Consider the following 140138-nt stretch of genomic DNA (forward strand, 5'->3'; position numbering starts at 1 on the left):
GACCCTGCTGGGAGGACAGCAGTGAGACCCTGAGGGAGGAGGAGGCTGAGTTCCAGCGTGGAGTTGAGAGGATGCAGTTGGGGCATCCATCCACATACCCAGAAGTATATCTTGTCTTCCTTTCTCCTTAAAAATGGTTTTAATTAAGCCGGGCGGTGGTGGTGCACGCCTTTAATCCCAGCACCCGGGAGGCAGAGGCAGGTGGATCTCTGTGAGTTCGAGACCAGCCTGGTCTACAGAGCTAGTTCCAGGACAGGCTCCAAAGCCACAGAGAAACCCTGTCTCGAAAAACCAAAAAAAAACAAAAAAACAAAAAAAAAAAAACAAAAATGGTTTTAATTCTATTTATTTTGGGCAGGATGCACAGGTGTCACTGAGTATATGTGGGTAACAGAGGACTAACTTGTGGGAGCCGGTTCTGGCTTTCTCCTATCAATAAGAACATGCTGAGCTCCTTCCATCTGCCTGCCGGGGACATGCACCCTCAGTGGATGAAGAGCCCAGGTCAGGCAGCGATGCCCCGCCTTCTAGGATCCACACAGAAACGAAAGGTCCCCCTTCCAAGTGACCACACCAAGGTCGTTCCAGCCGCACCCACTCTCTCCTCTCCCCCACAGCCCGGGAAACGGACTCTGAAGGGCCAGGGAGACCCAGACAGGCTGCAGACATACTGGGATGTGTTCATCTTTCCAGCCAGTCCGTCTCACCCGGACCGTAATTAGATCCCAGACTGGTGGGGAGACAGTGAACAGCTTGCCAGTCATAGTGGTGGCCCCACGCCCACAGGCCTGGAGCACCTGCAGGGTGTGTGCACGCACGTATCCAGTCAGGGGAGGGAATACTTTGGGGGACCTCCTCTCCATTCTTGCCCCCTTGAAGGTCTTGAAAAATCAGACTAGGTCTTGGAAAGGTCTCACTTAGACCAAGATGGCCTCAAACTCACTGTACAGCTTAGGATGACCTTGAACTTCTAACCCTCCTGCCCAGTACCCGTGTGCTGGGACGACGACGACAGGCACGCACCGGGCTCAGTTTATGTGGTGGTACTGACTGAGGGCGGTACTCAGGGCTTAGTATCGACTGAACCATGGTTCGGGTCTCGCACAGCCTGCGGGTGCATAGACTCTAATTCCACAGTGCATTCCACGCGGGATCACAGCCCGTGGGAGTTTCGGGGATGCCACAAACCCACGGGTGCTTGCACTCACCCCGGGCATGCAGGCACGGGGCACCCGCTTTGCAGCTGTTAGAGAACGAGGCCACGCCCCGGCCAGTGGCCACGCCCGCCGCGCCAGGAGCCGGAAGATCTGCGAGGGCGTCACGGGTTTCCACCCGGGCGGGGATTCCCTGGCCGAGAACGCCAGTGGCGGTGGCGCCGGCTTGCGTGGGCCACGCTGGACCCGGGCTCGGATGACATCAGCCCTACGTTTGATTCTGCGCAGGCCGGGCTCATGGAAAAGAAATAAAAAGTGTCCCTGGGTTTGCCATTGTGTTTTTGTGTGTGCTTTTGTGCATTTGAGTAAGTAAGATGGGTCTGGCCTTATGCTATGTGATCCTTATTTTACATATGGGGAAAAACGAGGCTTGTCCTGCCTGCCTTAGCAGCTCATCTCTGTGCAACAGAGTTGCAGACTGGGGTCTTGGCACCTGATCCAGACTTATTTCCGGCTGGAAGTATCTTTATTCCAAAGCAGGTGAGACTGGGCCGGGCTCCGTGAGTACAGCGCCTTCCTGGCTGAAGAAATCTGGGTTCCACCCTCAGCAAACATAAACCTGCTGGCATAGTGATGCATGACTCTCACGCAAACAGCTCAGGAGGCTGAGACAGGAGAATTGCTCTGAGCTTGAAACCACCTGGAGCTACACAGGGGACCCTGTCTCAAAAACACAAAACAAAAGGAAACAAAAAGCCAGGGTTGAGGTTGAAGTTCAGTGTACAGGGCCCGGGTTTCCGTCCAAGCACCCCACATAACCCGGGGAAGTGGCACAAGCACTTGGGAGAGTGAGAAGGGTTAGGAGTTCAAGGCCATCCTCGGCTGGCTACCCAGTGAGTTTGAGGTCAGCCTGGGCTACAAAGGACCACACTAATGCTCTCTGCAAGCCGGCCCCTCCCTCCCATCCTGCATTCTGCACAAGTTGGCTCAGAGAGGGTCTTTGGGGGACAGGGCTCCACACACCACAACCGGTGTCAAACCTGTAACCCAGTGTTGACTGCTCTTGATTGCTGTCCTCTGCTGTGGCCTGAGGCCCTGCCCACATGGGAGCCAGAATGCCTGGCTGGCCTGGTCGGGTGGGTGTGCCCACTGGCTCCTGCTGACTCTAAATATAGCCTGGGAGGAGGTGAGAGCTACTTTTAGACCGGGCGGCTTGGGCCCTCCCAGTTCCCAGGTCAGCAGTCTTGAGGCCAGCCAGGACCTGGGGGAAGGGAGGAGGTTTGCTTCATTTTCTGAGGTGCCTAAACTCTGTGCAGGCTTGGGGATAGCCGGCTCTGGGAGGAGGGCTGTGAAGGACTGGAGGAGGGAGAGGGTGGGGGAGAGCCTTGGTGGAAGGTTCCCCTAGGCACCTCTCTCCAGCCTGCCCTGGCCTTCTGCTGGGCCAGGCTGGTTCTTTCTATTTGGAGACACGTAGTACTTCCCATGGCTATTTTTAGCTTCTTTGGGGATTCCTCCACCCAGCCTAGCTGATGACTCCTCCTCCTCCTCCTCTCCTAGCCAGCTGACCCGAGGTTGGTCTCACAGCCCCACTGCCCTGCTGCCAGCCTCAGGGAGGGGACATCATGCTGTTCTCTGGGGGGGGAGGGGCAGGCCCAGGATCCCAGTGAGCAAGGCCTTCCAGCCTCCAGGAATCTGTGACACCCCACACCCAAAATCCGCCTCCAGGACAGGGCGGGGCTCCCCTGGCTCTAACCTTTCACCTAATTCTGGGGTTGTTAAGAATGCCCAACATCTCCTTTGACTTGGGGATACCTTGTCCCTATAGGTGGGCTGCATGGTGAGGGTAAACTGAGGCATAGAGGAAGTTGGGGGATGGGGCAGGGGAGATATAATTTTATCTCCACCCACCCTACTTCTAAATGCTGTATCTTGATATTTTCTTCACCTCTCTGGGCCTCTTTTCAGGATATGACCTGATTTTGTCAGTGACTCTCTTAGGATAGGACTCACGTGGAGGACTGAGCCAGAGGCTTAGGCAGGATGCAGTTAGGAAGTGCAGCTGAGTTCCAGTGCCCAAGTACCTAGACCTGAAGCTGCTAGGAAGGGATCATTTGGGGTTCCCCAGCTTCACTAATCTGTGAGGCTGATGGGATCAAGCCCATATCACAGAGCAGGAAGCTGAGGCCCAGGAATTGGCTCCTAGGGTCTCATGACTGGTGACACACAGGCCAGCACATGCTCCTGGATGGCCCTTGGTGGTGACCTACACCATATGACAGGGCTGTCCTGGTCATTCTGTAGCCATGCGGTCTTGCTTAGCAGAGGCCCGTGGCCACCAGCTCACTCTGCCGTAAGTGGTGGCGGACCTGTCCTCAGTGTTCATGCGCAGAACTGCCGGTTCGCTTTATTTCGAGACAGTTTTGCTGGGGGGGGGGCGGCTAGAGCGCGTGTGTACTCTGGAACTTGTGGCCAGCCTCCTGCTTCTACCTCCAGGGTGCCTGGATGACAAGGGCACCACCATGATCCCATGAAAATAACAATCTGGGGAGGGCAGCAATATGGCTGAATCCGTAAAGCCACTGCTTTGTGAGTTCGGACCCCAGCACCCACATAAAAAGCCGGGTGCAGCAGCACACACCTGTAATCCCAGGAGGCTCCTTGGCTAATCTGCCCTGCCTTTTGAGAATGTCCCTAGCCTGGCTCCTGAGCAGCCCCCAGATCGTGGGTGTACCCAGACCCCTGAAGTTGCTCCTCAGCTGCAAAGAGCCTGGCTCCCGGAAGCAGGACGGGAGGGAGTTTGTGGCGCCAAGGCCCGCTGCCATCCCCACCAGGGCAGGGGCTTCGGAGAAAGGAAACCAGCACCTTGCGCAGCCCTGGCAGGGCCCCAGACCGCGCATCTTCAGAGAAAACGACCGGAAGTGTAGAGGAAGCCAGATGCGGAAGTCAGCTCTGGTCCACCTCAAACAGGCTGGCCTCAAACTCACTCTGAATCTGAGGATGACCTCAGATTCCTTGTCCTCCTGCCTCCACCTCAGGACCATTGTGAGGACAGTGAGCCAGCAGGGTGGAGGGAGGTGAAAGATGATGGGGGGCGGGGTCACCGTGTTCAACACAGTGAACCGTACTGGTCACTGCAAGAGAGGACACAGTTTTTATTACAAGCACTCACTCAAGCTCCGGGAAATGATAATCCAGTGTCTGTGACCACAGAGGGCACCTGCCAAGAGAGGAGCCCACCTGGAATCCCCCAGTAACGGGCTGGGGCGTGGTCAGTGGAGCCCCGCCTAGAATCCCCCAGTGAGGGGGCTGGGGGCGTGGTCAGGGTGGAGCCCCGCCTAGAATCCCCAGTGAAGGGGTTGGGGCGTGGTCAGTGGAGCCCCGCCTAGAATCAACCAGTGAGGGGGCTGAGGGCGTGGTCAGGGTGGAGCCCCGCCTAGAATCTCTAGTGAGGGGCTGTGGGCGTGGTCTGGGGTAGAGTTACCCCACATTGCATGCACAAGACCATCCATCCCTTGAGGTACAAAAAAACCAAAAACCAAAACAAACAACAACAAAAAACCCAAACAAATCCTTAAAGGCTGTACCCCTAATGGGTGAGATTTTCTTTGGGCGAGAAGAAAGGTCAGGGTTGCTCAGTCGGTGAGGTAAGAAGAGACGGGTTCCAACCCTAGACACCTGTTGGCAGGCCCGGCTCACACCTCACACACGCTGCTGGCCTGGTATAGCCTGACATGAACAAGGGAGAGTTTTTTTGCCACCTATAAGTTGGAGTTCTTCCCAGAATGATAAATTCCGGCAAAAGTGAGTGGGTGCATTCTCAGGCCCTCAGCCAGAGCAGCGTTCCCTCACTCTTTCCACAGCACACCCCACTGGCTCCGAGGTGAGGGCCCCGTGTGTCCTGCAGAGAGCGGAACCCGCCCAAGGACACCCGGCCCCCACACACCCCTGCCCACATGACCCTGCCCTTCAACAGGAAGGGTTTTTTCTCATCTCTTTGGACCTTCCTCATCAGCCTGTATCCTTGGCCAGTGTATTAATTCCCTTGCTGCCACTGTGATAAATGACCCCGAGAAAAGGCAGCAGACAGAGGAAGGGTTTATTTGGTTCCGGGTTCCAGTCCATCACTGCAGGGTTCTGCTTGTCTGTCTGTCTGTTTGTTTGTTTTTCCAGACAGGGTTTCTCTGTAGTTTTGAAGTCTGTCCTAAAACTCACTCTTGTAGACCAAGCTGACCTCAATCTCACAGAGATCCGCCTGCCTCTGCCCCCCAGTGCCGGGATTAAAGGTGTGCGCCTCTCCCTCCCGGCCCACTGCAGGGTTCTTAAGGCAACAGAAGTTGAAGCAACCATCCAGTCAGAGAACAAGGCTTGCCAGCAGGGTCCTCAGCTGAGTTTGTCCTTTCTTATAGAGCTCAGGGCCAACCTGCTTAGGGAATGACTCCGCTGGTAGTGGGCTGGATCTCTCCATGTCTGTTAGTATAACCCGGAGGCTCCCTGAAGGACACACCTGTTGTTCCTTTTGGGGGGTTGGTGAAAAAAAATCGCACGTGCGCAGAAGGATCACCGGACTACAATTCCCAGAGGCAGCAGAGGATACAGCATCCCACCGGACTACAATTCCCAATTCGACAAAAAGCCACGCATGCGCAGGGCATTTTCCCAACGCACCTGGATCCCCCTTAAAAACGGGGGACGCCTTAACTCGCCCCCTTTTTCGTCTCTTCACCCCGGTCCCTCACTTGTCGTCACCCCCCCCCATTAAAGTTTACCCACGTGGGACCCCCGTGCGTCTCATGTTTCCTTTCCAACCCGCAGAAAGAACAACAACACCCATAGGTGGGCCAGATCCAGACCATCCCTCAGTGAGCCTCACTTCCGGGTGATGTTTGATAGCATGTCGTTGGCAATGAAAAGGGTGACAGTTGCCTGCTGTGTTGGGGAGGTCTTTGTCAGAGTCAGGGGACTTGGTATTGCTGATCCTAGGACATCTGTTTCCTTAAAAGGACTTTTACTACACTTATTTATTGTTTATTAGTGGCACATGATTTTAATCCCAGGATGTAAGGGGACAGAAGCAAGAAGACCCCAGGTGGTTCCAGGCCACGCCAGTCTATGTAGTGAGTTCAGAGTCAGCCAGCAAATCAGAGTGAGAAATTGTCTCAAAAAGTTTTTTTCTTTTAATTACGTTTTTGTTTTTGTTGAGACAGAGTCTTGCTGTGTAGCCCTGGCTGTCCTGGAACTCAGTCTGTAGACCAGGCTGGCCTCAAACTCAGAGATCCGCCTGCCTCTGCTGAGTGCTGGGGTTAAAGGCTGTGCCACCACCGCCCAGCTTATTACATTATTTATTTGCTCATTTGTGTAGAGACCAAATCAGCATATTGGGGCTACTTACGGGAGCATTTGGGGACCAGGCAACCTGACAGCCCATATGGGCATGGGTGATAACTCACCAATGTCGTCTTGCTTGGGTATAGGGGTGGCCTCATGTCACCATCCTGAGCCTGGGTTTTGTGAGTGTCCTTCAAGACACACAGGCCTGTGGAGTGCAATTTTCTTTCTTTTTTTTTTTTTTTTTTGGTTTTTTCGAGACAGGGTTTCTCTGTGGCTTTGGAGCCTGTCCTGGAACTAGCTCTGTAGACCAGGCTGGTCTCAAACTCAAAGAGATCCGCCTGCCTCTGCCTCCCGAGTGCTGGGATTAAAGGCGTGTGCCACCATTGCCCGGCTGGAGTGTAATTTTCTTAAAGCTCCCTGTAGGAGCCCACCCCTCCTCTCAGAGAGGAACTGGAGAACTGGAAAAACCGGCTCAGGAGCCACCATCTACAGCCCTTCCGACCTTCCAAGAGACAACTTGATGACGAATGGATATTGTCAGATTTGGGGGAAAGCTTTTACTTGTTCTGGGGGGGTCTTATTCCAATCCAATTGTGGAGGCCATCATGCCCTCCTCGAGTAGATATTCAGAGGCAGGGGGTGGGGCTGCATGGCTCATAGCTCCCTTTGCCACGTGTGTTCCGTGTGGAGGCCAGAGGCTGAGAGCAGCTGTGTTCCTCAGTCTCTCCACCTCTCCAGAGCTCACTGATTGCTAGACTGCTGATCAGTGAGCCCCAGGATTCCTTTTCTCCATCCCCTAGCTCTCCCTGTGTATCACTATGTCTGGCCTTTAACTCGGGTGTTGGGGATTCAGGCTCAGGTCTGTATGCTTGCATGCAAGCCCTTACCCCACTGAGTTCTTGTGAGGTCTTCATCCATGGCACTGGACACCCTCTCTGCACCACTCTTGGTGTGCAGGGTGCACGAGAGGAACACTGCTGCCTCGCGGTTGGGACTCTGGTGACACAACTGTCGATGCATTGGCCATGACACGGGGGTGGAACTGCCTTGTGGGCCAGCTGCCTGAGTAGCCTATGCGCCTGTGAGGAATTCCAAGGGACACGCTGGACCATGTGAGATGTAGCTCTGCATGGACCGTATTCCTTGTACTGCAGAGGCAGGAGGGTTGAGGCCAGCCTGAGCTACAGTAAGTCCTAGAATAGCCAGGGTTAGACAGAGAGGTTCTGTCTCAAAATAAAAACAGATAGATAGATAGATAGATAGATAGATAGATAGATAGATAGTAGATAGATGATAGATAGACAGATAGATGATAGACAGATGATTGATAGATAGACAGATGATAGATAGATAGATTGATAGATGATAGATAGATAGATAGATAAATAGATAGATAGATAGATATAGATAGATAGATGACAGATAGATATAGATAGATAAAATGCCTTCAGGAAAATAAGTTTGAAGATTTTAAAGCATCATTGGTTTGCAAAGCTGTTCTGGATGGAAGCTGTCTTTGGTCCGTGTGTGTCCTATCTCGGTGATACACACTTGACTCTCTCCCTCTCTGTGTCTTTAATGTGTGTGTGTTGCTTGTCTGTCTGTGCACCATGTGCCTTCCGTGCTCACAGAGGCCGGAAGAGGGCGCTGGATCTCCCTGGAGCTGGAGTTCCAGGTGGCTTCTGGGTCCTCTGCAAGAGCAACAAATACTCTAAACCTCTGAGCCATCTCTGTCCGGTCCTGGAGAATTTAGAATGCTCAGGACCTTTGAACAAGGTTCTTTGATTCTACACAAGGCCATTGAGCTCCAGGCTCTTCCGTTCAGACGTGGGCATCTTTGGAGCTGTTGCCTGGTGACCACAGCCCTCATCCAAGGCTCACCTGCTTTCTGTAGACTCCCATGGTTTCTCTCTATGTCAAGTTTGTTTCACTCAGCACAGAGTTTCCCTGAGTCACCCTGTACCAGCGCCATGTCCCTTTCCGTGGCTGAGTGGCACCCTATGGTATGAGCATGTGCTCTTTCTCTATTCACCTGTGGCTGAATGCCTGAGATGCTTCCAGCTTTTGTCTCAGGACCAGAGCAGCTCAGAACAATCCTTTCTTTCTTTAAAAAAAAGAAAAAGAAAAAAATAAGATTAATCTTGCTTTTAGTTATATGTAGTACTTGTGTGTCTGCGTGTATGTATATGTGAGTGTAGTATGCACAGAGGCCAGAAGGGGGCATCGGGTCCCCTGGAACTGGCATCATAGGCAGTTGTGAGCCCTCACGTGGGTGCTGAGAACCAAATCCAGATCTTCGGCGAGAATATCAAGAGCTGTGATCTTCTCGGCCATCCCTCCTGCCCTGACCATTTCTTCCCATATTCGTTCATTTGTTGAATCGTTTGTTTTTTGACATGGGGGTCTAACTGTGAAGCCCAGGCTGGCCTGGAAGTCTTCAACACACTAATTCCTGAATTCTGAGGTCATGGGAAAATGCCTGACTTTCCTCCCAAGACTTTGTTTTGCCAGGAGTTGATGCCATGTGTGATTTTATTTCTCCTGGGTGAGCAGAGCTGTGGACTGAGGAATCGGTGGGAGTTGAGGCAAGGCTGAACTTTCTCCAGACGCGGGGGCTACAGCATCCCAGTGCCACCTTCACTACAGCTCTAAAGTCACCTAGTCGGGCTGACATGGGGTAAGACTTTGCCTCCCTATTGATCCATCTGCCATCTATCGTTACGTTTTTCTGTTATCCATATTTATCCATCCATCTTCTGCTATGCACCTGCCTATGGTCTATCCAACATCTATCTCTTTATTATCTACCCATCCATCTAGACAGGGTTCCATTCTTCCTTTTAAAATTTTTATTTGTTTGTTTGCTTGTTTATTGTTTTTTTGAGACAAGACAGGGTTTCTCTGTATAGCCCTGGCTGTCCTGGAAGTCACTCTGTAGACCAGACTGGTCTTGAACTCAACAGAGATCCACAGGCCTCTGCCTCCAGAGTTCTAGGATTAAAGGCATGCGCTACCACCGCCCGACTTAATTTTATTCATTTCATGTGGATGGGTCTTTTCTGTATATATGTCTGTCTGCATACCAGGTGCATGCAGTGCCCAGGGTGGCCAGAAGAGGGCGTCAGATCCACTGGGACTGGAGTTGCAGGTGGTTGTGAGCCACTGTGTTGTGCTGGGAATTGAACCTGGGTCCTCTGCAAAAGCAATCAATGTTCTGATCACTAAGCCATCTCTCCAGCACCAGGGTCCCATTCTGTAGCCCAGGCTAGTCTGGAACTCCAGATCCTTCTGCCTCAGTCTCCCAAGTGCTGCTTCTGTGTCTCATTCCTTCATGTGGCTGTGGTCCCCCTCTGTCATCGGAAAACCCAAACAAAGCCATTTAGAACCCTTAGAATCTCTGAGAAGTTGTTTTGGAGAGAGTATGCGTCCGTGGGTGTGTGGCCGGTGACTCACCAGCACGCTCGCTTGGCTCAGTGGTGCTGCTGTCTTTGTCTCATACATCAGACCCTTCTGGAAATGAGCCCTGTTCTCTTTGTCCTTAGTCTTTCTAGCATGAGGTTGCCTCCCCCCCCTCCAAACTTCCTGCAATTCCTGTCCACTTCACCAGTCTGGGATGGCTGACTGGGGGCGGGGGGGGGGGGTCGTGGCTGATGTCACAGTGTGACATCCTGACAGGGGAGCCTCATTGCTTAAACAAAGCAGAGTGGGAGCCAGGAAATCGATCCTCCCTCCTCTTTGGCTGGACCCTGAGAACGCCATCCAGGTGAGTTCACAAGGCCACGGCCCCTCAGAGGCAACCACAGGCCACATTAAGTGGTTGAGAGAGTCAACAACATAAACTCTTCCAGCCTGCTCTCCCTTCCCACCTCGCTGTCCCGGGTTCACCCGTGAACCTCGGGTCACAAGGCTGAATGTGAGCAACAGCAGATAATTGTCTGCCTCGCGCTAGGCTTCCCTGGGAGCCAGCCCCAAAGACCTCCTCATTTGCACCTCTAGGCCTGCAACATGTCTTCTACCAGAGCAGAGAAACTTTGCAAATAAATTAAGCTGAGGACCCTGAGCAGGGGATCATCCTGTGTCATCCATCAGGTCCTCGGAGGGAGGCAGGTGGGTGAAAGACTGGAGACCATGCCCGGCTGCCTCTGGAGGAGGATGGTCCTACAAGCCAAGGGATGAAAGGATACAGGCGCTCTAGATGCTGTGATGGAGTAGAAGGGGGTATCCCCTGGAACTGCACTGCAGGCCTGAAGTGTAGGTAAGAGATGCCGTGGTGAACCTCTGACCCCTCAACTGCTTAGGAATAAAAGGGCATTCATTTATTTGTTTGTTTGTTTGTTTTTACGGTGCTGGGATGTAACCCAGGGCCTTTGTACGTATGATGTGAGTTTTCTTTCACAAAGCCATGTTCTGAGCCATTTACTGGGCAACTCTAAGCAGGTATACAGTGTGCCAGTCTCAGAATAAAACCGAAAGGCTGGGAGAAGCTCAGTGAGTGGGGCACTCACCCAGCGTGAGCAGAAAAGCAAGCCCTGGCTTCCACCTGCAGAGCTGCATGAAGCAGGCAAGGGCAACCACACCTGTCATCCAGGCTCAGAGCTCAGGGCTAGCCTTTGCTCTAAAATAAGTTCGGGGCCAGCCTGGGCTACATAAGACTCTTGTCTAACAATGAAACACTTCCATGTGCAGATCTGTGATCCGCCAGGGATGAAGCTCATCCCTGAAGGAAGGGGATGTGGATGGTTGGCCGCTGTCTCTCCCATCACCTGGCTATCCTGGCTGGGGAGAGAAACAGAGTCCAGAGTCAGGGTAGAGAAGACGGGGCTTTTATTCTGCAGCAATCACACTGCCGTGGCCCGCGTGCCACACGGACAGTGGCTGTGGCACAACAGAGTTTCTTAAAATCAGAAATGAAAACCAACCAATGTCACAATGCAGGTGGAAAGTGGGGTGGGAGCTGGGTCTGGAGTGGGGCGCAGGAAATGGGAAATGCTGTGTGATCTCCTGTCTGGCCGTTGTGTCCCAGACACTCAGAGAGGGTGCGTATGGCTTCTGTTCAGGACAAGGGACAGTTTGGCGGCTTCTGCTTGGGTTGGAAGTCCCTCCTCGGTCGCTCAAGCTAAAGCAGATCTCACTGTTTGTGTCATTACCTTTTTCTAGACCATGTCTATAGCCCTGGGTGACCTGGGACTTGCTCTGTAGACCAGGCTGGCCTTGAACTCACAGAGATCCCCCTGCCTCTGCCTCCTGAGTGCTAGGGTAAAGGCCTGCACCACCACAGCCCAGCTCCTGATGGTCCCTTGTGTCCAGGCTTCTCCAAGCTGAGGCAGGGCTCTGGTGGTTAAGACGGGACATGGAGACTATTGTGGGGCCCAAGGTCCACCTTTCCCCCCCAGGAAGCAAGAGGTCACTTTGCCCTTGGCCTGCAGTGGGAGGTTTATTCGGGAATAGATGGTAATTTGAGCTTCTCTTCCCAGAGTGGAGGAAGGAAAACTCGCTGTGACCACACATGGACTGGCCATGGCATCTGCTGCTAGCAGCCTCGCCCGAGGGAGGCTGGGGTGCGGGGATAGTGGAAGAGTGAGTTGAATTTCCCCTCTTTGAGACATGGTCTCATGTAGCCCAGGCTAGCCTCGAGTTCATTATATAGCAAAGAATGAGTGAGCGGCTCCTCCTGCCTCTGCCTCTGCAGCGTGCCCATGCCTGGCTTCAGCAAGCGGGGGACGGAAGCCCGAGCGAGGTTCTGGCACACCAGGAGAGTGTTCCCGCTTTTCTCTCTCCTTGCCAGCGAGGCTGGGTACATACACCCCGGGGCTCTGGTTCACACCCTAATGTAAGGTGGCTATAGTTTTGGGGAGACACAGTGGCTTTTCTGATCCCAACACGGGTTTAGGGAGTCAGGGTCTTCCCAAAGCTCCTATCTTCCTTGACCAGTAATGAGGAGTCGATGCAAAGGAGGGGACTGACCTTCAGTCTGTGTCCTCTGGGAGCCAGCCCAGGGAGGGGGGACGAGGTCCCCTTTTAGCACCCGCAATGTCTCCCCTTTCCCTCACCCCACCAGAATGAGTTGGGTGCTGTGCCACCTTACCTGGAGGTAGGTTGTGCCCAGAGGGGCTGGAAGGTGAGGTGGGTTGAGTAAGACTCATTTATTTTCCCCGGGGCAACTAGGGCAACTGTCCAGGGACCAGCCTGGTTCAGGTTCTTAGAAGCTGATTTTCACCAGGGCCACAGGACAGAACTGGACTGGCTTCATTTCTGCTGTCTGCGCCTGCACTGGTCTTCCCACGAGGGCCTGAGACCGCGGGACACTCCTGAATCCCTGGCCATCCTGATGCTGACGATGCCTGCAAGGGTTGGCACGGCCAAGCCTTTCCTCCTGCAACCTGCCGCTGTCACTGCTACCTACATAGGCCGGGTCTCTATGAATCCAACTCTATGCCAGGCAAGGAGCAGAGGCCAGTCATACATGTACTCTGGAGGCAGAGGCAGGAAGATCTCCAGTTCCGGGCCGGCCTGGATGACAGACTATTCTCACAAAATAAAAAGTGGAGATCTTGCCTAAAATCCCCTAGTGAGGGGGCTGGGAGCGTGGTCTGGGGCTTAGTCAAGACGGAGCCCCGCCTAGAATCCCCAGTGATTCGCTAGGGGCGTGGTCAGGGTAGAGCCCCGCCTAGAATTCCCCAGTGAGGGACTGGGGGCGTGGTCAGGGTGGAGTCCCGCCTAGGATCTTTCGGTGAGGGTGGAATGCAGAGCTGGTCGGCAGTCCTCACACTGAGGGTCTCCTGTTCCAGCCAGTTGGAAAGTGATTTGATCCAAGGAGGGGGAAGGGGGATCCGGAGTCACAGTCACCACCCCCATGTGGGATACAGGACCCCATCTCTGTGACTCTTTCTCAATCACTTCAAAAGAATTCTGCCCTCACACGGCCTTGGGAACGGGAAAATGGGGAAGGAGCTGCCAGTGACCACATGGGTCTCAGGCTTAGGAGAAAACAAACCACCCACTCAGTCATACCAGCAATGGCTCGCTCTGTGTGGGGGCCTAGAAGTCTGTTCCTAAAAGGGGCTGGGTCCCCAGAGAAAGGACATCACCGCGGATATGACAGGACCACACTCAGGAGGGACACCGGGCAGCACAGGGTGCCTTGTGGATGCTGGCTATATTCCTCTAGTTCTGAGGCAAGGTCCCTCACTGGAGTTCAGTGCCCTAGGGATCCTTCCTTCTGTCCCCCAGGGCTGGGGCGCAGGCATGACCCCTGCACTTGGGCTTTGTGTGTGGGATCAGAACTCAGGTCCTCGTGCTGGTAAGACATGCATCTCACCCGTTGAGCCATATCCCCAGCGCCAGCTAAGGGGAGTTTTATAACACAGTCCCATCACTCAGGTTCCCAGCGGTGCTTGACAGGAGGGGTGGGGGCGGCTAACATCTGGGCGGGCAGAGGCCCACGGTGGGGTAGCAAAGCCCACCTTATTCAGGAGGATATGCTTAGTTGGTTTCTGTTTCTTCAGAAATCAAAGTGTGAGAAACTCAGATATTTTTCTCACAGTAAAAACTGGACAATATGTGGGAGGGCAGGAAGGGCACAGAGAGAGAGAGCAAGAGAGAGAGAGAGTGCTAGAGAATTATGCAGGGCTTTTTGTCTTTGAACGGGTTTTCAGAGGCTGGCACACCGACCAGCAAGGGGTCGCTCCTGGCATGCTGCTCGCAGTAATTCATCAGTTCTGACGAGGCTTTGGAGACCTGTGTGGCACAGGAGAAAAGGGAGGTCAGACAGGAGAGCCGCCCTCCGCAGCCACTGCACTGACTGACATGGGCTGCATCAAGGAGGACTCGAGGACATTGTGCTTGGTGATAGAATCAGACTCAGAAGGCCACGTAGTGAGGACTCCTGTGGCTACATGGTGGCTAGGGGATGGAGATGGGGAAAGCGATGCCTCCTGAAACAGGCTTTGAGTAGGCTTATGGTCTTGAAAGTAGACAATGGGGATGTGTAAGAAACACTGTGCACACACAAGATACCACTCACAGGCTGGGCAGTGGTGGCGCACGCCTTTAATACCAACATTTGGGAGGCAGAGGCAGGTGGTTCTTTGTGAGTTCGAGGCCAACCTGGTCTACAGAGAGTTCCAGGACAGATTCCAAAGCTACACCGAGAAACCCTGTCTCGAAAAAAAACAAAAATAAAATAAAATAAAAAGATACTACTAAAAGGGACTGAGGGCATGGTCAGGGTGGACCTCCTGCCTAGAATCCGCCCAGTGAGGGGCTGGGGGCGTGGTCAGGGTGGAGCCCCGCCTAGAATCCCCCCCGTGAGGGGCTGGGGGCGTGGCTTAGAGGTCCAATGTTCCAGTTCCTGTGAACCTCTGGGTTCCATCCCCCACATGCAAAAGAAGCAAAGAGAGGAACGGGACTTTGAACGCTCTTCAGCACAAGTTGCTAGCATTTAAGTAAGCAGTGCCTGGATTCCTACCGCATTAGATCCACTCCCACCCCACTCAAGATAGATGCCTACGAAAAGCCTTGCCTGTCATCTGACCAGGTCAGTCTGATGCCTCACACCCCAACTGGCCCCTGGGGTCCCTCTGTCACAGCTTTCCGGTGTCTCACTGACCCCTCAGCTGCAGCCCAGGCATCAGCTCACCTGTGACATCCTCCTCAGAAAATTGGCTGCCGCCGGGCGATGGTGGCGCACACCTTTAATCCCAGCACTCGGGAGGCAGAGGCAGGCGGATCTCTGTGAGTTCGAGACCAGCCTGGTCTACAGAGTTAGTTCCAGGACAGGCTCCAAAAAAGCCACAGAGAAACCCTGTCTCGAAAAAAAAAAAAAAAAAAAAGAAAAAGAAAATTGGCTGCTGTCACTCGCTGGTCACGCCCCCTGCGCTCTGGCCACGCCCCCTGCTCTCTGGCCGCGCCCGGCATGAGGGGCTACCTGTAGCTAAGGATGACCACAGTCGTGCACCACCGTTGTCTGCTGCACCCTGCCAACTCAGCTAAACACCCTATGCTAAGTCACCCACAGGTCTTTTGTTACAGAGATGGGGTCTCACTTTGTTGCCCGGGTTGGTCTGGAGCTCCTCTGAATCTGGAGTGACAAGCGTTCACTACCACAGCCATCTTCCAGGCCACTTAGTTGAAACCCCTAGTTACCTTCGTGTGTTGGAGACACTGGGAACCTGGCTCGGCCAAGCTGCCGGGCCCTGGGGACAGGGACAATCGCCTCTCAGAGCCTGTGGGCTGCTGCCCTTGAACATTCGGACGTAGACTCCTACTTGGAAATTCATCCTCTATGACCCCATGAATAGCCTGAGAGACCTCGAAATAGCTGGTTTGGGAGCAGGGCACTCAGGTCCCCTTCCAGAGTCCTCCCAGGCCTCTATGGTTCCGATGGTGACTTCGCAAGAGGTGCAGAAGCCCAGAGTGCCTGTGAGGGTGACCAGGCTAATAACACCCCATGCCACCCGCAGACTAGACTGGCTGCTGGTGGGGGGGCTCCTCCCGACTTCAAAAAGGCCCTGATGAATCACAGAGCGCCCTCCGCTCGGGCTGGGGGTTGGCACCAGCTCAGACACAAAACTGCTTCAACAAGGACCTTGTTCTGTGCCCCGCCCCAAGGAATGCTTTGACTGCCCAGGTCTGCCAGAGACCTTCAGCTGGGGCCCACGGGCCTCCTCTGAGGTGTCCTCAGCCCAGCCTGGCCGGAGAGCTGGGGGTCACGTGGTATCAAGCCCATTTGTGACCACATATCTCCAGAAACGAGCTCAGATCATCCCCGACTGAAAGCCCCTGGGGCCCAGTGAATGAAGATCTGAATGAATCTGTATGGGACCATGTTGATTAGTCAAATACTAAGGTTTGGTGGTGCTGGGCATGGGGCATCAGGCGACCTCTTGATAGGAAAGCCTGAAGTCCTCAGACCACGCCCCAGCCCCTCACTGGGGATTCTGGGGGGGGGGGCGCTCCACCCTGACCACGCCCCAGCCCCTCACTGGGGGATTATAGGCAGGGCTCCACCCTGACCACGCTTCAGCTCTTTTAAAGTACACAAACCAGACTTATTGCAAGAAATGAAAATCTGACATGGGCAGTGGTGGCACATGCCTTTAATCCCAGCACTTGGGAGGCAGAGGCAGGCGGATCTCTGTGAGTTCGAGACCAGCCTGGTATACAAGAGCTAGTTCCAGGACAGGCTCCAAAGCTACAGGGAAACCCTGTCTCTAAAAAAACCAAAAAAAAAAAAAACTAAAAAAAAAAAGATGAAAATCTGGGGCTTGGAGAGATGGCTCAGAGGTTAAGAGCACTGACTGCTCTTCCGGAGGTCCTGAGAGGAATTCCCAGTAACCACATGGTGGTATGGTGGTTCACAGACATCTATTATGAGGAGATCTGGTGCCCAGAACACTGTATACATAATAAATAAATCTTAAAAAAAAAAAAAAAAAAGACCGGGCGGTGGTGGCGCACACCTTTAATCCCAGAACTCGGGAGGCAGAGGCAGGCGGATCTCAGAACGAGTTCCTGAACAACGAGGGCTACACAGAGAAACCCTGTCTCGAAAAATCAAAACTAAAACAAAGCAAAACAAAAAGCAAGAAATGAAAACCATGAATCAGTTGTCTGTGGTTCCTGCTCTCCTCATGGTCACCAAAGAGAAAGACAGCACTGCGCGGAGAAGAGGGCCACGGGTAAGAAAATGCGCCAGGAATCCGAGCCACAGCCAATGCAGCACTTGGCGTTTCTCAGCCACACGCAACGGCTGTCTCCTCCTGCTGAGCACTTCAGAGAGCCCTGTGAGTGTCCCAAGGTCACACAGCCAGAACCCACGCGGAGGAGCCACCCCGGGTTTCCCTCCGCCCCGGCCCGCTCACCTTGATGCGCTCGATCCCGGCTTCAATGCGCAGCTGCTCCACCAGCTTCCGGGCCTGGGCAACGTTGTTAGTCCCTGACATCATCAGCCATCAGCCTGGACCCCACCGTCCAGAGAGCTGAAAGCAAAGACGGGTGGGTGTGAACCTGCTGATCAGACCTGTGGGACTTGACGCCGCGGCTCCGCCAACTCCTCAGAGGACAGTCCATCCCTGCGGGTGGTGTGGTAGAGGCCAGCAGTCACTGGCCCACGCCACACATGGTAGGGGATAGAATCCGGGTCTGGTGACTCCAGCCTCTCACATAGTCGTTCATTCACTTGAACGGGTCCTGAGACTTGTGACCGGCATGGCCCAGGCTGGGGCTGATGATAATTCAGCTGAAGACTGTCCCGAGCTGGCCTCGAGCTCACAGAGACTCGCCTTCCTCTGCCTCCCGAGTGCTGGGATTAAAGGTGTGCGCCACCACTGCCTGGTTAAGGCCCCTAACATTCTATTGTTTAAAAATATCTGTGTATGCACACCTGTTTGTATGTGTGAGTTCTTTTGCTCGTGTTAGAGTATCCACACTGAGGAAGGAGACAGCGTGTGGTTTCTCTGGGATTGAACACAGGTTGTCAGTCTTGGCTGCAATCACCTTTCCCAGCTGAGCCCTGTTGTCAGACCTTGCCGATAGTTTTATCAAATGTCACATTAGGCAATGCTCAATGGAATTGATTTATGGGTTTTTTGTTACAGCTAGACATAAACAGACAGTGATTTTTGTTTGTTTTGTTCTGAGATAGTCTCCATATATGCTGGCCTGAACTCTTTTTTTTTTTTTTTTAAATATTTATTTATTTATTATTTATACAGTATTCTGTCTGATTGTATGCCTGAAGGCCAGAAGAGGGCACCAGACCTCATTACAGATGGTTGTGAGCCACCATGTGGTTGCTGGGAATTGAACTCAGGACCTTTGGAAGAGCAGGCAGTGCTCTTAACCGCTGAGCCATCTCTCCAGCCCGCTGGCCTGAACTCTTGGCCATTCTCCTGCCTCAGTTTCTTACGGTCTGGGTTGACAGGCTACCACATCCAGTTTAACAATGTTTTTAATCTGATTTCAATTAATCATCATCATCGCCGTCATCATCATCATCCCTGGCCCTGCCCGGGGTGTGGGCAGATATCCAGCACCACTCCTGTGGCTGCAGAGAAATCCTTCCTCAGGACTTTCAAGGCAGGACATGGAAACTGCACGGACTCCAACCTGAGATTTCTCATGATCTAAATATAGTTGAGTACAGAGCAAGTTGAGTACAGCAAGGCCTAGCTGTGTGTTTTCTCGGGAAGCTGGGGAGCAGAGGGCTGGGAAGTAGAAGTTGGGGACGGTCCGGCTCAGCACATGTGTGTGCACATACATGTAAGAATGTGTCTGAGTGAGGGTGTGTGTGGAGATCAGTGTGCCCAGTCTTCAGGTGTGTGCTGTGTGTGCACGGGGATCTCTGGAGGCTGGCGCACGGACAGCATGGGCTTGTGTGCTTGCTTGGCTTTGTGCATGCTAAGTCGGGGCTCCACTCAGGAGCCCCACCCCCAGCCCCTCTCTGGGGGATTCTCGGCTGATACTGCTCACACACGCGCGCGCACACACACACACACCTCTGTGTATCTCGGTATGTGCATGACTGCGTTTACCCGCAAACACATCTGGACACATCTGTGATCTCGGTGTGTGCATGACTGCATTTACTCGCAAACACATCTGGACACGTTTTGTGCTCCATGCTTCTCCTGGTACACAGCTGCCCGCTGCACCTCTGCAGGCTGTCCCCTGTTGTCCTGGCAGAAGTATGTGTCACCAGTCCGTCCCTGACTCACTGCCCAGTCATGCTCCCCCCACACACGAGGAGTAAGTCAACAACAGCCAAACATGCAGGCTGCTGAGTCAGCCGGGCTCGTTCCTTACAGGCAGCTGGCCACAAGGCTCGGCACGTGGCAGCCCGGGGGGTGGACAGGAGCCCGCAGAGCTCCTGGCTGTGGCCTTGGTGACTGCAACACCGGGCTCCTGGCGGCCCTCGAGAACTCGAGACATCACATGGGGTGACTTGGGGTGATGGCCTTTCAGAACAGCCCTGGGAGAGCTGCTAGAACAAGGACTCAAAGGTCGGGAAGGCAGGGTTAGGTTTTAGCTGTCCTCGTGGGTGAAATATAATTACACCTTCGGTGTGCTGGGGCATGGCAGCCAGGCTCGGAGGAGACAGAGGCTCGTGGAAACTATTCACGATGCTCAGCCTCCGCCGGCTCCATGTCAGGAGCTCCCCCCATGACAGCCACATATGTCCCTGGTGTTACCTGGAACCCAAGGGCCTAGTTACTCCCTTTTTGGGTCCATGGACTACAAGAGACCCTGTGTCCCTGGTCACCGACCCTGCTGAGGCCCTTGGAGGTGGCCTACGTGGTGCTAAGAGGGAAGGAGGAGAAGAGGTCCCAGAAGTTGGGGTCTCTTGGGGAGCCTCTTCCTAGGGGTGCACAGAGATATCAGCCAGATGCATGGGCTCCAGGGATGGTTCTGTGTGGCTGTCACATCCCTGGCCTCATATAACCCATCCGACCCCAGCCCCCAGTCCCCCTGTTCAACTGAGATTCCAAAGGCGCGAGACTAACAGACAGCTGGGCAAGACAGGGGTAAATTCCTCAACCTTAGAAAAGTGTGGCCATGGGAGGCAGAGGGGGAGACATGAGTCCCTCGGCCCGCACTGACAGACACACAGGAACTCAAAGAAGAGGCCCAGGTGTGGAGATGCACACCTTTCACCCCAACACTAGATCCAGAGGCCAACCTGGTCTACATGGCTAGTTCCAGGACAGTCACAGGTGCATAGTGAGACCCTGCTGCAAAACCCACACATACATACATCATAGATACGTACATACATGCACACATACACATATACATACATCATACATACACATATACATACATCATACATACATACATACATACATGCATGCATGCATGCATGCATGCATACATAGTCTGGGCAGCAGTGGCATACTCAGGCAACAGAGGCTGGCAGATCTCTGTGAGTTCGAGGCCAGCCTGGTCTACAGAGCAAGATCCAGGACAGCCAGGGCTACACAGAGAAACCCTGTCTCGAAAATAAACAAACAACAAACAAGTGTGTAAATGAGCATGGTGGAGGTGGCGCTTGTGACCAAAGAGACACAGTGCAACCCTGAGGAAGCCAGGGAGGCTGGCGGGAGCTGGTTGCACAGAAAGGCCTGAGGGGAGGCATGCAGGCACGCGTCTCCACCCCAGCACTCAGGAGGTAGAGGCAAAGGATCAGGAATTTAAGGTTATCCTGGACTACGTAGTGAGTACAAGGTCAGCCTTGGCTACCTAAAACCCCAGCCAACCAAACGATCACTGCCTAAAGTCAATAAAAACATTAAGGAAAAAGGAGCGGCCATGACAGCAAACCCCTCCCTAGCCAGGGTTTCTCTGTGTAGCCCTGGCTCTCCTGGAACTCGCCCTGTAGACCAGGCTGGCCTCGAACTCAGAGATCCGCCTGCCTCCGCCTCTTGAGTGCATGGGTTAAAGGCGTGCACCCCCACCTTGCTACAGTGAGCCTTCTTAAGGATTCCATTTAATGACATGACTTCTGTTAAGGGTCCTCCACACACAGAAGCTCTAAAAGTGCACACGGCCATGTAACCACCACCAGGACACGGGCCGTTCCTGTCACCGACTTCCTCACTGTGTATGGTACTGGGGTCGAAAGTCGTAGGACGGGAATCTCACGCTGTAAATGGCCTGGCCTTTCTCCCGCGTGTCATCAGCCCGATTCACCTACTTGGGCCTTCGTTCTTTCTCATGGGTGAGTAACACTCCACCAAAGACAGAGGCACGGGGTAGAGATGACTCGTGGGTAAGGGTGCTGGCGCCAAGCCCTCGGACCCACAGGGCAGACGGGAGGGCAGATTTCCTGAAGCTGCCTGGGCTCCCCACGCAGGCTGCTGTGCACGCATGCGCACATGCGCACTTCATCTCCAGCTCCCGTTTTGTGTTTGTTTTGGGAACAGGCCTCACCAGGCTGTCACTACCCCCAACCGGGCGGGGATGCCCCAATACCCCTGCCTCAGCTCTGTAGTTAGGACAACAGCATGTGCTTGCTGCGATATTTTGCTTTCAGTTACAGACTCACAGGCATTCTCAGAGAGCACACGGCCTGGACAGAGCAAAACGGTGGAACCTGACCACGCTCTGATCTGCATTCCCCACTGGTGACAGGCTCACGGGCGGCCCAGGCAAGTGGCAGAGGGCCTCAGGGCCTCAGTGTGGTTGGGGAGGGTCAACAGGGCAGCCGGGGCATGGGTCCTGCTGGCACAGAGCGCCCTGACCTGGCTCCAGGGCCTTGCGCCCTGGTGACACCGCATTTGTCCCCTGGAGCGAGGTGTCTCCCTTATCAGGAGAACCCTGTGACCCCAGCAGGTCTGTAGGTAAAATGAAAACACGCGAACTCTGGTGACTCCACAGCTCCCAGAACTTCAGGATCAATGCTGCCGATACCCAAGTTTAGTTTCATCAACACTAAGGGGACGGACCCTGCCAGCACAGTGCTTGTGGCTCAGCGGATAGGGGTGCTCGTCCAGCACACAGGGGGCCCTGGGTCCCATCAGAGCACCACAGAGACTGGCCATAGTGGAGCACACTTAGCAGGGGATCAAGAATTCAAGACTACCCTCAGCTAAACAGATAGTTTAAGGCTAGCCTGTGCTACATGAGACTTGGTCCCCACAGACATAAATAGTAAGAGAAAGAATATGATGACCTCGTCCCTCTCTGAACACCAAGGGGAGCCAGGAGATCTGTGGAGGGGGAGGGTTCCAGGGACGCTGAGCAGCTGTGGCCATTGCGTCCAGATCCAGGTCAAGAGTCAAACACACACACAGCATGGGCAGAGGCGGCCAGGACCAGGGCGACCTGCGAATGTGGCAAGGCTGGTTTGCTGCACTCTGTTGAGAAACCATTACAGCCTAGGGCTCCTCCCCTCCTGTCCAGAGGCCATGGGGACACAGGTGTCACCTACACGCCTACACGCGCCCTCCAGGGGTACCTGGAAAATTCAGGGCCCAGGTGCAGCCCAGTGGGCAGGGGCCTGTAGCTGGGGGAGGGGAGTACCAGAGAGTGCTCAGAACTCAGGTGTCAAATGAGCTCACCTATATAACTGAAGCCACAGCAGTGCCTATACCTGTGGGGAGGTGGAGGCAGGAGGATTAGCAATCAGGGCCAGCCTGGGCTACATGTTCTTTCTGTGAACCTACTGACTGCATATGGATCAATACAATCTTCTTCCCCAGAAGCCCAGATGCATATCTTTGAGGCAGAGTCCCAAAGCGTGATGAGGTCACCGCCAGGGACCGGGTCCTGCCACAGCTCTGGGAAGACGGAGGTTCCCCCTCTTCCCTGTGCCCTGGATTCGAGTCTCACCTTGTCTACCCAGAGAAGAGTTGTTCTGAGATGGGGTGACAGGTCCCTGTTTGTCCTCCTGCACCTCTGAGACAGGAGCCCCACACCTGTGACCTCTTTCTGAGGAGGAAAATATCTGCAGACTGTCACCTTTCACAGCCACAGTCAGATAATGAGGTCACTGTTTGGGGACAGAGAATGGAAACACGTGCTAGACGGGGGGGAGGGGTAATATGATAAAAAGTTTCCGGCCAGGGTATGAGCATGGGGGCTCAGCCAGCATAGTGCTCCTGGCTTAGCTGGTGGAGAGCTCACCCAGCGTGCACAAAGCCCTGGTACATCTCCAGCATGGGACAAGGAGTTGCACGCCTGTCATCCAAGTCGTTAGGAACAAACAGGAGCAGAAGGATCAGAAGTTCAAGGTCATCCTTGTCTACATAAGGAGTTTGAGGCAAACCTGGGCTACATGAAACCATGGATCAAATTAATAATAATAATAATAACAATAACAATAATATACTGAGGGAATATTCTAGAGTGGTGGAAATTTCTGTGTTGGAGTAATCCTCTGGCCTCGGCTTCCTAAGCAGCTTGGATTCCTTTGCATGCACTGTTGGCTTGCGAGGCCGGTTTGCGTGTGTGCATTTGTAGAGACTGCCTCAGTCTGGAGCCTGGGCCAGCCTTGAGCCCATGGTGACATCCCTTCTGAGGCTGAGGGGACAGGTGTGCCCACCATGCTTGACTTTTAAGCAAATTAAAATATAAAAGTCAGGGTTGGTGAGATGGCTCAGTGGCTGCTCTTCCAGAGGACCTGAGTTTGATTCTCAGCAACCACATGGTGGCTCACAAGCATCTGTAATGAGATCTGGCGCCCTCTTCTGGAGGGCAGGTGTACATAGGCAGAACACTGTGTACACAAGAAATAAATCTTAAACCGGGCCGTGGTGGCGGCGCACGCCTTCGATCCCAGCACTCGGGAGGCAGAGGCAGGCGGATCTCTGTGAGTTCGAGACCAGCCTGGTCTACAAGAGCTAGTTCCAGAATAGGCTCCAAAACCACAGAGAAACCCTGTCTCGAAAAACCAAAAAAAAAAAAAAAAAAAAAGAAAGAAAGAAATCTTGGATCTTAGATGTCTTCACGTGTATTTATTTTTCTGTGTGCACGTGTGTGAGCTCAAAGGACCTAGCTCAGACTCCCTAGTCTGTTCTCTCCGCTCATGTGGGTCCTGACTGGACTCTGGTCGCCAGGCGTGGCAGCAAGCTCCTCCACGGAGGCACCTCACAGTTTCTTTCCCTCTCTTTCCAGGTCTCAGGTAACCCAGGCATGCTTCAAGTCAGCTAGAGCTGAAAATGACCCTGCTGGCATGGACCCCAGGGCTTCAGTATGACAGTCAGCCCCAGCCACAAGCAACTCTGCCCATCTGTCGCTCCAACGCTGAGGCCGGCCTGGGGTCATCAGTGAGACCAAGACTCAAAAGAAAAACAACCAAAAATAAAAATAAAATAAAGTTTAAAAAATTAAGAAAAACGAAATGAGAATCAAATCAAGAAGCTGAGTGAACCTGAGTAATGTCCTGTGTGGTGCTGGCTGGAACTCACCGGGACCCGACTGCCCCTGCCGCCTGAGCCGCCTGACCTGGGACTCCGCTGCGCTAACTGCTGGACCCCCTGTCCAGGCCAGTACGGCTCCACGTCAGAGCCCAGAGGCCACGATCAGTTTCTTCTCCACCTCCCCCCACCCCTCACCCCGCCATCTACCTTAGGAAACAATGACATTCAGACCCAAAAATGCCGGGGAACCTGTGGATGCCAGGCATAGCTCTCATAGTTGGGACGCGGCCACTGCCCTGGGCCGGGAAAGCACGGGCGCCCCTCCCGTCTTCTCCTGCTGAGAAAGCCCCGGCCGCTCAGACTCCTGACTCAGGAGACGGGAATGTGGGGAATGCAGGAGGGGGGGACCTGCCAGGTGGGGGAAGAAGCCGAAAAAGGCGGCCTCCCTCGCCGCAGAAGGGAACTGGCTCTGGCTATGAGTCTGTGCCTGTCACCTCCCAGAAAAGGATCCCAGAAGGGACTAAGGGATTCTTTAAGATCACAGCCCCGGGATGGTGTGGTCCCAGGGGCTTCCAGGTGCCTAGTGCTACCCCACCCACGTGTGAGGGAGAGAAGAATGGAGCTGGGTGGGACCCAGTTGCACCCTGCAGCACAGAAGTCAAGCTTGGTGACCAATTTAGAGGCCAGCCTGGGCTACATGAGACTCTGCTTATAAAAAAAAAAAAAAAAAGCTGGATTCTATCTAATTTAGAAAGAAAAATTAGAAATGGAAAAGATGGCTCAGAGGTTAAGAGCACTGGCTACCCTTCCAGAGGTCCTGAGTTCAATTCCCAGCACCCACATGGGGGCTCCCAACCATCTGTAATAACATCTGGTTTCCTCTTCTGGCCTGCAGGTGTACATGCAGGCAGACCACTGTACACATAAATAAATAAATCTTTAAAAAAGAAAAAATTTGGATTAGACTGGGGGGACCTGGGAACAACCAGCTGAGTGGATTGTAAGGGGCCGGGCTGCCAGGCCAGACCAGACCCTCACTGGGGATTCTGGGCGGGGCCGCACCCTGACCACGCCCCGTCTTCCTTTTACTTTCTGCTTTGATCACACCTTCCCTGAACTGCCCAGTCTGGCCTGGAACTCTGCTCCTTCTCAGCCTCCTATAGCAGGTGGCAGGCTCTTGCTCCTGTCTCGCTTCTGTCTCCTGTCAACATCCAGGAATATGGCTAATTTTCCCTCCCCGTTTTCTTGTCCTGCCTGCCAAAAAAAAAAAAAAAAAGTTAGGAAATAAGTGGAAAACAGACATAAAACACAACAAAACAGCGAGCGGGTGTCCAGGAGGCAGCGCAGACCTCTGTCCACTCCCAGCACGTGAGGTTCAGAGCCCGGATCAGGAGCCAAACAAACCGGCAGAGAGCCGGGCTCAGGTCCCTGCACCCGCGCGGCCCATGGGGCACCACTATATACACAGGCCTCAGAAACGACTGCACATCACTGTATACACAGGCCTCAGCCACGACTGCACACCACTGAATACACAGGCATCAGTCATGACTGCACACCACTGTATACATAGGCCTCAGAAATGACTGCACACCACTGTATACATAGGCCTCAGAAACGACTGCACACCACTGTACACACAGGTCTCAGCCTCGACTGCACACCACTGTATACACAGGCCTGAGCCATGACTGCACACCACTGTATACACAGGCCTCAGTCACGACTGCACACCACTGTATACACAGGGTCCCAATGACAACTGCAAGCCAACTCTATATACAAGGGTCTAGGCAATGACTGCACACCACTGTATACACAAGCGTCTTGATACAATTGCACACCAACTATATACAGCAGGACCTTGGCAATGACTGCCTGCCTCTTGCACAAAGAGCCCAGGATTGGGGCACCTAGAGATGATTTCAAGGTTCTGGGTCATGTAATAAACTTTCTTGTTTTGTTTACTGCCTTCTGCGGCAGCTGTAATGTCTCCCCTCTTCGCCCGTGTGGAACTAGAATGTTTTTCTAATTTAGTTGTGCAACACTGTCGGCACGGCTCCTTCAGGCAGGAGGGGAAGTGGCTTCTCCTGACCCAGGCTCCTTCAGTGGGTCCAGAGCTAGGGGCTCCCACAGGGGGTGACCATGGCCCTCGGGGAACTCTGGGGACCTGTGGCCGACAGTCAGGGACCTCCTGGTATGGAGTGGAGCAGGTCCCGTAGAGTAGCCGACGGAGACAGAGCCCTGGCGGACAGCTCCTCTGTGCAGCCATGGAACCCTCACCACCTCCCCATTCCCAGAAGCTCTCGCATCGCACCAGACACGAGAGAGGACAAAGACACAGACCGTGGACAGGGGCAGGCACCTGAATGTCACCCACGGGGAAGCACTGTTGGGGCTCCCTGGCGAGCCATCCCTGGGGGGGGGGGGGAGGCCGAATCTGCAGCGTCTCGGGATCACTTGGTCACATGGAAGCAGGGCATGGGGTTGGCCATGTGAGGACACTCGGGGGACCTATTTCCAAGGGAAACCAGTGACCCAGATGAAAAACAGCATCTTGTGACCCGCCGCAGCCGTGATCGCTTTGTTCACACACTAAATGGGTCCCTGTGTGGCTATTTTTAGAAAGAATAGGGCATGAGTAAAATGTCCACAAGAGGCAGAAGCAGATTGGCCAGGCAGGTCCCCACTGCCAGCACGGAGCCCCAGAATGACTGGTGATGACCAAGGGTGACCCAGCCACGGATGGGTCTGCCACCTCAGAGACAGGAGCTGGACAGAAAGGACCACTGTGTACCCATCTGGCCCTGGAGGGGTGGCGGGTGGCGGCCTTTGATCCCCTCGGGCTGTGTGTGTGTGGAGAGGGTGGCCCTGATCATGTGAGCGTTTGTAAGCTTGGGAATGGGGGCTGGGCCAGGACACAGAGCCCGGTGGCTCCTGTTAACCACTCTGTGTTTCCCGGCACTAAGGAAATGCTGTCACCCTGGACCCGCGCCAGGGCACAGTGCGGCGCTTGTCTCATGAGCCTGTAGCTCCTGAGCGGAAAGGAGGGAGGTTGGCTTGGAGAAATGACAGGGCTGTCCTGGGGGCTTGACAGACTCCTACACGTCCCTCTGAAACCTCCCTCAGTCCTCTTGGCTCTTACACAACCGCACTGTAGTTAGGGTGCTGGGGACCAGAGCCTGGCACAGCTTCCCCGGGCAACAGTGGTTCCTGTCTGGTGCGCTGTCTAGAGGGCTTGTGGCCCCTTCTGCTCTTGTCAGAGCCATCAGCACAGAGTCTCCGAGTCTCTCTGCCTCCAGCCCCTGTGTGTCCCCCTGAGGAGGACTCTGTGATTTAGGGCAGTCCCCGGTTCAGTGTTGCAGCCCCTGCTGCGGGAGGTGACATGCGTTCCCAGGCTTGCGTGTTCTCTGTGTGGATGTTTACAGGGCTCCCCATGCCCAGCACGTTCTATAAGCTGGAACTCAGTGGCTGCTCCTGCTCTGCACATGGAAGTCCCTTCTGGGCCCCTCACAGACTCACAAGCTGTAGCCCAGCGAGGCCTTGTCCAACACGAGCGAGACCCTGGGTTCAGAGCTTAATACTACAATAAGTAGAGAGACAAAGGCGCAAGGAGCTCAGCGGGTAAAATGCTTGCTGTGTGGGTGAGCAGCCGGGGGTTCAAACCCCAGTGCTACACAAGCACAGGGGGGCATGCCTGTGGCTGGAGCTGGGGCTCAAATACAGGATGGTCCCTGGAGTTCCCTGGTCTGAGTTCCTGACTCAGTGGCCCTGCCTCAGAAAACATGGACTTCACTGGTACAGCTGAGCCCGCCCATGCACACCTCCCCAACACACGCACACACACACAGCAAACGTTCTTTAGAATGGACAGGGCTGGAGAGACACTCAGCGGTTAATGCACCAGTTCCCTGTACCCACATGGGGTTCACAATCCTCTGTGACTCCAGTTCCAGGGACCCGACGCCCCTTTATGGCATCTGAGGGCACTGCACACACTTGGTGCCCAGACAGATGCGCAGACAAAATATACATGAAATAATTTTTCAAAAAAGATTGGTATAGCTGGGCAGTGGTGGTCACACCTTTAATCCCAGCAGTTTGGGAGGCAGAGGCAGGCGGATCTCTGTGAGTTTGAGGCCAGCCTGGTCTATAGAGCAAGTTCCAGGACAACCAGGGGTACACAGAGAAACCCTGTCTGGGGGTGGGGGGGAGATCGGTAAAACTGTATACAAGTAAGTTAGACAGCCGAAAAGACATGGCACCAGTTACTAAAAAATACAAGGGACTGAATGAGACTGGGGACAAACTGCTGACAGTTATCCTATGAGCCCTGGCTGTCCTGGAACTCACTCTGTAGACCAGGCTGGCTTTGAACTCACAGAGATCCACCTGCCTCTGCCTCCCGAGTGCTGGGGTTAAAGGCGTGCGCCACCACTGCCTCCAATGCTGTTTTTAAAAAGAAAGTTTTGGTGGAGATATTACCAGTCACAGACAAGACTCAGAACCCCACCTCTGTCTCCAGTTTGGGGGTTCAGAGTCACTGGCCCTGCAGAGCAACTGGGTGAGGTCATGAGGTCCAGCCCAGCCTAGACCACATGAGCAAAGAAAACAAGGCAAACAAATAACTTAGTGAGATTAAAGAGAAGTGGCTTCCCCCCGCAGATAGGGACACTGCTAAAACCCTCATTTTGCCTTCCAATTTGTGTTATCCCATGTCAGGGCATGCAAGCCCCTAGGCAAGGTCGAAGTGCACAGAGGTGCATGCACCAGATGAAGGAAAACAAAAGTCGGGGTGATTACACGGAACATTTGGGAGGGTTGCTATGTTCCAGCTTCGGTTTCTTTGATGTGAGCCACGTGCCGGGAGGGTGGAGAACCAGACCTTAGGTTAAGCCCTGTGACTGGGGACAAACTGCTGACAGGTGACTGGGGGCTGGAGAGCAGGAATCTGATGCCAGAGCAGGCTGGGCCAACAGGAAGGGAAATGGGGCACGAGACAGCATTAGCGGGAGGGCAGACTGTGGGCCAGCTGTCTGGCAAAGGGCTGGGACACACACACACACACACACACACACACACACACACACACGGTATTGGGAATGGAACCCAGAGACAGCAAACCAGCATGGAAAAACTCCTCACTCCTGATCATATCCCCATGCCCCATTTACTTTTTCTTTTTAAAATTATTTTCTTAAAATGTATGAATAGCCGGGCGGTGGTGTCACACGCTTGTAATCCCAGTGCTCGGGAGGCAGAGGCAGGTGGATCTCTGTGAGTTCGAGGTCAGCCTGGTCTACAGAGTGAGTTCCAGAATAGTCAGGGATACACAGAGGAACCCTGACTTGGGGGGGAAAAAGATGTATGTTTGAGTATCTCAGTATGTCAAGGGTATGTGGGTGCCTGTGGAGGCAAGAAGGAGCTACAGGCAGCTGTGAGCCGCTCTGTGGGTGCTGGGACTTGAACCCAGCTCCTTTGCCAGGGTACCAGGGGCCCGTACTACTGGCCACCTCTCCAGCAATCTTCTCATTTCTTGTTTAGAAACAGGGACTTGCTCCGCGGTCCCAGCTGGCACATGCACACTGATCCCAGAGAACATCCCTGGGTCACTCCTTGCCGGCCGTCCCCTTGTCCATTCAAACAGTGGATTAGGTTGAGCAGCCAGCAAATTCTAAGGGTCCTCCTATGCCCACATCCTCAGCTCTGTGTTACCTGGGTGACCGAGCTCGGTCCCTGGGCTGGCTTTGAACCCTCTCTGCAGCCCAGAACCCTCCTGCCCCCATCTCCTGAGCAGCTGGGTGAATAGAGAGGGGACAGACACCAAGGGAAACAGGTCCTGTCCCTCCATCTCAGGCCTCAGCTGGCAACTTTCATGACGATGCAAGCTAGGGTACTTGGTGAGACTGGGTAGTTCATAGCCAGTGGGTCCATCCCTACCCTCAATGTTCCTTCTGCAGTGGGCTGTCCCGATGAGGTCAACCCAGGCCTGACTTCCTGTCCAGGTTGGGCCGGTGGCTCACGTGCCCAGAGGCTGTGCCCTTGTGGTCCCTGCCAGCCACCCTAGCCCCTCTTCCTTCAAACACAGTAGATGTTCCACAAACCAGCAGGGGTTTTTCCACTCACAGTGGGAGACTGTGGAGCTAGCAGCCCTGACTTTGGAGGAGGCCTGAGGTCTAGATGCATCTCCCTGGACCATACTGGGCCCCTCAGAGTGCTGAGTGTTTTTCCCAACCTCCATTCACTCCGTCACAGCTTCCTCAGTAGAGACAGCCACACGTGTGTCTGTGGACATCGCTTAGGTGTCCGAAATTCCACAGAATCCGGCACTTGCTGCTGAGTCTCTGGGACATTGGCCACCATACTTTAGAGGCAGCTTTTCATCCCACACCCCCAGGTCTTCGGCAGGGTGCTAAGAGCGACCCTAAACTGTTGAGTTCCTGCTCCCACCTCCTGAGCACCGAATCTTTTTATTTATTTATCTTTTTTATTTTTTATTTTCGAGACAGGGTTTCTCTGTAGCTTTTTGGTTCCTGTCCTGGAACTAGCTCTTGTAGACCAGGCTGGCCTCGAACTCACAGAGATCTGCCTGCCTCTGCCTCCCGAGTGCTGGGATTAAAGGCGTGCGCCACCACCACCCAGCTCTGAGCACCGAATCTTACATCACCATAATATATATAATTTTATTTTCTGGTGTAGCCCTGGCTGTCTTGTAGAGCCTGTCCTGGAACTAGCTCTTGTAGACCAGGATGGCCTCGAACTCACAGAGATTCGCCTGCCTCTGCCCCCCACCCAATTGGTGGGATTAAAGGCGTGCGCCACCGCCTCTCCACTGGCACCTGCACATTTTAAAGGTGAACAAATCTGTGTCCCAGTCACCAGCATGAAAGATGAGCACTTCCTGGGGAGATGGTTCAGTGAGTGCATGAAGCATGCAGATCAGAGAGGCCCCACACAGCAGGCATGGCTGTCGAGTCAAAGCTGCAGGACTCAGGGATGGGAGCCTCGCAGGAGGCCAGGCCAGGTTCAGATTCAGTGAGGTACCCTGACTCAGGGTGTCAGAGAGGGGGTGAGGTCGACATTCTCCGACCTCCAGATGTGTGCATCTGCACACGTGTGTGCACACACACTGCCCATCTCTTGCAGCTCCAATGCACCAGGATGTTAGTGTTATAATCCCCACTGGTGCAGTAGATCTGCTTAGTCCTCAAATGCATCCCGAGACCCTCGATTCCTTGGAATCTCAGATAGCTCAGAACCCCACATCCACGATGCTGTCTCCAGCTCACACAGACCTCTGACACAGTTTAATTCGCTAATCACACACTTGGGACCATGTGAAAAGGAAAACCGAGCCAGGCGTTACAACCACTCACAAGAGACACAGAGTTCGCCCCAACTGTGGCAAAGTTGCCTCATCTCTGCTCCTCTGTGGTCTGTGGTGATTGTTCAGGAAAGTAAGCAGTGTCCTGCATGCAGCTCCCGCCTGCCATTCCAGCACTTCAGAAGCTGAGGCAGGAGGATGGCTGTGAGTTTGAAACGAGCCTGGGCTTAAGAATAAAGCTATCCTACTGTAGAAAAGCCGGCAAGCACGGAAGAGGAAGTGAGAGTTACCTCACGCAAGCAAGCTTCCAGGCAGCTGACCTAACAAACACAGGGTTTAGGAGGTGACGACCGGGGAAGGAAGCAGATACCAGGGAAATGCTGGGCAGAAAGACCCTTTGCCAGGGCAGGCTGGTCACAGCAGTCCACCCGGCCGAGTCCGTGATCTGACCCCGGGTCTCATGCGGACCCCGAGCTGGGCTGGGATCTAAGAGCCTCCCCTCCCCCATGGTCCCAGTGACAGACGGGCACCACCGTGCCAGGTTCCTTGCTCCTCCTCAAACAACGGACGAGAAGATTCCAGGACCCTGGGGCCTCTGGCTTCTTCACCACCAAGACTCTGCTGTGCTGACCCACTGTGCATGACCAGGTGGAGGCAAATAGCCCACTAGTGCTGTGGCCCTAAGCAACCTGGGTAAAACCTGGGGACATGCGTGTATGTGTGAGCTCGTATGTGTGTGCGTGTGTGTCTGCACATGTGTGTGCACGTGCATGTGAGTACATGTGTCTGTGCATGTGAGTACATGTGTCTGTGTGTGCGTGTGCCTGCGCATGTGAGTACATGTGTCTATGTGTGTGTGCACACGTGAGTACGTGTCTGTGTGTGCGCACATGTGAGTACATGTGTCTGTGTGTGCATACGTGAGTACATGCGTCTGTGTGTGCGTGTGTCTGCGCATGTGAGTACATGTGTGTGCGTGTGTCTGCGCATGTGAGTACATGTGTGTGCGTGTGTCTGCGCATGTGAGTACATGTGTCTGTGTATACACATATATGCACATGTGAGTAGATGTGTGTGAGTGTGCGTGTGCACTCGTGTGTCTGGTGTGGTTTGTGTGAGTGCTTGTGGACGCTGCCCTGGGGAAGCTCCTGGCTTGCAGTGGGTGGGAGCGGGGCTCACATGTGCCCTGGGTGACATTTCCAGGGTTCCTCCCACTTGCTCCCCTCCCAGTCAAGAGCCCAGACTCCAAAATGTCACTCTGTTGCCTCCTGGAAGGATCTGAAAACAGAGTCCCCGCTTCTCCTTTTCTTCCCATCAGTCACAGCCTGGGTCTGGGCAGCTCGGGGAGCCCTGGGTAATCCCCTGACCGTACTCCCTGTCTTCTCAGGACTTTCGGGGCTGGGCACCCGATTCACAGAACCCAGAGTAGCCACACTCCCTCGTGCGTGATAGGGCGTCGTGTAGCCCAGGCTGGTCCAAAACACACTGTGTGGCTGAGGATGTCCTCCTGTCTCCACCTCAGGAGTGCTGGGTCACAGGTGCCACGCCCATGCCTAGTTTCTGTGGTGCTAGGGATGGAGCCTAGGGCCTCTGCCCATGGAGCCTCAGAAATGGGGCCACATAATATAAAAGAAGGCAGCCTCATCGATGTGGGACTACATGCCGTTCATGCCCGCCTCCCCAGGTGCCATACAAAGCACCTTGGCAGAACTGAACAACTTTTGACTAATCCCAGAACATTCCATAACCCCCAAACAGGCCTCATCTTCATGAGCAGACTCAACTAAGCCAGGTGTGGTGGCATATACCTGATATCCGAGCACTGGGAAGCCGAGGCAGGGGGGTTACCAGGAGTTGGAGGCCAGCCTGGGCTACAGAGTAAGTCCAAGCTACCTTAGACCAAAGAGTGCTTCAATTCACAAACAGTGAAATAAACGTCAATAAAAAGACTCAACTCTCATGGACAGATGGGCTGGCCTCAAAATCACAGCAACCTTTCTGCACCAACCTCCTAAGTGTGGGATGCTCGGTTCAGAAAAATTAACTTTGGCTTTCGAGACAGGGTCTCCTGTAGCCCAGGCTGGCCTGGATTCACCATGTAGCTGAGGATGACTCTGAGCTCCTGATCCTCCTGCCCCTGCATCCTGGACACCAGGTGACAGGTGTGGCCCCCACCTTGCATGTCCCCTCCAGGGCCACCACGCAGGGGCAGGCGTCAGAACGTCCCTCCCTTTACACGGCTGAGCAATATCCCACACACAGACATGTTGTTTCAGCCTTCCAGTTCGTGAATCACACCCCTGTGAACGCACGTGTGCAAGCCTCTCTCCCTGTCCTGGAGAGGGTACACTTCGGGGTGGAACTGGGGGCCCTAGGAGCCCTGTGGTTACTCACGGAGACAGCCGGTTTCCCTTCTGTCTGTGTCATGGGTGTGAAGCTGTGTGGCCCTGCAGCCCTCCGGGTTCACCTCAGCCCAGGACCCTCTTCTGGTAAGGGGGTGGGGTGGGGGTGGGGTGCCTGAGCCTCTGTGCAAAATCGCTTGATCTTGCTGAAGTAGGGCAACAGCCGACTGCAGGCTGTCAGGCTGCAGGCAGCGACAGCGTCTCTGATTTATGTTCACTTGACCTCTAGGATGCATCTGGAAGGCTTCTGGAAAACGAACTGCCGTGTGCACTCGCAGCGACACGCAGTTGCTCATGTCTGTCTGTCACGCATACGTGCTCCCCCTGCAGAGGGACTGCCGGACAGAGCCCCGCCCACAGGCTCCAGCGATGGGCCCCAGGGCTGCCACAGCCTAGGCCACCACCTGACCCAGGCCCACGGCTGAGGGTCCACGCGGGGTGCCACAGCCCAAGGAGGACAGGACCTGGCCACATGCAAAGCCCCAGGATACTTGTTGTCCCCACACATCTTCACAGCACGGATACAATTCACATATTCGGCAAAGTAACCAAGGCCCAAAGAGTAGAAAAACCTGAAAGCTTTGGTGTCACCTCACAGGTGAGAAGCCTCAGGACAGGTCAGCAGGGATGTTTTTACTAACCAGTGATAGGTGGAAGCCAGAGCCTGTCCTGCTAACAAAATCTTTCCCTGACCGCGCCACCAGCCCCTCACTGGGGATTCTAGGCGGGGCTCCACCCTGACCACGCCCACAGCCCCTCACTGGGGATTCTAGGCGGGGCTCCACCCTGACCACGCCCACAGCCCCTCACTGGGGCCCTACCCTGACCGTCAGGCTGGACTTGGAACAGCTCTAATGGGAGAATGTGCATTGTAACACCAGCATGTGCAGGCATGTACACACCATGCACACACATTCAGACACCATGCTCACACACACATACACACACACACGAATATACCATGCACATACCACTCACACATATATGCACACATCACACACACCGTGAACACACATGTATATGCCATGCACACACATGAACACGCACACACACGCATATGCCATGCAGACATACCATGAGCACACATGCATATGCCATGCACACACACCATGAACACGCATATATGCCATGCACACATACCATGCACACACATGAACACGCGCACACACGCATATGCCATGCACACACACCGCCATGCACACACACCATGCACACACATGCATGTGTCGTCACAGCTTCACACGGCCTCTGCGGTGTTCCCCCCGCTGTCCCGACCCTCTTCATGATGTTTTCTAAACACAGAGAGGACTCCCAGGGCCCAGGTGACAAGTGTTGGGGACACTCAGCAGTCCCAGCTGGCCAATCAGTCAGGAGACTTGAACTCAAGCCCAGCTGCCCTTGCTCCCCAAACGGCAGCCATTGTGGGGTTCCATATCCTGGGTGTGTTTTCCCAGTAGTCACCTGGCAGGGTCACTCCTGCTGGGCTGACAGTCTGAGTGACCATCCTGACACAGGAGAGTGCAGCAAGAGGGCTCAGTGGATGAAGGGGCTTGCTGCCAAGCCTGGCTCCCTGAGCTTACCCGTGGACCCACATAGTGAAGAGCTCTGTCTCCCACACAGCTTGTCTTCTGAGTGCCACCTTCACACAAAACACAGACCTCATACACACATGCATAATCACACACACACACAAACACATGCCCCTCACACACAAGCACACAGACATATACTCTTAGATTGTCAGTGGTCCCTTTCCACACTTGCAACAGGCAGTGAGAAAGAAAGTTCATGAACGGAAGGACCTCCACGTGTGGCTGGTGCCCAGCACCCTCTGGGCACCTCAGGTTCAGTCATAACCAGCCCAGCAGTGCATCCAGTCTGTGATCCCAACACAGAGGCTAAAGCAAAAGGATCGACTTCCAACCTCAGCTGGGCTACTTAGAGAAGCCCTGTCTCAAGAAGAAACCAAACACCCAAGTGATGGCGCATGCCTTAAATCCCTGCACTCAGGAGGCAGACGCAGAAGGAACTCTGAGTTCGAGGCCAGCCTGGTCTGCAGAGCGAGTTCCAGGACAGCCAGGACTACACAGACAAACTCTGCCTTGAAAAACAAAAACATAAATCAAATAAAAATTATGCTTCATCCTTGAGAACACAGCACACCCAGTGACATACCACCATAGGCCTGTCTGTCTACGTGGGAAGATCTAACACACAGGGTTGACACAGAGGAGATGCTGCAGCCAGAGATGTTGGCTTTACTGTGAAAAATGGCATACATGTGTGTGTATCCATCCGTGTAGACACTTCATAGTGCATGAGACTGAAGCCTGTCAATAACTAAGTGTCCTCCAGGGCTGGCACAGGAGACATGCCAGACAGTAAAAGAGTTCATAAAAATGACAATACTGGGGCTGTGGTCAGGGATGGAGCCCTACCTAGAATCCCTAGTGAAGGGCTGGGGGCATGGTGGTCTGGGTGGAGCCCCGCCTAAAATCCCCAGTGAGGGGTTGGGGGCATGACCAGGGTGGTACTCTTTCTTAGGATATGAGAGGTTGTAAGTCCATCCTCATCACAGCAAAACAAAATCCACAAGGTCAGACTGCTGTAGGACAATGGTCTGTACCCTCTTACTTGTATTTTAAATAAACACTGATTGGTCAGTAGCCAGGCAGGAAGTAGAGGCAGGGCAACCAGGCAAGAGTAGGGGCGGGGCAATGAGAATTCTGGGAAGAGGAAAGATTCAGTCTGCAGTAGTCACCCAGACACAGAGGAAGCAAGATGTAACTGCCTAACTGACAAAGGTACCAAGCCACGTGGCTAACACAGACAAAAATTATGGGCTAATGTACATTATAAGAGTTAGTAAGAAGCCTGAGCTACTAGGCCAATCAGTTTATAATTAATGTAGACCTCTGTGTGATTCTTTGGAACTTAATGATTGCGGAAACCAGGCAGGACAGAAATCTAAGTCAACACAGGAATAACCCCCGACACACTGGAGACAATCAGAGCATAAATGTTATGCAAATATCTGCATATCTGAGCATGAATGAGACAGGAGATATTCTTCCTTGCAGCAGACGGCCAGCAGAGACAGTTCAGTGCTGGAGCCCACGCATGCTCAGTCTCCTCCCCTAAGTCACCGATCTGCGGCGAAGGACGTACAGGAACAATTAAAGCCCAATTAAAGTCTCTGCATCCTGGGTGTCAAAGTCTGCAGCCTAGCAAATGTCACACGAGGACAGCATGGGCCTCCCCATACCACAACCATGCACACCGTGGACTTCCTGTGGGCGTACAGCCTCCAAATACAGAACCCCCAAACTTCGTGTGAAACCCTAATGAGGTGGTCTCCTCTGTGGTGACTGGCTTGGCCCCTAGGTTGGAGTCAAGAAGGACCAAGTAGCCGGGCGGTGGTGGCGCACGCCTTTAATTCCAGCACTCGGGAGGCAGAGGCAGGTGGATCTCTGTGAGTTCGAGACCAGCCTGGTCTACAAGAGCTAGTTCCAGGACGGGCTCCAAAACCACAGAGAAACCCTGTCTCGAAAAACAAAAACAAAAACAAAAAAAACAAAAAAAAAAGAAGGACCAAGTAAAGAGCTAGCAAAATGGCTCAGGGGTCAGTGCACTGTTGTTCAAACATGAGGACCTGAGGTCAAATCCCCAGTGACTACACAAAGGTAAGTCTGGCTGTATATGCTTGACACCCCCCACACACACTGTGGGAGGAGACAGGATGGCTGTGACTTGCTGGCCCGAGCTCTGGGGTCAGTGAGACCCTAGCTCAGTGGAATAGGATGGGCTACCAAACCGCCCGTGCTGTGGACACACACGCACACAGGCACGCACACACACAGAGAGAGGACTGGAGTAACACCCTGTCACAAACCCTAACAAAAACTTAGAAAAGAAAAAGAGAAAGGAAGACTTGCCTGCCCCTTTGCTGGGTGCAGAAGGCAAGTCAAGGAGAGCCGTGCAGACCAGGGGCTGGGTGAGACCTAGCGGTGTTCACACCACAGTAGGTGTGACAGGCGCTCCGAGGCCCTGCAAACAGAGGCCTAGAATGCCACGGCTTGCCAGGACATCCAAACCCAGAGGCCCAGATAGGGAGCTGTGACCTGGGACCCATCACCATTCCCATCCCCGACAACCGCTGGCCCAGGGAAGCTGTAACAGATTCCTGCCAGGAAGAGGCAACAGAGCCAGCGAGTACTCCACAGGTGCTTGTGGCTGTCTGGTGACCTAAGGAATCCAGCCTTCACCACTTCTGTTGGGGCTGTTCTGATCGTTCCAGCTGGTGTAACCGGGCGATGGGGACAGCAGACAGGACAGCCGATGGCTGACGGCTAAAGGCCTCTTGGAAACGAAAATCCGTGGTACAGAGTTACAGTCCACAATGCAAGAGGCAAGATGGCAGGCTGGGCCCCACTGGGTCACGGGGAGGTGGCTCTGGGTGTGTGTCTGGCCTGCCTTCACTACAACAATCTTTTGCATACTAATCAGGTCCCTTGAGAAGGAAGAAAGAACATCAGATTACGTCAAGTAGAGATCAAAACAAACCGGTCTCCCTGGAGGGCACAGGTACAGCTGGGCAGTTTGCAAGGGTCCTGGCCTGGCGGTCAAAGGGCCTGTCCCCTGTGTTGGGAAAAGGGGCCAGAGCCCAAGGTGGCTGTGACTGGACTCCGGCCCTCTGGAATTTTCTCAAGTCAGGGACCTTATTTCTTTTTCCTCTGCTAACCTTGGCCCTCTGATGACGTGGCCCTCCTTGGGAACACAACGTTCCTGTGGGAACGCAAGTTTAGGGTTATCAGCCCACGCGGTGGCCTGGGTAAGGCACCAGCAGCCATCTGAGTTTTCCATGTTTAGCCCAGGTCGGTTGTCCACCCGGTGTGTGGCAAAATGTATCACCTTCCCGGGAAAGTGGTTTCTCTTTCATGGCTACCCCCTGGCATGGCCTTTTGACTTTTTTGGGGGGAGGAGGGAGTCTGGTTGTATGGTTGTTTAAGTATGATGATGGCCACCAATCCTGGGGTCCCACATTCATGCATCTTCTCAAAAGGCTCCGCCCCCTTGTGGTGAAGCCCATGGTTAGGATGGGGACACCACACTGGGCATGACGGCACATCTATCTTGGCTATTAAAAATGCCATCCAGGGGGGCTGGAGAGATGGCTCAGAGGTTAAGAGCACGGGCTGCTCTCCCAGAGGTCCTGAGTTCAATTCCAGCAACCACATGGTGGCTCACAACCATCTGTAATGAGATCTGGTGCCCTCTTCTGGCCTGCAGGCATGGAGGCTGAATACTGTGTATATAATAAATAAATAAATAAATAAATAAATAAATAAATAAATAAATAAATAAATAAAAAAATGCCATCCAGCTCCTGCCACAGCATGGAGAGTCTTGAGGACATTGGAGGCAACAGAATCAGACACAAGAGTCACACCACGTGGGCTCCATGACAGGAAATCTTGTGCACCGGGGAAAGCAGAGACAGGAAGTGGATTTCGGAGAGCTGGGGCTGGCAGTGGGTGACAGACTGTGGGGCGGGCCTTACTTTGGGGTGTTGGAATATTTGGAAATCAGCAACACTGATGTAAGAGCACATGAACTATCTCGATAAGGCTGCCCGAAGTGGGACCTGGTGACCCAGCCATCCATCCCAGCACTCGAGACGCAGAGACAGGAGGATCTCTGAGTTTGAGGCCAGCCTGGTCTACAGAGCCAGTTCCAGGACAGGAACTCCCAGGGCTACGCAGGGTGACTAGTCTGGAACTCACTATGTGGCTCCAATTCGCCCTGAAGGTGGCTGCAGAGACATGGGATGGGGGCCCATTCTTTTGACTGTGGGGTCTTTGGGGTGTGACCCCACTAGAGGAACCCCAACAGACCCCCCACCAGAGGACCTGACAGGGTTGCACCGCCATGAATCTTTCAAGGGTGTGCTACAAACGTTTTAGGCATGAGGAAGTTCTAGAAGGTGAGCAGAGTGCTCCCCCTCCCTGCCTTCCTAGAACTTAAGACGCTGAGGCAGGGGGATTGCAGCAAGTATGGTCCATATTGGGGTATACACCAGACCCTGCCCTAGAAACACAAATCTATGGGTTGGGGAGGTGGCTTCATGGAAATCAAGCCCTGCAATCCTGGGTCTGTTAGATCCCCAGCCCCCAAACCTGAATTTAAAACGCTGGTTCTGGGATTGGACCCGTGAGGTGGCTGAGAGGGCCAGGGCCACTGTGGCCGAGCCTGACAACCCTAAGGAAGAGACCCACATGGTGGGGGAGGGGGAACTGGTTCTGACCTCCGGCCACACTCTAAAGACTGTGTGTCTTTGTGCACATGAGTGTGACACCTTCAGAGACCCCAAGGGTCCCAGGCGGTTCTGCACCCCCAACCCCGGACTTGGGTGCTGAGAACTGAGCTCAGGTGAGCCGAAGAGTCACCAGGAAAGTCAAGGCAGCCTTGGGGTGCGCGGGGAATCCCCGGATCGCTCTCAGAGCTCACTTCTTCCTTTCAAATGTCACCCACAAGCGGGAAGGGAGTGGGCAGGCCGGCCGGGCTCCAGGAGCTGCAGCAGTGGCTGTGAGTTGGAGGGGGCGGTGGGGGAGCCTTTCTGTTGCCACCCGTGCGTGACAAGCACCTGGCAAAGGGCAAATTCGTTCTTCGGGTGCCCGGAGGTGGAGCCTGAGCCGGAAAAACCCGGAGTCCCCAGTGACTCAGCAAATTTCGATCAGCCCCTAGCTGGACCAGGTGACTCCCGGTCCTCCCCCGTCCCCCAACCCGCCCGAGATTCGCCTTCCCCCAGGACCCAGCATCTGAAGCCTTAGCAGTTTCCCGATGCACACGCACCCGGGATGCAGCTGCGCCTGCCGGTACCTCGCAGCCCCGGCGCGACCTGTGACTCGCCCCTTGGGTGACGCAGGTGCATTAATCCAGCGACAGCTGGCTCACGTGTGGCGGACCAGGTGCACCAGCGAGGGCTTTGAAGCCGTCCCCACGCTCTTGGGCTGGTGGACGCTGGCTCCGGGCCACACCTACAGGGCTGGGCGCTGTTGCCCCAGGGAGGGTCAGAACTCAGAGTCCCTCCGGCGACTCAGCCACCAGGTCAGGAGGCCTGGCCCCGGCCAACCCCAAACACAAGTTTTTTGTTTGTTTCGGTTTGGGTTTTAGTTTGCAGAGTTCAAACTGAACCATTTGAAGGCGCACAAACCAGTGGTATTTAAGTACATTCCCTACATTGTGCAAGCTCTGGTCCCAGAACATTCCATCATACCCCCCAAAAAAAATGTTCCCCGCCCCAACACTGTGTCCCTAACTTCACGGTGGCTGTGTTGTTATCAGAGCTTCCTGCTCATGGCTCAGTAATACTCCATGGGGTGCAAGCAGCATCTGTGAACGGCTTCCCCCCACCCCGCTGTTGATAGTCTGGGTATGACACGGTGGGTGAGCCTCCCAGGACCCTGGCCCTTCCAAAGCCAGGCTAAGAGGACCACAGAGGGAGACGAATCTTATTGGAGTCTGCTGTTTGATGATGGTGGTGGTGATGATGATGATGTCACGGTTCTACATAGCCCAGGCTGGCCCTCAGGTCCCCACGTAGCTAAGACCAATCCTGAGCTAAGGCCCTCCTGCCTCCTTGTCTCTAGTGTTCCAGCCACAAGTGTGTACCTGCAGGCCTGGCTCCCCTTTGACATGACTAGGAAGCGAAGAGAGGTAGGGAGACCCCTGGGCTCCCTGAAACTTAGCAGAGCCCTCTTGAGGAATTTTTGACCCTGTGGTGCTCCCACAAGTCTTCAGGGACAGACTCCTTAGGCTGGCACCTGTGAGCTTGGCCCTTTGCCCCATCTGGCCAAGGGCCACAGCCTGGGCTGTCTGCCTCTGCCTCCCGCACAGGGACAGTTCACAGACGGGAGGACAGGAGGACACAAAGGACACCCTGACTCAGGTGCTACAGCCTGATGTCCCTCTTACACAAATGCTCTGACTCCCAGGTCCAGTTTATGGCACCCAAGCGCATTGGAGGCGGAGGGAGGGGAAACCCAAGTTCCCACTGTGCTACAAAGTAATACTTTGTCTCAGAGACAAAGAGGGCTGGGGGCGTGGTCAGGTGGAAACCCCCCGCCCAGAATCCTCCTCAGTTGGCGGAGGGGAGGGCAGTATTGGTTCCTAATGCAAGATCCGTGTTCACCTCTAGGACCAGAAAAGAAAAATCAACGTACTGGGCAGTGATAGCGCACGCCTTTAATCCCTGTAGAGGCAGGTGGATCTCTGTGAGTTCGAGGTCAGCCTGGTCTACAAGAGCTAGTTCCAGGACAGGCTCCAAAGCTACAGAGAAACCCTGTCTCAAAAAAAAACCAGAAAAAAAAAAAAAAAGTCAACGTTTTCCTTTCTTTCATTGTTTCTGATTTCACAGCGCTGGGGTTGGGAGCACACAATTGGCCTCAGTCACTATGAGGCTGCATCCCAGCCCGCCCCCTCAAACCAAGCACTATCTTCTTTTTCCTTCCCTTTTGCATGGCTCAGGCCCTAAGGTGACTGTAGGATGTGACTCCCAGACTCGGTTTCTGGTCGGTCAGGCTGCCCACAAATACCTGCTTCCGAAGTCAGGACAGAAATGCAAAGCCTGCCCCCAGCTCTGTAGCTAGTGAGGGAGCCTGCAGGTCAACCCGGCCACATCCCCCCTCCAGAGACGAGCAGAAGGCGGGCACCCGTCCTGAACTCTCCCGGAATGCTCCCCAACCCTACTGAGCCCATACATGGCGGGACCCAAGGCCCTGGCCAGACAGCAGGCTGGGACGGATGACAGGGCCGGCTGACTTCAGGGCAGAGGAATTCCGCCCAGCCAGCGTCTAGACTGCGGGCTGCAGGGACCTGGCGGGAGCGGGGCCAGTGGCGGCATGTGCTGCCCCCTGGTGGCCACGTCCGGGCTTCATGCTGATCACAATTTGAGACTCTCAGCCTGTGTGGAGCCCACCAGAGAGTATCCTTGAAGGAGAAAAACTCCATGTATTTCATAATTTAATGATGAAACATAAAAACAATATTTTGGGGTCCTCGATCAGTTTGTAGAGTGCCGGCTTGCCCAGCACGCAAGAGGCCCAGAGTTCCAGGCCCAGCATTATTGTATAAACCAGTCCTGCCTTGCTCACCCATCATCCCAGGTGGGAGCAGGAGGATCAGGACTCAAGGTCAGCCTTCAGTATGCTGAGGTAGCCTGTGCTACAGGAGGATAGCCTGTGCTACGCGAGACCCTGTCTCAAAGAAAGAGACAAACGAGAAAAGATGGTTTGGGGAATGAGACTTGCTGAGCACCGCGCCCAGCCAGAATCCAGATGTGGGACTGGAGACACGCCTCAGCTACTAAAGGCGCTTGCCGCCAACACAAGAACCCGTGCTCCACTCTTGGGACCCACAGGGTAGGTGAGGCGTGGCTCCTTGGACTTGGCCAATGATCTCTACAGGTGTGGCACTGTATTCATCGGAGCCTGCACCACACTCCACACAAGAAACAAAAGCAGACTGTGGCCCTAGTGTTGTGGGTACAGAGGTTCCAGGTTCAGTGAGACACCCCGGCTTGCCAGGCGGTGGTGGCGCACGCCTTTAATCCCAGCACTTGGGAGGCAGAGGCAGGGGGATCTCTGTGAGTTCAAGGCCAGCCTGGTCTACAGAGTGAGTTCCAGGACAGCCTGGGCTGGAGGGTGAGGGAGCAGGACTCCTGTGTCTTTCTCACCTCTGCACATGCAAATGAGTGTGTGCATCACTGCACACAGAGTAACAAGAATAAGAACATCTCTGCCCTATAACCAGGCTGACCTTTCTCTTGGCACTGTGGACAGTGGGCCCGGTCATTCTCTGTGGGCATCCTGGGTTCTGCAGGGTGCTGGACCCAATCTCCAACCTACCCACTCCGTGCTGAGCTCCCCATACTGCTTACAAAGACCAACCAGCCGTGCTACTGAGATCTCAGAAACAATGGTCCTGCAAGCCAAGGCCTGTCTGCCCGACTGTGCATTTCTGAGATAGGGTCTCGTGTAGTCGGGGTTAACCATCCAATGAACCCCTGATCCTCCTGCTCCCGGCCCCCCCATGCAGGGATAACAGGCGTGTGCTCTAAGACACGGTTTACATGGCTCTGGGGAGGGAACCAAGGCCTCCAGCAGGATAAGGGATCTCTCTACCCACTGCAATGAAGGAAGGGGGAGAAACCGGCAGTCAAACCTGGGTTACCCAAAGCTACAGGCACAGGAAGGTTGCCAGGTTTCAACAAGGAAGTCTGCTTTGTGCACAGCTGGCTGCGGGGTGGGGAGCCTGGGCCTTTGCTCAGCACTAGGGTCCCAGATGCTGCCACACAGATTGAGAAGTCTGCCTGCCATGGTGACATCTGTCCATATGGTTTTCTTCTGAGACAGGGTCTCATGTGGCCCAGGCTGGATTTGAACTCCCGTGCAGTGGAGGATGACCCTGAGCTGCCCGGGTTTCTGCTGTGCTGGGGTGGAACCCAGGGCTCCTCATACTAGGAGGGCACCCTCTGCCCACTGAGGACAGCCCACAGCTCTCAATTGTCATTTTTTCACATCCTGTTGATCTGGTGGATTGAGTGGTTCCCACAGCCGCAGGTGTCCTGGCTCCCAGCTGTGATGTCCACGGGGAGGGGAGGGGGAGGGACAGACTCACCAGGCACAGAAACGGATGGGGCAAAGTTCCTTAGGCCTCGTGCCTCGAGACTGCCTTTCATTTTCTTACTCATTTTATTGACCTTTAATTCTAGCATCAGAAAGCTAATTCACAGAGGATGCGTCCTCAGCAGGGCTGGACCACTGCCTGAAGAAGACACAGGGTCTGGCTGGGGCTGATGCTCCATGGGTAGAGAGCCGGGGCTCCCCCAGCAAGCACAGGACCCCAGAGTAAACCAAACACTGTCTCACACCAGCCATCCCAGCAGCGGGGAAGCAGAAGCAGAAGGATCTGGAGTTTAGCATCATCTACAAGCCACGGGAGAAAAGCTGGGCAACGGTCATGCAAGGGGCATGGTCATTCATGCCTTCACACCCCGCATTCAAAAGGCAGGAGCAGGTAAATCTCTGTGCGTTCAAGGTCAGCCTGGTCTACAGAGCGAGTTCCCAGACAGCCAGGGCTACACAGAGAAACCCTGTCTGGTGGGAGCAGGGTGGGGACACCCACCAAGAACTGAGCACTTATTTGGGAAAAAACCCCCATGACTGGTTCCCCAGTAGATTCTGGGAAGGGAGCCCATAGCCAGGCTGGTGGCTGTAAGGGGCTGACAGCTCCCTGGTCACACAAGCCCCTGAGGCTTCACACCCCAGGTGCAGCTACTGAAGTGTGACCTTCTCCAGTCTTCCCACAGCTGTGTGGCTAGTGGGGTGGGGGTGAGCGGAAGCTTGGGCACCATTGTGTTCCGAGTCTCAGTCACCATTACCTGGTGTCGGTAGAGGCCTGGGCAGACGGTTGAGGGGCTGGAGAGGGAAGTAGGTATCAAGACCAGAAAAAGGTGCCAAGCAATCTACGGTCCCAGAGGCAGGGACTCGTATCCATAGCAACATGGTTCCTAGAAGCCAGAAAGCAGAGCCAAGTATCCACCAACAGATCCCACTGGTTACATCACGGTCAAAAGAAAAAAAAGCCACGGTGACAACTGTTTATGGAGAGGCCCCGAGCGCACGGTGCTCGGCGGCACAATCCGGACACTCACGGAGCGGACACAGAGCGACGAACCCGGGTCTGCTCCCGAAGCGGCACAGAAATTGTCAGACTCAGGGACAGGAAGCTGGGTGGTGGGGCGGGAGAGGGTGCAGTGTGTGACATGGGACAGAGCTTGGCTGTCGGGTGACGGTGGGGACAGACGTAAGGACAAGCAAGCCAGGGGCTGCCGAGCGAGACATGGCTAACATGGGAAACTATGTGTTCTGTGTGCGACGGTGGTTTGATTTTCCAGGACAGGGTTTCTCTGTGTAGCCCTGGCTGTCCTGGAACTCACTCTGTAGACCAGGCTTGAACTCAGAGATCCACCTGTCTCTGCCTCCCCAGCAGGCAAAACACCAGTGCACATAAAATACAGTACAAATAAATAAACAACTTTTTAAAAAGAGAGACAGATGGACCCCGGCTGCTGATTCAGTACCCCCACACTCGTCCCCACATCCCCCGTGCCCCCCACACCCCTCACTCCCCCCACATTATCCAGCAGACTCCTGGGGGGTCAAAGTGAAACGATGTACCCATTGTGGGGGCTGAGGGTGGGCGTGTTCTGTTCCCAGTCTCCAGAAAGTCTCCTCCCTGCTAAGTACAGACAGGAATCTGGGTTATGAACCCAGCCTGCTGCAGTTATGGGGAGCCCCCTTGTGGTGAAGAGGGAGGACTGGTGGAGAGTGGGTGCCGAGTTCGAGGTGAGGCAGATGGGGGAAGCTGCTTGTGGGGACACCACCTTCCCATACAGAGCCCAGGCTGGCGTGAGGACCAAGACGTTAGTGTGTCATCCCGGGATGTATGCCATCAGCGTCCTGACCTTGCTAAAGAAGCCGCTGGCCAGGGTCCAGCACTGTCCCCTGACCCAGCGCTAAACACGTCCTCTGGTGGCCGCGGCACCCACCCTCTCTGAGCCTCGGTTTCCTGGTTTCTCAGTCAGGAAGGTTGGACTTCTGGGATTTCTGTCACCGTGGGACAAGAACTTTCTATGGCCCGGTCAGGACCAGGATGTTAACTGTCACTTCCTCCAAGAATATCATCTTGAATTTCTGGCATCTGACGGGGTGACTCCGCCTACCGGGGGTCCTGTGGGACGTCTGGGGACACGTGACTGCCACACTGGAGGGGCGCCTAGCGTGGAGCTGCGGAGGGTGGGGACATCCTGGCCACAGTGACAGTGAGGAGCCATTCGTGCCCCAGAATGGGCGCTGTGGTACAAGGGACCCTAGGAGTCCCTGGGGGTGTGCTAGGGTCCCTGGGGGTGTGCTAGGGTCCCTGGGGGTGTGCTAGGGTCCCTGGGGGTGTGCTAGGAGTCCCTGGGGGTGTGCTAGGGTCCCTGGGGGTGTGCTAGGGTCCCTGGGGGTGTGCTAGGGTCCCTGGGGGTGTGCTAGGGTCCCTGGGGGTGTGCTAGGGTCCCTGGGGGTGTGCTAGGGTCCCTGGGGGTGTGCTAGGGTCCCTGGGGGTGTGCTAGGGTCCCTGGGGGTGTGCTAGGGTCCCTGGGGGTGTGCTAGGGTCCCTGGGGGTGGCCCACACTGCCATTCTTCCCACCTCTGAGCGAGGTCAGTTTCCCTGGCTTCGCGGCCCCCCTGTGTTCCCCACCCAGGCCACCCCCACCCCGTTCTCTGTCCTGCTGCTGCTGCCTATGCCCTGCACAGCTCTGATTCAGCATAATGTGTCAGGGTCCTGGGGACAGGGACAGCGTGTGGCATTCCAGGAGGCTCCCAGCTGACTCAGCCTGAGGCCACATGAGATCTGTCCTCTGTCCTCTGGCATGACAGGCATGCTGTCCCTACTGTCCCTAGGTCCTGGTCAGCAGGCCACGTGAGGTCGACCCCAGCCTCTCTCCACCTCGTCTGTGACCTCCCTCACTCTGCATCTTGCTTGAGATGGTCTCAGTGAACTCTGAGTTCACTGGTTAAGCTAGACTGTCTGGCCAAGGGTCCCAGGCATTCTCCTGCCTCCACCTCCCCAGTGAGGACTGGGACCACAGGTTCCAGTGGCAGCCAGTGTTTTACACCCAGTGAGGATCATCCCCAGCCTGGCCACTAATTCCCACCTCAGGGTAACCTGGGGTAAGAGTCCGCAGCTCAGTGCAGGTCCCTTTAACCAGCACCGCTCCAGCTGTGGGAGACTCTGGCTCAGGGGAACCAAGCAGAGCAATGGAGTGGGTAGCTGCACAGACACACTCGTACACACACGTGCGCACACCACACTCACACAACACACATACTAACATTCACACAAGACACCCACACTCATACACACGCGCACACACACTCATACACACATGCATACACACACACATACACACACTCGTACACACACGCGCACAGCCCCCACCACACTCACACAACACACACTCAATTCACACATGCATACACACACGCATACACGCACACACTCGTACACACACGCGCACAGCCCCCACCACACTCACACAACACACACTCACATTCACACACAGACACCCAAACTCGTACACACACGCACACACACTCATACACACATGCACACAGCCCCCACCACAGTCACACAACACACACACTCACATTTACACACAGACACCCACATTCATACACACACTCATACACATGCGCATACACACTTATACACACACAATGCACACATACTCATAACACATGCATGCACACACTCGTACACACATGCACACAGCCCCCACCACAGTCACACAACACACACTCACATTCACACACACGAATACACGCACACACTCGTACACACACACACGAATACACGCACACACTCGTACACACACGCACACACATGAATACACGCACACACTCGTACACACACGCACACACACTCTAGCCTGGGCTGGGATGCAGGAGGCGTCACTTAGGCTGCAGGCTGGATCATCTGTGCTCAGTTGCAGATGCTCAGGGCTTCCCTGGGCCCTGGGGACAATGTGGAGGAAGGGTGGGTGGCCAGACCCCAGAAGGAGTCCCGGCGTTCAGTGAAAGACATTTCTCCTAGAAACAGCTGCACAGCGAAGACTGGAACAAATGTTAATGCGTGGGCAGATTTCACGGGTCCTTTCTACACAAAGAGTCACAGACAGCTAGCAACTACGGCAAGGGGACAATGTCCTCCTGTGTGTCAAATGAGATCGGCCCCTCTGGCTGTCCTGGAACTCGCTCTGTAGACCAGGCTGGCCTCGAACTCATAGAGACCCACCTGTCTCTGCCTCACGAGTGCTGGGGTTAAAGGCGTGCACCACCACCTCCTGGCAATGTAATTATATTTTGATTAAAAACATTTAAATGCACACACCCTTCTGTGCACACACACACGTGCATGCACACACACACACGGCACGCACGCGCACACACGCGCGCACACACACACGTTGTCACTCCAGGTGGAGAGATCCTTCATGCACAAAGATGAGTATTTAGAAGGGAAGGAAGGGGCTGGGGTCTGAGTTCAGAGGGCAGAGCACAGGAGTCAGACTTGGGTCCTCTGCAAGGCCACAAGTGCCCAACAAAACACCCTCATGTCATGGGTCCACCCGGATGGGCTGGGACCGATCCAGCACTCACCTTCACGACCAACTGTGACTACAGCGCCAGGAAACCTGGTGCCCCATTCTGGCCACCATGGGCTCTGTACACCCTTTCTCCCACACACATAAATAAAGGTAACCTTAAATCCGGACCCACCGCGGGTGGGCAGTGTCCAGCTTCTGACAGCTGCCCCACGTTCCCACCACCCCTGCCATATACATACGTGACTGTCACCCCCACGTGCATTGAGTCAGTGGAGGCTGAGGCCCAGCAAATCCGGGAATGACCTATCCCTGCATCAGCACCACTCTGGGGGAAGCGGATGCTAAAAGCGGTTGCCTAGCAACAACACTCACGGCAGTGGAAGGCTCTAGCTCTTTCTGGGTGGACGGGCTTTTGAAGAGAGAGTTGCTCATTAGGGCTTGGCGGGGACCAAAGGACACCGCAGAGACTAAAAGGGATGATCCTGGATGAGGATGTGGCCTAGTGGGCAGGGTGCCTGCAACTCTGTTAGCAGAGTCCTTATAGCTCAGCTGCCCGGCATCAGGAAGCCCTGGGCTCTATTTCTAGCACGTGGTAGGTAGCACACACCTATCATGTAGCACGTAGGAGGTGCAGACAGGAGAATCAGGAGCCAGGTGTCATTATTAGCTACATAAGGGGTATTTGAAGCTAGCCTTGGCTACATGAGACCCCGTCTGGGGCCAGGTCATTCTTGGTCAGCGGTATCTTAGGGGAAGATTGTTGCCAGGGGAGATGCCCTGCTTCAGGGACCCCAGGAGACGGTGTCACCCAGCCACCTGTCCCCACTGAGGTCCTGCAACTCTACCCACATGGAAACCTGGTGACAGGACCTACCCCAGCAGGAGAGGTTTAAGCAGCATAGCGCCGGGTGCTGGGACACTGCTCAGGGGTGTTCCCTGTGGGGTGCCCTTGGCTCTGCGGGGCACAGCAGCTTCCGCAGTCTCTGCCGACAATGCCAGGAGCACCCAGGATGCCCTGGAGGGCGGGGGTAGGATAATGGTAACACATCCTGGAAGCTGAGAGGTCCCTGAGGCTGTGAGAAGTTTACCGCGTCCTCAGCTACATACCGGGCAAGGAGAAGGTTCTAGGCACCCTGGGAGGAGAGCGTCTGGCAGGTCTCCGTGTGAAGCCCCACAACAACACACGGGTGTGTCTGGTGTTCTGGGGTGTTGCTGGGACCTTGTGGGCAGAGCAAGATGGTCTGTCCACAGAGACCTTATAATACCACAATTCCCACAGGCCGGGAACAAACCCAGAGGGCAGTCAACCCAGACAGTGTGTGTGTGTGTGTGTGTGTGTGTGTGTGTGTGTGTGTGTGTGTGTAAGAGCCAGAGTCTGAGCCACCTGCTCCAGGGCAGCCCCTGTCACGTGTCTGTCCCTCCCGCCTCCCACCCGCATGTTCCCAGCAGAAATGCCCCCAGACTGCAAGAAAGAAGGGACCGCGAAGAGAAAACGCTTGTGCTGGGGCTGCCCAAGGCTCTGTGCTGTATGTCGATCCCCCGAGCGTCAAGACCCCAGATTGATTTTATGGAGACGGGCTTCCCTGATATCCTGCAGCCCTGTTAATCACCCCGGCCCTCAATCTCGCCTCCACCCTCTGTACTTTGAGTGGCCACATTTTCTGAGGCATCACTTCTTCCAAGGGGATGATTGCCACCAGCGTCACCAACAGCTGAACCTCCCACCTTCCCTCATCCAAGCTCCCTGAAAGTCCCCCGGTGCAGAGCCGCACGGGTCTCTGCTGACCCCTGGTGGTCATGTGTGGTAATGGCAGGCGCTGATACCAATCCGGGAAAAGTTGTAGTCTCAGGAGACGGCCCCCAAGTCTGAGGATCCAAGTTCAATTCCCGACCGTGGAAAGAGAGAGACCCGGCTCCTTCAAACTGTCCGCTGTCCTCCACATGTGAGCACACACATGCATGCACCCACACACATGTGCAAAGATAAATACATGTAATTATTTTTAGAAGGGTCCATACTGGACTGGAGGGACACTCAGTGGTTAGAGCACCATCTGCTCCTGCAGAAGACCTGGGTTCAATTGCCAGCACCCACATGGGGTTCACAACCACCTGTGACTCCATTTCTGGGGGCCCAACGCCCTCACACAGACAGCAAAACACCAGTGCACATAAAATAAAAATAAAGTTACTTTTTTAAAAAAAAGGAAATAAAAAGTCGGGAGTTAGGGAGCACCCCGCTCTTCAAGTGGCTCATGAGAGAAAGACTCAAGTCAGTATTGTATCCCCACCCTCAGGACCCCAGCGTGACTGACAGGGCTGAGGCTTCTCTGTGGGGCACACAGCCCTGGGTACCCTCAGCAGCCTCTGGCCGCTCCATGCCAGGGTTTCCCCAGTTATGGCCGCCACGAGCGTTCCCTGATATCACATAGGGTCCTTGACAACATAAATCCATCTTTTTAATCTTTGTTTGTTTGTTTGTTTTTTGAGACAGGGTTTCTCTGTGTCCTTCTGTGTATCTTTGGCTGACCTAGAACTCGCTTTGTAGACCAGGCTGGCCTCGAACTCACAAAGATCCGCCTGCCTCTGCCTCCCGAGTGCTGGGATTATAGGTGTCATGCCGGGCTTACTTTTTAAATTTTATCTTATTTTAATTTTAGAGAGAAAGGTAGTCCAGGCTGGCCTCAAATTCACTACATTGCTGAGGCTGACCATGTTCCCTCCAGCCTCCTCCTTCCCTGTGTCAGGGGACAGGCACATGTGGTTACATTTCGAATGGTATGAGTCACACAGTCAATACAGCGCTGTCTTCTAATGTACCCCTAAATTAGGAAGAGGTACAGGCACGGGATTATACCCGTGTGCAGTACCCGCAGAGGCCGGCAGGTGGCGCCAGTGCTCTATAATGAGACCTTGTCTCAAACTACGGCCACGTCCCGAGACCCCCTTCCCCGACAGCGCACCCCAGCCTCAGGACCGGGAGCTAACCGGGCGGAGCGGGGTGCCGGCATGGTACGGAACAGGTGCAGAAAGCAAAGTCAACCCCAAAAACCATGACCCTGGAGATGAGGAAATGGCAGCAGGAAACGGGGTGTGAGAAACGGGGTGCGGGATAGGGTGCAGTTAACAGGTGTGTGGAAACGGGTTTGTGGAAAGGGGGTGCAGCAAACGGGGTGCGGGTGAGGGTGCAGGAAACGGGGTGTGTGAAACGGGGTGCGGGTGCAGGAAACAGGGGTGTGGGAAATGGGGTGTGAAAAACGGGGTGCGGGACAGGATGCAGAAGACAGGCGTGAGAGAAACAGGGGTGGGGAGAGAGGTGCGGGATACTGGGGTACGGGAAACAGTATGGGAAAGGGGTACGGGAGACAAAACAAAGGTTGGGAAAGGGGGTAGGAAAACAGGGGTGCAGGAAACGTAAGCATGGGAAATAGGGTACAGGGAATGGGATGTGAGAAACGGGGTGCTGGAAACGGGGTGCAGTACCAAAGCGTCTGGCAAACTCTGGGGTGGAGAGAACATGGCTGTCTGGGGCCGAGGTCACCCCACAGCACCATGGCCCCCTTCCCCGTCCGTGCGGATCCCGTTCCGCAAGACTCCTTACTCCCACCCAGGCTTCAAAGCCCAGCAAGGCACCGAGCACAGCACCTACCTGCACCGAGTCCACCGTCCCAGCACCGAGGTTCCAACCAGAAGCCTTCGCTCCCTGGAAGAGAAACACTGGGCGTTAATTTGGCACCGCGGGCGTCAGGTCGGGGGTCCCGACAAGCTGTGGGGTTCGGCCTGCGCGGGCCGGATGGGAACAGCAATTTACCGAAAGAATGAGGCGGAATTCATAATTAATCTACTGCGCATTTGAAAGGGAAGTGGCGGGTGGGAATGGACGGGTCAGAGACAGAACAGAGGCAGGGGACTGCCCATCAGAGGGCGGTGGCCGGCCTCCCAGGTCCCCGTGCGCCTCTCCTGAGAGTCACACCAGGGCATTTCTAGAAAGCGTTTGTATACAGTGGGAGCTCAATATATGCTGGACTTGACCAGCATGATTCCTGGAGAAAGAAGGGCACTTCTGCGCTATTTCTCAACCTTAACCCCCAAAGACACATTCAGTGTGTGTGTGTGTATGTGTGTGCCTCCATCTTGTGGGTTCTAGGGCTCGAACTCATGACCTCAGGCTTGACAGCAAGCTCCTTTATTTGCTGAGCCCTCTAGCCAGCCCTTACTTTAATTTATTTTATTTTATTTTATTATTTTTTTTTTTTTTTAGTTTTTTCGAGACAGGGTTTCTCTGTGGTTTTGGAGCCTGTCCTGGAACTAGCTCTTGTAGACCAGGCTGGTCTCGAACTCACAGAGATCCGCCTGCCTCTGCCTCCCGAGTGCTGGGATTAAAGGCGTGCGCCACCACCGCCCGGCCCTTACTTTATTTTATATTATTTTATTTGATGCAAGATTTCACTATGTATTTGACTTTAAACCCACAATCCTCCTGCCTCTGCTAGTTCAGCACTTGAGATCACATGTTAGGCTATAAACCCTTTTTAAAATATTATCTTTTTTTAGATTTATTTGTTATGTATACAGTATTCTGTCTACATGTATGCCTGCAGGCCAGAAAAGGACACCAAACTCATTATAGATGACTGTGAGCCACCACGTGGGCACTGGGGATTGAACTCAGGACCTCTGAAAGAGCAGTCAGTGCTCTTATCTCCAGCCCTAAAATATTATCTTTCTCCCTCTTGAGAGGGGGTCTCGTGAGCCCAGGCTGTCCTCACTCACTATGTAGCCTAGGCTGGCTTATGCGGTGCCCCGGGCCTGGTGCATGCTGGGAGAGCGCTCTATTCAAGTACCTTTCTGAGGTTTTTGGTTTTGCAAATGCAGCTGCAATACCGGCTGCCTCCTGCAGGTGGCAGCGCCGCTACAGGAAGCGGCTGGACTCTTGCTTGCACCGAGGCCCGGCTGGAGCAACACGCCCATCCACGGGGACGACCCCAGCCACTTCACACGAACCCAGGCAACTGAGAGTTGCACACGTGCTCACACCCAGGCTGGACACTAAGTCGTTGGAGGAGTTGAGGCGCATGCTGAGTGCAGAGGGAGAGCAGCTGGCCCCAGAAACCGGGGGGCGGGGGGCGGGGGGCGGGCAGAGCCACATGCCTGGGGCTCATGGTGAAGGAGCAAGGCCCGAATTCTAAATAATAATTTAGGGTCCTCTTAGGCGGGTCTCGAGCTGGTTCCCTGAGGGGGTTGAGCAGCGTCCACTCTGTCCCGCATCCCCAGACAGCTCTGTGGGTCTCCAAGGTCGTCCTGACTCAGTCTAGTCACAGTGACTCCAGGACCCCAGTGGATGACCCGGGACCGACAAGGACCCTGTGCCCACTTCCTACCTTTGTCACGCAGGGGCAGCAGTGTCCACAGGGAAAGAGGGCTGGTTGGGGCAGGACACCCCGGCAGTCATTGAGACAGACCCCAGTCCTTCCACGCTCTAGGCCAGACCGCAGAGGGTCCCCCAGGGTGGGACACGGGGCCACAGGGAGGGGAATACGCAGGACCCCGGCCACACCCACTCATCGCCTGGAGCCCGCAAGAGCCACTCTTGTCCCAGAGATCACCCGGTGCAGGACGGAGAGGACGCTGCAGCTCTGGTTTCTGTGACCACTCGGAAAGCAGTGTCGTGAGGATCCCTGTCATCCACTCTATGGGCCACCGAGGGGCACGAGGAAACTTCTTACACGCACACACTCGTACACATGCAGATGCATGCCCATGCACATAGGCACGCACACACACACACTGACCAAGTGCATGCAGCGCCCTCAGAGTCCAGAAGGGATCACCAGAGCCCAGAGATGATGTCACAAACACCATGGGGATGCCGGGAATCGAACCCCAGTTCCACAGTTCCAGCGACTAATCCCCCAGTCTCAGTCAGAGCTGGTTTTAAAAAGGAATTTTTTGACATTAAGTTTTTAGCTGATTTCTTTAAGCCCCAACAGCCATGGCCCCAAATTTCATCTCTCTCACCAATGGCTGTGATACCCTTTGGGCCAAGGTCTCTGAAAGGCATGAACGGGCAGTGGTGGCGCTCGCCTTTAACCCCAGCACTCAGGAGGCAGAGGCAGACAGATCTCTGTGAGTTCGAGGCCAGCCCAGAACAGCAAACAAAATCCATCCCGATTCCCCCTTGGACCAGGCTGCCTTACTTTTTCTCAGGGAGGCCCAGAGGAAGGGGTCCCATGATCCCACGGTGCAGTCCAGGCTGGCCTCGAGCTCACAGTTACCCTCCTGTCTCAGTGTGACCTTGGTGTTGTCACTATCACCTTGAGAAGGTATCGACGAGTGTCCCTGCACGCGGCAATGCCATCTCGTGGGCTGGGATCGTGGGCGGAGCCCAGCGATCGCCTCTCTCTGCTTCCTGACTGCGGACTCGGTGTGGCCACGATGGAGGGTGCTAACCGTACAGGAGAAACCCTTGCTTCCATAGCCGCCTGTGTCAGGTGCTTGTCACAGCCATGGGCAGAGCAAGGAGAGGACCCAGCTTCCCACAGCCTGGGGACACCGTGCACCGTTTTCAGCGTGTACCCTGGGTCCTGATTATACGCGACAGAATCTCTGGCCTCCACCCGCCACATGCCAAGGACACTCTGAGTTTGGGTAGCCACACACGTCCCCAGGCATAGCCCAGTGTCCCCTGGAGGACCCAGTCACCCCTAAGTGAGCCCTGTTCCTCCCTACACATCTCTCAAGGTGACAGTCATACCTCCTCCAGCGGGTCGCCGCTCCTCCGTGGGGAGCGAGTGGGTGGGACGGGCTGTCTGAGCCCCCTTCCCTTCCTACGCTGACAGGGGCACGTGGCACAGGCACCCGGTCTTCTGCAGGCTCGATATAGCAAAGCGGGCCCGTCTTTTGTGCCACATGAAGCTGTCAACCTCATCACCATAGCAACCATCTAAATATGTCACCCAGGAACACTGATTGCCAAGGCAGGGAGCAGAGGGTGACGGCTTCCTCTGCATGGGGTGCAGGGCACAGGCAAGAGAGCACGAAGCAGGCAGGGACCAGGGTGTGAGGTGACTGGACCCAGAGCTGGCTCTGTCACAGCTCCAAACAGACAGGACCCAAGGACAGCTGAGTTCAGGACTGAACACCAACCGTTCAAGGTCTTTTATGCTTTGGGTTGAACGTCTCAACACTATAGTCTAGGCTGACTTCAAACTCCTGGAAATCCTTCTGCCTCAGCTCCCAGTTCTGCAGGGATGAGCATGTGCCACCATGCCCAGCTAAGGCCAGCACCGCCCAGGTGGAGGCTCCCTGCCCACCTCAGGATCAGCTGGAAGGCAACTGGATCTCATTCATGGTCAGGATGGGGTCCCCCAGGCACTGGGTACACCGTGGGTTGGGGGCACGCACTGAACCCTACGGATGCTCAGAAAGTCGTTGGTTTCCACTAACTCCATGCCAGGAACTCCCCTGGCGTGCCATGGCCCAGCATCCAGAGGGGCAGAGTCACCTGACAGTGTCACCCACCACTGATGGGAACTGGTGTGTGGAGACAGCATGGACAGCAGGACGGTCCACTTTGGACAAGAATAGAAACCTGCACAAGCTAATTTCCATTCAAACCTAAAGAGCCGTGGCCGCGAGATGGCTCAGAGAGTGAAGGTGCTCACCGCCAAGCCTGTGAACCCAAGTTCAGTCCTTGGGACCCACAGGTGGTGGAAGAAGACTGAGCGGCACAAGTTGTCCCCGGAATCTCGCACGCATCAAGGCACGTGCACATATGATGCAGGAATGGAAGCTAAAAACGTAAAGCCGGGCGGTGGTGGCGCACGCCTTTAATCCCAGCACTCGGGAGGCAGAGGCAGGCGGATCTCTGTGAGTTCGAGACCAGCCTGGTCTACAGAGCTAGTTCCAGGACAGGCTCCAAAACCACAGAGAAACCCTGTCTCGAAAAACCAAAAAAAAAAAAAACAAACCTAAAGAGCACCTTTGTCCAAAGAAAGAGATGCACAGGAACCCACAGAGTCACCTTGCAGAGGTCGGACAGCAAACCCTCAGTGCCTGGCTTATCTTCAGGGCCGCTGTAGCTCTGCGTGCCCATCCACAGCCTGTTCCTTTGTAGTCTAGGATTGAACCAATGGCTTCCCCACTCACAGCAGAGCTAAACCCCAGCCCCTCACTGGGGATTCTAGGCAGGGTTCCACCCTGACCACGCCCCCAGCCCCTCACTGGGGATTCTAGGTGGGGCTCCAACCTGACCACGCCCCCAGCCCCTCACTGGGGGATTCTAGGCGGGGCTTCAACCTGACCACGCCCCAGCCCCTCACTGGGGGGATTCTAGGCGGGGCTCCAACCTGACCACGCCCCCAGCCCCTCACTGGGGATTCTAGGTGGGGCTCCACCCTGACCACGCCCCCAGCCCCTCACTGGGGATTCTAGGCGGGGCTCCACCCTGACCAAGCCCCAGCCCCTCACTGGGGATTCTAGGCGGGGCTCCACCCTGACCACGCCCCCAGCCCTCACTGCGGGTTCTAGGCGGGGCTCTATCATTGAGTCCTAGGTAGAGAAGGATAACGGAAAATATTGGGCTGCTCACAATGAGCGGATATTCTCAGACCTCTACCCAAGACTCCTTAACATGCCCCAGTGAATCTAAACAAAGTCTGAAGAAGAACTGTCCTCAGGGTATGATGTCACAACAAAGCTGGCCTGACCTTGGATTAGGACCCTAACAGGGAGCGTCCTGGGGAAGACTAACAGGAGCTCAGCCTTGCTTCACTGTGGGAGCAACAAGGGGTCACCCTAAGACCTAAGTCATGCGGACATCATTTGGGGGCATGCGGGGACTCCTCTGTCCTGGCCTCCTAAAGTAGCTTGTTCAGTCAATATATCCCAAAATGTAAAATTCATTTTCAAAAGAAATGGAGATAGTAGACATGCAATTAGCTCCAGAAGGTACTTTGAAAAGGGAGCGTTTGGTTCCCATGACAGCCTCCTAATGACATGATTATGTAAAATCCAGAAAAAAATGCTAAAAACAGAATATGCAAATTAGAGAGGGATGGGCTCAGGGAGGGGACAGGTGGGAGAGATGGTTGGTCCCCATGTGGGGGGCTGTGCTGCAGGAAGCTTTCAGAACATCGAGGGTGGATGTGGCAGCAGGGTGCCCTCACCCGTGAGCCACCCGTGAGCCTTGTGGAGGGTGCAGCTGGGGCTGGACTGGAAGACAGCAGCAGCTTTATGGGTGGAAAGTTCTAGAAAACCAGAGTGAATCAGAATGATTGAAAGAATGGAGTGCTGGCAGTGCAAACCTATAGTCTGTATGGGTGGGGCTGAGGCAGAAGGATTGCTCTGAGTTTGAAGTCAGCTTGGACAAGCACAGTGAGACCCTGTTTAAGAAAAACAAAATAACAATAACAAAGCAACCAGCAGTGAATAAGCCTGGCTATGGAACAAGAGCAAGACCATCCCAAGGCCAGCCTGAGCCACAGAGGGAGTCCAAGGCCAGCCAGCCTTCGTCTCAAAATAAAGCATGGAAGAGGGCCAGTGAGTTGGCTCAGCAGGTAAAGGCACTGCTGCCAAGCCTGATGACTAAATTTCAATTTTGGGGACAGGGTCTATGTAGCCCAGGCTGGCATAGAACTCACAACGTAGACCAGGTTGTCCTCAAACTCACAGAGATCCTCCGACCTCATCCTCCTGAAGCGTGCACCACCAAATCCAGCCAATGGTAGAATGCTTGCCTAGTGTGCACGGGGTTTAGTACCTGGTGTGCACGGGGTTCAGTGCCTGGTGTGCACGGGGTTCAATGCCTGGTGTGCACGGGGTTCAGTGCCTGGTGTGCACGGGGTTCAGTACCTGGTGTGCACGGGGTTCAGTGCCTGGTGTGCACGGGGTTCAGTGCCTGGTGTGCACGGGGTTCAGTGCCTGGTGTGCACGGGGCTCAGTGCCTGGTGTGCACGGGGTTCAATGCCTGGTGTTGAAAACAAACAAAATGGCTTGGGGTCACTGGATTCAGTCGTGCAGATTTAAAGGAGTCAGATCAAAGCCACAGGTGAAATGTGGCCTCAGTTTACTCCTGTCAACAAGTCCACTGAGAGGCGCAGCCACCTTGTTCCTTCACCACTGTCTAGGGGAGCTGAGCAGACACAACAGGGACCTCTTGGCTCCATGACACTGTGTGCACAGCACGGCCCTCCTTCACGAGCTCAAAGTCCCAGAGGGACTGCAAACTGTCAGCTTATTGTTTTATTGAAGGGGCTGAGGACGAGGCTCAGTGGGTGACAGGCTCACCCATTACACGCAAAGCCAGATTCCATTCCCTGCACATAAGTCAGGTGTGAGGGCGCTTGCCTGTCACCCTGGCACTCAGCATGGGGCTCCACGGTGAGCTTGAGGCCAGCCTGGGCTACGTGAGACCCTGTTCTCAGACAAGTAGACCCGCCATGGGTCCCTGTCCTCCACAGTACTGGAGACTGGCTGAGCTGTCACCAGCTCTGGGGCCCAGCTGTGCCTCGCTCTGCAAGGTCAGCTGAACCTGCTGAGCTGGTGGCCCTGGCTCTGGCGGCCGCCTTTCCCGACTTTCCGGGCACAAAAGGCTCTCTCATCTCTGAGTCACCTTCACCTTGGGTTCCTCCCTGGCAGTGCGAACACTTCCTGGTTGTTCTGGGTGGGGAGTGCTGGGATCTGCAGGGTGCTGAGCTGAGTTCCCAGCCCCCATGGAGCCCAGGCGAATGACATCACCCCTCCCCCATTCGTGACAACCTGAGTCTGTCTCCCTCTGAGATTTCAAGTTCTGTATTATGTTACCAAGTCACGCGTGGAGACACAGGATGCAATGCTGAGGGTCGCCTTAAGGTCTGGCATAAGGAAGGGCTGGCTACCCTCTTGCCTCATCCCAGATGCTGTGGGCTCCAAGCCTCGAGCAGCGGGAAACACCTGCTGCTGTGTGTGCCCACGCGCCTGCCCTTCCCTCACCTGCCCTTCCCGCGCCTGCCCTTCGAGTTCAGCCAGCCTGATGCCCGCACAGTGACCTCAGCCCCTTCTCTGGAGGTCTAAAAAATGCTGGCAGATGAGAGGGACAGAATGACCTGATCTCAGGCCATGAACTTGAGGTCAGCCCCAAGCAGAGCAGAAGGTTAGCTCGGTGGATAGCACACCAGCTAACAGACGAGCCAGGTTCGATTCCCAGCACCCACAACCTGGGTCCCTGGGAATCTGTAGTTCCCAGGGATCCAACGCCCTCTACTGACCTATGCAGGGACTACACCCAACGTGGTGCATAGACATACATAAGCAAACATCTGTACACAAAAATAAAAGATATTCATGTGTGCATATTACTAAAGAAGGGTTGGAGGTGGGGCTCAGCGGGTAGAGCACCCCTTGGCATGTGCAGAGCCTGGAGTTCCACCCCCTGCATGGGGCAAGGTGGCACACAGCTGTCATCAAAGCACGTTTCTCTGGTGGGACATTTGAGGCTCAGAGACTTTAAGAAGTTCATCAAAGCCACACAGCTTGGAACTGGCATAAAAAAAGGAAACGCATAGTCAAAAGACAACTTCCAAGTGGCTGTTGCTTCTTGTCCTACCTGAAGACATGCCAGCTCTTCCCTCATTTTCTTCCAGAAGACAGACAGTGGGAGGTAAGACACGTGACAACACACACGACGTCCCAGCACTCAGGAGGCTGAGTAGGAGGATCACAAGCTCAAGGCCAGCCTGAGCTACAAGAGACCCTATCTCAACCTCCTACGTCCCCCCCAAAAAAAACCCCAGTAGAGCCGATGGGATGGCACATGCTTTTACCCCAGCACTCAGAAGGCAGAGGCAGGCGGATCTCTGTGAGTTCGAAGCCAGCCTGGTCTACAATGCAAGTTCCAGGACAGGCTCCAAAGCTACACAGAATAAAATCCTGTCAAAAAAAAAAAAAAAAAAACAGAAAAAGAAAAAGAAAAAAAAAAGAAAAATCAGTGGAATTAACTTGGTGAACCTCCCTCTAAATAGGCATCCTGACAACTCTTTCACAGTAAAATGGCATCATGTGGCATTTCTTAAAGCACAAGAGGACACTAGTCACACACAATGGCTCAATTGTGCAGCCTGGCAATGTGGAAAATCAGCCTGGTGTCAGTGGGTGATTCTGAGCAGGAAGAGCTGGCAGCGGCTCTAAATCCTTGTCTTCCAAAGAGGTTTCAGACCTGTGTCTTGCAAGGGAAGCTTTGGGTCTCAGGTATGGCCTGTATGAGTCCCTCCCTAGAGAAGCAGACATCACCCCAGCCCAATACCTACCCAGCAACCCCAGAGAGCCCCAAACACATCTGCTAAACCACATCTGGAGTCCTAGCCCAGGAAAGCATACCACAATAAGCAACAGATGGTTTAAATGTAGGACCTGGTGCTGCTTGTTACACAGTGTTGGCTGACTGATACACTCTCACTCCTGAGAAGCCAACCCTGAATGGTACCCAGAATAAACAAAGAACAGCTTGCGTGTCCTGCCTCCTCAGTATGCTCACTCTTTGGGCACAGGCTTGAAAACTGAGCCGTTTTGAGAATTTTGTTGGTTAGGAAACGACACGATGCTGTTATACATACTGTGACGCGCCTTCAAAACAGAAGTGTTCTAACACATCCCGGTCTGCTTGGGTTGAGAATAGACTTTTTAAAAAGCTAGAGTTTTACACATGGGGGGGGGGACGGTCACGCTGTCACACACGGAGAGCGCTGTAGAGACTGTGTCAGGCTGTGCGCAGCTGCGAACCCGTCTACGCATTCCTCAATGAACCATTCTGAGACACAGTCACAGGAGGAAACACACTGTCCCCTCCCCCAAAACACAACCGAACCAACACATCCTCCTGGAGCACAACGCGCCCGATTTAGCTCGGCATCGTCCGTTCAAAGCTGAGTGCTCCGGCTTTGCCAACCTGGCTGTGTGTTACTGCTGAGCCGCGCGCGCGCGAGAACACTAGCAAGGGACCGAGCCCAAGTGGATAGCAGAGGCTGGTCTCGTGTAGCCCAGGCTGGCTCAGACTGGCTGAGAACGAGCTTGAACTTCTGATCCTCCTGCCTCCAAACCCAAGTGCTGGGATAACTGGTCTGCGCCACCAAGTCCAGTCATAAAGAATGACTTGGAACTGTGTTCACACAGCCCAGGGTGCGGGAATATTTTGAGAGATACCTCAGAGGATGGAAAGGGGTCTTCACATGCTGAAGAGGTAAGGCGATTAGGAGAGTCTTTTTTTTTTTTTTAAATATTTATTTATTTATTATGTATACAATATTCTGTCTGTGTGTACGCCTGCAGGTCAGAAGAGGGCACCAGACCCCATTACAGATGGTTGTGATCCACCATGTGGTTGCTGGGAATTGAACTCAGGACCTGTGGAAGAGCAGGCAGTGCTCTTAACCGCTGAGCCATCTCTCCAGCTAGGAGAGTCTTAAAGAGACTGACAGGAATCTGTGTAAGACAGGATAGGCAGACTGGGAAGGAGGCAGAGGCCAGACAGAAGGAAAAGCCCGCAAACCAAAAATAAATCACAGCAGCCACAATCTGAACATCCTGACACAGGCTAGACCCGTGCTCCACCCTGACCACGCCCCCAGCCCCCACACATCGCACCGCACACAGTCCCTCCATCCCTGTCTCCCTTGCCCCCCAGTAGATCCCGTGCACCTCAGCTCAGCACCTTCTGACCAGCCTGCAGAGCACTGGCTCGTGCGGGTGCTGGTCCTGCATAGTGGGGTTCTGGGCAACCTGAGGGAGACATGCTAAGACACAGATCTCACACACAACTCCTCGGTCCCCAAGGACCCCTAAGTCTCTCTTTTAAATTGCTGTCAGCTCTGAAGGGAGGGACAGATCTGTGTCACCGCCCCAGAGAAAACACGGCCACTTAATTACACCTCTAAACACACTGCTGGGATCCCTGGCAGAGGCCACGTCACCATGGGGGGCATCCCAGGCCTGAGTCCAAGCTCAGGCGTGTGCATGGCATGCGGGTCTTCCTTCCAGGGTTAACAGTGAGCCTGTCGCTAAGATACTGGGGGACATCTGAGGACAGAAATGGTCCCTCTGGGGAGCTCCTGGCATGGGTGGGTGAAGGCCGGGGACACCCCTAGCACGCTGCAGAGCCCAAGATGCGCACCAGGCATTTATCTGGTCAGGAGCCTTGGGAGGGTTCCATGCCTTCAGCCTCGCAAGGCCACCTCCCACCCCAGAAACAGCAACCTCCCTGGAGGGCCTCCAGTCTCTACAGAAGCCCAGCTCCTGAGTGTGCCGGCACAGCCTCTGCCTGCAGCTCCCTTAATCCTGTCATTGGTTTGTCCATGTCTGAGATGGCAGTGGGGATGAAAAATAAAGATTTTTTTTCATGAAGTAGAATGGAAATTTAATAGCCATTTTTATATTTATTTATATCAGTGAAAAATAAAGATTAACATATTCTATACACAATAACGATATTAACTTAAGACAAGGGCATGGTTTCACTCTGTCACGGTCCCAGAAGTTCTGAAAGACTCCAGAAAGTTATAGAAGATTCCACAATATTCATTTTTCTCCTCCTGCTCCTCCTCCTCCTCTTCTTCTTCTTCTATTCTTCTTCAGACAGGGCTTCTCCATGTAGCCCTGGTTGTCCTAGTTCCATAGACCAGGCCGACCTCAAACTCACAGAGATCCACCTGCCTCTGCTTCCCGAGTGCTGGGATTAAAGGCGTGCGCCATGAAACCCATCTTCTATTTGACTTCCTTTATATCTTGGCCCCATGGGCTCCACTTCCTCGGAGCATGGCATTCACTGATCTCAGATCTGTTTTCACTTCTCTGGGTCAGCCTCCTTTCGATGACCCCCAAGTTATCTGGTTGGGCATTTCGTCTCGAGGAGCTGAGCCTTCAGTGGGCTGGGCCTCTCGCTGGGCTGGCACCTTCCTCTTCTTCAGGCTGACTGGACATGGAGCCCCAGCGATGGGGAGAGACAGCCTCACCCGGGGTCACAGACGTGCGCGCGTTCACACCTGGACTTTACAGGTTTGCTGGGTATTTGAACACACTGCAAGGCAGGTGCCCTTACCCACAGCCCCCCAGGACCTGCCCTGCCCACGCAGAGTCCCAGAAGCAGCGAGGCTGGCTGGTCCCACAGGAGTCGGGCACAGGGCACGAAGGCCAACCAAGTGGAAGGGCAAGAACTGGGTTGACAGAGATCCCTGAAGCCCAGGTTTAGAAAGAGCCTCTGACACACGGAGGAACTCCCCGGAGGCCCAGAAGACCATCTAAGCCATCCCTGGGTTTGACAGAGGCTAATGGACCCTCTGGGTGCTTCCTGGGGTATTCTCAGGCCAAGAAAGATAAAAACACTCATCCTCAGAAAAACAAAATAATAAAATTCCTCAATAGATGGTATGGGGTGGGGATGGGGGGTTGTCTTCCAAAACAGCCTGAAGATAGCAACCACCCAAAAAGATGAGTGAACCCACACAACCTGGGTTCCTCATACAATGGACTATTATCAGGTGGGGGCAGGGGGACAGGGATGACCCTATAGCCAGCTGGTGGATGCAGCTGGGGGGGCGGGGGGGATCTGAGATGTGGGGGAAGGGAATGGATTCAGTCTGGGAAAGGCTCCAACAGTGAAACAAAGAGCTCTAATCGCTGCCTTGTATGGGATGTGGGAGTGCAGGCCTGGGAGGTGAGGCTTCCGGGCCAGCCTGCACCACACAGTTAAACCATGTCAAGCTAAATAAATATTTTTTCCTGAGATAGGGTTTCACGTAGCCCAGGCTGTCTCAGACTCAGCTGAAAAGCTTTTGCAGCCCAGTAAATCTCTCTGCTGATCCAATAACCCAAATCAGACCAAATCAAACTAAATTAGAAAAAGCCCGGGTTTAATAGAGGCCAGCGCTCCTGAGTGGCAGGGAAGTGAAACCGGAAAACCATGTGTTTGTTCTCTGGGGGGCTGTGTAAATATCCTGTGGGAGTGGTCTTGAGCACCTCTGGGGAGGGGTCACCATGTGGCAGGCTTTCTTGGGGGGTGGAGTCTGGACTGAGGCCACTCCCTGGGGATGGGGCTTGGGATAGAACTTTCCACCCAAAGATTCCAGACTCTCTGGGTAGATGGATGCCAGGGGCTGGGATGAAGCCTTAACCCAAACATTCCAGACTCTTTGGGTATAGGGGCTCTGGGGGCTGGGGTGGCATTTCCACCCAAACATCACTATGTAGCCAAAGCTGGTTTTGAACTTCTGATCCCCCTGCCTCTGCCTCCCAGTGAGTCACCTCGTCTGGTTTCTATGGTGCTGTGGACGGATCCCAGAGCTTCCTGCCTGCTGGGTGTGTGATGCAGCCAGAGTCCTAAACCCTGTTTCCAAACCCAGCTCTCCGCATAGAGGGATCCTGACCCTGTTGGTCTAGTCTGGTCTCACTGAAGGCTATGAGTTTGATCTGGGGGCCATCTTAAACCCAGGGGACTCTCAACTGTGGGGAGCCAACCAGAGGAGCTCATGGCATGGAGTGGGTGGATTCCAGGGACACCCCTAGGACAGCCCCCCCAAAACACCCTAACTCAGGATGCTAGTCACACACCCAACCACTCTGGGTGACATAGAAGAACCTGGAAAAGCAGGAGGCTATGGCCACATCTTGCCCTGGACAAGTAGTGCTCCAACCCAACTTTTCTGCCTGGGCCCTGACCCCTACGTCCACTTCTGCCCTGCAGCAATGACTTGTTGGGTCACACAAAAAAAATGTGGGTTTTTTTTTATTTTAATCAGAAGAAGATGGCTCATGCCTTTAATCCCAAGACTTGGGAGGCAGAGGCAGGAGGATCTCTGAGTTCCAGGCCAGCCTGGTCTGCAGAGTGAGTTCCAGGACAGCCAGGGCTACACAGACAAACCCTGTCTGAAGTGGGGGTTGGACTTTGGTTTGGGTTGTTAGTGCACGCGTGTATGTGGTGTGTGCACACAGATAGAGCCGGAGGAGGATGCGGGCATTGTCTCCTATCCTGCTGCCTTATTTCCTTGAGCTAAGAGCTCCAGAGCTCAGCTGGAGGCCAGCAAGCCACAGGGGCCTCGACATCTGTGTGGCCATGCCGGCTGTTGATGAGGGCTCTTTAGATCTGAACTTGTCCTCACGCTGTGCAGTCAGCGGTCTCACAGCTGAGCATGTTCCAGCCCTCGGCTTTGGGTTTTCAGGCAGGATCTCACTACGGAGCTCAGACTAGCCTGGAACCCATGATCCTCCTGCCTCCACCTCCCAAGTGCTGGAATGACAGGCAGCTCAGTCTCACATACCTAGTGTGTCCCTAGGCCTCAGAGCACCATGTCTCCAAGTGCTGGGAGACAGCAGAGTCCTGCCTCCCACCTCTATCCACTGCCCCAGGCCACATGCAACCACACACCAACACATCACACACACCACAAACACACACACACATCAGAGTCACAGACACACACACATACAGAGTCACAGACATACACACATACAGCAGACACACACACAACACACACAACACACACAACACACACATACACACACCACACATACACCACACACTACCACACACACCACACACACACAGAATCATACACACAACCACACCACACACACATACACCACACACAACACCACACACATACACATACCACACACACCACACACACCACACACACACACACCGAGTCACAGACACACATAAATACATACACACACCACACACACATACACACAACACACATGCCATACACCACAAACACACGCACATACAGAGTCACAGACACAGACACACACACACCACACACACATACACACATACAGACACACCACACATCACCACACACACACCACACACATACACAGTCACAGACACACACACACACAGACACACGCTCCTCAGATCACGTGACTCTGTGACCTGGCATGGGTTCTGAGGTTCAGCACAGGCCAACAAGGACAAAGCGCCTTTGTTGGACTGAGAAAGGAATGTTCTTGGAGTGACAGGGCTTTGGGGGTGGGTGGAGCTGGGGTGGTAGCTGTTAGCGAGGGTCTCCAGAGGGCCACTAAGGTCCTAGTGAGACCCTGATGCCAACCGCTAGCTCTTGACCTGGTAATGAAGAATCAAAGAAAGCAGGTCTCAATGGCCCCCACCAAGGGGACACAGCTCTGAGTGTTGTAGCTTTGAGATGAAAAAGACCAGGACAGGAAGCAGACAAATTCACACTCTCACCTCAGAAAGAAAAAACAATGAACAGCCCAAGTTCGGTTCAGTAAGTCACCTATGACAGGACCATCACTCCATGTCACAGGTCACAAACGAAGGACAGAAACAGTCCTGGTGACCTGGAGATGCAGTGTGGTCCACTCACATGGTGGGCGGAATACCGCACGGCTGCGAACAGTGCCAGCTCTGAAAGCTTCCCTAAGGACAGAGAGCTCCAGGAGAGTCCAGAAGGAAGGTGCCTTAGGTGCCAGGGGCTGGGAGGGGCAGAGTGACAGCTCAGGGGAGCAGACACCAACCTGGGGTGACGACACAGTACCAGACTGTCATGCATAGATCATGGCTGCAAAGAGATGCTCAGGGAAACCTGAATTATTATGCTTCAAATGGTGAATTTTAAAATATGCAGATCAGACCTGCGTTTAAAATAGGAGAAGCGATCAGATCATCTACTTTTCAGAGCCTCAGGAAGACGCTGGTAACCATTTTAGAAGCCTCTCCCCTGCTCCCCCCAGATGGAGATAAGGAAGACAGGACGGGTCTCCCAGGAGCAGGGAGAGCGGGCCCGTCCACAAAGCAGTTAAGGTGTCTACCATTCTGTCACATGGCTTATGCCTTCACACTTACAGGTGTGGACGGTGACAAGATGCAAGAACAGAAGCCAGGCCTCAGTCCGGGAAGCCCCAAAAGCCACTAGACCCTGGCATTGCGGGGGTCAACCATTAATGGAAGCCAGCGTGGGACGAACCTTCCACAGGAGAAAAACAAGTGATGACCTGTCGGACCGCGTGACGGTGAAGTCACACCAGTCAGAGAGGAACCAAGGAAAGGACCGGTCTTTCACAGGCTTGACAACCCGGTCGATGGTGAGGTGGTTGTGGTAGTTCCAAGGTCTCTTTCAACCCCAACGGAGGCAGTGTCTCACTATGTAGCCCAGGCTGGCCTCAAACCCACAGAGAGTTGCCTGCTTCTGGGATCATGTTTGGTTTTCAAATGACTGGGAGCAGCATCCAGGGCCTGGTGCATGCCTGGGCCATGTCCCCAACCCAGTGAATGTCATTTCAAACAGTCACTATTTCTGAACACAAAGAGAAAACCTGGGGCAATGCCTTGGCAGAGGCAACTTTTTCTGTTACTAATCAGTGTGCAGAGAGAAATGATTCTGCACTGTGTACACGGGTATCAGTCCCCTGGGCTGTGGCTCCACACTCCAGGACCCCATGCTCGAGAAATGCACCACACTCTTCAGGGCACCCCAAGATCCTTCACGAAACAGAACTTTGGGTAGACCTCGGTGCCTGCAATGCAGGCTCAGTTACAGTTACCCACAAACTTAAAGTTACAGGGAACTGGGTGTTGTGGCCACTCCTTTAAGCCAGCGCTCATGAGTCAGAGGCAGGGGGAATCTCTGTGAGTTCCAGGCCAGCTGTGCTACATAGTAAGACCCTGTTTCAGAAGAGAAAAAAAGGTGGGGGCTACACAGACCTATGCTTGTAATCCCACCACTCAAGAAAGAGACAAGAGGATCAGGAGTCAAGGTCCCCCTGAGCTCAGTATGAACTTGGAGAAAGCCTGGGCTACCGAAGACCTTGTCTCAAAAACAAAACAAAGCAAGTCACCTGGAAGAGCCACGGCATGGGTGGCTGGGAATCGTATCGTGTGGTATCGCATGCCTGAGTCCCAGCACTGCAGAGCACCTTGGGGGAATCTGGGAAGCGCTGTCCCGATCCACACACCTTCACCTGACTGGGTAGCTCTCAGCTAGCGAGCTGTTTCCAAGGCTTTGCGCATGGCCTCCGGCCCTTCATTCTCGAAGGGACGCTCTGGGCTCTCAAAGTGCTGTGTAGCATCTCAGGCCTCCACCCACTGCATGTCAAGACCTCCCTGATTTGAGGTGGCCACACAGAACCCTGAATATGACCCAATGTCCCCTCATCAGTCACCCAGGCTAGAAGGTAACTTCACACCCAACTGTCAGTGGACCTGTTGTTATTCAGAGACAGCCTCGCTGCTAAGCGCTGCCTGTCCTGGAACTCACTATGTAGCCCAGGCCGGCTTCAAACCAAGGTGGCGTGGCGGGGTCAAGGGCCATTCCTTTTTGTCTTTCGATGACAACCTGACCTCACACTCACCTTGGCCCTCACAGCCTTCTTGATTGCACCAGGATTGTGCTCAGTCCATAAATCCCCGGTTGGGCACTGCAGGGAGCCTGCCCAAGGCTAGCTGCTACTGCACTCCTTTGGGAGGACAGTGGGAACATCCGGACCACAGCCCCAGTTCAGCCAACAGCCCCACATCCGCCAGCAGCAGAGGTGTACCACCCACACGCCTTAACATCATTGCCCCTAAATCTCCCACAGGAAGTTTCTAAAACAGCTATTGGAGCTTCGTGCACACCAAGATCTAAGCCTGTGGACCTCCGTCCCTGAGAGGAAGAAAGGTCCTTGCGGCCAAGGTGCTGGTCCATGTGCAATTAGACAGCAAACAGGTAGCGCCCCATTCCTTTTTGACTGGACCCCATTCCTCCCCTACCGCACAAACTCGTCCCCAACTGTACCCCATTCGTCCCCGACTGCTGCCCACTCCTCCCTGGCTCCTTCATAATGTACCCCACTCCCCTGACTGTACCCCACCCTTCTGTCACTCATCGCATGCCTCCTATCATCTGAATACACCCGACTCTTGTCTGACTTCACCCTATTCCTCCCTAAATGCACCCCATTCCTCTGACTGCACCCCACTCTTCCATGACCGCGCTCCAATCGTCCCTGGCTGCACCTCACTCCTCCCTGGCTGCACTGCCCCGTCCTCTCCGATGCAACCCACTCTTTTGTGCACCCCGATTCTCCTCAGCACGCGCAGCTCACCTGTCTCTAGCCGGTGTCTCAGCCGCCTCTCAGCCAAACGCACCGCGGGGCCTGGAGAGGGCTCTTCCACGGGGCGGGGCCTCCGCGATAAGGGCGGTGCCTCTGTAACATCAAGACCAATCAGAAGCCAGGATGGCGGAGGCTGGGGCCGGAGGCGGAGCTTTGGGCCGACAGCCTGGTAGGCTTAGCCTTGGGGAGTGGGGCGGGGCTTCGGGCGTGAGTGGGCGAGGCATACCCAGGAGTGGCACATCTAGAAGCCATTCGTGAACTTGAGGGCGGGGTTACGCTGCCTAAGATTGGCAAGAATGGTGCACTGGGAGGGGCCTCTCAGAAGAGGGGCTGCGTGACGTCAGGCCCGTGTTATGGTTTGGATTTGATTTTTTTTTTTGCGCTTATTTTATTGGTGTGTATTCATTGTGCAGTATAATGGGTTTCATTATGACGTTTTCACGCATGAGTATCACGTATTGTGGTAGTATCCACCCCCGCTGCCCATCGCTTTCGCACCTGCTTTAGAAAAACACCCGTGTGTGTACGGAACCCAAGCGGGAGAGCCAGGGGCAGGAGGCACGCCTGCCTGTGGTTTTCGAGGCTCGAGTTCGAATTCGAGGAGGGACCCAGGTTATGATGGCGCTAGTAACAATTTTTCATTTGCTTGTTTATTTCTGTATTATCTCTATTTTCTTCTCTATATTTGTTGAATTTTTTTTTAATTTTTGTAGTACTGAGCTTGTAGTACTCAACCAACCTCCCTCACCCTTCCTCACCCCCACCCCCACCCCCCACCCCACCCCCCGGCCAGGGTTTCTCTACATAACCCTGGCTGTCCTGCCACTTCCTCTGTAGACCAGGCCGTCCTCGAACTCACCGAGATCCATCTGCCTCTGCCTCCCGAGTGCTGGATTAAAGGTGTGCACCACAACCTCCCGGTCCCTCTTTTTTATTTTGAGAAAGAGTCACTAAACTGCCCAGGCTGACCTTAAACTCTCTGTGGAGACAAGACTGACTGCAAACCTCCTGTGTGCTGCGGTGGAACCAGGGAATCATGCCCCAGACGGAGCGCGGGTCTGCTTTGTCCCCGAGCTCCCCTGGAACTGTAGAAATGTCTGGGATGTCCCTGAGGGAAAGGCCGATGGGGGCCTCTCGGTGGGTGACCTCAGCTTTCTCTGGACTGACGTTCCCTGATTACCAGCTGCCAGTCTGCCCGCTGGGCCCCCTGGGATCCTGGCATCCCTGAAGCAACCGAGCGGTCACACACACAGGCTCGCGTTGTGCAGAGAAACCCAGGACCTTCCTGTCGCGTTCTTCCCTTCCAGACTGGAGCGCCCACCCAGGCTGTTCCCAGACCCTCAACAGGAACCACTGTAGAAGTCACCTGTTTGTGGCCCACCAGCTGATGTGGTTTAGATGCAGAGCTGGGCTTCATGACACTCACCTAATGTTCCAACACGTAGGAGAATGAGGAATGAGGACTGCCCCAGGTTTGAGGTCGGGTTGAGCTACGCCGTGAGTTTGAAGCCATTGAACCGCTGCAGGAGACCCTGTTTCAAAAACTAACTAATGCTCGAGAGATCGCTCAGAGATTGCGAGCTCTGGCTGCTCTTCCAGGTGGACTAGAGGTTCATTTCCCTGACCCACACGACAGCTCGCAAGTGTTTGTAACTCCAGTTCCAGGGGATCCGACATCCTCATGCAGACATACATATTCATAAATTAAAAATAAATAAATTAGCCGGGCGGTGGTGGCGCACGCCTTTAATCCCAGCACTCGGGAGGCAGAGGCAGGTGAATCTCTATGAGTTCGAGACCAGCCTGGTCTACAAGAGCTAGTTCCAGGACAGGCTCCAAAACCACAGAGAAACCCTGTCTCGAAAAAAACCAAAAAAAAAATATAATAATTAATTAATTAATAAACAAATAAATAAAAACACTAACAGAAGCCGGTGAAATGTCTCAACCGGGAAAGCATGTCCCACCAAGCCTGAGGACCCTGTTCAATTCCCACGACTCATAGGATGGACAGGAAGAACTGACTGTCACAAGTTGTCTGACTTCCACACACACATGCTAGAGCAAGCGTGCATAGTCGTGCACGTACGCACATAAATTTTCTAAAATGTATTTCACAAAAAATTACACATTTTTTGCATGCACTTCTAAGTAGACCCAGAAGGCAGGACTGCGCCAAGCTGCCACCAGAGGGAGCCCTAACAGCTATTGCCGTGGACACGCCCACTTTCCCAGGGGTTCAACTCCACCACTCTTCCATTTCCGTGACTTACTTTATTTTGTTTTTATTTTTTCCATAACGTGCTGATGTCTTGCCTCTGTGTACGTGTATGAGTGTGTGTGTGTCTGTGTCTGTGTGTGTGTGTGTGTGTGTGTGTGTGTGTGTGTACCGTGTTGTAGAAGGCCCACAGAGGTCAGAAAAGAGCATGGGATCCCTTGAGCCTGGGTGCTGGGAATGGAGCCCCAGTCGTCTAGAAAAGCAGCCAGTGCTCTTAACCATCTCTCCAGCCCCGTTTTAAGTTATTTTTTTAAGTGTCTCATTACGTAGTAGATCAGGCTGGCCTCAAACTCACAGACTGGCGGTGGCACGATCCACCCCTCTGTCTTCCTCCGAGTGCTGGGATTAAAGGTGTGGCTGCCACCACGTCAGACCGTTTCTATGATTCTTGTCATCTTTAAAAACCTTCGTCTGGGGCTGGAGAGATGGCTCAGTGGTTAAGAGCATTGCCTCATCTTCCAAAGGTCCTGAGTTCAATTCCCAGCAACCACATGGTGGCTCACAACCATCTGTAATGAGGTCTGGTGCCCTCTTCTGCCCTGTAGGCATACACACAGACAGAATATTATATACATAATAAGTAAATAAATATTTAAAAAAAAAAGTTCCTGTGGGTGGTGGTGGCACACGCCTCTAACCCCAGCACTCGGGAGGCAGAGGCAGGCAGATCTCCGAGTTTGAGGCCAGCCTGGTCTACAGAGAGAGTTCTAGCACAGCCAGGGCTACACAGAGAAATCCTGTCTGGAAAAACAAAAAGAAAAACAACAACAAAACATTATACCTCTCGAAAAGCCAAACCAAAATATTATACCAGGACCGGCAAGACACTCAGTGCATGGACGGACGGCAAAGTCTGAAGCCTGAGTCTAAGCTCCAGGGCCCACGTGTTGGAAGGAGAACACGGACTTCCATGTCTGACCAGCACACACATGATAAATGTTCAGACAAGTTACCATGGATGCCATGATGATGCTCACTGTCTCCTAGTGGTCAGGAAGCTGAGGCAGCAGGATCACTGTGAGTTCCAAGCCCGTACTAACATAAACTATAGGTTTTTTGTTTTCTTGTGTGTTTTTGTTTTTGTTGTTTTGTTTTTATTTTTCAAGACAGGGTTTCTCTGTAGCTCTGGAGCCTGTCCTGGAACTTGCTCTGTAGCCCAGGCTGGCCTCGAACTCAGAGATCCGCGTGCCTCTGCCTCCTGAGTGCTGGGGTTAAAGGTGTGCGCCACCACCACCCAGGCCGCCCTCTGATTCACTGCAAAGCTGGAGGGACTGGTCTGCTCCACCTCCAGCATTCACGTGTGTGCGTACATGTGCATGCCTGTGTGTGTGTGTGCGCACACCTGTGAACACCACATCATGCCCAGTTTTTCGGAACTAAAGATGGCACCCAGGGCTTCATGAATGCCAGGACAGTGAGCAACCTAGTGAGGTACAGCCATATTTGACAAAGCATATGAAAGAGAAATACGTTCTTTTATTCCAGTTCTGAGCATGGAGTATATGGCATCATACTATCTGGGCGGGGCTCCACCCTGACCACACCCCCAGCCCCTCACCCGGGAGTCTAGGCTCTGTCCTGCCCTTTTTCCTTTGTTCCTGTTTTTGTTGTTCTGTTTGAGGGTTTTGTTTCTATGTGCTTTTATGTTTACATACGTGTGTGTGCATGTGTGTTTGTGCACATGTGTGTGCATGTGTGCGGATATACATGTGCACACAGCAGAGGCCGGTGAGGGGGTGTCAGTGTCCTCCCCTTTCACTTTCTGCCTATTTCTTTGAGGCAGGGTCTTCCCCCCCTCCCCAAATGTTGGAATCAGAACTGATGGAGGAAGGTCATTGGTTAAAAAATAAAGAAGCTGCCTGGCCCTCATAGGTTAGAACATAGGTGGGTGGAGTAAACAGAACAGAATGCTGGGAGGAAGAGGAAGTGAGCTCAGACTCGATAGCTCTGCTCTCTGGGGCAGACGGGATGAAACTCCGACCCAGGATGGACGTAGGCTAGAATCTTCCCAGTAAGCGCACCTTGGGGTGCTACACACATTATTAGAAATGGGCTAGTCCAGGTGAGAGAGTTAGCCGAGAAGAGGCTAGATATGATGGGCCAAGCAGTGTTTAAAAGAATACAGTTTGTGTGTTGTTAGTTTGGGGCATGAGCTAGCCAGGCGACCAGGAGCTGGGGCGGCAGGAACACAGCCCGCAGCTCCTACTACAGAATTGCACCTGACGTGGTAGCAGCAATTTCTTGGGCATGCTCTGCTTGCTAGAGGCAAGCAAGTGCTCTCATCTAAGAGAGGCTTCCTGACTCAGCTTTAGCTGCAAAGCTTGAAGCTCTTTTAAGAGGTCCTGCCACGAAACACTTAAATGGTATTAATAAAAGCTGACAACATGCTTGTTTGTTTTCAGCTGTAGCAGGCAAAAAGTTGTGTTGTTTTAAAATGCGGGCTTTCTGGGCCGTCCTGCCAGGGCAAACTCTGACTGTTTGAGGCAGGAGGGCCGACTACAGAGAGAGGACTTTAGTGTTGTCTGCTGCAGCTTGCTTGCTGGCAGGGACCTTGAAACACCACAGAGTTGTGGCAATAAACATGGCTACAGCCGCCGGTACCTCCGCCATGAGGCTGGAAACCTAAGGAATGGGCTGGATCCAGCCATCAAAGCCATGGCTTTAGTCCTACTGATATTGTTTGGTAAATTAAAGACTCATGTGGTCAGAAAAAGAGAGATATACAGTAAAGAGAGATTCAAAGACAAAGAAAACTTTAAATGATTTACAGTGTGTTTAAAAATATATGCAGGCTAAAAGTTAAAGTTCTTAAAAGTAAAAAAAACAAAAATAAGGAAGTAGTTGGGTGTGGTAGTACACACCTTTAATCCCAACACTTGGGAGGCAGAGACAGAGGGATCTCTGAGAGTTCAAGGACAGCCTGGTCTACAGAGTTATTCCAGGACAAAGATATACAGAGAATATAAAATAAAAGTAAAAATAAACAAGATAGAGGTTAAAATAAAGCGCACAAAGATGGAAAATACACAGAGAATTTTGATACTGTATGCTATTATGCTCTGTTTGAATTGTTTGAATGCTGAGGAAGGAACAACAGCTGCTAAAAGATATTTGTTTATAAATGCTCCTGAACTAATCCAACATAGATATTTTGAAAATACCTTGACTTCAGAATTTGGATCTAAGGACATGATACTTTGGGAAAGAGATTCTTCTTTTGTTTTCACAGACGATGACACCCTGCGGATTGCTTCCATCCCAATATGGTATGATAGACCATGCCCTCCTGAAAGGTTGCTGTGAACACCTTCAAAAAATTACTTAACTCAATTGACGACTGAGATGAACCTAGCACACAGGTTATACCCTGAAATATCTGATTAACAGCGCCCCCATTCAGCAGGAAGCAGTTTGGAGAGAAAAAACTGCGTCCATGTTCCCAAATCTTGTTTATAAATGTTCTTTTACATTTAAAGGGGGATATGATATAGATATGAATAATTTGCATTGGTATGGATTTTAAGGTCAATTTTGTTATATGTATATGTATTTCTGATCTTTTTTTTTTTTTTTTTTTTTTTTTTTTAGTTTTTCGAGACAGGGTTTCTCTGTGGTTTTGGAGCCTGTCCTGGAACTAGCTCTTGTAGACCAGGCTGGACTTGAACTCACAGAGATTCGCCTGCCTCTGCCTCCCGAGTGCTGGGATTAAAGGCCTGCGCCACCAACGCCCGGCTGTATTTCTGATCTTGATTAAGGTATTGTGATTGTGTAGTTCATGTAAAAATGTAATGTATATAGGTTGTTAATAGATAATCATCTATAATAGTCAAGTTTGTAGTCATGTTAGTTAGATTTTCTAGATGTACATAGATATATTTTAGATAGGCATTCTTCATATCTTTCAAAAGATTATAGAATATGGTATTTTAAATGTTTTGAATAACTTAGTGGCGCACGCCTTTAATCCCAGCACTCAGGAGGCAAAGGCAGGCGGATCTCTGTGAGTTCGAGGCCAGCCTGGTCTACAAGAGCTAGTTCCGGGACAGGCACCAAAGCTACAGAGAAACCCTGTCTCGAAAAACCAAAAAAAAAGCCGGGCGATGGTGGCGCACGCCTTTAATCCCAGCACTCGGGAGGCAGAGGCAGGCGGATCTCTATGAGTTCGAGACCAGCCTGGTCTACAAAGCTAGTTCCAGGACAGGCTCCAAAGCCACAGAGAAACCCTGTCTCGAAAAACCAAAAAAAAAAATAAATAAATAACTTAGGACTTTTCATGACAATGAGACACGTCTGCTCCTGGCAGCACCAATCTACTTCAAGAAAAAGATGGGCATCAAACAAGATCCTTATGGAGTTTGATAGCCATTTGGGCAAGAAACTGCTCTTGCCTGGACTGTTGCATAAACTGGACACAGAGAACCCGCAGAGAGGACTACTGAACTTGCCTAAAGGTGAGATGATCTTTCGGGGTTCCTGATTCATGAAGGAGTCTGCGAGACATTCTGCAGGACACAGCAGATAGTGACTGAACTGACTTTGAAATTTCCTGCTTCATGGAAATGTCTGCTGGATACTATGGGCCTGTAGGCCGAAGATGGATGCCCCAACGGTACAGAGAAACTTTGGGTGACTGTCAAGGCAGCGAGATGTCTCTGTCATTTCTAGAGTTTGGAAGTTGCTTATTTCTTGTTTGCTTAGGTAATATTATATCCTTCTGGAGTCTTTGATGGAGTTAAAGAATATATAGATAGTTTAATTTTCTTTTGTTATGATAAAAGATAAAGTAGATGTAAATATTGTAACTGTAATTCTTGCTTGATAACTGCTTTGTAATATGTAATTTTGCTATGTTAAAGTGAAAGCCTTTCTTTTTTGTTTAAACAGAAAAAGGGGAAATGATGGAGGAAGCTGGTTATTGGTTAAAAAATAAAGAAGCTGCCAGGCCCTCATAGGTTAGAACATAGGTGGGTGGAGTAAACAGAACAGAATGCTGGGAGGAAGAGGAAGTGAGCTCAGATTCGATAGCTCTGCTCTCTGGGGCAGATGTGATGAACCTCCGACCCAGGATGGACGTAGGCTAGAATCTTCCCAGTAAGCGCACCTTGGGGTGCTACACACATTATTAGAAATGGGCTAGTCCAGGTGCGAGAGTTAGCCGAGAAGAGGCTAGATATGATGGGCCAAGCAGTGTTTAAAAGAATACAGTTTGTGTGTTGTTATTTTGGGGCATGAGCTAGCCAGGCGACCAGGAGCTGGGGCGGCAGGGACGCACGCAGCCCGCAGCTCCCACTACACAGAACCTCGTGATTTCTGCCCTAGACTGAAAGCAGGTTCTTTCTTCTAGGCTCCCTTGGCTGGGTTTCAGGAAGCCCGATTTGTTAAAGGGCTGCTTGGAGTTGACTTTGGCAGGAACAGTCACCGTTCTTAGCCTCCCTATGTGGCCTCGGGGATCAGAGGGAAGGATTGTGGGAGTAACCACACTCAGTGGCTCCAGCTGGTATACAGTGGTACCAACTACACAGTGAGCCCACGAGCTTTCCCAGCCTGCCCTGCGCAGAGACTGGGCAGGAAAGGTGGGTGCTCTCACTGACCCAGTAAGCTTCTTTGTGGTCTTGGGTGCCCCATCCATTACAACCCCCCATTTCCTCCATCTCCACCCCTGTCACCGGCCCTCCCCAGTGGTGCACAGAAGCCACGGCCACAGGGGAGGCAGGATCCACATGTTTATTGCGGAAGACAAGGTCTACAGCGAACGGTACACAGACCCCACGCGGGGCGGGGCTCCCACATGCGGGGGCAGGGGTGGGTCACAGCAAGCGAGGCCTGGCGGGGTCCCCAGCACCAGAGAAGCCTGGGCAGGTTGGCCGGCAGCCAGGGCGGGCTCCCGCCTCCCCTGCCACCCAGCCTGGTGGTTCCCAGGATGGGCAAGGCCAGCCAGGAGAGGCCTGGGGTGGCCCAGAGATTGTGCTATCAGGGTGTGTCCCTGAGAAAGGGCTGTGACCCCCTGTCCAGCCAGGAGCCGCTCCCCGGGCTAGGGAACAGGCAGCGGCTGTGGGGGCCCTGGCCTGGCTGGAGATCAGGGCTCGGCTACACTTAGACTCAGGCTTCAGGCTGTGATTCGCCCTGTGTGTAGGAGACAGAGACCCCACTGAGGTCGGGCCCCCCCTTGTCATACAGTTGCAGCTGTCTTTCTGCCTCTCTGGCCCTCTGTCTCTCTCTGTCTCTCTCTCTCACACACATATAACAGACGACCCAGCTTGCCCCAGCCTGGCCTGGCCTGCTGTCCCCGAGAGGTAAAGACCACACGCACTGAGGCCCAGTGCCAGCATCTCTGACTCTTGTTCCACAACACCAGATGACTGAGCCACAGGCCAGCTTGCCACAGCCTGGAACAGGACCTGGTGCTCCTCAGACAGCCAAACAGACAGGTTGTCAGATACACTGCTGCCCACTCCTGAAAACACAGTCCATACAGGAAGACCATGATGTATAGGTACCCTCCATAGCCACACACAGGCCGCTCTCCCCAGCCACCATCCGCACTGTGCTCTCGCTAAGGGCACAGAATGGCACAGAAACACTCCATCCCGAGACAAACACACACCCATCACACACACACAAAGTCACATGAACATAGGATTCTACAGTCACCCTCATGTGGGTGGGACACAGGCCCAGGAGCCAGGGCCACTCAAGTGTCCTGGACAGTCTCACAGATACCGCAGAGGCTCCAGGACTCAGGGCACATGCGAGGGACGGTCTCTGGGTATGAACAACCAGCGAAGGCGCTCAAGGTCTGTCAGGGCCCTGTGGCAGCAGGAACTGGTCCCACCGCCCCACACGGGGGCTTCACCAATGGGCTCTCGGCTGGGCACCCTTCCTCAGCACCCCAAACCCCAACTTGGGGTCACCGTTGAGGCACTACTGTCTCCGTAGAAGGCCAGTGTCCAGATGGGTAGCCTCTAGGCAGCCATCCCACGTCCAGGCTCTGGTCCCCTTGTGCCTCTGCGGAGGACAGTCCTGGGCTTGTGCTGTGGGTGTCTGCTGCTCCAGGGGTGGCGCTTGGGGCTGGCAGGGCATTGCTGCAGGCTCTGTTTATTGCCTGGTGGCCTGAGGCCCAGCCCGTGGGCCCATCCACCCTGGTGTGCTGCAGGAGAGGACTGGGTGTGTTCTGGACCCAGGGAAGGGTTCAGGTCAGGGGTCACAGGGAACAGACAGGACCAGGTGAAGGAAATAAGATGTGAGAAAAGAGGTCACAGTGATAGAATGTGGGGAACAGGGTGTGGGTGTGACTGGGAACACCCTTGGAAAGGGACAGAGACTAAGAGGCAAGGCAGCCTCTCTGGTCCTTGCTGGAATGTGGGGTACAGATAGAACGGGGGGGCGTGGACAGAGAGAAAGAGGGAGGTGTCAGCAAGGGTTGGTAGCGGATGGAGGTGTGAAGGGACTGGGGTGGAGCTCAACCCTACTGTGGGCTGATAGTGTGGGAAGAGAGATGGAGGAAGCCGTGGAGAAGGAAGAAGAGGAGGGAGGGTAAGAGGAAGAATGGAATGGGAGGGAAGGGAGGGAAGAAGGAGGGAGGAGGAGAACAGGGGGGAAGGAAGGAGGGCAGGGAGAAGTCGGAAGAAGAAGGGGAGGAGTAGGAAGAGGGAGGGGAGGAGCAGAAGGAGAGAGGGGAGGAGGGAGAGGGAGGGGAGAAGGGGAGTAGATAGAAGGAGCAAGAGAAGGAGGGAAGGAGGAGAAAGGGGGGAGGGAGGGAAAGAGGGGGGGAGGGGAGCAGGAGCCCTGGAGGCCCTAGCCGGTTCTGGCCGGCTCACATGAGCGCGCACTTGCCCTTGATGCGGTCAGCCCTCTTCTGCTTGCTGGAGCGCTTGCCGTCCACGCTGAGGCTGACGCTGCGGCGCGTCTCAAGCGTCAGCAGCTCCTGGAACAGCTCCTTCACGTTGTAGTTCATCTTGGCCGAGGTCTCCATGAAGGCGCACTTCCACTCCTGTGCCACGGCCTGCGCTTCGCGGGTGTGCACCTCCCGCTGCGTCTCGTCGCACTTGTTCCCCACCAGCATAATGGGGATGTCCTCCACGCTGCCCTTGATCTGCACGATCAGCTTGTAGATGGGGCTCAGCTCGTCCAGCGATTGCTTGCTGGTCACCGAGAACACCAGGATGAAGGCGTGGCCCTTGGAGATGGACAGCCGCTGCATGGCGGGGAACTGGTGGCTGCCGGTCGTGTCCGTGATCTGCAGTGTGCACACGCTCTTGTCACAGCTGATCACCTGTCGGTACGTGTCCTCTATGGTAGGGATGTAGGTGTCACGGAACGTCCCCTTCACAAAGCGGAGCACCAGCGAGCTCTTGCCCACGCCGCCTGCACCGAACACAACCACCCGGTAGTCGTTGCTCTGTTCCGGCATCTTCTCCGAAGCCGGCTGGGCGCACAGGGCCGGCTGCTAGAACCCCAGACCGACCCTGTTGGAGAAGGACAGTGAGACGTGGGAAGCCACCTGGACCCAGGATAGCCTTCTGTCCCAGCTGTCAGGACGCAGAGGTGTTGGTCCCTCCCGCATCCCACCCAAGTGTCTCCCAGGTAGCTCTCCCGGATGCCCCTGCTGACTCTGCAGGGGAACTTGCTGCCAACCCCTCAGCTCCAAGGCCCAGAGGTCCCAAGGGGACTCTGAGTTTGGAGACAGTGCTGTTGAGACCAGGAAACGCTCACACTCGGCACAGGTTCAGGGTCCCACTTCAGGCCTGGCTTCCACCCAGCTCCTGCTCCACACCAGTGCAAACGACTCAGAACCTCAGCCTTGTCTTCTTCCTGCCCTATCCTTATATGTAACAGACCCTGTCTCAAAGAACTCAAGGTGGGGTGCTAGAGAGGTAATTTGAAGGTTAAAGTACTGGCTGATCTTGCAGAGAACCCAAGTTCAGTTCCCAGCACCCACATGGCAGTTCACAACCCTCTGTGGCCCGACGCCCTGTTCTGGCTTCTGCAGGTACTGCACACATATACAGGAGAACAATGAAGAAAAAGAATCCCGTTGTGAAAATCAGCTGTGGTGAGACCAGAGCTGGAGAGACTGAGGCAGGGGGATAATGAATTCTGGGCCACTCTCTGGGCTACAGAGTGAGACTCTGTCTAAAAAACAACAGCAAAAATTAACGTCATTGTGGTGGCATACACTTTTAGACCGAGCGCTGAGATTAAAGGTGTGCGCCACTACTGCCTGTCACTCGGGAGGCAGAGGCAGGCGGATCTCTGAGTTGGAGTTCAGCCTGGTTTACAGAGCGAGTTCCAGGACAGCCAGGACTGTTACACAGAGAAACCCTATCTCGAAAAACCAAAAACAAACAACAAAAGCAAACAAACATCAGAACCAGAAAACTGCCATCTCCACCAACAAGAAGCCCAAAAGCACAGTGGGGGCCTCAGCTCTTGATGTCCTGAAGACAGGCTTCGGGCCTGGCCCTGGGGACTGGCCCCGGGAAAGGGCTTCTCTGCTTCATAAGTGGCTGTCACTGACATCCAGGAATCAGATGTGTAAATCCTGACCCCGAGTCCCTGGAAGCAACTTCTGGGACATGGGGACTCCCAGCCCAGGCCAAGCGGGACTCCCTGTTCCCTAGATCTGTGCCTTGGGCCCTGCTCAGGCTGCTGTGTGCTTAACGTGACTCCCAGCCAGGGATTCCTTGGGGTTTCTCTCCTGTCTTTCCTCAGAGCACAGCGTGGACACTTCTGAAGTCTGGAGGTGAGGAAGAATGTGGAGGGCAGCATGCGGAAGGCCTGTCCCCGCCATGACTGTCCCTCATCAAGACCCCTTTTTCTCTTCCTCAGTGTGTGCGTGTGGGGAAAGTCCCAAGGACAGCACCAGAGTCAGACCCTGGGAGTGTGACGCAGGAAAGTGACAGTGTCCTTGGAATTCAGTTTCCCTCCTGTGAGCTGGGAGCCCAACCTAGGATAGCTCACAGGGATATGGCTGGGGACAGTGCCTGGGGCCCAGTCTCTGACAAGTCTCCACAGTCACAGTGACCAGGTCCTCCGTGGGGTCTGAGAGGACATTCAGGGCCACCAAAGGCACCGGATGCCAGGACAGAACCCTGGTGACACATCCCAAAATCTTCTCAAGCTGGAGACGAACTCAAACGGTACCCAGACTCTACCCAAGGCACTTCTTGGCCCGGGAGGAGCTGGGAGGGGCCGGCCTGGGGCTGCCCTGGGTCCAGCTAACTTCACATTTCTCTCCTGGCTAACTAGAGCAGTGCACTCAGTGACGCCATCCCCACTGGCCTGAGGGCATCGAAGGTGGCAAATGCAGGTGGGGTCTGCACCTCCCAGTGCCTCCCTTCCCGGTGGTGGGGACCGAGGGCCCAGTGCCCCGGAGGGATGGCCACCAGAGAGGTCCTGAGGTCTCGGTTCCCCAAATAGAAGGGTCCTGTACAATCCAGGTCTTGCTCCTTTGGGGACAGGGGAGAGGGCTTTTGCTCAAGGTCATGTGAGCTGGGAGGTGGCACGTCTCAGAGGGACTCAAAGCTGGGCCTGGCTCAGCTGTTGTGCCCTGGGGGCTCTGAGGAGCTTGGCCACCCTGTCTGAGTCACCCCAGGCCTGGGCCAGCCTGGCCAAAACCCCTTCTCCTGTCCACAGGACAGCAACACAGCGCCCTGGTACCCTGAAGCCACCTCAGGTGCAAGAAGCCTTGGCCAGGGGAGGGTCTGGGGGCGGGGTTGCTGACTAATGGGGGTGACTGACCTAGGGGCTGCAGACTGAGGAGGGGCCATGATGGAAAACAGGCAGTTTTAGGGACTCAAAGGAAGGGGGTGCTCCCTGGGAGTCAGGAGGGGACTGACCAGAGAGGAGTCCTGAGAGGGGCTTGGTCGCGAGGGCGCAGGGCTCTGTGGGTGGCGGTGAGGGACCTGGGCCTCAGCGGGCAGATCGCAGAGGGCATGGATGAGGGGACAAGGCCCGCAGGGGTCCAGGGCGATGCTCTGCGTGGCCAGGCAGGGGTGGGGCGACCGGGAGCTGTCCATGGTGGCTACAGGACGACCGGGGACACGCAGGACCTGGCGCGGTGACCTGGGAGGGTGGGCCGGAACAAAGGGATCATGGTGGCCTGGGGACCCCTCCCCACCCTCGGTGGCCGCGGCCGCCCTGCCGCCTACCTGGGCCGCTGTGGTCCCCGTCTGCGCTGCTGTCCGCGCCGCCGCAGTCCCGATGTCCCCGCCCCAGCCGCGCTCCGCCCCGCCCGCCCCGCCCGCCGGGACCCGGGCCCGGGCCCTTGCAGCCCAAGGTCACCGCCAAGCCCGCCCTGGGTGTCCATCAGCCGCCGGGGGGCAAGCCGAGCGCTCGGCATCCGGACATCCACACCCACCCGATCCACGTGGCTACCTGCACCCCAGGAGACACGGGTGGGTGACAGGACCCACCATGTGCGGTCCTGGAGCCACGATGGACGGTGTTTGGGGGTCACCCAAACTGCAAAAGAGAGAACTGAGGATGGGGCGTGCGTGGTCCAGGTCGGATCAGCGAGGCGCTGAGGATGGGGGTGGGGGGCGGTGCATGGTCCAGGTCGGATCAGCCAGACGCAGAGGGTGATGGAATAAGATGTCAGTCAGACTGGAGAGGTGGAGGCAGGGGGACAGTTGTGAGTTTAAAGACAATCTGGGCTACAGAGTAGAGGACTCCTGGGGCAGGGGCGAGGGGGGGAGGCTGGGGGGCGGGGATGGAAGCAAAGGAGAGACAGAGAGACTAAAAGGCAAAACAGCACAAAGAAACCCGTCACAGGGTAGAGGCTCTGCTTGTCTGGCAGCCCTGGGGTCCATTCCCAGCACCGTAGGCACAGGCAGTGTGGTGCCGGCCTGTCGGCAGCATTGGAGACAGCAGGAGAACCAGGAGTCCAGAATCAGACTCAGCTACAGAGACTGCCTCAAACGAACAAAGAAGAAAAGAGAAAAAGATAAAACCCCATTGTTCTTCTGGTATGTAGTTCAGGGTAGAGCATTTGCCCAACATGCTGAGGCCCTGTCTCCACGCCCACATCGCAGGAAAACGGAGCAGAACTTTACTTTGTTGGACCAGCAAGAGGGCTCGGCTGAGAAAGGGGCTCGCTGCCAAGCCTGATAGCCGGAGTTGGATCTCTGGGACTCACTTGGTGGGTGGAGAGAGCCAGTCCCAAATTGTTCTCTGACCTCAGCACACACACAGAAAAACTGATAAATAAAATGTAATTTAAATTTTATTTTAAAATCTGCTGGGGGTGGCCTTTAATCCTAGCACTCTGGAGGAAGGCAGGTGGATCTCTGTGAGTTTGGGGACAGCCTGGTCCACAAAGCGAGTTCCAGGACAGCCAGGGGTACATTTAGAGAAAACCTCTCAAAAGAAAAAGAAAAAAAGAAAGAGAGAGAGAAAGAAAGAAAAGAAAATGTTTTGTTTGCGACATGGTCTTGCTCTGTAGATTAGGCTGGTCCTCCTACTACTGGGATGGAAACTGTGTGCCCTGGGGCTCCACTTAGCCCATCTTAAGACTGCCCTCTGCTCTGTCTCCCCCACCCCACCCACCTCCTCCTTCCCCTCCTCAGTTCTTTTGTTGGCGTTTTGTTTTCCGAGCAGGATTTCTTTATGCTGCTCTGACTGTCCTGGAACTGTTCTGTAGCCCAGGCTGGCCTCAAATTCACAGAGATCCGCCTGCCTCTGCCTCCTGGGCACTGGGGTTAAAGGTGTGTGCCGCCACCACCCGGCTCTCTCCTCAATTCTAACGTGGCTCCTTCTTCCTGGGTCATAGTCCAGTTTGGTGTGTGTGTTCAAGGATCTCATGGTCGCCGGGCGGTGGTGGCACACGCCTTTAATCCCAGCACTTGGGAGGCAGAGACAGGCAGATCTCTGTGAGTTCGAGACCAGCCTGGTCTACAAGAGCTAGTTCCAGGACAGGCTCCAAAACCACAGAGAAACCCTGTCTCGAAAAACCAAAAAAAAAAAAAAAAAAAAGGATCTCATGGTCCAGTTCTCTTTTTCCTGTATGTGCCTCAACCTGGGCTGCCTAGAGCTAAGAATTCACCTCCCTCCTACCCTTGCACTGCGGGGACCCTCAGACGGTGTCTCCGTTCCTCCTACCCTGAGTCCAGAGATGGGAAGTAAAACCTCTGTCCCACAGAAGCACCCCTAGCAACTCCTGCCATCACCCCTCAGTAGCTGGGAACAAACCCAGAGTGGCCCCCTTTCTCAGGCGCTGGGCATGGAGGAGAGGGAGGCTTGGGGTGAGCAGTCAAGCTTCCTCTGTCTGGGCTCCTGGCTACCTGGCTTCCCAAAGAGACCAATAGTGAGCGCTAAGCCCAGCTCTGGCCGGCTCCCTGGCTCCTTCAAGTACCAGCCCAGGCTGACTCACACGGTGGTGCCTGTCCACACACTGATGCTATTTATAGACGCCAGGCCAGGCTCTGGGATCAGGAGCCACTGGAGACAGGCTCGGTTCCTGCCTCCTCCCACAGCAGGGCTCTGTGGCTGGCTGGGGCATGGGGTACTGCGCTCTGCCCCACCTTGCAGAGCTGTGTAGGGCAGGTATCTGGGCACAGGAGCTCAGGAGCCCCAGAGGCTAAGCAGCCCACACCACAGTCTGGAATTCTAGCCTGCCTACCAAGCCCTGCTCTGCCCCCACCAGCAGAAGGGGCTGCAGAAAGGGCCTGGGGAGACTGCTCAACCATGAAGTGTTTACCAACAGGACCTGAAAAAGATGGGTCCTCAGAACCCAAATCTACCTAGCAGCATGGTTCGACCCTGCCAGGGCAGCACCAGGGAGGCTGAGGCATTGCAACGGCGAGGCCCCCTTCCCGCGCTGACGCAGCCTGAAACATCAAGGAGGGGAAGGGCAGTGGGTAGCTCAGCGGTTAGTGCCGGCCGCTCTCAGAAGACATGGTGCCTCACAACCATCTGTTACTCCTGACGCTACCTTCAGACCTCTGCAGGCACTGCACAGACACACACACCAGCCACACAAAGAAAATCCCAAAATACATGGACTGGCATTTTGGAGTCCAGTATTTTGTCTGTTTGAGACAGTAGCTAGACGTGCTGCCCCGACCAGCCTGGACTCTGTGGAGACGGATGATGTCATCTCCTGGTCTCCGTGGGGACTAGAGACACATGTGCAAAGACAACATGAGTGCAAAACACCCACTCACAAAAACAAAACAAACAAATAATAGTTCAAATCCTTATTTTATTTTTTTTCTTTATATTTTATGTGCCTTGGTGTTTTGCCTGCATGTATATATGTGTGAGGGTGTTAAATTCTCTGGAACTGCCATGCGGGTGCTGGGAATCAAACCCGGGTCCTCTGGAAGAGCAGCCAGTGCTCTAACCACTGAGCCATCGCTCCAGCCCCGCTTATTGTATTTTTTGAGACAGTGCTCACTTTGTAGATCAGGCTGGCCTGGAATGCTGGGATTAGTCATGGATATTACTCCCGGTTTAAAAACTATTTTCTTAGCTGGGTGGTTATGGTGCACCCCTTTAATCCCAGCACTCAGGAGGCAGAGGCAGGCGGATCTCTGTGAGTTCGAGGTCAGCCTGGTCTACAGAGTGAGTTCCAGGACAGCCAGGGCTACAAAGAGAAACCCTGTCTCAAAACAAAAACAAAGTAATCCCCCCCAAAAAAACCATTTTTTTACATGGGGGGAGCACACACCTGTGCCTGCACAGGTGCCACTGAGCACCTGTAGGAGCAGGACAATTGGCAGGGGTCAGTTCTGTCACCATAGACAAGTCTGTCTCAGGCGTGGTGACAACCCCCCCTTGCCCACTGAGTTCTTTATCAGCCTTGTCTCTTGACTTTTCTTCCGTTTGTGGGGACAGTGCCTGATACTGATGTGTTCATTTCATTTCTTTCAGCTGAATGGCAGCTTCCTAAGTTCACGGGGGCATGGGGACAACGTACACGCGTGTCCCCTCCCCTGGAAGACTCAGTGAGACATCTGGGACACGTTTGTCCCAAATCAGGGAGCTCCTGGGTAAGGGTGGGTAGAGTCTGGAGACACCCAGAAGGCCCCAGCCCCCATGGGGGAACCCAGACTGAGGTGCTGGCCCCCTGCAGCAGCGAGAGAGGCAGGGCGCCAGGAACTGACTGCTGATCTCGCCCGCCGCACTATTAACTTCTGTTAGCGGAACACAAACAAGCCCTGAGAGGCTGGCATGTTATTACAGATCAGCAGTGAAGCTGGGCCGCCCGCCCCACCCTCTCCTCACATCCTGCTTTCTCCCTCCTGTGTCCCCACAGGAGGCGGTGTGTGGGGGTGGCCATGGGTGGTACCACCTCTCCAGTCATACCTGTGCGGTCAGAGGGACCACCCCGGCGAGGGGTCACTGTGGTGCCAGGCAGGATGCTCACCCTGCTTCTTTGCACTCCAATATGAGATGTGACTGGTTTCACTGACACAAGCTCCCGACCGTGACCTGCTCAAGTCCTGGTCCACAGCACGAGGAGCCCGAGGGCCTCGTGAGTTCCCAGGCCCACTTCTTTGCCCACTACACACGTGGCCAGGCAGGCCTGAGGAGTGATGGCGGGTGTCTCCTGAGCCTGGGATCCCCACCCCCCCAAGGATGCTGCTACCTGCACCCGAAGGTCTGTAGGGGAGGCAGAAGCTCCCACAGTTGCCAGGGAGCTGGTGCTTGGGATGATTCTCAGAGACTCAGAGGACTGATGGGGAGGGGACCAGGTCCATGGTGACAGGCACTCAGGCTTGCTGGTGTTCCCAGGGGCAGAGCAGTTGGTGCTGGGGAGAGGGTCCCACTTAATGTAGTCATAGGGGGTACAGTCTTCCTGCTGGGATGGTCAGACAGGGATCAGGCGCGTCCTACTCGGTATTGTCTTTTGTCACCTACGCCCACACCTGCGCTGGCACGGTGGCTCCATGGGGCTCACCTGGGCTCAAGGGAAGGTGTGGAACACTTAGAAGTCCCACGGGTGTTACGCGGAGGGTGGAAGAAAAGCACCGGGGGAGTGCCAGGTGGCACTGTGGGCGTGTCCCCACACCTGCAGGGACGGGGTTAGACTTCATGGTCTCAACAGGTGGTCCCTCACGCCGATGTCTGGAAGTGCCATGTGAACCCTGACTTATTACAGCACTGAGGTGGCCCAGGCCCTGGGGCTCTGGGGACACTGCCTAAGGCCCTGTTGTCCCCAAGGCCCTGTTCTTTGTACCTCATATCTTCTGAGTAGGACCCAGGCAGGGGGTCACCTTGCCATGGTGACGGGGCACTAGGTAGGAGTCTGACACCCAGCCACCAAGGGGACAATGTTGAGGTGGCGCCTTGTGGACAGAGCCAAGGTCACAAAAAGGGGTAGGCTGTGCCAGCCTTATGTCCCCAGAGGAAGAGTTCTCACTCAGGTTGTCCCAGGATGCTGGTGTTGCCATGGCGACAGGCACCATGGTTGCTAGGAGCTGAGTTCCTGCCTGCATCCTGGGAGTCTCCCCTTGTGTCTTCTGGAGACCCCAGTGGTGAGGACGTAACTCAGACCACCAAGCCACTCTCCACGTCCCACTCCCTCCCAGGAGACTACACGCTTGGCCCTGGAGTCGCAGCCCCCATCCACTCTGGGAGCAAGAGTGGGTTCCTGAGGGCCCGGCCAGCGCTGGGCTGTCCCCTGGGAAGAAGTTCCTTGCTCATTTGATGCACCTGTCACATGGCATGCTGGAGCAACCGGAAAAACTCGGGTGACAATGGCGGGCAGGGCCTGGGCTACACAGAACATGTTGGGAACATGGGGTGGAGGGTGCAGCGGCTCCCCACGCTCCATCCCTGGTGGCTCAGCAGTGTCGGCAGGGACAGGTGGAGTGACGGGGACATGAGGTGACATGGCCACACGGCTTTGGTAAAGAACTTTAAGACTTCTTTTGAAAGCATTATCAGTGGGTGGAGTGCGGGAAGCCCCGTGTGGGCCGTCGCCCTGGAGTGTGGCTGGCGCAGGACGTGACCTGTGTCCTGTGGAAACCCACAGCTCGGGTGGGCAGAAGGTGACAGGCAGGCAAGTGCCGTCACCACTTGAGGAAGACCATGCCGGCCAGGACGGCGTAGCCCAACACGAGGAACAGCACCTTGAGCAGCTGCTCGCTCCTCTCCTCCAGCTCCTTGGCCAGGATTTCCAGGAAGGTGACGAACAGGAAGGTGCCACCGGCCAGGCCCTGCAGCAGCGCTGAGGCCACACTGCTGCCCACGCTGCGGGCGCTCTCGATGCCCAGGCCCAGCCCGATGCCCACGGGGATCATGGCGCTCACGGTCACTGCCAGCTTGGCTGCGTCCCTCAGCGGCACTGCACTGCGGGCCATACTGATGCCCAGGGCCACGGCCACCAGCGTCTCGTGGACAGCCACACCCACAAACAGGCTGACCACACGCTCACCCTCTTCCTGCAGCCCCAGCGCCAGGCCCTCGAACACCGAGTGTGCCGACAGCGCGAATACCAGGCTGAGCAGCCGCAGCGGGCCGGGGCGTCCTAGCTCCCGCAGCCGCAGCCCTGCACCATGTGTGTGTGCTGTGGGCTCGGGGTACAGCCCGCGGCTGCGGCCGCCCGCACCCACAAACGGGCTCTCATACTCTGAGTCGCTTCCGGCATCCGAGCCTGCGTTGAAGGTCTCCAGGTCAATGAAAGGTGGCCGCTCCCGGCGGAAGGTCAGCACCAGCTGCTCCACAAACACGGTGAGGAAAAAGCCCACCATCATGAGCGTCTCGGCCAGCGGGTAGTCTGTGCTGATGTGGCCCAGGCTCAGCACCTGCCGCAGCTGCGGGAACAGGGCTGAGTCAGCTGCAGGCCTCTCATTCCAGGCAGGGGACCCTCGGAAGGCGCTCAAGGGCAGCCTGGGCTGTGTGGAGACCCTGCCTGAAGGAGTCACTCGTGTGTGCCATGCAGAGCTGGTGTGGTGGCAGGCAACAAAAGACACAGCCCAGGTCACACCAAGGCTGAAACCCAGGGGGCCCATGCCTGAGCATTTCCTCGCTCACGTTCCGACACCAGCACCGCCAAAAACAAAGCGTTTTTAGGAAAAAAAAAGGGGGTGGGGGAGATGGCGAGACAGCCCAAGGGTGATGGTACTTTCAGCCAAGTCTGATATTCTGAGTTCAAATTCATGGGACCCACTGACTCCAGAAAGCCTCTGGCATCCACATGCACTGGCACACACACAGTAAATACTCAATTACCCGAGACACACATGCAAAGCTGCCCTCCGCCCTCCTGGGCTGCTGCAGCCATGGGACAGGGCACCCTCTTCCCTCCCAGCAATGGATCCGGCCACAAGAGGCAGCGTCTGTGAACTGTGCTTGCGGTGAGGTGTCGGTGGGCAGGGACTAGCAAGGGACGCGTGGGGCCTACCCCTAATGCGGTGAGGTGTCGGTGGACAGGGACTAGCAAGGCCACTGCACAAGTTCAGGCCTGGAGGAGGGGAAGGTACCTGAGGGCTGGGCGAGGCCAGGTCACCGCAGCCACACACTCACTGACAAAGAAAGTGGCCACCATAGCTTGTGGTTCAGAAGGCAGAAGCTGGCCCTTATGGGCTGGGGCTTCGCAGAAAGAGCCAAGCCCCCCCACGCCCCGGAGGAGAACACCCCAGCCCAGGACTTCCTGAGCTCACTGTGGCCTTGAAAGAGACAGCCCAGGCTGCAGGACTGAATCCCCAAGTCGCTGATGGTGAGGCAGCTGCTGGAAGGCCACGCCTACCCAGGCCCTTCTGTGAGACAATCCTTCACATGTGCCCAGCAGGGAGCCCTCACTAGCCCTCCATCCAGCCCGCCTGCAGGGTCTCACCTTGTCTCTCACTGCGGGCAGCAGTGCGTTGAAACACGTGGCCAGGAAGACACCACCCCCGAAGGTGTTACACAGAGAGAGGACCTTTTTCGAGCGGTGCGCCTTCTCGAAGTCGGCCTCAATGACCTTCACGGGCAACAGCGAGCCCAGCAGCATGAAGAAGAACATACCCACCATGCAGAGGAGCTTCGCCACCAGGAGCTTAGTCATGGTGGCCACCAGGGTCACGCCGGTCACCGCAGGGCCAAACCACACATGGAGTCACACACCAGAGCTTCAGAAGCTACCGGCCCCAGCCGCAGGGCTGGGGGCTCATGGCTCTGCCCGGCAGCTGTGAGGACAACGGCAGCCACATTAGCCATGGGAGTCACTAACCGGTCAGCCATGCTCGATTCACAGGTGGTTCCTGAGACGCTGCCTCCAAAACCAAGATGGTGAGGGGCTGAGGACAACACATGCGCACACACATGCAGACCCACATGCAGACACCATGCAGACTCACACACACTCACTCACATGTGCACACATGTGTGTGCGCACTCACATGCACACATGCATACACACATGCACACTCACATGTACACACATGCAGACATAATGCAGACTCACACATTCACATTCACATGTGCACACATGCGCACACACACATGCACACATGCAGACACACACTCACACACACTCACGCAGGAAACATGAAACTGAATACTATTTAGCATCTGGCCCCTGCTGCCATGTGCCTGGTAACTACCTTGGCTGAGTGGCTTCTGTGCTGTGCACAGGTACAGAATGCTCCCATCGGTCCCAGGACACGCTCAGGGCACTCTCTGGGGTACTGCTGCCCTAACAAGGGACTCAGTCTGTTACCAGGAGGTTAGGCCTCAGCTCACCTCTCACCAGCTTGCCTGTCTTGAACGACAGGCCTGTACCAGCCCCAGGGCCTCTGCACAGACCACTCCCTTTATTCTGGAAGTTGGAACAGCCTCCTCTAGACACCTAAGCCACACTCCCGACTGGACCCCTGGTACCCACCTCGAGGCCTGGTGCAGAGCAGGCGTGAGGTGATAGCTGGCTGAGCGGATGTGGTGGCCAAAGTGTAGGCTGCTCCTATGTGACTCTGTAGATCCTGTCTCACAAAACATCAACACCGTTGTCCTGGCTGCTGACCGCACAGTCCCCAGCTCGCCTGCTTCAGTCAGGGCCTTCCCAGGGCCCTGTCCAGCCCCACCCCCTTCCTACGGCACCAAAAGGAACTCTATATACTTGGAGTTGTCCTGGTACCTTGATGACCAGGACGTGGTGCACACACATTGACCCAGTCAGGAGTTCTGGACTCAAGTGCGAGATCCTGCCCCAGTGTGTAAACAGAGGCTGGGAAGGATGGCAATGGTTAGGGCACCGGCTGCACCCACAGCTCTGGGAAACTGATGCCCCCTTCTGGTCACATATGGGATGCACAGACACGAATGCAGAGAACACCCATTGTTTATGAGTGAAGAAAGATCAATGAAGACACCGACACGGATGTCCGGACATGCGCACTCTCACAAAACGACCAATTACAAACTGTGCTGGGCCAGCCGGGGCGGCGCACACCTTTAATCCCAGCACATGGGAGGCAGAGACAGGCGGATCTCTGAGTTTGAAGTCAGCCAGGTCTACAGAGTGAGATCCAGGACATGTACAAATCTCAGTACAAGGGACAATGAGGTGGGAGAATTACCACCAAGTTTGAGATCAGCCTGGAAAACTCAGCAAGACCCTAATTCAAAATAAAATAATAAACCATAAAATTCAGTTAAAAATGAGATAAAATAATGAAACAAAGCTCAAAGTGTAAATAAAGGTGGCACACCAAGTCTAAGGACCCGGGAAGACCCTGAGAGACGCGAGGAAGAGAGAGAATGGATCCTGCACGTTGTCCTGACTTTGCACACACCACCCTCCACAACAAATATGCACACTCCTTTAATCCCAGCACTCTGGAGGCAGAGGCAGGCTGATCTCTGAGTTTAAAGTCAGCCTGCTCTAGGTAGAGAGTTAAGTTCCAGGGCAGCCTGGGCTACGTAGGGAGACCCTGTCTCCAAAAGAAAAATAATTAAATGAAAAAATAATAAAATAGGAGCTGGAGAGATGGCTTAGCAGTTCAGAATGCCTGCATTCCACCCAGCCCCAGGGGATCCGACCCCTTTTCTCGCCACTGCACACATGTGATGTACATACAGACAGGCACACACCCATATACAAAATAATTTGAAAACGAATTTCTTTTAAAGAAAATAACGAAATAAAATTAAGTAAGGTAAGATGAAATAAGGTAAGGCTAAAATTAACTTCGATTTTAAAATATCAAAAATGAATGATATAATTAAGAAAACTTTTAAAAAACCGAAAACAAATAGACACCCATCCCTTAAAGACCTTCCCACCGTGAACACAAGGCCTAGCGTATACAACAGGCACCCAACAAATGCCTGCTGTGTGTGGATGGCCCAGAGGCCGTGCGGGCTGAGAATTGCTCGGGCAGCCGCTCCCTGGGGCCGACGGGGCGGGGTGGGGGCCGACGAGCTCCTTCTCTCGCTGAGCACTTATTGAGCGCCTACTGTGTGCCCCGCGCAGCCGCGCTCCGGAGCGCGGCCCCTGCGGCCCCGCCCCGGCCCGCCCCGGCCCGCCCCGAGCCCCTCGTACCTCCGCCAGGTCCCAGAGCCTCCGGCCGGTGCCGCCCGCCGCCAACCGCCGCGCCGTCCGGACCCCGCCGCAGCGGACCGGCCGAGACCCCCGGGGCTGCAAGGCGCTGCCCACGCCCCGCCCACGCGAGCGTCTATTGGACGCTGTCAGCGCCACTCGACAGTCCTCTGATTCTATTGGCCCTCCCTGCTGCCAATCGCTCTGCAACGCCTACCTGCCCCGGAAAGCAGTCCCCCTCCCGGCTATGAATGCAACTACCAAATGCTTCCGACAGGAAACAGGAACGTGGACATATAGTTCCGGAAGGAGCTGCTTCCGGGAGCTGTCCAGGGGGGCATGGTGCTGAATGCCTGTGATTGATAGCGATTTCCTACAGATAATGAAACTTTCTTGAAGTCCCTCATGATGACTTAAGAGGATACATGAGTCCACCAAATATCTGTTGACAGCAGGCATAAATCCAAGCTCAAGAGATCTGTGCCCCGTAACAACCACAGTTAATGACAAGGTACTCCCTCTCACACACCTGCAGCCAAGAACTGTCTTCTGAAATGGCGTGACACCTGAACAGACTATAGATGCCAACAACATGGGCACTATACCTTATTACCTTTTTCTTTTTTCCTTTTTTTTGTTGTTGTTCAAGACAGGGTTTCTCTGTGTAGTCCTGGTTTTCCTGGAACTCACTCTGTAGGCAGGCACGTCTCAAGCTCAGAGATCCTCCTGCCTCTTCTTCCAGAGTGAACAAAGCTGTGTGCCACCACCACACGGCGATTTGGTTTGATTTTACGTGTATGAGTGCTTTATCCACAAGTATATTTATGCGCCGTATGTGTCTCTGGTGACCAAAGTCAGAAGAAGGGCTGATCCCCGTGCACAGCACACCAAACACGTGTCCTCCACGGGAGCTGCAAGCACTCTTAACTGCCAAGCCATGTGTCTAGTCCTGGTTCCTTTTTTTATTGCTAAGTGGATCAATTAGATCTGCTTGTCTGTTGTTGGAGAGATGGGATGTTTCCAGACAAAACCTCTCTAAAGAACCTTACCTGCCATCACACGAAGAACTTCCCTCCGTGGCTAACAGATGTGTCAGATGGGGCCTGCGGCACACCCTCGCCGCTGGGCATCTCCTCGTTAGAGCCGGAGTCACTCACACACAATGATGTTAAGCAAATAAGGTTGACAGCATCATTAATAATAATCTGAGCTCAACTTCTTGTCACTACAACTGATTCTCTGAACTGATCACCTTACTTTTTAAAACGATTCAGCAACCTGGAAAGTGGGGGGTGAGGATTTCAAGGTCGGCCTTTTACTTTCTATGGTCAAGATCTGGCAAGGCCACGTGATGGCTACAGGGCAGGGAGATGGGGGCACTGAAATCTTCAGTGGGTCAAAGGATCTTCGCTCAAAAGAATGATGCACTGAGTGTGATCCCTGGTCCCAAAGGTAGAAATGACTCTATAAGATTAACCTCTGGAGCCGGGCGGTGGTGGCGCACGCCTTTAATCACAGCACTCGGGAGGCAGAGGCAGGCGGATCTCTGTGAGTTCGAGACCAGCCTGGTCTACAAGAGCTAGTTCCAGGACAAGCTCCAAAACCACAGAGAAACCCTGTCTTGAAAAACCAAAAATAAAAAAAAAAAAAAAAAGATTAACCTCTGGGGGCTGGAGAGATGGCTCAGAGGTTAAGAGCACTGACTGTCCTTCCAGAAGTCCTGAGATCAATTTCCAGCAATTACAATGTGGCTCACAACCATCTGTACTGGGATCTGGTGTCCTTTTCTGCCTTGCAGGCACACATGCTGGCAGAACACTGGATACATAATAAATACATCTTTTAAAAAAAGATTGACGGGCTGGAGAGATGGCTTAGCGGTTGAGAGCACTGCCTGCTCTTCCAGAGGTCATGAGTTCAATTCCCAGCAACCACATGGTGGCTCACAACCACCTATAATGAGATCTGGTGCCCTCTTCTGGCCTGCAGGCAGGATACTGTTTAAATAAATAAATAAATAAATCTTTAAAAATAAAGATTGACCTCTAACCTTTACACATGCACCATGTCGTACAGACACCTGCACACCGATGGTGCACACATGCACATACTAAAAATAAATTTTTAAATGAGAGCTGGGACAAATCAGGCAGAGTAGCACACATCTTTTATCCCACCTTTCAGGCAGGGAAAACAGGTGGATCTCCACGTTCAAGGCCAGCCTGGGCTACAAAGTGAGAAATCTGTCTCAAGAACAAAACAACAACAAAAAAGAGTTGCCATGGTCACGGTGTCTCTTCACAGCAACAGAAACCCAAACTAAGAAAACATATAAAAAAAAAATGACAATATAGGGCTGGAGAGATGGTTCAGAGGTTAAGAGCACTGACTGCTCTTCCAGAGGACCCGGGTTCAATTCCCAGCAACCACATGGCAGCTCACAACTGTCTGTAACTTCAGTTCCAGGGGATCTGACACCTTCACACCAATGCACATAAAATAAAAAAATTAAATAAAACCATAAAAATAAGCAAATTTTATAAAAAGAAATGACATATATTACAAAGTTCCCAAACTTCTGTCAGAGACGAGCTTCGAGAAAAATACCACTTACCAGGCCAGAGGCACTGGGATCAGAAGAGTTAGTAAAGGACACAAAGACGCAAGTAAAAATAAAACAGAAGCATAGGATAGTAGTAGGAGGAGTTACAGTGAGTACTGAAATCGCCTACGTTTAATTTCCAATTGCTTAAAATACCCCTGACACCAAAAGGTAGGAGTAGATGAAAAGAAACCTGCATTAGCATACATAATAAAAGGAATGAACAGACCAATTGAAGGTTTCGGGCTACCTTCTTAGATAAACACTCTGTTGCTACAAGAGTCACACTCACACCGTGGACCAAAACATCCTGCAGGCAAACCATTCCTGGGTGGAACCCAATGTTATCTCCCTAAAGAATAGGAACTTAGTGGATCCTTAGACTTCCTACCCCTGAAATACAAGGTCTGGATATTAGCCAACCCTACTGACAATAATCTCTCCCTCCAAATCTAAGTGGGACCTCTGTTTGAGAAACAGACAATAACCTTGAAGGAATAGAAGTTCCAACTCTCTGACCTTTGCTCACACATCTGGCCTCCACAAACTCCAACCCCTAACAGCATTGATAAGCGGACAGAAATGTCGTGGTTTGTCCATACAGTGCAGAACCACGCAGCAATCAAAATGACTGAACTGTGTGCGATGACATCGTGTTAAGAGAGCCCAAAGTATGCAAGAGAATGTGCTAGGACCACACCTCTACAATATCCCAGGGAAAGGCAGCGGTAGCTGAAGGAAAGCAGTTCATGGTGGGTCTGTAGGACTGTAACAAGCACCAGGGAAGTTTGCAGTGAAGGGTTTTGTTTTTTGTTTGTTTGGTTTTCTGACACAGGATTTGTCTGTAGCTTTGAAGCCTGTCCTGGAACTAGCTCTTATAGACCAGGCTGGCCTCAAATTCAAAGATCCACCTGCCTCAGCCTCCCGAGAGCTGGGATTAAAGGCGTGCACCACCACCATCTGGCTGCAGTGAAGGTTACAGGACTGTTTTTTTGTTGTTGTTGTTGTGATCCCCAAACTTACATAGCAGTGGGAGAGAGGGAGGCCCCTCCTAGCCACCAGCAAGTTTGCAGATCATCGGTCTTTCTTGTCTAAATTCTTGAGACAGGGCCTAGCTCTATAGTCCACTTTGGCCCTGAACTTCTGATCCTTCTGTCGATAGTCTTCCTAGTGTTGCGATGGCAGGAGTGAAGCTGGTTCTGTGGTTTGGATCTTGAATGGAACAGGAGAAGCAGGATCAAGACACCCCTGAGAAGAGGTCTAACCCAGTGGAGTTTGGGAGCCCCTTGCAGCTCCATCTGCAGCTCCAGTTCCTCGGGGAAGGGCTCTGTCTGCCCACTTTGTGAATGAATGGCCCACACCAGAGCGCTGGCCTCAGCTGAGATTCAGGGACATTTCATCCTGTTTCTGCAAGGCTCACATTGGGGCTGATCACCAGGGTAGTCTCCATGCTGAGGGCCCGATGCTGCAAGCCTTGGGGGCTGGAGGCAGCAGCGTGGGGCTCCCCCTGCTGGCCACGATTGGAACGGTGTTGACCTCTCTAGTTTGATCTTAAATTCTGAAAACAAATTTTGTCAAAATCTTCAAAATAAATTTTGCCAGCAGGAAGGAGACACAGGGAAATCTACACAACCTCCGGTCATTTTCCCTTTTCTCTCTGTGTGTAGCCCTGGCTGCCCTGTAATTCACTCTGTAGCCCAGACTGGCCCCAAACTCGAGATCCACCTGCCTCTGCCTCCTGAGTGCTGGGATTAAAAGCGGTGCCACGACCTTCACCCAAGGGCACACAGCTTGTTTCTGAGCGTATTCTACTCCACTCCCCCCCCCCCCCGTCAAAAAGGAGGATCTTTATATGGGTGAATCAGTGTCCTTGAAGATGGGCTAGCCACGATGGCTGGCCTGGTAAGGGCACATACCCCGAATTTGAAGAGTCCAGTTCCATCACTGAGTGCCACATGAAAGGAGACACCTGATTGCATGTTGTGGCATGGACATGCATGTTGTGGCATGGACACACCAAAGAACCCCCCACCCCTATTTTAAATTTCCTACTCAGGGTTTTTGTGTGACCCTGGCTGTCCTGGAACTTGCTCTGTAGATGAGGCTGGTCTCCAACTCTCAGAGACCTCTGCCTCCCGAGTGCCGGGATCACCACCATGAAGTTCTCACAGTAGCTGGCTGTGATGACAAATGTGAACGGCTGTCTTGGTAACAGGCAGACAGGCAGAAGTCGTTGTCTGTTGTCACCTGCAAGTCTCTCTCCAATGCTAAGCACTGCACCCCAAAAACACGGCCTCCAAGGCAGATGATCACCAACACTGGGGACCATACAGTCAGGCCCTGGGGTTACTCACCCTGAAGACTACAGAACAGGCTAAGGCCATTCTCTACGGTCACTCAGAAACACACAGAGATTGGTCCTAAAGGCCTGTGCCTCCATAGCCAAGAGCTTGCCGGGTGCCGGCCTCCACCTGCCTCCCTGACAGGGCTTGGTTTCCTGTAGCCTGCGAAGCTGATAGCAGGGAAGGGACAGGGTAGCTGGCTGCAAGGCTGGGTTCTCAGGTCCGAGGGCAGGAACCCCACTTCCCATGGGTGCAGGCCCCACTTCCACGGACCTACCAGTAGCCTGCGTCCAACTCTAACCAACGGTTTCCCATGTGTACAGTATCTGAGGGGCCTTGCCATGTCTCCTGTGTGCCAGGTGGACAGACTGACCCTTCAGGCTGTGGTGTGTTATCAGGGGGAAAGACTGACCCTTCAGGCTGTGGTGGTGGTATGTTAGTTGTCAGGTCCATGGGATTCAGGCTGACACGGGAGGCCAAGTATCACCCTTGTCTCTTTATTACCCAGGAGTTCTGTGCCCAGATGGGCACTGCTGCGGCTTGCAAGCGGACAGCACTGGCCACAGGGCCCATCTTCCTACTGGCTACCTACAACACGCAGAGCCGACACTATTGCTGGCTCAGCTGTCCTGTGGTCTTGTCTCCCGCTCCTGGAGCTGAGAGCGGGGGTGGGGACAGCTACATGGCCTCACTCACCGTACAGACTGCCCTGAACAAAAATGGTTCTGGTGGCTGTTTCAGGGCTCAGCACATGGCACAGGGCCAACACCCCCAGACTGCCCAACAACCCAAGACACTGAATTCCCATGAGATGGAGGACAGAAGGGCACAGACGGGGCAGGGTGAACATGTCTTCTGCCCGGGCGAGGATGGAGCAGGACTGCTGATGGCTGTGAAGAGGAGACACGGACAGTCCACAAGTGGGGCAAAAGTCCACAGGTCTCGCCTGTGTGGCACAGGCCACTGAGATAAGTCAGGCAGGGGCACCTGTTGGGACCTGCAACCCAAGTGTGGGCACAGAACGCTGGCACCTAGCTGGGGCTGGCAGTGGACGCTTCCCAGGGGGCTGAGAGTCAACCATTCAAGTCCCTTTAAACCAGGCAGGGTAGGGCTTGGGACCCAAGGGCCCAGAACACACCCGTGGCTCCCGTGCTGCCCTGCACTCCCAGCAGCTTCCTTAGGTGCTGAAGGAGAGGGTGCTGGTGTGTGGCTGTCCGGTTGACTCTTCCGGGAAGGGATGGGGGCGGCAAGAATACAAAAAACGGAAGTGGGGGATAGGGAATGAAGAGAGACACGGGGCGATCCGTCTGAACACGCAGGTCCAGTCTCTCCTGGGCAGCCTGACGGAGGAAATGCTAAAACACCAGGAGGCCGAGGAGCGATGGGGTCACCATACAGATGAGCTGTGGACAGAAGCCAGGGCAGTGAAAGCCAGGACCAGATTAGGGGTCCAGCAAAGGAGGCCAGACGGGGACACCCGGGTGCAGTATGGCTTCAGGGAAACTACCAGCAGTTGAATATGGTGGCACACACCTGTTGCCTGGTTCTCTAGTTTGAGGACAGCTTTGGCAACTTGAGACCAAAAACCAAAATACAAAACTAAACATGAGAGCTGCGGGAAGGGCTCAGTCTATGAAGTGCTCACTTCTCACACCTGAGGACCTGAGTTCAGTCTCCAGAAGCCACGCAAATAAATAATCAAGCAGCGTGGAACGAGCCAGCAAACCCAGCGGTGTGACGCGGGAACTGGAGATACAGGGAGCCTGGAGAACCTGACAAAACTCCAGGCCAGTGATACCCCAAAGGCGGAGGTCTGAGGACCAACACCCAAGGTTAGCTCTGGACACAGACACTAATTCTCATGTAGACAGCAAACGGGGAACTTCTCATAGGTACTGCCAAGCAGGGACAGGACAGCCCGACCGTCGGCACAGGTAGCACCGCTGGCTTTACCGTCACTCCTGTTGCTCCTCGTGGCTGGCGCTGGGTGTCCGGCTGCGCACCACCTGGCTCCGGATCTGCTCCACAAACTCTGGGTTCTGCTGCTGCATCTGCTGTGCAAATTGCTGGCCCCTGTGGACGCCCAGGAGACCAACTGTGCCGCCGCTTCCTGCTGCCCCCTCTGGCCTGCCCCTCCCACCCGCGGCAGCCTCTCCCTCCCCCTCCCAGACCCACAGCAGCACTCACGCCTGGATGAGGCTAGCCAAGTCACTCTGCGATGAACTGCTGCCCGGGGTGCCCAAGGGGTTATGGCCGCCAGAGATCATGCCTGACATCCTGCAGGAGAAAGGACTAAGTACACAGCCTGTGCAGCCCTGCCTCTGTCCCAGGACCCACAGACAACTCGTCAGGTGAGCAGGCCCTTCCCACAGTTGCGCCCCCTCCTCTCAGGCTGTAAGCGGAGTCCACAGTGTTTGCCATGACTGACAATGTGGGGAGCTGGCAGGAAGTGGAGGAGACCTCGGACACCCTATAGAGAACGAGTCAGCAGCACCTCGCGCACAGCTGCATGGCAGACAGCAGTCAGAACAAATGGCTCCTGACAGCTCTCAACAGGAGGCTCTGACCCACACCATAGCGCCAGGGGACCCAAGGGATCTATGTCATTCAAGAGACGGACACAGAGACCCAGACACGATGCCATAATGGGAAATAAATGCCCACAACTGGCCCACAGGGTCAAGAGGTCAACCTGTGGGTGCTGAGATGGGGAGAGAACGGGACCAGGGGACTGAAGGGCTAAGCAGGCAGCAGTGCAGCAGCTGTGTGACAAACTGATGACATGTGAACTCTAGGACAGCAAGGCTGCATTTGATCCAGCACAGGTCAAGGCTGTTTTGGTTTACACCAAGGGCTCCAGCCCAGCTGGAGCTACACAGTGGGACCCTGCCTCAAAACATAAATGCTAAAGTAGACTTTGGATTTCTCTTATACAAATACAAACTAACAAACAAAAGCAACAACTCTGGCTTTCTCATATTAAAAAACAGAGGGTGGAGAATTGGTTCACAGTTACAACACTGGCTGCTCCCATCAAAGTCCTGGGTTCTGTTCCCAGCACCCACACGGCAGCTCACAACCAACTCCAACTCCAGTTCCAGGGGATCTGACCCCCCTTCTGGCCTCACTGGGTCACGTACACACACAGCACTCTAAGCAGGGAAGGACAGCAGGGAGTGTCACTTACAGCTGCTGCAGCTGGGGACTGTTCATTAAGCTGGAAGCCTGAAGAGGAAGAAGACAGATGCATTAGGAGGAGGCCAAGCCGGGGCCACACTGGCCCCAGAGGACGGACAGTCCCAGCAGATTTCCGACTTGACACCGGTTCCCTCCTTTGCAAGGCTGAGGAGGGCTCCAGTTCCCGCAGAGCCACACCCAGCCCCACCACGTTCTCAGTGTCACTGCATAACAAGCGGGTGTGCAACTCCCTGTCCCAGCATCCCAGTGCTTGGCTCTCAGGCCTACACACCATGCCCAGGTATGATGAGCCTTCCAAGGTGAAAACCACTGCTCAACCCCAAACAGCCATGTTTGCCCTCTGGAGACCACACATGGCTGGCAGGAGGGGGGGCGGCGGCAAGGCCCAGTCCCTTCTCCAAACGGCATGCCCACAGAGCCAGACACCCCAGAAGTGACACGTTCAGCAAGAACTGCAAACAATCCCTGCTGGCTGAGGCTGCAGTGCCCACAGTACAGACACAACGCACCACAGCCTCCTCACAGGGGTAGGCTTGGGGCAGGAACCCTGGTCTGGTCTGTGGAGGCTGAGCTGTGAACCTACCATAGTGATGAAATGCGGGTTGTTCAGCAGGCCGGCAATGTCCAGGCTGCCCACGCCTCCCGTCTGAAGGAGAAGCATCAGTTAGTGGTGTCTGGAGCCAGCCTGGCCACTCTGGGGAAAGGACGACTGGCCGAAGCCCTCAGGGTCTCGGAGGCTCTACACCATTCAGGGAGGGTCCTGCCAGGAGCCCCCAACAAGCCTGCCTGTCACTGTGAACCCCTGCACAGCCTGCACCCCACCACCTTGTCTGTGACCTTCAGACCCATCACCATCACACAGACCACGGAGGGTCCTGCTCCAGGTCCTCAGCTCCTCTATGACCTATTCTGTCCTGTGTTCCTGAAAGCCCTCCCAGAGCAGGGGCTCCAGCATGGCCTCCCATCACCCCCTCTTGTAGAATAGGCTCACGGGACTCGGCGCCTCCCGCAGCTTCAGCTCCGCGATCTTGAGGTTGGACTTGTATGTGTCATTCTCAGGGTCCAGCTCCAGGGCCTTCTTATAGTAAGCCACGGCCTCGGCATGTTTGTTCAGGCTGGAGAGCGCAAGGCTGGAGACAAGAGCACATCAGGTGAGCTTCAGGAGGCCAATGAGACTCAGCACCTTTATGGGTCAGGCCAGGGCACCAGGGTGAAGCGACCACGAGGGCGGAGACCCACACAGGGCAGGGGCTCCACAGAGGGCACTCCTCATCTGGAGAGACTGAGGTGACACGTGTCCAGCACCAGGAGGCTGGGGCAGGCGGATCTCTGTGAGTTCGAGGCCAGCCTGGTCTACAGAGTGAGTTCCAGGACAGGCTCTAAAAAGCCCTAGCCTACATCTAAGAATGCTACTGAGGATACCTGGAGAGCCTGAGGCTGGTCTCCCAAAAGAACAAAGGGATGGGTCAGTGATGGCACACATCTAGGCACTAGGCAGAGGCAGGAGGATGTCTAAGAGCTTGAGGCCAGTCTGGTCTACAGAGATTTCAGGACAGCCAAGGCTATACAGAGAACAGAGAAACTGTCTCAAAAAAATAAAAAAATAAAAAAAAATTGATATTAAAAAGAGGGAGCGGCGGTGAGTGCTGGAGAGATGGTTCGGAGGGTAAGAGCACTGACTGCTCTTCCAGAGGTCCTGAATTCTATTCCCAGCAACCACATGGTGGCTCACAACCATCTGAATGAGATCTGGTGCCCTCTTCTGGCCTGCAGGCAGATATGTGGACAGAACCGTGTATACACAATAAATAAAATAAATCAATCTTTAAAAAAAAAGAAAAACAAAAAAAAGAAGGATGGCGACATACATTTTGTTCACTGCAGGAAGGCCTGCCTGGCTGCACTGCACACAAGGACAGGTGCTCCCAGGCACCTGCTTTGGCAATGAGCACAGGGCACAGGCATCGCAGCGGCTCGAGGAACATGATCCTGATCCTGTGGCACACACCGCAGCACCAGCTGCACTTACCCCATGCGGCCATAGGCTTTGCTGTAGCCTGGGTCGATGCCAATAGCACGTTCGCAGTCCTGCACAGCCCCCACGTAGTTCCCCAGCTTGCTGTAGGCTGCAGCTCTGGAGAGAGGGGTCAGTCAGCAGACACTCTGGCCCTCCTCACAGAGGACAGAGGCCTCTCTAGGCGCTGGTCTGTGGCAGGAAGGTGGGTGGGCATGATACCCCACTCCACTGGGACCACAGAGGCTCCAGAGCCTGCCACAGACCTTGACAGGGACACACGGCTATGTGTGACTCTGCACCACATAATGAAAAGACAAAATAAAAAGGAAAATAATAGGGCGGGCTATCTGAGTCTCCAGCTGTCTGGTGCAGGGCTGCGTTTACCCAGCTCAGGGTCCTAGGTGAGAATCATGCCATCTCAAAAGACACCAGTACGGACTCTTCCCACACCCTGGGAGACCACCTGACCCTCGCTCTTCACTTGGAGCCATAGTTCAGCACAGTCCACACCTCCCAGGTCCCCCCAGCTGCAACCATGCCCCTGGCCAGACCAGCACCTGTTACAGAAGTAGACGGCATTGGAGGGGTTGAGATCAATGGCTTTGCCATAGAGGTGCACGGCTGCCTCAAAGTTCTCCAGCTTCATCTGCTCGTTACCTGCGGAGTGAGAGAGGAACATAGACTGGCCCTTGCTGCTGCAAGCTGACCCACATTGCCACAGGCTAGCCCGTGCTGCCATCAACCCCTAGCTCCTCTGGGCTAATATTCCAAAAGGGAGAGCCGACGCCCAGGTGACACTGGGACTTCTTTTCAGATAAAGGGTCACGTATCCCAGGCTGGCCTCAAACTTACAACATAGGCAACTCCTGGCCCTCCTGCCTCTACCCCAGTGCTGGAACGAGAGGTGAGGCAGTGCTGGGTACATGGCAGGCACACTTGACAAGAATGCGGCCTGCACAGGCTCATGTTCCAGCCAAGTGTATCTCACACACAGAACCAAAAACAGGTAGGGACCAGTCACCTCCTAGGAGCCACAGATGGTTGCCTGTAGGGCCTGTGGTCTACCTGAGCATGTGTCTTTTTGGGATTTTCCTGAAAGCCATGGTTCACACAGATCATTAAGTTTTATTCCCACCCCCCACCCCCACCCCCGCCACTTCCTGAGTGCTGGGAGTAAAGGCATGCTCCACCACCGCCCATTTTATTATTATAATACATTAAAAAGGGCTGGAGAGATGGCTCAGCAGTTAAGAGCACAGGCTGTTCTTCCCGTGATCCTGAGTTCAATTCCCAGCAACCACATGGTGGCTCACAACCATCATATAATGAAATATAGTGCCCCCTCCTGGCCTGGAGGCAGATATGCAGGCAGAACATTGTATATGTATACATAATAAAAAAATATTTTAAAAAATTTAAGTTTTGTTTTTGAGGGTTTTGCAATGAACTCCTGGCTGGCCTGGAACGCACCATGGGGACTGAGATAATTTTGAACTCAAAGATGATATGCCTCTTGAATGCTAGGATAAATACATATTTTATTCCAAATTATGTATGTGTAAGGGCATGCGGGTGCAGTGTCCACAGAGGCCAATGGATCCCCCGGGGCTGTGCACAGAGCCAGCATGAGTTAGCTGCTTGACAAAGACACTGAGAACCGACTTAGGTCCCTGCAAGGACAGTGCGAGCTTGAATGCTGCACCGTCCCTCCAGCCCACACAGGCTGCACCGTCCCTCCAGCCCACACAGGCTGCACCGTCTCTCCAGCCCACACAGGCACTTTTAACGTGCCCATGCCCCTCCCACTGACCACTCCCTCTGGCACCTTGCAGAGGCTCCCATGAGATATCTGTCTCCCTTACCTTCAGTTTTGAGGCGCTCTGCCTCAGCGGAGTCCTCCTCAGAGGGTGGTGTCCTGTCAGGGCCCCTTGGGTCCTGTGGCGTCTCCTGCTAAGGGGAAAACAATCCCACTGTGTCTAACTAAACCTGCCCTTGCAGGATGCTACCCAGGTCAGACAGCCGGGTGACCTGGGTAAAGTACCAAATGCCCACACACTGCCATCAGGGAAAGCCCAGGCTCACCTTGCTGGCAGCAGCTGCTTCAAATATCTCTGGCAGGGTCTGGGGGAGAGCTAGGTCACTGTCCTCCATTGTCACCCCAAAGGCTGTCTCCAGACACTGGATGGCAACTGTATATGGGAGGGTAGATGAGCTGTCCCCTGGAGCGTAGGGCTACCGGGCATGGGCCGGAGCCTACAGGTACTTAGTTAAGGCTGCCCTCTTGCCTCCAGCCCCACACCGAGTTCTGGTAACAGGTGTGCACCAGCACACCTGGTTTGAACCCGGGACTTCAGACAAGCTAGGTTGCATGTTCTACCCACTGAGCCCCTGCCCAGCATTCACGTGTCTTCAAACATGTATCCGAAAACCCCAACCACCTACACCTATCTTCTCAGTAACCTTCAGTGGGCCTCAGACACGCTCGCCTGACAGCAGGAGGCACACACAGGAGGCCTGAGGTGGGTGACCTCACGTCCTCTGTGGGGTCCCAGTGCTGAGGCTTGGCCTGACCGTCCCCGGTAGGCCCTCTGGGAACAGTGTGTGTCTCCCCAGGGTGGTACCCCTGCTGTGGAGCAGACCGATGAAGCAGGCTGGGCTCCTCAGGAAAGGACACTCCGGGCCACAACTGGGGAGCTGTCACCCATGCTGGGGTGAGCTCTGGTGACACAGCTGTCTGAGTCATTTCTGCTCCTGTAAGTGACCTCACTGGCTTACAAGCTGGGCTGTGGTGGTGTCTGTATTTGGCTTATCATTCCCTGTCTGAAGTGGACAAACACTGGTCACATCTCCCCAGGAACAGTGCCACACAATGAGGAAAGCAAGGAGGTCCACACAGGAGCCCAGCAGCCACGGAAACTGCCCCAGGAACCACTGTCCTCTGCGAGACATATGGTACCGGGGAAGCAGAGGGAAGGATGCTGGATGCTGGCATCTGGGAGACACAGTAAGGACAGCCATACTAGGGGTTGAACCTCGGCTGCCAGCAGGGAGATGATTAGGGCCACAGTCACAAGGAACAGCAAAGGGAACCCTGGGCACCAGTAGGGTGCTGGGCACCTGCCACTCCCCTCATGAGCCATGGAAAGGAAAAGATGCCCAGGCCGGGTATGCTTGCTGGCTGCCTCCCGCTTCTGTGGTTGATAGGTTGGGGTATTGTGGCTCTGGACAGAGGCTGGCAGGGCATCAGCCACACCTACCCTCTAGGCTCTCCTGGGCATCAGGCGAGAGCCCGCCATGCCGCAGCTGGCCATGCAGGAACTGGATGATGGCATACGCCAGGCGCTTCCTGTTGTCCATCTCGAGGCTACTGAGGTGACGCTGCCTGCTCAGACCTGTGGGGACAGTCAAAGTGTAGAACGTGGGACTGGGGGTGGAGACCTGGCAGCTGACCACTACCAGAGCTGCTCGAGATCACCAGCCAGTCCTAGTCATAGTTGGTGACACCATGGCATGGAGCCACAGACCTATCTGCCACACGGAAACGACTGTCTCACAGGACACAGTGCTGGGGATGGATGGAGAGCAAGCCCAGGGCAAGTGTCATCCTGACCACCTTTTTTTTTTTTTTTTTCTGATTTTTCGAGACAGGGTTTCTCCGTAGCTTTGGAGCCTGTCCTGGAACTAGCTCCGTAGACCAGGCTGGACTCGAACTCCCAGAGATCCGCCTGCCTCTGCCTCTCGAGTGCTGGGATTAAAGGCGTGCGCCACCACCGCCCAGCTGACCACTCTTTTCAGAGCCCCTCCGGAGTCAGGTGAGCACAGCTGTTTTCTGGGACCCAGGGTGAGGTGTCTGGTTCCTTGACCACACACACACACACACCCGTCCCAGTCCCCAAGACACCTGGTGACACTGCACAGCGACACCAGGACATCTCTGAACACCAGAGGGACCGCAGGATGGGGCATTCCTGACTACCTTGGGGCTACTTCAGCCCAGGGAATCTTTGGAGGCAGTAATGAGCTCAGTCCCCTGGGGTAGGGTATTGAGGTCACATCTCTGTAGGGAGCCGCGAGCATGGCAGTACTGACAGAAATCCTCAAAGAGGGTGTAGCACCACAGCAGACACCACACAACAGGGCTACAAGCAGAGACCAGGGCAACAGCAGCCCAGAGGTGAGGAGGGCAGGAAGGAAGATAGCTGGGGCATGTGGCTCTGCCATGAAAGTTCAGACTTGTGGTCTCCAGTCCAGGACAGAAGCTGGCTAGAGTCTGGCACTTGGCGTGTGATCACATGATAGCCCTGCAAATAATGGAAAGGCCATGTGACCCTCAAAGCCAATGAGCTGGTTGCCCTGCTGACCTCTCAGTTCCTACACCTGTCAAGTGGGGTAGACAAAAACCTCACAGCCACTGCACCACCACGGACAGTCCTCGGCCAGAGCAGGGCCCACACTTGTTCCGATGTCACGACCCCTCTGCACAGACCCAGACTGATAGCACTGTGGGGCCCCCAGGGACCAGCTCAGTACCCCGAGCCTCAGTTTCCTCATGTGTCACTGAAAGTGGCGCCAGCAGGCCTGCCGGTGTGTAAGAAGGGAGGACCCAGATCCTGGAATGGAGGAGGCAGTGTGGGACATATCCCTCTGCAGGCTCACAAGGTGTCCCTTGTGCCTAGGAGCCCTGTGCCTGCCCGTCTCAACAGGCTGGGCAGCTCCTGTCTGAGAAGCCACTGCTGGCCATGCCTGACCTTTCTACGCCATCTCTCTTTTCCACTCACCACGACCACAAGGGCAGGGCTGGCCAACCTTCCCTCCCCCAGCATACACTGGTCCCTTCTGCCATGACCTTCACCCTGACCCGACACAAGGGATGCTCTTAGCAGTGGTGGGTGCTGGCCACTGGCCAGGCACTCCACATATGCCTGCTGGACACAGACACCCCGGCCTGAGGACACACATGCTGGCTGCACCACAGTGATTGGCACTTTGCCATGAACATTCTAGAAGGCAGCCTCAGACCATGATCTAAAAGGGGCAGGGTCAATCTGGATTGAAGACTGAGACATTAAAACAGCACGGTGGGGGGCCTGCTCCCAGGCTGGCACTGGGGCCACAGAACCCACAAGCAGATACACTTCCCCCCTCACCTCTACACAGACCCCTGAACCCCAGAGCCCAAGTATGACTGACTGCCTTTGAAGACCGGGTCTTTGTAGAGGTGACCAGGTTAAAGTGAGGCCAGAGTGGGTCCTGATTCAGGGAAAGATTTAGGGCAGAGACCACTAGCCTGTGATCCTGGTACCCCTGTGGCTGAGGCAGGAGAATGACGTGTTCAAGGTCAGTCTGAGTAGACCAGAGGTCAGGGATTGAAAGTCATGGCTCACGCTATTATTCCCAGCACTGAGGAGGCAGAGGCCAGCCATAGCCAACAGGGAGTCTCTGCTTCAAGATAACTAAATAAATATGGGGGCTGGGGAGATGATCTGACCCCCTCTGCTGGAGGGATGAATGGATGGGGACACACACACCTTTAAACTCTGCAGGGGTTCTGCTCAGCTCCAAGCTCTTGCCTAGCATATACAAAGCCTGGAGCCCTAGTCACAAAACACTAACATGACGAAGATGTCTGAGATCCCCCAAAGGGGGCCACTGTGTGAAGACAGAGGTGGCAATAGTCACCCCGACTCAGAAGAAGCCATCCAGGCTCTGGGACGTCCCCTCACCTGAAAAGGACCCTTTCTCCTCTTACCAGCACCAGGGGAGAGAGGTGGCTGTGTTTAACACAGCCGGCTCAGACCTAGGCTTAGGGTCTGACTCTAAGGACAAATGGGCCATTAGGGACACAAACCAGGGACCACATGACAGTGGTAGGCTGTGCACGGCAGAAAGCTAAGGCCGAGCAGGACCTCTGGCTTGTCCCAAGGGGAGCCTGGAATCCACACACCCACTCCATGCCTGCCCATCAGGCACGGGAAAGCTACTTCCCATCCTAGCACTCTGGAGCTGAGGTCTGAGGACAGCACATTCTATGCTGGCCTGGGCTATGACGAGACTCTGACTCAATAGATAAGTGAAGGGGTGAAGCAAGCTTTTAACCCCAGACTCGGGAGGCAGAGAGTTCAAGGCCAGCCTGGCCTACAGAGCGAGTTCCAGGACAACCAGGCTACCCAGGGAAAGCCTGCCTTTAAAAAAACCAAGAAAGAGCCGGGCGATGGTGGCGCACGCCTTTAATCCCAGCACTCGGGAGGCAGAGGCAGGCGGATCTCTGTGAGTTCGAGACCAGCCTGATCTACAGAGCTAGTTCCAGGACAGGCTCCAAAACCACAGAGAAACCCTGTCTCGAAAAACCAAAAAAAAAAAAAAAAAAAAAAACAAACCAAGAAATACAAACACAAAACAAACAAATGAATAAAATAGGACCAGGGGTCAGCAAACTGACTTAGTAGCGGAGTTTGTCACCAAGCTGGTAAACTAAGTACCATCTCTGGGCCCACATGGAGGAAAGAGAGGCCTGACTCCTGAGCTGTCTCCTCCACAGCGCCCACACGTGCCCAGAATTGTAAACTACAGCTGGGAGGTGGCACCGTGGGTGCAGTGTTTGCTGCTCCGCAAACGTGAGGACCCAAGTTCAAATTCCCAACGTCCGTGTGAAAAGCTGAGCATGGTAACGCACTGTGCTGCAGGGCTGGGGTGGGACGGGGGCCTCCGCAGGAGCCTGCCTGCTCCAGGGTGACCTCCTGGAGTGCAGTGGGTGGCCCCACAAAGAACAGGTGTCTCCATAGTACAGGATGACTGGATTAGGAGACAGCTCTGTGACAACATGGACCTGTCACCAAGAGGAGTAGCAGTGTCTGCCTTAGTCCCTCGGTGACGGCTGCCTGGGATGTCGAGTATTCCTGTCACTCGGCCCTCAGCGCCAGTCCCGACAAACAAGCCCCCCCCCACCCAGCTGAGAGTCAGGGTCGCTTTAGACCACGGGTTCCCTCCCCACAGCCATTGGCCTTCCTATGCGGCAGTGAGGCCCCATTTCTCACATCCCGGGCGTGGAAGGTTGGGGAAGGTTCTGGCTGAGGAACAAGGCTCTCAAAGGCCCATTTCTCCGGAACAGTGTAACGTTGAGTATAGCTGCCCACCATCCAGGACATAGTCCCAGGGTGCTCTAAGTGCCGTCTCCACACCACTCTCCCCCATGGCAACAACACTATGAGTGTGCAGCACGGGACCCAGCCCGCCCAGGACCAACACACCCGTGCACAACGCCGTGCCTGCTCACCCCTTCATCTCAGAACCAAACCCAAACCTAGGGTGGCTGAGTGGGTAATAGCACCCGCTGAACAAGTGGAAGAACCTGAGTTCAGATCCCCGGCACCCACCTAATGGCTGGTTGTGGTCATATGTGTGGGTTACCTGGTGCCAGGGCATGAGTGGAGACAGGAGGATGGCTGGGTCTTGCTGGGTTCCAGACCAGCCAGTAAGACCCTGTCTCAAATGAACTAAACCCACACCCAGCATAGCAGAGCTCACTAGAGTCCCCCGTTACCTACGCTCCTGTCCAGGAAAAATGAAGGGTGTCACCTCTGAGCCCTACACAGGTCCTGCCCAACCTCACTACCCACAGCGGCTCCCCGAAGCACAGCCGTGCTCGCCTGCAGAGCAAGCAGGCATCGCAGCACACATGAGCACTGTCTAGGCGTCAGGCAGGCCCTGCGAGCACAGCTGCTGTGCATCCCAAACTTCCCAAAACTCAAGGGCAGCCCCTGTCCCATAGGTCTGCACCTACAAGTTCTACCCCCACCTGAAACCTGAGGTAGCCTCAGACCTCATCTTGGGCTGTGCACCCCAGAGCACCCTGGACAGTTGTCAGCTGTCTTCTAGGCCCGAGCTCCAGGTGGCATCCACACAAGGTGGCAACCTGAGAGTGAGGGCCTATCTCCAAGCCATGAAATCCAGTCTCTTGGGGAGCACAGCCCCCCTTCTTCGGCTATTGGTTTTATTACAGAAACCTAACAGAGGGGCTGGAGAGATGACTCAGAGGTTAAGAGCACTGGCTGCTCTTCCAGAGGTCCTGACTCCAATTCCCAGCAACCCCATGGTGGCTCACAACCATCTGTAATGAGATCTGGTGACCCCTTCTGGTGTGCAGGCATACATGGAGGCAAAATGTTGTATACATAATAAATAAAGCTTTTAAAAAAGAAAAAGAAACATAACAGAGCCAGGGTTGTGATCCCAGCATACGCAAGATTGCAGGAGGCTGCTATAAGTTCAAAGCCAGCTGGGCGCCATCCTCAAAGAACAATGCAGGTGGCAGGGACAACACCGCGTAGGGGCAGTGTTGCGGATGGTCAGTTCTCAGCACCCAGATAAGCCACTCACAGGGGCCTGAACCCCAGCTACGGATGATCTGATGCCCTCTTCTGGCCTCCATGGGCACTGCATGCATGTGCACACACCCACAAATGTGTGCACAATTAAAAACCAATCTTTAAAACAATGAAAAACAATAAACAGTAGAGCATGTGGCGCACTCGCATCCTCCCAGCACTTGGGAGGTGGAGGCAGAGGCAGGAAGGCCAGGTTCAAGGGCATTCTCCTACAGTCTGAGGGCAGCCTGGGCTATCTGAACTCCTGTTTCAAATATAAAAATATGAAAATGTGGAGCTGATTCCCACACGAGGACCAAGAAACACAGAGCAGGACGCTGGCAGGGTGGCGGGTTTGTGATGTGGGCCGGAGGCATGCTCCCTGCCAGGAAGCACTAGGATAATGCTTGGCTCAAGACCTTGGCAGGATCAGAACTTTCCCGTGCTAACTTACGCGCACAGCGTGCTCTACGGGATCCCTGGGAACACTCTGGACAGGCAAGGCTTGTCCTCCAACTCCAGCCAGGCCTCAACCCAAGCTGTCTGTCACCCAGCATGTAGCAGGCTGCAGGACACTGCCAGAGAAAGCTAGCCTGGGCTAAAGACCTCCCAGCCGCAACAAGTCCACAAGCCAAAGGTCAGTGTGGCAGCTTCTCGGGTCTGGAGAGGGCCTGGGGTGAGGGAGACCCCGTCTCTAAACAGAGCTACAGGAAGGGCTTGGCCACAGCTCAGCCAATGGCACCGCTCCAGGATAGAGTCCAGTGGAAATCCTTTACCTTGCAAAACTGAGTGCACACACAATCTTGGGACCCACGTAATCTGCGCAGAGGCCTCAGTGGTGAGGAGCGACCGGACTAGGGTTTTAACACTAGCGCTAAGTATATAGCCCAGGCTGGCCTCAAATTTAAGGCAATCCTCCAGTGTCTGCCTCCTGAGAGCTGGAATCATAGGCATGCTTCATCATTAGCACACATGCATGCTGGGAGGACAGCCAGCAAACCCTGTTTACACCTAAACTACTGGCTACGTTAACGTCCTTTTTTTTTTTATTTTTTTTATTTTTTTGGGTTTTTCGAGACAGGGTTTCTCTGTGGTTCTGGAACTAGCTCTTGTAGACCAGGCTGGTCTCGAACTCACAGACATCCGCCTGCCTCTGCCTCCCAAGTGCTGGGATTAAAGGCGTGCGCCACCACCGCCCGGCTGAAACATCCTTTTCAAAAATGAATTATGAGCCTGGCGGTGGTGGCGCACGCCTTTAATCCCAGCACTCGGGAGGCAGAGGTAGGCGGATCTCTGTGAGTTCGAGACCAGCCTGGTCTACAAGAGCTAGTTCCAGGACAGGCTCCAAAGCCACAGAGAAACCCTGTCTCGAAAAACCAAAAAAAAAAAAAAAAAAAAAAAAAATGAATTATGATGCCGGGTGTGGCGCTACACTTTAATCCCGGGCAGAGGCGGGAATCCGAGGCCAGCCTTGTCCACTCACTGAGGTCGAGGACAGCCAGGGATACATAAACACTGCCCAACAAACTGAGCTGGTCTCACATTGTGGTCCACATAACTTCTTGCGTAGTCCAGGCTGGGCCTTGAAAGTCTCTAGGTAGCCCAGGCTGGACCTGAACTCGCAGTGATCCAACCGCCTCACTCCCTAAAATGCAATATCGGATCATAGGTTTTGGAGCAAGCAGCTGTACTAGTCGGCGCGACGGTTTTTGGTTGTCGTTTCCGTGTCTTTGAGTGAAAATATACAGTCCTGGCTGGCAGGAACTCACGCCGATCCTCCTGCCTCAGCCTCCACAGCGCTGACGCGACGGCAAGTGTGGCAGCAGCACTGCCTTACCGCTGCTCAGAGCGGGCGAGCCCGGCAGGCACGCCCCCCACCCTCACCCACCTCGGCGAGCGCAGAGCACCAACACCGCCCGCGCGGACAGCAGTGACGGCGTCCGCGGTCTACGAGGGGAAACTGAGGCTGAGCAAGGTCACCAGGGTGGCGAGCGGCGAAGCGGGGATGACATCCTGGCCCCGAGGGAACCCCGAGGATGCTGACGTGGCCCCCACACCCAAACGCCGGCCTCTTCCTGAGAAAGCGCTACGGTGGACGCCGCCTGACTCAGTTTCTCCACTGCGCCGCCCGCTCACGTGACCGGCGGGGCGCAGAAGTTCGAAGCCCGAACCACCTTCATCTTAGGATCTCCCGAGCGCTGCGCATCCCGAGCCACGGACCCCCACGGCCCCGGGGCACGGCGGAGACCCCCGACTCACCTCTCAGTCGACCGAAGCCCCGACCCACCGTCGGCTGCGCCTGCGCACCGCGGCGCGGCCAGGCCCCGCCCTCAGGCCCATGACGCCTGCGCAAGAGGAATCCATTGCTCCGCGATCGGCGTTCTGCGCGTGCGCCTGAGTGCCGTCTAGGGTACGAGACGGAAGTGATGTCACACGGAGGCGGGTACAACCGGGTTGTTGGAAAAATCTGACCTCGGAGGCGTCACGAAGGCCGGAAGTCAGTCTGACAGACAGGATGGACCTGGCGCGGGGCTTGACGGGGCGGCGGCGGACCGGCGGAGCCGAGGCGGACACGTGGTCCGGGCCGGTCACGTGGCACAGCGCCCCGCGTCGCGGCTCTGAATTCCTGCTACCGGAGCCGCTAGGCTGTTTTGTCTGCAGCTTTGGAGCATATCCTGGGACTCGCTCTGTAGACCCCGCAGATCCGCCTGCCTCTGCCCCCCGAGTGCGCCACCACTTGGTTTTTTATTTAAATGAGAGTCTTTAACTGAACCTCCTCGGAAGTGCTGGCACACAGGCACAACCGCTTTCTGTGAAAGACCCACAAGTGCGCTTGACCACTAACCAATCTATTTTGGCCACTACATATATATATATTTAAACTTTTATTTATTTATCATGTATACAATATTCTGTCTGCATGTATGTCTGCAGGCCATAAGAGGGCACCAGACCCCATTACAGATGGTTGTGAGCCACCAAGTGGTTGCTGGGAATTGAACTCAGGACCTTTGGAATAGGAGGCAATGCTCTTAACTGCTGAGCCATCTCTCCAGCCCCGCTATATATATTTTTAAATTTTTTTAAACTTTATTTAATTTTATGTATGAGTACTCCGCATGTACACCTGCGTGTCAGAAGAGGGCATCAGATCCCGTTGTAGATGGTCATGAGCCACCATGTGGTTGCTGGAAATTGAACTCAGGACCTCTGGAAGAGCAGCCGGTGCTCTTAACCGCTGAGCCTTCTCTCCAGCCCCCTTGGCCACTCTTATTTTATACATGGTCCCTTTTTAAAGATTTGCCTTTAACTTTTAATTTTATGTATTGAAAAGTTTTATGTCCCAATAAATCTCTCCACCGACACATTAATCCAAATCAGACCGAATCAAACAGAATTAGAAAAGGCCCAGGTTTACTGGATGACAGCACTCAGGGTGGCCTTGCAGCCCAGCCAGGGAAGGAGATGGGAAGGAAGCCCGCGGAGACCACCTGTTCATTCTCTGGGGGCACTTTAAATACCTAAATACCCGGAGTGGTCTTGAGCTTCTCTGAGGAGGGGCCACCATTTAGCTGGTTTCCTTGGAGGTGGAGTCTGGACTGAGGCAACTGGGGGCGGGACTTGTAATGGAACTTTCCACCCAAACATTGTAGACTCCTTCGATATGTGGATGCCCGGCTCGGGTGAAGCCCTGGCCCAGATGTGTATGTCTTTGGCTGGGCGTGTGCATGGAAGTGCATGCAGCGTCTCTGCACTGAAACCAAAGCGGGAGCTGTGAGCTGCTCGGATCCTCTTGAAGAGCTGCATACACTTTATTTATTCATTTATTTTTTAGTGTTTTCAAGACAGGGTCTCATTAAACTCTGAGATCCTGACTGCCTCTGTCTCCCAAATTCAGGGATTAAAGGCGGGCACCACAACGCCTAACTTGCTATACGTACTCTTAACTCTTGAGCTATCGCCTCTATTTTTGTTTCACTGTGTGCTCAGGCTAGCCTCACACCATCACAGTCTCTGTGGGCGATAACGACGATCACGTCTTTAATCCCAGCATGCAGGAGACAGGCAGGCAGATCTCTGAGTTCCAGGACAGCTTGATCTAAACAGAGAAATCCTGTCTTGGAAAATAAAAATGTATGGCAATCCCCCTTCATCAGCCTCCAAGTACTGAGATGTCAGACTTCTGCCATTCCCCCTATATACACACACGCCACTCTCAATATAGTGTGGTTATAATTACCAAACTGAGTGTTCTGGAAGTTTCTCTCCTGTCTGCCAGTTCCTGAATAACTTTGAGGCTTAATATTAGTTATAAACCATTCGGTCTATTAGCTCTATTAGCTCAGGCTTATTAATAACTAGCTCTTACAACTTAAGTAACCCTTTTCTATCATTCTTTATTTTACCATGAGGTATGTGGCTTGTTACCTCACATCTTGCTTCCCTGGTGGCTGCTGGTGTCTCCCTGACTCTGCCGTCTTTCTCCCTGTATTCAGTTCCACTTTCCCTCCTAGGTATTTTCTGCCCTGCTGTAGGCCAAAGTAGCTTTTTCTTTCTTTTTTTTTTTTTTTAATTTTTATTTATTTATTATGTATACAATATTCTTTCTGTGTGTATGCCTGAAGGCCAGAAGAGGGCACCAGACCTCATTACAGATGGTTGTGAGCCACCATGTGGTTGCTGGGAATTGAACTCAAGACCCTTGGAAGAGCAGGCAATGCTCTTAACCGCTGAGCCATCTCTCCAGCCCAGCTTTTTCTTTTTTTAAAGCAGCTTCTTTATTATTAAAAATATTCACAGCAGCCGGGCGGTGGTGGCGCACACCTTTAATCCCAGCACTCAGGAGGCAGAGGCAGGCAGATCTCTGTGAGTTCGAGGCCAGCCTGGTCTACAAGAGCTAGTTCCAAGACAGGCTCCAAAGCCACAGAGAAACCCTGTCTCAAAAAACCAATATATATATTCACAGCATACAAAAGGTTATCCTACATCATTTTCCCTTTCCATTGTTCTGCCTAATCAAAAAGGAAGGTATTAACTTTAACATGGTACAATTACATATAGTAAAACAGCTATCAAGCATGAATTACAATTACAATATTTAGTATATTTGTATTTGGCAAAATTAAAGAAAATACTCTGTCATTTATCCTATCTTTGTGAGTCTAAAGTTTCATATCTAATTTATCTCTTTTTTTTTTTTTTTGGTTTGTCAGTCCATTTCTTTTTTTTTTTTTTTTTTCTTTTGGTTTTTCGAGACAGGGTTTCTCTGTGGCTTTGGAGCCTGTCCTGGAACTAGCTCTTGTAGACCAGGCTGGTCTCGAACTCACAGAGATCGCCTGCCTCTGCCTCCCGACTGCTGGGATTAAAGGCGTGCGCCACCACCGCCCGGCTTTGTCAGTCCATTTCTTCTATGTCATGCAGAATGTCTGGCAGAGTCTTCAATGAAGTAGGAACCTTGAAGGACTGTCCCATCTTGTTTTGGCAAGTTCAGCAGTCATTTTCCTGTGGGTCCTGCAGAAATGTGTGGTAGACAGGATAGAAAAGCCAGGTATCTTTGAGGAATTGAGAAAAGGGAAGAAAAGCTGAAGCCGTCTTTAGCAGAAACTTCCCTGGCAGTTACCAACTGTTTAAGGTTTTTTTCCTACCAGAAACTGGAATTACAGGGAAAGTATACAAACTTACCTAAACCCCTGTGCAGCCCTGTGGCTTCTGCTTTCCCCCATCAGATTTGTTTTCACTGTCAACTTGAGACAACTTAAAATCACTTAGCAAGAGGCTACATGGATCGTGTAGAGATCATGAGGGCTTGTGGGTCTGTCTGTGGAGAACTGTCTGAGAAGACCCAACCCTCTGTGTGTTGTGGAATATCACTTTAACTGGGCAACAATGTGTTGTATCCGTTTACACTGCATCTTTTTAAAGATGTGTTGCATTTTTTTAAATTATGTAGAGATGTGCTGCCTGCCTAGGGCAGCTGACTGGTCTAATAAAAAGCTGAACAGCCAATAGCTGTTCACGTGGCGCTAGCAGGCAGAGAGAATTAGAAGGAGGAGGAAACTGAAGCCAGAGAGAACAAGAGGAGGAAAAAAGAGAGGGAACCGCTTGGGGCTAGCCAGGCAGGGAGTGGGACACACAGAACGAAAGGCAAAAAGCCCCGAGGCAAAAAATAGACGGACAGAAATGGGTTAAAGTAAGACTGAGAGCTGGTGAGACAGATCTGAGATGAGGCTGAGACTCCATAACGAATAGTAAGTCCCCATTTCATGATCTGGGGGCTGGCACTGTGGGTGACAACATTCCCTAGGTGGGGGTGATGTGAGCACTAAAAGAGAGGAGCAGGGGGGCAGCCTGCAGTTGTCTCTTTCTGCACACTGGATGTGACATGGATGGCGTCATATCCACCTCATGATGGCGTGTATCCTGTAACCTCGTCACACCCAGCTCCCACGTCCAATTCATAAATCTCTGTGTGATCTGTAGCCATGTCCTGGGACTGCAGACCGGGACGGTGTGGTGATAGCATCTCTGACTCTTCACAGCTAACAAATGGAAAAATCTGAAAGGAAAAAAAATAAATGAAACACCCAAGGTGCAGGGAACAGAATCTGAGAATACAATCTAGGACGAAAATTCTCAAGCTATGGGGGAAAAGAAGTCCCAAATTGTGGCCTATATGTGCACTGGGGAAAACTGAGGCAAGATGATCATTAAGCCAGGGCTACTGAATGAAATGATGTGTCGAATGCCACATTCACACATACATAAACATATACACACATACGCATATACACACACACACGTTCACACAAACGCACATGCACACATACATATATACACACATGCACACATGCACATACACACGCACACACATACATAAACACATACACACATGCATATACACACATACACAAACATTCACACATATAGGCACATACACAGTCGAACGCATGCACATACACACATGCATACACACACATACATGCACACACACATGCACACATACACACTCGTGCACACACACACACACATATACACACAGATAAAACTATGATGAGACCTCTCCAGTGTTGAAGTTGCTGACTAGGGGGCAGTGGATAGAACCCTGGGCAAGCATGTGCATGAAGCACTGGGTTTCATTCCCAGGAGTGCAGAAACTAGATGCATAAGTGCATTCCTGCCATGAACACTCTGGGGATGGAGGCAGGAGGGGATGGAGGCAGGAGGGGATGGAGGCAGGAGGGTCAGGCATTAAAGCCTATCCTCATAGCAAATTCCAGGTCAGCCTGGGCTATTGAGACCCTGTCTCAAAGACAACAAAACAAACAAACAAAAAGCCCAAAACCAAAGACAAACAAACAAAGAAAGAAAAAAACCAGCAGGGCAGGACTGGAGAGATGGTTCAGTGGTTAAGCACACTGGCTACTCTTCCAAAGGACCTCTGTTCAAGTCACAGCACCCAGAAGGCAGCTCACAGCTCTTTGTTCATCCCAGTTCCAGACGCCCTCTTCTGACTGCTGTGAGTACTGCATGTAGATGGTGTGGCAGACAAAACACCAGATCCACAAATGCACATGAGCATGCACACACACAGTCACCCTGGGGCGTGCACACTCACAGCAGGGCTGCCAAGGGGTCTTAACTGGGACGGTTAAAAACACTTGCCACTCTTCCTTCCTGCTTGCAGCCTGAGTTCCTTCCTTTTCCGTCTCCCTCTCAAAGAGGCAGCTTCTGTCTCTCCCTTTTCTCTCCCCTCCTCTTCTCTCTCTCTCTCTCTCTCTCTCTCTCTCTCTCTCTCTCTCTCTCTCTGTTCTTCTCTTCTCCCTTACCCCTCCGTAACCCACTAAATAAATATCCAACCTCATTCTGAAAAAAACAAAACAAAACCAAAAACACTTGCCACCAACCCCACAGACCCTAGATCCGTTCCCCAAACCACATGCTGGGGGCAGAGGACTGACTCCCACAAGTCCTTTTGCTGCTTTCGATGCCCTTCCTGCTCCCCCCATCAGCAGGTCCCGCATCGGTCCATGGGTCGTGTGTGTGTTTTGTGTGTTGAAGCATGTTTAACATGCTCACGGCAGCCCGAGGCTGAGGTTGCTCTCTATTTTGCATATTGAGTCAAAAATCTCTCAGGAGAGATGGTTCAGAGGTTGAGAGCACTGACTGTTCTTCCAGAGGTCCTGGGTTCAATTCCCAGCACCCACACGGCAGCTCACACCTGTCTGTAACAGTTCTGTTCTGCAAGGACTTGCATGCAGTGTACAGAAATACCCAGGCACAACACCATACACATGAAATAATAGAATTGAGACAAAAATCTCCAGCTTAAAGCCAGATCCTGGTGAGTTTGAGGCCAGCCTGGTCTAGAAGAGCTAGTTCCAGGACAGGAACCAAAAGCTACGGAGAAACCCTGTCTCAAAAATCAAAAAAAAAAAAAAAAACAAAAAAAAAACAAAAGCCAGATCCTGTTGGTCTAACCTCGGCATTTCCTCCAGAGTTCCACTATATAACCCCCCTCCTGTTGCCCTTTGTGGGTGCTGGGGCCTGCAGATCCACCCACCACGCCCCAGGCTGGTATTTTCTGTAGGTAAGTAAGCATGACGATCAGTGTGACCCATCAAGCTGATTGGATCTCGAACCCCTAGGGAGATGGCTCCTGTGTCCTCCTGGGAGGATTAGATTCATTATTAAGCCATTGAGGAGGACTCTGAGCAGTTCGTTCCCTGGGTGGGAATTGTGAACTGTGCAAAATGGAGAAAGCGAGCTGGGCGGTGGTGGCACACGCCTTTAATCCCAGCACTCGGGAGGCAGAGGCAGGCGGATCTCTGTGAGTTCGAGACCAGCCTGGTCTACAAGAGCTAGTTCCAGAACAGGCTCCAAAACCACAGAGTAACCCTGTCTCGAAAAACCAAAAAAATAAAAAAATAAGAAAAAAAAAAGGAGAAAGCGCGCAGATTAAAAGCTCGCAGGCCTCGCCATTTCTAGGCGTGCACATGCTTCAGGCTCCCGCACCCTTGATTTCCCCAGGGAAGCTGTGCCGCGATCTGGGAGCTAAAAACGGTCTCCCTTAAGCTGTGTTTGTGTATTTATTTATTTATTTATTTATTTATTTATTTATTTAGGTTTTCCAAGTCAGAGTCTCTCTGTGTAGCCCTGGCTGTCCTAGAACTCGCTCTGTAGACCAGCCTGGCCTTGAACTCACAGAGATCTGCCTGCCTCCGCCTCTCTAATCTACTGTTTAAAGGGTGTATTTATGGTTGTGTGTATGTGTTCCACGCACACGCAGTGCCTGCAGAGAACAGAGAGAACATCATGTCCCCTGGAACTGTGAGCTCTGTGGGTTCTGGGATCTAAAGTCCTCTCGATGTCACTGCTCTTACCCCCAAGCCAGCTCCCCAGCCCCTGCTTTATCACAGCACTGTGAAAAGACACTAGAGATGATTCATTTAAGTTTTATTGTTTTTTTTTTTCCAGACAGGGTATGTAGCTCAGGCTACCCTTGCATGTTCCAGTTTGGGCCGCTTCTACTTAGCTAGCACTAGAACTGCGTGTGTGTGCCATCACACTCAGCTCAGGAAAAGAAAAAGCAGAAGGATCTGGAGTTCAAGGTCATCCACGGCTACGTGGCGAGGGTGAAGCTAGCCTGGGCTGCACGAACCGAAGAACGGAAAGAACTAAAATGAACAGGGCAAGGGCAAATGCACAGGGTCTGCACGGGGCCACATCGGAACAGAAGAGGGTGGTGTTAGGTTTCCATAGAAACAGCATCCCGGCAGCTTTGCGGCCCCGCCCACCAGCCTTTGACAGCCAATCACGGCCTCAGTGGTGATGTTCGTGCGCAGAGCCGCGCGCATGCGCGCTCCCGACGCCCGCCTCCCGGCGCTCAGGCGCTTTCCCAGCGTGCCCCGAGCGCGCGGGCGGCGGGCGCCTTGGTACGGGAGCAGCGGCGAGGCGGCGGGCAGAGGCCGGGAGCTCCCGAGGAGACCGGGCGTCTGAGCTGAGCACCGGAGCAGGGCTGTGCGCGCGCAGCACGCCGCCATGAAGCCCCCCGCAGGTACCGGCCGCCCCTCGTCCCGATCCCGGGTCCGCACACCTCCCCCCGCGGGTAGAGCCCGTGGAGTCCCCGACCCCCTCATCTGCAAAATGAATGACCCCACTTCCCGTGACTTTATCCGCTTGGCAGACAGGATTTAAAAAGATTAAAACAACTTTCCTCGTGCTCGCTCCCTGCGCTCTAACTAGAGCGAGGGGAGCTGCCGTGCTTTCTGGAGGGCTGCGTGGAGACGGTGGCGTGGGAACCCGGGTGCCAGGGCCGTGGGCGTCTAGCATCTAGCGATGTCAGGGGACCTCCTCCAATTAGGTCCTTTTTCTTTTAAGGATTTTTTATGTGTGATTATGTGTCTATGTGTGGGTACGTGCACGTGTGTGCGGCACCCACGCAGTGGCCTTTCAGTGGTGCTGGGACCCGAACTCGGGTCCTCTGAAGAGCGGCACGCACGCACCCTTCACCTCTGAGCTCTTCTCCTACCCAAGCCTCTTAGCGCAGGGCACGAGGGTGCGTGTGCAGGCCCATCGGGAGACTCATCTTTCTCTCCTAGGCTCTGAGGAGGAGCCGCCAGGCCAGGATGGGGGCAGGGATTCCAGTGACAGGTGTAGACAGCGCAAAAAGTTTTTTTTTTTTTTTTTTTTTTTTTTAAAAAGCATTATTTAGTCTGTTCGCGTGGTGAGTCGTTGCTCTCTTTCCACCTCGTGAGTCTGGGGTCCTCGGGGTTGGCCACAGGTGCCTTCAGCTGCTTCCATCTGGGTGTCCCCTGGATTTGCTTAATCCAGAAAACGGACCGGTCCAGCCGGTGTGGATTGCAAGACTAGCCGGGGCAACTTGGCAAGACCATCTTAAACAGTCCGGAGGGCCGGGGATGCGGTCAGCCGTGAGTGCCACGTCCTGGCTAACCCGCCTAGCAGCAGTGGGAAACGGCGCTGTGTGACTTGTGGCCCGGGTGTGTGGCAGCTCCTTTGCGTTCCAGTATCTGCACATAGTCCCCCAGTTGTGATCGCGGTAACAGGAATAATTAGAGGTGACCTAGAAGGCAGTAATCCAGATGCTTACAGAAAGATGTTGAAATCCTAGCTTCTCCAGAATTTTAGGGCTCTCTCCGCTCTCACAGCTGGCCCCGCCCCCACCCCTAAAGCCCTTTGCTTCTGTGTGCCTGCATAGGCGTGTGGAGGAGGGGTTGATATCAGTATTTTCCTCAGTAGCTGCCCACCATACTTATTTTTGCTTTTGAGGCAGTGTTTCTCACAATGGCGGCATGCGCCTTGAATTCCGGCACTCAGGAGGCGGAGACAGGTGGATCGCTGTGAATTTGAGCTCAGTCTGGTCTACAGAGCAAATTCCAAAACAGACTCCAATGCTACAGAGAAACCCTGTCTTGGGGGGGAGGCAAGGAAAAAGAGACAGGGTTTCTCTGTGTAGCTGGGGTTAAAGGTGTGCACCCCTATACCCATCCATGGTTTTGGATTTTGAGACAGGGTCTCTGTACCCCAGGCTGACCTCACACTTGATATGCAGCTGTGGATGACCCCAACTCTTTGTCCTCCTGCCTCAGCTTCCCAAGTATGGGATGGCAGTTGTGCCCCACTGCACACCAGGCAAGTGCTCTAACCCGCCATAGCTCCTGTCCCTAATTCTGTTTTTATTTGTGAGAAGCTTGGCTGTGCTATGGTCTCTCTTTGAGCCTCAAACATTGAACCGTCTCGCCTCAGCCTCTTGAGCGCTGAGAACAGGAACGCGGTCTACCTTGTGAAAACGCCGTTCTGGTGGGCCGGCTCCTTGCTTGTGCCTTCCCACCCCATCTCTTGAGAGCCAGCCCACCTTTGTTTTACGTGGTCCTGAATTACAGATGAATTATCACAGGACACAGAGCGCTGTGGCCCTGCCCAGCTGCCTCACGTCCTCACGATTGAACAAATGTTGGGGCTGTCGGGTTGGTGGGTGCTGGCAGCAACTGGTGTCCACTGCCCTGTTCCGGCACAGCACCTGCCATTGAGCCCTTCCCCTCCTGGTCATCCCAGTGCCGCCTGCCAGCCCCACTTCCACACCTTCGTTTGTCGGTGAGGCCTGATGTGGGCAGGAATGGCCTTAATTATATCTTGGCAACACTGGGGGGTGTAGAGGGCCACACCTAATCCAGAATGACTGGCTGCTAGATGACAGTGTGGCGCAACCATCGCGTGAACAGGGGACCCCTCAGGGCTGACCTCTCCAGACCTTGAGAGGGTGCAGCTGGCCAGAACCTGTGTGCTTACATTTCCAGGACATTTGCCTCAGCAGTAGAACCCCTACCTAGAATCCCAGTGAGAGGCTGGGGGCGTGGTCGGGGTGGAACCTCACCTAAAATCCCCAATGAGGGGCTGGGAGCGTGGCTAGGGTAAAGCCCCTGCACACAGTATCCCTCCACACATGAAGGTTTGGACCAGGGTTCTGTCCTTGGTCTGCACATGCTCCCTGCAGGGAGGAGGAAGGTGGGCTAGCTCTTCTGGCTAGAGACTTAGTGCTTCCCACAAGCCCCTGGGCCTCTTGCTTATGACCCCGCTGACCAGTCGTCCCCCTCTTCTCTTTCCTGCAGCCTGTGCGAGGGACGTCGTGGACGCGGTGTCCCCGTGCTCCAAGGTGAATTATCTGCGCTGGGACCTGAGTGCGCAGCAGATCCAGGCCCTGACCAAGGAGCTCATTGAGCAAACCAAGTGTGTGTATGACCGTGTGGGTGCCCAGGACTTCGAGGAGGTGTCCTATGAGAGCACACTGAAGGCCCTGGCTGATGTGGAGGTGACCTACACGGGTGAGCTCGGTGACGAGTGGGAGGCAATGGGGTGGCCTGCCACAGGGCGGGCGTGACAGGTAGACAGGTGGGTCAAGTCCTGCCTGAGCTGCCAAGCAGGCCTCATCTAAGTTTGTTTTCTTTCTTCTAAAATTTGTTTAGCCGGGCGGTGGTGGCGCACGCCTTTAATCCCAGCACTCGGGAGGCAGAGGCAGGCGGATTTCTGTGAGTTCGAGGCCAGCCTGGTCTACAAGAGCTAGTTCCAGGACAGGAACCAAAAGCTACGGAGAAACCCTGTCTCGAAAATCAAAAAAAAAAAAAAAAAAAAAAAAAATTTGTTTATTTTTAGGCTGGGCTTTGTAGCACACACCCTTTAATCCCAGCATTTAGGAGTCAGACTCAGGTGAATCTCTGAGTTTGAGGCTAGCCTGGTCTACCTAGTCTAAAATCTGCAACAGTCTGGTCTACATAGAAAGACCCTAATAAACAGAAGCAGAAAAAAATACACAACAAAAATATTTTTATTTTTTGTTTATGGATATTGCCTGTGTGTGCGCGCGTGTGCACAAGCGGTACCCACTGAGACCAGAGGGGGGCATGGGTGCCCTGGAGCTAGAGTCACAGTTGTGAGCCACCATGTGGATGCTGGGAATCAAATCTGGGTTCTCTGCAGGAGCAGCGGCTGCACTGACTGCTGAGTCGCCTGCCTGTTTCTTTGTTTCCTTTCCTGAGACAGCGTCTTACAATGTAGCCAGTGTGTCCTCAAATTTGCGGTCCTCCTGCCTCAGCCCCTGCATGCATGGATGGCTAGTGTGTGTCCGTGTCCGTGTGTGTGTGTGTGTGTGTGTGTGTGGCACAGCTGTGTCCGTGCTCCTGTGTGTGTGTGTGTGTAGCACAGCTGTGCCAGTGCTCCTCTGTGTCTGTGTGTGTAGCACAGCTGTGCCAGTGCTCCTCTGTGTGTCCGTGTGTGTGTGTGTGTGTGTAGCACAGCTGTGCCAGTGCTCGTGTGTGTGTGTGTGTGTGTGGTACGGCTTGCATTCATCCACTCCTCTTCTCGTGGTCTGGATCTTTCCCAGGTTGTCGGACCTGGTGACAGACACATTATTCGCTTTCCTAGCTCACTGGCCCTTGTTTTATTTTGAGTCGACTTCTCCATGCCTCCCAGACTGTTCTAAGTCCTGGTTATCCTCCTGCCTCAGTGTGTCCTAGAGCAAACCTGCACATTCTCAGTGGGGCGTCTGCTTTTGTTTTCTGTCACTAAGCAGCATTCCTGATGCTGGGGGTTTATGGTCATCCACATGGAGGTTTTCACGTCTCAGACAACAGAGGCCCCTCAGAGCTGAGCCCTCACCGTCGGTGCGCATTTGGGCTGCTCACAGCACCCCTTTTCATGTCCCCACGTGGCACCCCGCCTCTACTCTTTGTCTCTAACATGATGCTCGGTGTTCCTGTTTGGCAGACCCAGGATCCGAGGGCCACCGTGTCCTGGTCCCCCCATGTGGAAATGGGCAGGAAAGGCATGTTCAGGCCACGGAGGCCTCTGCCTAAGATCCAGCAGGGCTCTTCCTCCTGCATCCAGGTGTGGTCCAGATGGGCCTGCCACCAGCTTCCTGCGGCTCCCCCAGCTGGCTCTGGCCTTACCTACCCCTTAGATGCAGCTGGCTTCCTCTCCCTCACCTGCACCGGTGACCCTAGCCTCAGTTTCCCGTCATGCATCAAGTCGTGTCTTCCTCTGGTCAGGTGGGAATCACACGCAGTGGTGCCCCTTGGCACCCCTTCCCTTGGTCTGGCGTTGCTGTACCAGGCACTCTTTGATATCCCTGCTGGCCTGTCCAGCGCATCTTCCTTCCGCCCAGTGTGGTGGCTCTCGGCATGCTGAGGCAGGAGGAATACCACAAGTTCAGGCCTCACCTGGGCTGTAGCAAGACCTTGTTCAAGAACAAAGGACCAAGAGAGAAACAAGTGTGTCTGGGCTGTCCCTTGAACTCTGCGTGGAGGTCATGTCCTTTGTCCTCCCCTCTTAGGCCTCTTGGTCCTCCAGACCCTTCCCACCCCTGCGCATGTGCCGGGGCTCCAGTCGCTTAGTCCATGGGCAGCTAAAGTACTCGAGGGACCAGGCCCTCCTGCCCTGGCTGGTGTCAATCATTGCGAACTAGGACTCTGCATGACCTACGCATACAGGGCCATCACCGCCTGGAATGACCCTCCTCCTTTCGCCAGAATGCTGTCCCTTTCCCGTCCCGCACACACATCCACTTTGTCTTGGGATGTTTCTTGTTGTGGAGTCCAGCGCCCTGGAGTGTCAGGCTCACTCCGGCATGTGAGCGGGCTTGTGGGGTTTCCCTCCCTTTGTTGTGGGTCCTGCAGTGGCGCGTGCACAAGACCTGATAGACCTGTGCTCTTGTTCCTCTTGGCTTCACGCCTGGGCAGAGGACTGTGTCACAGGGCAAGCGTGTGTGACCCCACACTGGCTCCAGATTCAGGCATGCTCCTGCCTCAGCTCTGTGGTACTGGGATGGCAGGCAGAAGCACCAGCCCCGTGAGTGGGTAAGCCACGGAACCATTGTCCCGAGGCCGCGGGTGACTGCACTCCCTCTGTCTCCAGTGCCTCAGCCTGGCTGGCCTCTCATCCTGTCCCCATATCTCACTCTCAGTACAGAGGAACATTCTGGACTTCCCCCAGCACGTGTCCCCGTCCAAGGACATCCGCACAGCCAGCACAGAGGCTGACAAGAGGCTCTCGGAGTTCGATGTGGAGATGAGCATGAGGCAGGACGTGTACCAGAGGGTCGTGTGGCTGCAGGTATGTGGGGGGCAGCGGGGGTGCTGGCTCTTCACTGGTGTACGACTCGCCACTGCCCGTGGCAGCCTGTGCACACGAGTCCCGGCGTGCTGAGGCCTTTGCTGTGGTCGAGGGTGTCGGTGAAGGACTTACAACCATCACACAGCCGTAAATGTGAGGCAGGGCCCGGTGTGTGACCCTGGGTTGTCACTGCAGCATTGGCAGGCTGGGGCAGCATGTGCTCCAGGCTAGCCATGGCCACATGGGATACAACACGATGTTATGGCACATGCTTCTCACCCCAGCACTCAGTGGGCAGAGACCGAGTTCAAAGCCAGCCTTCGCTTCCTGAGATCCTGTCCACAGTGGGAAAACCTGCCTAGAACCCCCAATGAGGGGCTGGGGGCGTGGTCAGGGCGGACCCTCCTAGAGTCCTCCAGAGGGAGGCTGGGGCCCGGTTGTGAGTGAAGTGCCTGTCCTCCAAGGTCACATCCCACCACCAAAAGAAGAAAAAGAAGGTGCTGGCTCGGGTTCCCGCCACACCTGAGGCAGCCTGTGGTTGAGATTGGGGTTCCGTTGTGTTGGTAGATGGGGTGGTCTGTGCTGACTGGGAACTAGGGTCCTCCCTCTCTGTCTCTGAGAGCCTGGCTCTTTCCCGGGGACGCAGCATTCTTCTCTCCCACCGTCTGTGTCCCCGGGACTGAGCTCGGGCTTGACCACAATCTCCTCCTTTGCCCTTGGAGCCGGCTGTCTTGTGATCAGATTGTGGGAGTTTTTTAAATTCATTTTAAGATGTTTGGGTTTTTGATTGTGTATGTTTTCCTGTCTGTGTGGGTGTGCTCACGTGTGCTCTCCCCGTGGAGGCTGGAAGCGAGCTCTGTGTTTCCTGGGCTGTTGCCCAGGGTTTGACATGAGCTTCTGATGGGCTCTTCCAGGAGAAAGTCTCCAAGGATTCCCTGCGGCCAGAGGCAGCTCGCTACCTGGAGCGGCTGATCAAGCTGGGCCGGAGGAATGGACTCCACCTACCTCAGGACACACAGGAGGTGGGTTGCTCTCCAGAATGCACTCAGTCAAGGCCCTGCAGACATTGTCCCCGTCCTCTGGGGCCTGGCCTAGGGAAGCGTGTCTGTCTGTGCACAGCGCATGGCAGCTGCCTGCCCGTCTGCTCGGCTGGGCCTGGAGTGTCTCGTGGCTTACATCCAGACCCCACGTAGGCCACACGTGGTCCCCGACACCTGTCCCGGGAGTCTCTGTTGAGTAAGCTGTGCTGGGGTTTCTGGAGCCCTACTGCCCTTTTGCTGACAGCAGGGGACAGTCACAGCCTGCAGCCTTGATTGTTGTTCCTGTCCATTTGACAGCATGTCCCTGAGCTGGTTCCCATCCTAGACCTGGCTCTAGCAGACATAGATATAGCTCCGTCCCCTCGGCCAGAGCTCAGGCTGCAGGCTGACAGCTCGGAGGCCTAGAGTGTGGCAGAGGCGTGGCAGCGCCTCCTGTCCTTTGCTTGGTGGTTGTAGGAGGGGTGGCCTGGAGGTCTGGCGAGGCTGGTGCCCCCTCCCCCCATTGCCGTGTGGGGGCGGCCTGGAGGTCCGGTGGAGGCCAGCCTTCCCCTCACTGCTCTCTGCAGAAGATCAAAGAGATCAAGAAGAAGCTGAGCCTGCTGTGCATCGACTTCAACAAGAACCTGAATGAGGACACCACCTTCCTGCCCTTCACACGCGAGGAGCTGGGTGAGTGTGCTGTGCGGGAGGGTGTCCTCACAGCTGCCAAGGACACTGGGGACATCCTTGGGAGGTAAGAACTGGGTTCTGCTGGCCCAGATCCTGTCCACAGAAGGAGCCCTGAGCTGGGCGGCAGCTGGGGCCCTCCTAGCCTGGCACTGTTAACGGTTCTCCTGGGCCCCCCAAGCCCCTGCCACACAGAGTGGGGTTCAGCTCAGGATAAGGGATGGTGAATCTCTGCCCAGGCCTGGAACCTTGGTGGATTAGCACCTTCATGTGGTCTCTGGGCTTTCGCCCTGCGGCTGTGATGCCCCTGCCTCTCTGGTGCCCCCATCGTCTTTGGTGTCTGAGGTCCCCAGGCACCTCCCCGGCATCTTACATGCCTGAGATGGTGGCCCAGTGTTCCCCACCACTCTTCAGCTCTCCCCCACACAGGGTCAGGGTTGAGTATCCTCACTGCATCCACAGGCGGCCTTCCCGAGGACTTTCTGAACTCGCTGGAGAAGACGGAAGATGGCAAGCTAAAGGTCACTCTCAAGTACCCGCATTACTTCCCGCTGCTGAAGAAGTGCCATGTGCCTGAGACACGGCGCCTGGTGGAGGAGGCCTTCAACTGCCGCTGCAAGGAGGTGGGGCTGCAGCTGTGCCGCGGCACTCACGGCCCCCCCGGGCACCCTGCTGCAGGCTGTCCCTCTGCAGCTGCCCATGGGGCCCTGTGCTCGGGCGCTCACTGTCACGAGGACACCTGGTAGCCCTGGTGTGGGTGTGGGCGTCTGCACTTAGCTCTTGAGCAGGTGAGGGGTCTGAGCTGCAGGGGGACAGAGCAGGGAATGGAGGTAACTTGTCACTTCCGTGGGCTTTAGGGTGACTGCAGCCTGGGTGCCTCACCTCCCGTGGCTACAGTTTGAGGTGGGCACCTGACTTTTGTGGACGGCAGACGCACTGTCCGTGAACTGTGGGCCGTGGATTGGGGAGGGACTTTTACCTTCGTCCTCGGGGCTCCTCACCCCTGAACTCCCGAGGGCTCTCGTATGTGGCTGGTGCTGCCTCCAGCAGGCCTGCTGTCCACCCTCCCGGGCAGTCCGTCCTCCCCAGGCACAGTCCCCGCTGTCTGTTGTGCCATCTCTGTGGCAGGTCCGCTTTCTGTGCGATCAGGTTTGTGGCGCCTCTCTCTGCGCCGTGGTCCTGTCCGGGTGGTGCAGAGGTCTCTGCGCCGTGGTCCTGTCCGGGTGGTGCAGAGGTCTCTGCGCCGTGGTCCTGTCCGGGTGGTGCAGAGGTCTCTGCGCCGTGGTCCTGTCCGGGTGGTGCAGAGGTGGATCCGCCTGCTGTCTGCGTCCCTGCAGGAGAACTGCGCCATCCTAAAGGAGCTGGTGTCCTTGCGGGCACAGAAGTCCAGCCTCCTGGGGTTCCGTACACATGCCGACTACATCCTGGAGATGAATATGGCCAAGACCAGCCAAACAGTAGCCACCTTCCTAGGTAGTGCCCTTCCTGCCTTGGCCATGGACTCCCATCCCATACACACACACTCACACTCTCGTGGCTCCTGGGCTCTGGGTGACCGTGGTGCCCCTGCAGATGAGCTGGCGCAGAAGCTGAAGCCGCTGGGCGAGCAGGAGCGCACAGTGATCCTGGAGCTGAAGGAGGCGGAGTGCACCAAGCGGGGGCTGCCGTTCGACGGGCGCATCCACGCGTGGGACATGCGCTATTACATGAACCAGGTGGAGGAGACCCGCTACCGCGTGGACCAGAACCTACTGAAGGAGTACTTCCCTATGCAAGTGGTCACGCGTGGGCTGCTGGCCATCTACCAGGAGCTGCTGGGACTGATCTTCACGCTGGAGGAGGGGGCCGCTGCCTGGCACGAAGACGTGCAGCTCTACTCGGTGCGCGATGCTGCCTCTAGAGAGGAGATTGGCAGGTTCTACCTCGACCTGTACCCCAGGTGCGCTCGGGTCCCGCAGGGCGCTCGGGTCCCGCAGGGCACCCGGGTCACTGTTGCTCTGCTGTCTGCAAGGGGGTAGAGGAGGAGGAAGCCCGGGGCGGCGTGGAGCTCCTGCTGTGGGAAGTCCTGCCCCACAGATCAGTAGCCACTGATGTCGATACCAGCTCTGGCTGTCTGGGTGTCTCTTGTCTCTGTCCTGACCTCACCTTATCATCAGGGAAGGGAAGTACGGCCACGCGGCCTGCTTCGGCCTACAGCCCGGCTGCCTGCGGCAGGATGGTAGCCGGCAGCTGGCCATCGCGGCCATGGTGGCCAACTTCACCAAGCCGACCCCTGACACGCCTTCCCTGCTGCAGCACGACGAAGTGGAGACGTACTTCCATGAGTTCGGCCATGTCATGCACCAGCTCTGCTCCCAGGTGAGTGACGTGGGGCGCCTGGGGCTCAGTGCAAGGCTGGGCCAGTGCCATGGACAGGCGCATTCACCCCTCCTGGCACGGGCTAGCCTTTGGCCTTCCGCTCTGCGGAAGTTGATTTTACATTTGCTGCTTTTGTGGGGCTGGGGGCTGTGTGCACGCATGGCAGAGGACAGTTGCTCCTTTACCTGCTGTGCCGTCACTGGCCCACCTCTCCCTCCCGCCCTGTCTGGTGTGATGGTGGCCTGCAATAGTCCCGCGCCCACCCTCATGTCTGAGATGGCTTTGGGTGTGCGGCTGCAAGGACTGGAGGCATGGGCGGAGCCAGGACCTCGTGAGTCTTAGCGTGAGGTCTAGGGACCAGAAGACATGAGCGGCACAGTCTCTGGCCTCAGTGGCTGGTGGCGTCTGGTGTGCAGGAGCCTGTGGAGCCAGCAGCTGCTGGACTGCCCAGGGGCTGAGGCTTTTCCCGCTTGTGCCCTGTGTAGGCGGAGTTCGCCATGTTCAGTGGGACCCATGTGGAGCGTGACTTCGTGGAGGCGCCGTCGCAGATGCTGGAGAACTGGGTGTGGGAGAAGGAGCCGCTGATGCGCATGTCTCAGCACTACCGGACAGGCAGCGCGGCTCCCCAGGAGCTGCTCGAGAAGCTCATCAGGTCCCGCCAGGCCAACGCAGGCCTCTTCAACCTGCGGCAGATTGTCCTCGCCAAGGTGGACCAGGCCCTGCACACACAGACAGACGCCGACCCGGCTGAGGAGTATGCCCGGCTCTGCCGGGAGATCCTCGGGGTGCCAGCCACACCAGGTAACTACAGGGGGCTGCCTGACTCCACCTGAGGCCTTAACCCATGCTCACAGCCTAGCACCTGCCACGGGCATCACCCCAGGGGCTGCACAACCTCAGAGCATCTGGGACATGTCACCAGAGGCCCCACACTGTCTCTGCCCAGTCTGTCCTTCCCCAGGGGTGGACACTACAGCCTGCACCTCACTGTGTCTGTCCAGGGACCAACATGCCAGCCACCTTTGGCCACCTGGCTGGCGGCTATGACGCACAGTACTATGGCTATCTGTGGAGTGAGGTGTACTCCATGGACATGTTCCACACGCGCTTCAAACAAGAGGGCGTGCTGAGCCCCAAGGTGAGTCCCAGGGCACTGTCCTCGGCTACCTGTGGTGGGAGCCAAGGATGGGCCCCGGCTGCAGGCAGTTCCCAGCTAGGCAACCCCTGGGGTCTGCCTCTGCACATGCGCTCAGCCACTGAGCCTCAGCCTACAGAGCTTCCCCTTGGCATAGGGAACCCCAATGCCAGCCCCACCCCCTCTGACCCTAATCTCCTTTGCCCCCAGGTCGGCATGGATTACCGGACCAACATCCTGAGGCCGGGGGGCTCTGAGGATGCCAGCACCATGCTGAAGCGGTTCCTAGGCCGTGACCCTAAGCAGGATGCCTTTCTCCTGAGCAAGGGCCTGCAGGTGGAAGGCAGCGAGCCGCCTGCCTGCTGACCGCAAACCAGCCCGCTGCCCTGTGCCTTAGCCTAGCCCAGGCAGGGCGGCCTCAGCAGCTCACGGTCCCCCTGTCCTCAGGGCCTGGCCTCAGGCTGCCCTGTGGCCTCCTCCTTGCACTAGCCCCTCCCCGGTACCTGGTGTTGTACATGGTTCTCTGGTGCAGCCATTAAACTTCACACAGGGCCCCTGCCTGCTCCTCCCTCCGCTGCTCTGCCGCAGGCTCCGCCTGCCACATCCCAGGGCTCAGCTGTGACATTCTTGGGTCACATTACAGTCCAGGTATCTGAGGGTGCTAAGGGACAGTGCCAGGGTCACTCAGGGTCATTGTGTCTGTTCTCAACAACCAGCTTCTGGCTGGACCTTTCTAGGGCAGGTGGGGTGAAGACGGAGAGGGCTCTGCCACCTGCTGGCTGTATGCAGTATTGCAACCTCTAGCCACCATTAAATCTGCATTTAAAGAAAAGGACAGGGCCTGGTGTAGCCCAGGCTGGCCTCCTCCGATTGTGAGCACACAACTGGAAAGCTACTAGCCATGGCAAAAGGGAGCCAGTGAGATTAAAACCCCAATCCTCAGTTCACACAAGATGCCATGTTAGTCACATGTCCCTGCTGTCCGAAGACACGGAGCCACCCTTTTCAGACAGTGACACAGCCGGTGGCTCACACACACACAGGCCTACTGGCCTGAGTTAATCCCAAGCACTGTGTGAACGGCTGTGTGGGATGTCCTCGTTAGAACACTGGCTGCTCTTGCGGGGTACCCCGGTTAGATTTCCAGCACCCACACGATGGCTCATGACCACCTATAACCCCAGGTCAGGGGGGACTTAGTGCCCTCTTCTGGCCTCCAAGGGCGCTGTTCTTGCGTGTCTCCATGCAGGGGGTGGGGAAGGAGAGCTGGACAAGTTGCTCACTGGTTAGAGCACTCACTACGTTTGCAGACAAGCTCAGGACTCGGAAGCCCCCAGCAGCCCAGAACCTCCTCTTGCTGCAGCTCACCTCACCCCCACGGCACATAAAGACTGAAAGAAGGGATGGCTGCCACTTTCAGATAGGGTTAGATGCAGATCGTGGGGCATGTCCAAGGGGATGAGGTACTGCAGACAGCAAGCTGGGTGGACTCAGCAGATGTACCCCAAAAGGAAAAGTGCATGGGGTGCAGGGCTGCGTGTTCCACCCCAGCATCCATGTATGGGGCTAGCCCAGGCCCCTGTCCCTGTCCAGACCCCTTTTCCTTTCTCCCTTGACTGAGGGTCTCGGGCTTTGTCTGATGCTTGCCCTTCCGTTAGACTGGTTGGTCCAGGCACCTCAGGCGCCCCCTCTCCCTGCCCACGCTGGCCTTGAACTCACAGTGATCCTCCTGCCCCTGAGTGCTGACTGTCTTTTCAGTGACCGTCACATCCCTGGCTGTTAGAAAGTCCACAGCACCAGACGCCTCAGCTATTCTAACGCTGGGTTGGCTCATTGCATGCTCCAGCTTCCTCACCGTAAACAGGGCAGAATGGGATCCAGGGCTAGGTGGGCGCTGGGAGATGGCTGGAGGCTCTGCTCTGCCGGCCTCCCTGCCGCTCTCCAAGGTGCTGAACTCACCTAGGTCTAGGAGGCCGGTCAAGCCCCATGTTAGGCTGCCTGCCAGAGCCCCAACCTCTGAATTAACATACACCATACCTCTTATTCTCCCACAATACTGTGTGTGTAGACAGGGTCTAGTGTAGCCCAGGCTAGCCTCAAAGTCCCTGCAGACCCAAAGATGATCTCAAACTCCTATTTTTTTTTGTTTTTGGAAGTGTGGTCTCACTCTGCAGACAAGACACCTGGCGGTGCCTCCTGAGTCTCGGGACGACAGGTGTGTGCCCACCGAGCCACAGCCTCAATATTGTCAAAATACTTTATTGATGGTCACAACAGTCTTAGAAAAGGGGGTGTTTGGGTGGTGGTGGCTCATGACTTTAACTCGGTACCCAGGAGGCAGAGGCAGGAGAATCTTTGAGTTTGAGACCAGCCTGGTCTGCAGATTAAGACCCTGTCCCTACAAGAAAAAAGGGAGGTGGATGTCTGTGCGCTGGGTCCACTGTAACGTTCGCATGCTGGTGTTGGGGAGCCCAGGTCCCCAGTGATCAGGGGACAGGGAAGGCCCCATGGGTTGGGGGTCATGGCTCAGGTGTGTGTCTGCCTGTCAGGGTCAGTATGAGTAAAGGTGTCTAGTTCTTGTCCTGCACACGGGTCTCTGCTTGGACCTGGCAGCCCCACTCTGATGAGACATGCGGGGGATCAGATTATGGAGGAGGCGCTGTCAGCCCATCTGTGAGTCTGGGCCTGCTACTGCCGGTCACAGCACCTCCAGGGGACCCCGCACCAGAGGAACCCTGAGCCATCTGGGTACCCAGGACAGCCACATCTCCACCCCTGGCATCTCCAGGCCCACCCGGCCTGGGCTGAGCAGAGATTCCAAAGCCACCCAGTCCAGCAGAGTGGCCACGCCCAGGTCCTCCGTGGCATTGACCAGCACCAGGGTAGAGTTGTCTAGCTCTTCTGTCGAGTTGCTCAGCATTGGTATTTCCAGAAAATTCCCCCAGTCTGCACCAAGGCTGCTAGAAGGAGAGCCTTTGTGGGGTGTGCCAACGTCTGGCCAGGGTCCTGGGCCCTCGGAGCCTGGGGCGCTGTCGGGAGCCACGCGGGATGCAGCGTGATTGTGAAGGGTTCTGGAAAACACTGGAGAGAATTGCAGAGTTGGGAGGAGAACATGGAGGCAGAGTCCTGGTCTTCATTCCCTGACACGAGCTTCAGGGGCCTCCCCTGCCCCAAGTGGGCAGGATGCAATGGGGTCTGTGTCCCCTGGGTTTGTCACACTCATTTTCATTGTGTGCACTGTAAATTTGGGGAGTACCACAGCACCCCTGTGTGGGTCTGATGTTGCATGATGTTCTTCCTTGTGGACCCGGGAATTGAACTCAGGTCGTCAGCTTGGCAGCAGGTACCACTCTGCCCCCGTCCCCTGACAGGGGATTTGGGTTCTGGTGTATGTGTATTTATTTGTTGACATTTTTGTCAGGGGTCTCATGTAGCCCAGGCTGTCCTGGGTAGCCTAGAATAACCCAGAACTGATCCCCTGCCTCTACCTCTCTGATGACAGGCCTGTACCATCACACCTGATTTCTACGGTGCTAGGGATGGGAGCCAGGGGCTCACATGCCAAGCCAGCACTCTGCCCACTGAGCCCCGTCCTCACCCTGGGGCCATGGGGCGGGGACCACCTACCTCGCACTGGCACAAAGTCTCCAGGGCTGTCGGCCTTGTTGGAGTCGAAAGGGCTGATGGAGGGGAGGATGATCAGGACGAAGGACAGCAGAAGGACCTGCCAGACATGGGGCGGGGTCACCCCATCCTTCCCCCTCCCCTGTGAGCACACTGAGCTCACAGGCAGGGAAACGGAGGTCCCACTAGCAGAGGGTGGACGAGACTTTTATTTTATTTAGACGGCAGTGGGTTTATTGAGACAGCACCTTGCTTTGTAGCCCAGACCGACCTGTAACTCACAGCAATCCCTCTGTCTCTGCTTCCTGAGGTTTATGACAACAAGCCTGTCCCACCATGCCAGGCTCCAAGGTTCTACTATTAAAGACACTCACCTCCCCCACTACCCATTCGACTAAGGCCAAGCACTACCACAACCCCAGTCTTGGGGACCCCGTGAGCGCCCGCAGATGGGACTCACCGCTATGCAGGTGCCTGCGTGGGCAGACTTGCTGGTCGACTGGACCACGAGAGCCTGTAGGTGTTTCAGCTGCTCCAGAAGAGACCTTGCAGGGAGATGACATTCAAGCTGAGCCCTGCAGGCCTCCTTGCTCCTTGGCCCTTTCTGAAACCCCTCAGCCTCCTCGGTGCACTAAGTCCACCCTTGCTAGGACCCTCCCTGCCTCCTCCTGCCACACAGTAGACTCCGTCCCGCCTCAGGGTCTTTCTCTTTGCCCCCTGCACCAAGGATATTGTTTCCGCAGATAGGTCTGAGCTGGTCTGTTCTTGCTCACCTCACAGGACTTTGTATATGCCAATTCCTCTCTAGACAACTCTTTGTTTGTTTTTGCTTTTCCTTTTCGAGACAGGGTTTCTCTGTGTAGCCCTGGCTGTCCTGGAATTCACTCTTGTAGACCAGGCTGGCCTTAAACTCACAGAGATCCGCCTGCCTCTGCCTCCCGAGCGCTGGGATTAAAGGCGTGCGCCACCGCCTGGCTTCTAGCCAACTCTTACACACCTGTCGCAGCCCCACACGAATCCCCTCCTTGGCAAACAGAGGTCTCATTCCTGATCTCCTGCAACCGCTATGGAGTTTTGTCCCTCGAGCCCCTCCGTGGGCAAAGCCGAGGACCCCCGCTCTCAGCAGACTCACAGATTCTGCTTTTCTAGATGCAAGACCTTCCTCTGCAGCTCCTGGTTCTGGGCGGTACATGCTGACATCCTGGGAAAACAAGGACCCCGGTGACACTGAGACCATGCCTGTCACCCGCCAGCCCCACGGACACTTCCCACTTTACACACAGGGACCCGGTGACACTGAGAGCTCAGCCATAATGAGCTCTGTAACATGTTTGTTACTTGTGTGTCCTCTGGTGTGTGTGTGCCAGTGGAGCCTGAAAGGGACTCGGAGTGGCTCCTTCAATCTCCATGGTTTTTTTTTCGTTGTTGTTGTCCTGTTTTATTTTTGATTTTTTTTTTTTTTTAAATAAGAGACAGTGTTTCCCTGTGTAGCCTTGGCTGTCCTGGAACTCTGTAGACCTGGCTGCCCTTGAACTCAGGGATCCGCCTGCCTCTGCCTCCTGAGTGCTGGGATGGATTAAAAGTGTATGCGACAACCACCTGGCTCTCTCCACTTTATTTTTGTTTTAAAATATGTGTTAGCTGGGCGGTGCAGGTGCTCATAGCAAAAGCAGCATGGTGTCCCAGTGGCTGTGAGCCGCCAGTTGCTGGAAGTCGAACTTGGGGCTCATGAGGAAGCTGCAAGCACCTGTACACGGTGAACCATCTCACCGGCCTCACTTGGTCAACTAAGCTGGCTGGCCAGTGAACCCCAAAAAATCCCCTACCTCCGTTTCTCGAGTGCTGGCATGGTGGGCATGAGCCCCCACACCAGGCTGCAGTGCCCCGTCTCCTACCCGAGCCCATGCCCCCCCTCATGCCCCGCCTCCTACCTGAGCCCATCCTAACATCCTCTGTCTCCTACCCAAGGACTTTCTCATGCTTTCTAGCCCTCATGACACTCAGGCAAAGACAGAGTGCCCTGACCACACACACAGAGCTGAGCAGGTCACACACACAGCCCCTCCTTCATCAGCGCCATTTCCCCTACCCCACCCCTCCAGCCCCTGTCATTCATACCCTCTGACTCCTGTCAGTCAATTCCTCTGACTGCAATCATTCCCACCCCTCATTGGATGCACACAGCAAAGTCGCCTGACCCAAGTGTGACTCCCACAGACCCCCATGCGAGAAGCAGAAAGCCAATCTCCACAGGTGTATGGTGGTGTGCCTGTGTCCACGCCCACAAACCAACTGGTCACTACTCAGGTCCTCCCTAACCACCCTTGGACTCCTGACATTTGTCCCTAAGTGGGACACCAACCCCAATTTTGTTAAGCTCTAAAAACTTGGACTATCTCTGCCTCAGTTTCCCTTAGGCTTGTGTGGCCGTGATGCCACCTTACCGGTTCTCCAGACCATCAATGTATTCCTTCTTCTTCTTCCTGCTTTCCTGAGCTGATTGTTTATTCCGGATCTTTCTGCGGATTTTCTTCAACATTCTCTCCTCATACTGCAGAGTGAAGGGGGAGGGGGTGTCCTGTCAGCCTAACCCCGTCCCCAACCAGTGATCCGTTTGTTTGCATGAGACAGGGGCTCATGTAGCCCAGGCTAGCCTCTAACCCACGTGACATTGAACTTCTCATGTTCCTGCCTCCCCCTCCCGAGTGCTGGGGTGATAGGCCTGGAGCACCCTGCCTGGTTTCTGTGGTACTGCGGATGGCGCCCAGGGCCTCGTGCATGCTAGGAGAGCTGCATGGGGCTGCACGAGCAACCCTCCCCTCCCCTTGCATTCTTGCTTCATCCCTAGAGTATTCCAGAGCTCTGATGCTTTCCTGGCTGCGCGCACAGTGGAGACCCCACTGAGAAAATGTGGGCTCACCATCTTGACGCTGGCTCGGGCCACATCGCCACCTCGTGGCAATGCTTGGGAACAGCGCTTTACCGTCAGTGTAAATGGAAGGCAGGCGGATCTCTGTGAGTTTGAGGCCAGCCTGGTCTACAGAGTGAGTTCCAGACCAATCAGGGCTAC

The 140138-nt window shown here is 54.5% G+C and overlaps 6 protein-coding genes and 1 long non-coding RNA gene across 10 annotated transcripts in view; 2 read left to right on the forward strand and 5 right to left on the reverse strand.

Moving 5' to 3' along the window:
* Positions 1 to 11289: 11289 nt before the first annotated feature.
* On the reverse strand, positions 11290 to 70444 carry LOC130876591 (guanine nucleotide-binding protein G(I)/G(S)/G(O) subunit gamma-7). Of its 2 annotated transcripts, none has more exons than XM_057773206.1 (4): positions 70353 to 70444; positions 52930 to 52983; positions 17345 to 17461; positions 11290 to 14219 (listed from the first exon to the last, which is right to left on the reverse strand). In XM_057773206.1, exons 3-4 carry the CDS (start codon positions 17426 to 17428, stop codon positions 14094 to 14096), a joined length of 210 nt encoding a protein of 69 aa, XP_057629189.1. In that variant the 5' UTR covers positions 17429 to 17461; positions 52930 to 52983; positions 70353 to 70444; the 3' UTR covers positions 11290 to 14093. The 2 variants fall into 2 exon arrangements, with proteins under 2 accessions (XP_057629189.1, XP_057629190.1); XM_057773207.1 differs by lacking the exon at positions 70353 to 70444 and adding an exon at positions 56035 to 56170.
* Positions 18680 to 21618, forward strand: LOC130876592 (uncharacterized). The gene is made up of 3 exons (XR_009057288.1): positions 18680 to 18743; positions 20991 to 21198; positions 21514 to 21618. It is a non-coding gene; the product is annotated as an uncharacterized LOC130876592 (long non-coding RNA).
* A 7913-nt stretch (positions 70445 to 78357) lies between the features above and the next one.
* LOC130875954 (GTP-binding protein Di-Ras1) lies at positions 78358 to 84180 on the reverse strand. The gene is made up of 2 exons (XM_057772298.1): positions 83790 to 84180; positions 78358 to 81104 (listed from the first exon to the last, which is right to left on the reverse strand). The coding sequence occupies exon 2, from the start codon at positions 81047 to 81049 to the stop codon at positions 80453 to 80455; it is 597 nt and encodes a 198-aa protein (XP_057628281.1). The 5' UTR covers positions 81050 to 81104; positions 83790 to 84180; the 3' UTR covers positions 78358 to 80452.
* A 2689-nt stretch (positions 84181 to 86869) lies between these two features.
* LOC130876290 (zinc transporter ZIP3) lies at positions 86870 to 94226 on the reverse strand. The gene is made up of 4 exons (XM_057772815.1): positions 94106 to 94226; positions 92450 to 92543; positions 91421 to 91751; positions 86870 to 90398 (listed from the first exon to the last, which is right to left on the reverse strand). The coding sequence occupies exons 3-4, from the start codon at positions 91628 to 91630 to the stop codon at positions 89655 to 89657; spliced, it is 954 nt and encodes a 317-aa protein (XP_057628798.1). The 5' UTR covers positions 91631 to 91751; positions 92450 to 92543; positions 94106 to 94226; the 3' UTR covers positions 86870 to 89654.
* Positions 94227 to 98555: 4329 nt separating this feature from the next.
* LOC130876542 (small glutamine-rich tetratricopeptide repeat-containing protein alpha) lies at positions 98556 to 114942 on the reverse strand. Of its 2 annotated transcripts, none has more exons than XM_057773139.1 (12): positions 114884 to 114942; positions 107519 to 107653; positions 106344 to 106450; positions 106124 to 106208; positions 104819 to 104918; positions 104274 to 104378; positions 103236 to 103374; positions 102828 to 102890; positions 102234 to 102271; positions 101234 to 101323; positions 101000 to 101119; positions 98556 to 100449 (listed from the first exon to the last, which is right to left on the reverse strand). In XM_057773139.1, the coding sequence occupies exons 2-11, from the start codon at positions 107616 to 107618 to the stop codon at positions 101002 to 101004; spliced, it is 945 nt and encodes a 314-aa protein (XP_057629122.1). In that variant the 5' UTR covers positions 107619 to 107653; positions 114884 to 114942; the 3' UTR covers positions 98556 to 100449; positions 101000 to 101001. The 2 variants fall into 2 exon arrangements, with proteins under 2 accessions (XP_057629122.1, XP_057629121.1); XM_057773138.1 differs by having other exon boundaries at positions 106124 to 106211.
* A 7558-nt stretch (positions 114943 to 122500) lies between these two features.
* On the forward strand, positions 122501 to 134155 carry LOC130876307 (thimet oligopeptidase). The gene is made up of 12 exons (XM_057772844.1): positions 122501 to 122678; positions 125251 to 125463; positions 128097 to 128245; positions 129160 to 129267; positions 129852 to 129954; positions 130414 to 130574; positions 131289 to 131424; positions 131524 to 131890; positions 132108 to 132309; positions 132795 to 133110; positions 133311 to 133447; positions 133655 to 134155. The coding sequence occupies exons 1-12, from the start codon at positions 122663 to 122665 to the stop codon at positions 133808 to 133810; spliced, it is 2064 nt and encodes a 687-aa protein (XP_057628827.1). The 5' UTR covers positions 122501 to 122662; the 3' UTR covers positions 133811 to 134155.
* Positions 134156 to 135689: 1534 nt separating this feature from the next.
* LOC130876082 (cyclic AMP-responsive element-binding protein 3-like protein 3) overlaps positions 135690 to 140138 on the reverse strand; it is an 8629-nt gene continuing 4180 nt past the window's right edge. For both annotated transcript variants that reach the window (XM_057772512.1, XM_057772511.1), the window contains exons 6-10: positions 139513 to 139619; positions 138201 to 138269; positions 137529 to 137613; positions 137072 to 137168; positions 135690 to 136525 (exon numbers count right to left, since the gene is read on the reverse strand). In XM_057772512.1, the coding sequence (XP_057628495.1) occupies positions 136143 to 136525; positions 137072 to 137168; positions 137529 to 137613; positions 138201 to 138269; positions 139513 to 139619 (741 nt within the window). In that variant the 3' untranslated portion in view covers positions 135690 to 136142. The remainder of the gene's footprint in view (positions 136526 to 137071; positions 137169 to 137528; positions 137614 to 138200; positions 138270 to 139512; positions 139620 to 140138) is intronic.

Source organism: Chionomys nivalis, chromosome 6 (assembly GCF_950005125.1).
Source record: "Chionomys nivalis chromosome 6, mChiNiv1.1, whole genome shotgun sequence".
Classification (NCBI taxonomy): Eukaryota; Metazoa; Chordata; class Mammalia; order Rodentia; family Cricetidae; genus Chionomys; species Chionomys nivalis.

Coding starts and splice junctions, on each gene's coding strand:
- LOC130875954 (XM_057772298.1), bottom strand. CDS start 81,049: ATGCCGGAACAGAGCAACGACTACCGGGTGGTTGTGTTCGGTGCAGGC.
- LOC130876290 (XM_057772815.1), bottom strand. CDS start 91,630: ATGACTAAGCTCCTGGTGGCGAAGCTCCTCTGCATGGTGGGTATGTTC. Junction 90,399..91,420: donor TGCCCGCAGTGAGAGACAAG/GTGAGACCCTGC, acceptor CTGTTCCCGCAG/CTGCGGCAGGTGCTGAGCCT.
- LOC130876591 (XM_057773206.1), bottom strand. CDS start 17,428: ATGATGTCAGGGACTAACAACGTTGCCCAGGCCCGGAAGCTGGTGGAG. Junction 14,220..17,344: donor CCGGGATCGAGCGCATCAAG/GTGAGCGGGCCG, acceptor TGTGCCACACAG/GTCTCCAAAGCCTCGTCAGA.
- LOC130876307 (XM_057772844.1), top strand. Junction 125,464..128,096: donor TGTGGAGGTGACCTACACGG/GTGAGCTCGGTG, acceptor TCTCACTCTCAG/TACAGAGGAACATTCTGGAC. Junction 131,425..131,523: donor AACAGTAGCCACCTTCCTAG/GTAGTGCCCTTC, acceptor GTGCCCCTGCAG/ATGAGCTGGCGCAGAAGCTG.
- LOC130876542 (XM_057773138.1), bottom strand. CDS start 107,618: ATGGACAACAGGAAGCGCCTGGCGTATGCCATCATCCAGTTCCTGCAT. Junction 106,212..106,343: donor AAGCAGCTGCTGCCAGCAAG/GTGAGCCTGGGC, acceptor TTTTCCCCTTAG/CAGGAGACGCCACAGGACCC. Junction 102,272..102,827: donor ACCCGCATTTCATCACTATG/GTAGGTTCACAG, acceptor CTTCCTCTTCAG/GCTTCCAGCTTAATGAACAG.